Source organism: Aptenodytes patagonicus, chromosome 20, assembly GCF_965638725.1.
Source record: "Aptenodytes patagonicus chromosome 20, bAptPat1.pri.cur, whole genome shotgun sequence".
Lineage (NCBI taxonomy): Eukaryota > Metazoa > Chordata > Aves > Sphenisciformes > Spheniscidae > Aptenodytes > Aptenodytes patagonicus.
Genome location: NC_134968.1, coordinates 9,374,811 through 9,510,140, shown reverse-complemented (window position 1 = coordinate 9,510,140; position 135,330 = coordinate 9,374,811). Strand labels below are relative to the sequence as shown.

Genomic DNA, 135,330 nt, shown 5'->3' with positions numbered 1-135,330 from the left:
GAAAGGGTCTACGTGGTCCTGTGCACATCCTCCCCTGGTCTAGACCCTCCCAGCCCTGTGTATCCTCCCCGTTTTCTGCACAACCACTGGGTTTAGTCCCTGTGCTCCATCCCCGGGGCTGCTGGATTCACCGTGTTGGGATCCATCATTCCCTGGTGGGTCAAGCTGTCTCTGTGGGGCAGGCATGGAGATGATGTCCACCAAGGAGGAAGCGTCTTTGGCTCTGGAGCCAAAGGAGTGCGCCCACTGGAAAATCAACAGAAATAAAGCTCTTTTTCTCTCCTCCCCTGCACGTTTCTTTTGCGTGCCGCTCACTTTTGGTTTCCTTTTCAAATATATATTTGTGTTTCCTGGTCTGTGATGTTTCTCTTGTCTGGTGACCCGGGGGTGAAACATGACTTCAGGAGGGCTTAGGCCTGATGTTTGGGACAACATGGACTGAGGTCCCAGAGCTCCTGCAAGGCTTCCCAGCGGTCTGCATCTTCTCTAGCCTTGAGTAAGCTTTGGAAAGTTGGGGAGAAAACGAAAATAAAAGGCTTTAAACAACAGAAAACGGCTACAATTCATCTCAGAGCACAGGGAAATTTCTAGAGTGTTTGGAAAACATGGCAGCTTGAAAGAAAAATGCAAACAACAATTAGCCAGAACCATTTTTAAGCTAATTTTCCCTAGATGCACCCAAACTGATTCAAGAGAGAGCGTTTGAGGGGGAGCAGAGCAGCCCCCTCAAACGCTGCATTACGACAGGATGGCTTGTTTCCTACCACAACTATTTTTTTTTTTTTTTTTAACCCAGTAAAACCGACGAAGAAAGGCCAGGGCTTGTCTGTCGTCTAGAAATAGCATAATAGTGGGCTGGGGTTTGCTGTGGAGTCACGCACCTCCACCATCTCAGAGTTTGAGGAGGGTTTAGCGATGCAACCTCAAAGCCCCTGTGCTCTCGTGGTGCTTGGAGGGGAGGGTCCCTCTTTTAGGGATGGGTTTGGGGGATCATTGCGGCTTGGGGCTGAGCTGGGAAGGTGGAACCTGGTGGGGTGCAGGCACCTGAACTGCAATTTGTTCTCCTCTGGCTCCATCCCTCTCTCCAGAGGATGCTGTTGACCCCGTCAATCCTTGCCCTACCTGGCAGGGGGATGCGTGGTTAGCCGGACTGCCCCCCTGTCAGGGATGCAGGATTTGTGCACGAGGATGAAGCTGCTTTGGGACAATTTGAGGGAGGGGTGTCAAAGCTTCTGTCCTGACCTCCCCACCATCCTGTTGTGGATGCTCTGTGAGTCTGGAGAAGGGTGGGGGGGATTGGACACAGAGATCCAGGAGGAAGGTGGGAAGGGTGGGGGGAACCATCACTGTGCTGGCACCAGAGATGTGCAAACACTTAGGGCATGGGCGGAAAAGAGGGAGCGGGACTCCTGGGTTGAAGGAGTCTAAATAGTGGGGAGAAAAAAAAAAAAGAGGATGGAGTAATGATTGATCTTCAAATCAATAGCCGAACAGGAGATCACAGTCTAAAATTGCTGCTTTCACTGTGAATGCTGAGCAGGGGAAATACGCTGTCTGAAAGAATTACCAACCTGGTGAAAGTCGGTCTTTGGACTTTTTACATCAGGTGATCACTTTTCACTTTTAAGAAGTGAAATTCTTCCACTTTTAAGAATGGAAATGCGTGCGGACTCCCAGCGTAGTTGTGTGAGCTTTAGAAATCTGTTTAGCGTTGGTAGGCACTTCTTAGGGCAGGAGAATAATGGTTTGGGGATAAAATGTCTAAGAATGTTGTGAGAGCCCTCTGTCTAATGTGTGACCTCCCGGGACCACGTCTCTCCCAAGAGCTTTGAGTCCTCTTCCAGCTTCAGACGCAGGAGGGAAAGACGCTGCAGATTAAGACTATTGAAACGTTAATTAGACTATGTTAATTAGACTGTGCAGAGCCATTGTGTTTTTCGGGTTGCCAATGCTGAGATCTTGGGTGCTAGTGCGTGGCATGCAACCCTGGAGCGTGTTTCACTCCGGTTGCAGCAGTGGACCTTCATCCGAGGACCAATTCCCTCGCTGGCTTTAAAAGTGGCTACTGGGTGGCAGGTAGTCTTGTGTGGGTATGAGCGTGTCCTGGTTTCGGCAGGGATAGAGTTAATTTCTTTTCTAGTAGCTGGTACAGTGTTTTGGATTTAGGAGGAGAACAAAGTTGATAACACACCGATGTTTTAGTTGTTGCTAGGTAATGCTTACACTAGCCAAGGACTTTTCAGCTTCCCATGCTCTACCGACTGAGAAGGCTGGGGGTGCACAAGAAGCTGGGAGGGGGCACAGCCAAACTGGCCAAAGGGACATTCCATACCATGTGACGTCATGCTCAGTACATAAACTGGGGAAAGCTGGCCGGGGGGGGGCCGCTGCTCGGGGACTGGCTGGGCATCGGTCGGCGGGTGGTGAGCAATTGTGCTGTGCATCACTTGTTTTGTGTATTATTATTATTATTATCATATTATTATTATTATCATTTTATTTCAATTATTAAACTGTTTTTATCTCAACCCACGAGTTTTCCTAACTTGTGCTCGTCCAATTCTCTCCCCCATCCCACCGGGTGGGGGGGAGTGAGCGAGCGGCTGCGTGGTGCTCGGTTGCCGACTGAAGTTAAACCACGACAGAGCGGAATAAGATGTCACCTTTTGAGCATATTTATTCCCTTCCAGGAGGTGCAACGCCATCCTGCTTCTGGGCTTTCCATCACAGACATGCAGCGCTGCTGCTGGTTTACGTTACGGATTTGTTCGTAGCACAGTCTGCATTTCCAGCCTTTGCATTTGCGATCCACCTCTACTTCTCCTCAGGAAATCGTGTCCGTGCAATCAGTTTGAACAGCCAGGGCTCTGGGCTGCTGCAAAGCATACCCCAGACCTGCGCAGCAGCCCGCAGCTGGGGTACTTGTCGAAGTTACGAGACAAGCAGAGCCTGCAGTGTTAGAGCTATGGCCACGATTACACGTCTCACGAAGCTCGCAAAGATTTCTGCAGAGAAAGCTGGAGAAGAGGATCCCTGATGAGAGAGAAAAATCACCGGGGAGCATCAAACCGTCCAGTAAATACCTGCAAACACACCTGAGGCTTTCCCCATCCCCTGCAACGTCCTTTCCTCTGCAACCAGCACCGCCAGGGAAGGAGGGTCCTCTCTGGACGCCACTTGTGCAAGAGCAGCAGGTTTTTAAGTCTAACACCAAGTCAGCCATCCCTTTCATCCACAGCGGAGCTGTTGGGAATAAGATCTAAGAACGAGACCTAAATCCAGGAGAGAAGAGCATTATGTGGCTCAGGATAAAGGGAATAATCTCCCCTGTTAAGGCAGAGGGTCTGCTGTTCCTCCCAAAGAAAGTCTTAGTCACGAGGCTTTGTCCCGGAGGTCAGTACCCATTTGTCCCACGGTCTCAGGCGCTGCCACGCATAGATCCATGTTGATTAAGTGCCATTCAGAATACACTCAGGTGCTTTCCTATGCAGTCACAGAAGGACGTTTAACAGCTGGCAGATAGCCGGTATTAGGCCTTCACAGATTTTTATTTAGAGAAAGGAGAGGTTCAAGAATCAAGGCACCGGTATGGAATTAACAGGTGCCCTGGTCCCCTGGTCAACAGGGGACAACTTCCATTCCAGTCCTCCAAATCCGTTGTCTGGTCCTTAAAATCTCAAGTAAAGATTTTAACGCAAGTTACAGCCAGCGCTAGGATTAACAGTGATTTATCATAACTTGCTATTAAGGAAGGAAAGTCTCAGCTGTTCCCAGCAAAGTCAGTAATTCTGCTGCCATGCAGAGAAGTGAGCACCAGCCAAGCTACTATCAGAAACCTCCAAAGAAATGAACCAGGTAGGCTGGTTTTCACCTTTCTGGTTGTTGCCATGGTCGTCAAAAGGCAAATTTTCCTCACTAATTCTGTCTCTCACAATCAAATCCTATAAAACATTTTTAGAGTTCATTATTAATCATCACTATGTAAAAAAAAGGGACCGCCTTACTCAAAAAAAAAAAAAAAAAAATCTGTTCCCTCTGTGTAATCACATCCATGCATGTGTTGAACTAAAATAGGCGTGCTGCTTTTTTCCCCCTTAGCTCTGTAGGTGCAGCACAGCTCGCAGTTACTCACAGGCTAACAGCTGGACTGGATGACGGCTGTAGGTCCCTTCCAGCTGAACTGTCCTATAAAGGGAAAACCTAGAAATGGAAAGTGCAGAAGTTCCGGGGTTTGGACTCAAGGGGTCCGTAGAGAATCACAAAACCCGCGGCAGTTCAGCAGCAGCTCCAGTAACCCACGGACTGAAAGAGGGCTACGGTATTCCTGCCTGTCTTTTTAATCCTTTAGCGTTGCACGCTGCGCGCTTGGACGAAAGATTTCAGTATTGGCAGCCGGAACAACAGAGCCTTCTCTGCGGAGTCTAATTAACGCTTCAACAGTCTTAATTGCGATACAACTCCTTCATTGCAACTACTGACTGCTCCTGGCTAACGCAGCCAGCCACGCAGGTGTACCCAGAACTCTGCGGGCATCGCTGTGCGCCTGGGGAACAGCCAAACCCGAACACGTTCCCTCCCGGCTGGGAGAGGAATGGCTTGGCGATGCTGGGGGGAGTTGATGGTGTTGGGCTTCTGTTCCCATCTTCTGCCAAAGCTCTGCTCTGAGCTCCTGACTCATCAGTTACCTCCCGGTCAGATACGTCGAGGTGTCTCGGGGCAGGCTCTGGGGGATGGCTGCCGCCTTTGGGACAGTCCTGAGTTTTAAACATCACTACTTTCCAGTGTCTGCTAACAGATTCACCGGTGCGCATCACGAAAGATGAAAACAAGGGGAGAACCTCAGCTAAAGGAATGCAATGGGAAAGAGTCAACCTGTCTCTGTGCAAAAATGGGGAATCATAGAATCATAGAATCATTGAGGTTGGAAAAGACCTCTAAGATCATCGAGTCCAACCGTCGACCCAACACCACCATGTCCACATAGAAGACATTTCAAAAGCCACAGCTTTTACATTTCCACATAGGGAAAACAGGGAGCACCCTCAGATACCACTGAGCATGAGGGGATGGAAGAATGTGTTTATATGAGTGACTCTCCCCGAGTTCCTCAAATGGGCTGCCAAATCTGGTTTTATAGCAGTTGGCTGGGCTCCCCTCACTAACTCCTCGTGATACTCCTGTGGATCTGTATCAAGTTATCGGGGTGATGCTGGGTGATTTAGGAAAGTAATGACTTGAGAGCCAGACAGCGTTAGGGATGTGATCCTGGGGAGATACCCAAATCTATCAGGGCTCTCAACTCTCACCCCAGCCACAGTTATCCTACATGGCCTCATGCTGTTTTGTCTAAAGAGCTAGAAACGTGAAAATTACCAGAGGAGGTCACTGCTGCGCAGCCGATGGGTGATGTTTTCATAGGTGCTGCAGAAGCTGTGACACGGGCTGTGGCCAAGGTCATCACGCACCTACAGCCTGTTGGGGTAGAGGTACTGGAGGAAAAGAAAGAGGGACCCGTTCCGGGTGGAAGCTTTTGGGGCATCAGATGGAAAGGTGGGAGAAAAATGGGCCCCCCTCGCCGTGGTGCCACAGGAAATCCAGCCGTTACCCGTCCCCCAAGTATTAAAAAAGCAGTTACGTATTGTGCTGGAGACTTTAGGGTTTTGGGGGCACATATTCCGAGATTTAACATCATAACCCAAACATTCTATAACTTGTTAGAGAGAAAGGTAAGGTGGGCCACAACACGAAGATGCCCTGGAGCTTTTACAGTGAATGTACAGCAACCAGTGGACCCTGTGTGTCTCCTCTTGCTACGTACTGGAGTAGTAGCAAGAAACTGGAATAGTCTTTACATACGCTCGCAAAATACGGGGAAAGAGGCAAATGCTGTTGGAAATGGCACACGGGCCATGCACCCCACTCCCGATGCTCTATGGGCTGGTGCCAGACCTTAGCTAGGAAACTGGGCAAAACGCAATAGGCTGACAGGGAAAGGAGAGGAATGGGGAGGGAAATACTGGGAGCAAAGGTCTGATATTGCTAACTTCGCTCCTATGCCTATAGGATGTGTAGCAGCATGCCAGAAAAGTACCACTCAGGTGGCAATATGGCCAAGAACTTAGCAGGAGAAGCGTGGGAGGACTTTATTCTGCCTTGAGTGCTGAGTGGTAGGGTAGATGGTTGCAGGAACGGCTGGAACACGCTGGGTCGTATGACTAGTGAGAGTAAGCTGCAAGGAGACCATCTCATCAGTAGCTGTGGCTTTTGAAATGAAATGAAGGCTTGTCTTGTCAAAAGCCAACCACAAGAAGGGTAGGAAAAGCCCATTGGAATAGTTGGCAAGTAGACTGCGTCAGACCGCAAGGGGATGGAAATTTACTGTGAGTGCAGCTGAAGTAGTGAGCAGTTTGGATAAGGTTTACCCTCCGCGCACCGCATCTGTATAGGGGACTGTAGTAGGATTAAACCGCTACGCACCTAAAGCAACAAGAGATACAGTCAAGACGATGGGTCACTTTTTAAAAACAAAATAGTACAGGAATGGTGTCTCAAGCCTGGAGTCACGTGGACTTTCCACTTACCCAATTGACCTCAGAGCAGTGGTAATAGCAGAGAGATGCCTGAGTGGCTCAGGCAACAACTCAAATGGCGTAATGGTGTCATCCGCCAACTTGCTGAGGGCGCACTCTGCCCCATCACCCAGACCATTAGTTAAGGAAGATGTTAAAGACCCCTGGGCAACACCACTAGTTAGTGGCCTCTAACTCGACTTCATGCCCCGAGCAGCACCCTCTTAGCCCGACTATTGGGCCATTTTTTCAGTCTACCTCGCTGCGTGGTCTAACAGGGTGTTATGGGAGCTATCCTCACAGACAAACACAGCGTTTTGCCTTTCTGAAGTCAAGATGAACAGCATCCACTGCTCTCCCCTCACACACAGGGCTAGACGTTTTGTTTTAGAAGACTCTTTGGTTGGTTAAGCATGATTTCCTCTTAGTACAGTCATGCTGACTACTCCCAAACCCTCCCTTGCCCTTAATATTTTTGGAAATGACTTCCAGGAGGATTTGCTCCCTCATCATCCCGGGAATCGAGGTGGAGCTGGTTGGCCTGTTGTTCCCCCCTTCTTGAAGACAGGAGTGACACTTTCTTTCTCCGAGCCCTCAGGCACCTGTCCCAATCGCCGTGACTTTTCAAAGATAATTAATTGAGAGTGGCTTCACAATGACATAGTATCAACACTCACGGGTACACCCCCACCAGGGCCCATGGACGTGGTCATGTTCAGTTTGTTTAAGTGCTCTCTAACCTAGTCGTCCCTCCACCGAGGGTAAGTCTTCCTCGCTACAGGCTTTCCCTCTGGTCCCTGGGTCTTTGGATTCCTGAAGGCTGGTCTTGTCATTAAAGACCAAGGCAATTAAAGCATTCAATACCTCATTCTTGTACCTTTTCCACGCCAGCAGGTCCCTTGCCCCATCCGGCAGCATGTCCGTATTTCCAGCAGGTCTTCCTTTTGCTGCAGATATATCTGATCTTGCCACCAAGAAACCTCCTTCAAAGGCAGTCTGTCTCCCTGACAAGCAGCTTCACGCTCCTCTCTCCCCAAGTCTCCCATCACCTGCGACCCCATATGTCTGATCCCCATGGCTCTGAACGTGCCCATATTCTCCCCTCCCTTTACCCCTTTCCCCCGTGCCTTTGCCTCCTTGATGCATCCAGTGCCTTTGAGCAGAGCCACCCCCCCACCCCCCCCCAGCCCCATCGCCCCAGCACCGCTGGAGTCCTGCTCTTCACCGTCATGTGGGAAGATGCCCGGGTTCCTCCCGAGTATGGAGCAGGATCCTGAGGTAGGACCAGGGTGACCACAGGTTTGCTGCGTGTTGACCTGCTCAAGCCATGATGCCCGTGTGGCACTACCGGAGAGCCCCACTCACATCTTTTGCTTCCGAGATAGTCCCCTTCCCCTCTTTTTTCCATCCATGCATTTTTATCCTTTACCACCCTCATTACCACCTCAATCACCACCACAATAAACAGTCCATCCAAGTTAAGTTCTCCCTCACTGATCCCGACTGTAGCGACTTTATGCCCTTATTTATTACCTCTGATGCAGAGCAAGCTGTGCATTAATTCATAGAATCATAGAATCGTAGAATGGTTTGGGTGGGAAGGGACCTCTAAAGGTCATCTAGTCCAACCCCCCTGCCATGGGCAGGGACATCTTCAACTAGATCAGGTTGCTCAGAGCCCCGTCCAACCTGACTTGGAATGTTTCCAGGGATGGGGCATCCACCACCTCTCTGGGCAACCTGGGCCAGTGTTTCAACACCCTCAGCGTAAAAAATGTCTCCCTTATATCTAGTCTGAATCCACCCTCTTTTAGTTGAAAACCATTCCCCTTTGTCCTATTGCAACAGGCCCTGCTAAAAAGTCTGCCACCATCTTTTTTATAAGCCCCCTTGAAGTACTGAAGGGCTGCAAGAAGGTCTCCCCAGAGCCTTCTCTTCTCCAGGCTGAACAACCCCAACTCTCTCAGCCTTTCCTCACAGGAGAGGTGTTCCATCCCCCTGATCATTTTTGTGACCCTCCTCTGGACCCGCTCCAACACATCCGTGTCCTTCTTATGCTGAGGGCTCCAGAGCTGGACGCAGTGCTCCAGGTGGGGTCTCACCAGAGCAGAGTAGAGGGGCAGAATCCCCTCCCTCGACCTGCTGGCCACGCTGCTTTGGATGCAGCCCAGGATACGGTTGGCCGCCTGGGCTGCGAGCGCACATTGCTGGCTCATGTCCAGCTTTTCATCCACCAGTACCCCCAAGTCCTTCTCGGCTGGGCTGCTCTCCATCCCTTCATCCCCCAGCCTGTATTGATACCGGGGGTTGCCCCGACCCAGGTGCAGGACCTTGCACTTGGCCTTGTTAAACCTCATGAGGTTCACACGGGCCCACTTCTGGAGCTTGTCCAGGTCCCTCTGGATGGCATCCCATCCCCCTGGCGTGTCGACCGCACTACTCAGCTTGGTGTCATCTGCAAACTCGCTGAGGGTGCACTCGATCCCGTTGTCTGTGTCACTGATGTGCCCAAGCTGCTCTTGCAGACCCCTGGGTCTCGTGCTGCAGCGTGAGCACTATGACCCTGGGCACCGCTGAGCCCAGGGACTTTGAGGGGGCAAGCATGACTTCATGCCCCATGCAACGTCCTCACCGGTCACATCCTTGCTGCACCTCGGTCGGGTGGTCTCCATCTCTCATCGGCAGCTGCTGAGCTGTGCTGCCAGAAGCACCTGCAGCCAGCAAAGGGCCCACCGTGGATTTCTCCTTCCGACCAAACTTCCTCACTTTCAGGCCTTCAGTGGACATCAGAGGAGGTTGGCAGCGTACCTTAAACGTCTGTAAGAGCTAGCATTAAAAACAAACAAACAAAAAACCCCCTAAGAACTGTAGGCATGGGGACGACATCAGAAAAAAAATCTAGTGATGGTAAAAGTAGATGCTGCAGGACAAGGTTTAAAAGCCTCAGATCTCCATCAGGAGAGCAAGTCTCGTCACTTGGTCCATCTTTAGACCTTTATCTCCAGGTTCTGTGGCTTTTTGTTTTTTGCAGCTTTTTTCCCCAGCTCTCTTGGATTTTTTTTTTGGGAGGCTTGGCTGTTGCGCTGGCGAACACGTGGAGACGGGGAATCTTGTTCTCAGCAATGTGGGATTTCTGCAAGGAAAGAGAGACCCTTCTCAAAGGCTGCTGCAGGCATGTGGTCATGTTCCCAAATAAATGATCCCCTTCTGAGTTCAGGTTTTGTCCTGAGTATCAGTGCTTGCTGCTTCCCCACCAACAGGCAGCCCAGCACTGGGGACTGGCAAACACAGTCCTACCAAGCTGTCTCTGTTTTCTTCAGTAGACCTTCTCTTCATCTCAGGAGTCTCCATATTAAAAGCAAAGCTTTTTTTTTTTTTTTATTTAGATTGTTTACCAAAGGTTTCAACCTGCTGTGCAAGGAAATATATATAAATAATATATATATAAAATATATATATAATAAATATATATATAACGCCTATTGGCTCGTGGTGTGAGCAGTGGGAATAGCCCTGAGCAGGCTGGAAGACATCTAGTGATTGCACTGCCATGCGCAGGGCGCTACGTCCACATAATTGAGATGAAATAAGATTTGCAAAGTTATGCTTTCTTATGAAGACAACAGCGACCCGCCTGCTCTTTGTAGGCAGCAGCAACTTCTCTTCAGCCAAGGATGCCTTGTCATTTCTTTTGTCCTGCTGCAAACATCTGCAGCACAGTTCATGCACAGAAATGCAACAGCATGCTGTGTTATCCTCATCCCTTTCTCGTTTAAACAGTGTCCCCCACCCCTCCTTGTCTTCCCCTTCTCTGGAGGGTTTCTGTCAGCCGCGTTTTGCTCCAGAGTCATTACAAATGCAAACAGAAAGCCTTTTACAACCAGGAAACTGTCGCATCAATGAGCCGTTAAGAAAAATGGCTATTTTTCAAAACCATTAAACAGGTCCATTTAGATGACAGAGATACTTCTAGGATAGCAGGTGACCACACAAAATGTTCTTGTGATGTGCTTTATGAGACTGTAGACATTGCTAAGTGTAAAAATGCAGAGTAATTTTCATCGGTAATTTGACGGTTGGACTCGATGATCTTAGAGGTCTTTTCCAACCTTAATGACTCTATGATTCTATGATCTTTAAAATCAAGATTCAAAAGAAGCAATTTAATGTTAAAAGGCACACTCAGTAAGAAATCTTTGCAGAATCAGTATCCCTATAGCTATGTTTTCCTACATCTAATGTGACCCAATAATTACATCCCTTTGTGTCACATACTGCCCTCTTACGATCTTCGCATTGTGGCTTTGCAACAGGAGATTTGCCTGGATGAGTGAGTTTGCACTCATCCTTGCCTTCGTCTTTCTGCTTGGGAGAGCTGCTTGGGCATGGTGGGAGTCACCTACAAATACGCACCAGGGCACATGAGTGCAGGAGGAATTTCTTCTCCTTCCTGCGCACACACGCTGATCGCGGTCTTCCGAAGCAGAAGGTGCTCCTGCAGGAGAACAAGGTCTGTTCACATAATTATCAACAGAGAGAATCCCCCTCCTGGCCATTGCATCACCAAGTGTGAAGCAGTTCCAAATATTGTGAAAGGAAAAAAAAAAAGTGGACATGAGCGGCAATGTCCCCTCGCAGCCCAGAAGGCCAACCGTACCCTGGGCTGCATCAAAAGAAGCGTGGCCAGCAGGTCGAGGGAGGTGATTCTGCCCCTCTGCTCTGCTCTGGTGAGACCCCACCTGCAGCACTGCGTCCAGCTCTGGAGCCCTCAGCATAAGAAAGACACGGACCTGTTGGAGCGGGTCCAGAGGAGGGTCACAAAAATGATCAGGGGGGTGGAACAGCTCTCCTATGGAGAAAGGCTGAGAGAGTTGGGGTTGTTCAGCCTGGAGAAGAGAAGGCTTTGGGGAGACCTTCTTGCAGCCTTTCAGTACTTCAAGGGGGCTTACAAAAAAGATGGCGGCAGACTTTTTAGCAGGGCCTGTTGCGACAGGACAAGGGGGAATGGTTTTCAACTAAAAGAGGGTGGATTCAGACTAGATATAAGGAAGATATTTTTTACGCTGAGGGTGGTGAAACACTGGAAGAGGTTGCCCAGAGAGGTGGTGGATGCCCCATCCCTGGAAACATTCAAGGTCAGGTTGGACGGGGCTCTGAGCGACCTGATCTAGTTGAAGATGCCCCTGCCCACGGCAGGGGGGATGCACTAGATGATCCCTTCCAAATCAGTCTATGATTCTATGAATTCAGTGACGGAAGACGGGGACCAGAGTCAAAGGCAGAGTGAGAAGAGTGATCCTCCCACTCAGCTGTCTCTGGCCCTTCCCTCATGCCTTGGCCTTGTCTTTTAGCAACCAAGAGGATCTGGACCCTGGAAGCAGTCAGGAGAGAAGCAAGGACAAGTTCGGAGACACACAAGGTCCTGTGGCACGTTTTGGACAAGGACCTGTGGGACGAAACGTCAGACTAGCGCAGAAGCATGGGTTTGCAGTACTATTGTTCTCCAGGAGTCAGGGGACTCTTTTCCCTTGGCCTTCTGCGCTTTCGCCTCAGCAATTGTTGATGCCCTGAAAGAAATCTGTCGCGGGAGAAGGCAGGTGGTGGGAGGAGAGTGTGCAAGCATGGAAGAGGAAACCTGTTCACGGCCCCGTCTATGGCAGGTCCAAAAGAAGCAGTGGGCAGTCTGCTCCCTCACGCTGATTGCCTTGGAGACATGTTTTGTTGGCGATCTGATGTCACCGTATCTCTCTCACCCAGCCCTTAGCTTATGAATACTTTCTCGGGAGCAGATTCCTGGATGTCTGTGCCAGCTTTGCATATCCAATTTTGTGACCGTGGTGCATTCAGCTCGAACACGTTATGACACTGATGCTCATGAGGAATAGAGAAAGAGGAGTCAGACTTCCCAGCTGCAAAAGAGGAATGAGGTTTCAGCACAGCTTGGCAGCCTTTCTACTGTTGTCCTCTACAGGACTTTTCTCAACGAATTACGACACAGTCCCAGAGATACGGCAACCCCCAGCTTCCCACAACCCAAGGCAGAGTTTGTTATTCACAGTGCTGATGGACTCCCCTGAATTTTCACTCCCTTCTTCTACAACCAAGCTGATAAAATGGAAGAGTTACACTCTAGGGAGCAGGGCGGCAGAGCAGAACACGCCTCAGCACCATCCACTGCAGCGGGTGGTGCTGAGAGCTCCTGGGATCCTGTTCAAAAATGCATCCGTTGAGATTTGCACAGAAGGTGCAGCCTGCTATCCCATGCGTCTCATTGCAACCTGGGGGTCCAGGCACCCACCAGCAATGAAAGAAAGGGAAAGGTACAGAAATCAGCATTCATGACCTTTCTGGTTACTTCAGTCCACACTAGTGGCGTCATCTCTTTTTTGGAGGAAGAAGATGCCCCAGTTTTCGGGGGAAATTTGTCAGCACTTTTTTTTTTGATGTGTTCTCAGAACTCAGAGCCTAAAAAAAAAGGCTGAAGGCAGAAGTTTGAAGAAAGGGTAGAATATGCCCTTTGTGACTTACATTAACACTGGGGGTTGTTAAAATACTCAATGTGAAAGCCCACACCTTCCAAAAGGAGACACCACTACTGAACTTGGCCTGAGCAGGTCCTGGCTTGATCAGAGCAGGGCTGCAGAAACAAACACAGTCACTGTGGGAAGAGGAGGCCACAGCGAGAGGGGATCAGTGGAAAACTCCTTTACGTGCCTTGATAAATCCTTTGTGGGTGCTGCAACAGGGCACATCTGATGTGACTCGGAGGAAAATGGCCTTGAGGCTCACAGGTGGCCTTTCTGTAGCTCCAAGGATGGGCTGCTTGGTTGGAGAGCACCTCCCACCGAGTGCTCTCACCTCAGCTCAGGTGAATCTGCCGCGGCTGCGGAACAGCGTCAGCCTTTTTGCAAGGCGATGGCTTCTTTTGGAGGAAGAAGTCAAGGGGGGCAAGCACGATGGAAGGCACATCATGAGCCGGGGTTTCTTGGGCTGGCGGCAAAAGGGCTCTGGCCCCAGCAAGGGCTCCATCTCTTTAAGTAGAACTGGGAAAACGATAAACTTACAGTACTAAGAGCGTCTGCCAGCTTTCCAGACTCATCTAGAGATTCAAGAATCATTTTTGTAAAATTTTGTGGTCAGTTCTTTCCGTCAGACATCATCAACGCCAATGCACTTGATAATAAAGTTGGCTTCACGTCTGCTCTCTGTGGCGTTAGAGAAGGGGAAAAAAAAAAAAGCAGAGACATCCTCCTGCAGCTCCGTGCTAGCTTCTGCAGAGCAGAGTATTCGAGAAAGAAACGGAGCAATATGTGCAACACCTAGAAAATGACAAAAGTATTCACGCAACAGCTGTAACATGCCGAATGGTTGACCAGGCTAAACCGTGATCTGTTGCTGAAGTGCTCTCTTTTTCTAACCAGCCGGTACAGCTCCTGCAAGGATCGTCCTCAGATCGCTCTGCTAAGGGGTGTGCCAAGTGCACGGCCCCGGTTCCTTCAGTGCGGAGATGGGAAGGGACGAGCTCAGCCATGTGGGATGAGTGCAGTGACTGCTTTGTTAAACCGGCATTGTTCTGTTGCATCTGCACGCAAGGCGATACAAGGATTTTTGATTGCTTTTAACAGGAGCTTTCACTGCTACATGTTTGAGCCTCTGATCCTGGACAGGCTAAAAGCAGGTCTGTAAGCAACCAAATGTTTTTCCAGTCTATAATTTTCCTTTGAAGGACAGAAAGCCCTCAGTCCACTTATTTCGGCAGAGGAGGAGAGGAGGGGCATTAATGAGCTTTTTCCTCCCCAGTGGAAAACCTGAGTGAGGGCTGGTCAGAGGACGGGCATGGTCCTTTGACCCCGGCCGCTGCTGGTGCGCGTCAGGGCTTGACGGAGCTGACCCCGGCCGCTGCTGGTGCGCGTCAGGGCTTGACGGAGCACTTCACCATCCTCAAACAGCCACATTGTCTGGACATTTTTCTCTCTCTTTACTCTCTAAGAAAATGCGTGGTGAAGCAAAAGAGAGGGGGGGGGGTGTGTCAGTCCCATCCCTCCGCTAGAAGTCATCGAATGAGCGCGCAATAATTGGGATTAAGCCCTGGGAGTGTCCCCGGCTGTTTGCCTTCTCCACTCTGGGGGTGAGGAGCCCAGACACCCAGCGAGAACACTTTGGCCGACTAGAGATGGACTAGTTCTCTACATTTATGTAGAAACTGGTCCCTTGCACATCTGCATATCGCTATTGGCTGCGGAGATGTTTCTTTTCTGCTTTGAAAAGAAAAATAAGAGGATAACTGCACTCGAGCTGTTGTGGAGGGCTTCAAACAAGGTTTGACCCCCTGCGTTGGGCATGGAGCTGCAATGGCAGATTTAGGGGGCTGCTCCACTCTCCTCCCACACTCCCCCCCCCCCCCGCTTTACATCATGGAGAGCGGAGCCCAGAAAAGCGCATGTGCTGGATGAGGTTGCCCCAAGGAGGGGTGGAGGTCCGAGCTGTGCACCCCCACAAGGGCGTACAGCCCTTCCCAAGGAAAGGCAGCCAAGGGGGGGCAGGAATCAGCCCCGTCTGAACCAGAAGAAAGCTTGTCAAGTGCCGGTTATGGATAGAGGTCTTGCATAGAGGTGGAAAGAAGGCAAGTGTACACGGTGGAGAGCGCAGCTGTGGGGGGAACGCACCGGCCTTTGCAGTTTGCGACTTTACTAAACAGAATTACTGCAAAGGTCGGGGGTGCTTAGCAGCGAAGCATGTCCTTTTCTGAGCACTCTTTGGAGTGCCTTTCTTGGAGGGAAACAGGGTGAAAGGACACTGCCTTCATCCAACAACCCTTGAGTGGTTAAAAAATAATATTAAATATTGTGATGAATATTTTAATAAATATTTACATTGTAAAAAAAAAAAAAAATCCATTCCCGATGGTCGCTGAGGATATGCAGGTGCGTCACTTTAAGTTCAGGGTGGGCTCACAGCTGAGTTGAAAGGAGCTTTTCAGAATCTGAAAGCTACTAGCACGACTGTCAAAGCAGGATCGGTTTCAATGCAACAAGTAGTCATTTCCCGTAAAGTGATCCTAAAATCCTGAACTGCCAGATCCTTAACATAATTTTAGGATTTTGCAGTAACCTGCTGTGAACCTCAAGAAAAATCTCCGGCTTTTAGGAAGCTTTATGCTGTTTTTTTTCTCTGCCACTTACATCGTCATTTGAGGAAGGATACAGCTGAGGAGAAATACCAATTAATCAAAAATAATGAAGAGAAATGAGATTAAATCACTGGCCCTGATAGTAACCTATGTTTTATATCACTGAATAAATTCTGGGTGTTAAAAAAATGGATCTGCCCACAATGGCAAACCTTGCAAGTAATTTCTGTTTCTCAGAAAAGCAAAGTTTAAAAAAAAAAAAACCAAACAAAGAAACAAACAAAAAACCCCCAAAGAAGCCAAAAAGCAGCTTTGACTGTTTCTCGCTGGGTTTTGAGCAGTCCCCAGGAGGGCTCCCTGGCGGCGATGCCGACAGATCTGGACCACCAGGAAGGTAGGGGTGCTGTGATGATGCTTCAGCTGGGTTTGGGGGCCACTCCCTCAACAGCGCTCTTGGGGTTTGCTTTTGGTGCATCTGCTGGATACGCCCAGATGCAATAGATTTGACGGGCTACGTGCCCATACACATTATTTCTGGATCTCTCAGTAAACCGTTCTGCCAGCCACTGGCCCAGGGTTTTTGCAGTGCATCCCCCCCCCCCCCCCCCATGGTCCCCCCTCACCGTCACGCTGGGGGCTGGAGATGGGAGGGTTTGCCCCTTACGGAGTAGCCAGATCCTGCATATCTTGAGACCCCCAAGGGATTTCTCCTTCCCGGCACCCTGGAGACGAGATTGGTGGACTCAGACCAGGAGGTTTCTCCCATCCTGGCCCCATGGATGCAGCCGATGTTTTTTTCCGTTGCAGGTCCAGCTGCACTGCTTCACAGCCGATAACAGGTGGCTGTTGCAAGGTTTCACCCCCCATAACGTCCCTGAGACCGTCCTTTAAATGATCCGGGGGCTTGGCTGTCCCTCGCGCGATGCCCCCTTTCCTATTCAGCCAGCAGCATCTCTGGACCACCCTGTACGGCTTTACCGGCCCAGCTCTCCCCAGCCACTTGACGCTAGCTTGAGTGAGGGCTAGAGCCGTGTGTGTATATATCTATATCTATATCTATATCTATATCTATATCTATATCTATATCTATATCTATCTCTCTCAACCTGTGCTGCAAACTTGTTCATGAGCTGCTTGTTGCAAGCGGTACCCAATGCATTTTCCATGGAGCATTATTGCCTTTGCAGGAGGGTCCACGGCATGCACGCCGGTGCTGTGCTGGGGAGGTTTTTCTCGCCTGGAAAACCGTGCGGCTTGGGAGAAATTCAGCAACAGGCTGCAGGACCCCAGCTGTGAGACAATTCCTCCAGGATGGGGGGGGGGGGGCTTCCACCCCCCAGCTACAGGGACCACCCTCCAGCCCGGCATCGCCACCCCCGGGTCGAGCATCCCCAGGCTGCAATTCAGGGGGGGGGCAGCTACAAAGGAAAAGTCTCCGCGGTGCCGAAGCCGGCAATTCGGCGTGCCTCGCAGCTGCCCGTGTGCCCTCTCCTCTCCAGAGACTTCCCAGCCCCACTGAGGTGTGGCAGGGCTGGACCCCCTTTGCTCAGAGCCTGCCTATGCGGAGGAGGAGAAAAAGCGCTATTTAGGGCTCAAGCAGCAGGTTCTTAGGAAAACACCACACAACAACAACAACAACAAAAGCAAAGCAACAATTTTATTAAGCTTCAGCGTCTCAGCTAATTCCCCCCCCCCGCCCTTCCACTTTGCACCAGGGTTGGTGGTGCAGGAGGTGGATCCTCTGCCGATGGTTGGGGGTCCCCGGGGAGGGGTGGGCACGGGCTCCCCAGGCAGAGCGTGGAGGGCCACAGGCAGAGGCTCCAGGAGCCCCGTGTCCCAAAACAGAGGTGCAGACTGCTCAAAGGGGTGGAGGAGAGCCCCAGGACGGTGCTCCCCAGCAGGCAGGCAGAGCCCTGCCCGCGCGTGGTGTGGCACCAAGGTTAAGTGTCAAAGCTTGCGGGACCCCACTGCTCTCCCCCCCGGCTGCCAGCAGCCCCGGTGGGAAAGCCGGCAGGGACTGGACGGCTGGTTGAGCCCAGGCAGGTGTTTGTCCAACCTCCAAATGGTGAGCTCACCCTACAAATTCCCCTCCAGAGCCCGTCCAGTCCCTCCCCTGCTGGAGATGGAGAATATTTGCAGCCGCTGAAGCTGATTTTCTTGTGTGTCCCCTCCTGCACACCCAGAGCCATCCCAATTTGCGCTCTCGCTGCGTCTCTTTACTCTTTTGCACTATCAGCCGACCCACATCCAGCCCTTAATGGTGCAAATCACCCTGCCCGTTGCATGGCTCAGACAGAGCTGGATCCAGGTTTGTCCACTTTTAACTCAAGTCCTAGAGAGATCCACCTGGCAGCTCCTCCCAGCTCAGCTGCATGCCTTGAGGGCTTACACTTGTTTCCCCAGGTCCTTAACCCCCAGGAGGCTGTTTAGCCTCTCTCCCTAATTACAGCAGTTAACCCCCAGGAGCCTGTTTAGCATCTTCCCTAATTAACGGCAGCCCGTGACAACCTCCTCATCCCTAAGGTGCAAGTAGGGAGGTCAAGGTCAGACATGTTTCTGGGTTCCTCACCGTCTGTCTCTGCCAAGGTCCTGCATCGGCCTTAAGAGGTTTAATTTCTAATTAATTGCTGTCCTGGTTTCGGCAGGGACAGAGTTAATTTCCTTCCTAGTAGCTGGTACAGGGCTGTGGTTTGGATTTAGGACAACAATGATGTTGATAACACACGGATGACACTAGTCAAGGACTTCTCAGTTTCCCGTGCTCCACCGACTGAGAAGGCTGGGGGTGCACAAGAAGCTGGGAGGGGGCACAGCCAAACTGGCCAAAGGGACATTCCATACCATGTGACGTCATGCTCAGTACATAAACTGGGGAAAGCTGGCCGGGGGGGCGCTGCTCGGGGACTGGCTGGGCATCGGTCGGGGGGTGGTGAGCAACTGCACTGTGCATCACTTGCTTCGTGTATTATTATTATTATTATTATTATTATTATTACAGTTATTATTATTTTATTTCAATTATTAAACTGTTTTTATCTCAACCCACGAGTTTTTCTCACTTGTGCTCTTCCCATTCTCTCCCCCATCCCAGCGGGGAGGCGGAGTGAGCGAGCGGCTGCATGGTGCTCGGTTGCCGACTGAGGTTAAACCACAACAATTGCTCTCCTCCTGTTTCTCTCTGTCATCCCACGGGCTGCTTCTGCCCTGGGTTTCCCTCGTGCATCTCAGAGCTGTGCAATGGTTGCTGGGGTGGACTGTTGTCACCACCACCGAGTGACATCGATTTGCAAGGTGCCAGGCGTCCAGTAGCAGGGCTGGGGTTTCCAGGTGCTGCCCAAGGCATCGCTTCTCCTTCCCATCCTTGCAGCCGATTTCCAGCCCCGCAAGCCTCGGGCATCGGACAGAGAGCCCAGAACCGCGGTACCAGCCCCGGAATGGAGGTGAGGTGCTGGCTACCGGCACGAGGCCAGCGCGTTAGCGGGTGGCATGGTAACCCCGCCTCCCCCACTAGCAGCACCCCATCCCCCGGTGCCCCCCGGGCTCTCCCCCATGCCGCTGGTAAGGGGGGACCGGGAGCTGCTAGGTGCCAGCTCCCCGGTGCTGGGGGCCATCACCCAGGGCAGGGACAGGTATTTCTGCACCTCGATGGCCGGGCTCCGGCGGTCGGGGTCCAGCGTCAGCAAGCGCCGGAGCATCTCCAGCGCCCCAGAGCCGAAGCCTCGCCAGGACGCAGGCATCCCCCGCCCCGCCGCGCCACCCTGCCAGGCGCTGAAGTCCTCGAACTGGGGGTCGGAGCTGGTGGCCACGGCCCAGGGGAAGCAGCCGGTGCAGAGGCAGAAGAGCAGGACGGCGAAGGCCCAGACGTCCAAGCTGGAGTCCAGCTCCAGCGTGTCAGAGCCCTGGAGCAGGCAGAGCTCCGGCGGGGCGTAGGGTAGGGTGCCAGACATGGCACCCACTGCCGAGCCCTGCACACGGGTGAGCCCGAAGTCGCCCAGCTTCACCCGCCGGCACTCGCGGTCGAAGAGCAGGACGTTGTCCAGCTTGACGTCCCGGTGCACCAGGGCACGGCTGTGCATGAAGTCCAGCGCCTCAGCCAGCTGGGATGCGCAGCGCTTCACCAGCTCCTCCGCCAGGCCCTCCTGCAGGGAGGGTGGTACTGTCGCCCGCCGCACGGCCCCCTCCCCAAAGGGGCTGCTGCAGCACGCAGACCCCTGCCCAGCACCGCCAACCTGTGCTTTGCCCCACAGCTGCCTGTAGCCACATGCCCGCACTGCAAAGGGTCTCCGCATGCACAGCACGAGCAAGTACCTCACTGCAAAGGATCTCCTCCCGTGCACGGTGTCACTGCACCCGCTGCAAAGGCTCTCCCTGCACACAGCGTCTCTGCACCAGCTGCAAAGCTGTCCTGGCACCTTCTCCTCCATCCTCCCACCCCTCCTGGCCCCTGCCCCTCTCCCGCAGGGGTCTGGGGCAGCACGCACCCCCGGGTTGAGGAGGGCACACAGGTCCCCGGCGGGAGCGAGCTCCTGCCCGAAGGCGAAGTGTGTGGCGCTCTCGAAGGCGATGGGCAGGGCGCGCAGGCAGGCGGCGTGGCTGGAGAGGCACAGGGCGATGCAATACTCCCGCAGGAAAGCCCGCCGCTCCGTCTGCTCCTTCAGCATCAGCTTGAGGACCACCGGCGAGCCTGGGAAATGGGGAGGGGAGACGAAGGAGGGTCAGCACCAGCTGGGGCACTGAGAAGGACAGAGACAGGATCTGGCATGGGGTGGCTTGGGTAGAGCTGGGGTTTGGCTCAGGTGAGTCGGGCACAGTGGTGGGGCTGTGCACATCTGTGCACATCTGGGGAGCAGGTTCCCCCAGCCAGCAGCAGGGTGGCCCTCCCCGCCACCCGCCCCCCCAGCGCCCCTCACCACCATCCCGGGGCTCTGTCAGCACGACGCGGCCGTAGGTCCCACTGCCCAGCTCCTCCAGCACGGTGTAGTGCTCCTCCAGCTCCCGCTGTGGCACCTCCTGGCCTGTCTGCACCATCAGCCGCTCCAGGAACTCCTCGTTGTCCTCCCCGTCCTCGTCTGACTCCTCCATGGACCCTGGGGAGCACCAAGCCCCCCCCCACCCCGTGCTGCTGCAAAGCCCCACCGTCCCCAGCCCCTTGCATGGGGAGGTGGCAGCACCAGCCTCGTGGCCCCAGGGCACCCGGCCAGGACAGCCCAGTGCATCCCAGTCTAGCCCGGTCCAGTCCAGTTTAGCCCGGCTCAGCCTAGCGGAGCCCAGACCAAGCTGGTCTGAAGCATCTCAGTCTAGTCTAGTTCAATTCAGTCCAGTCCAATGCACCCAAGCCCAATCCAGTCCATCCCTGCCCAGTCTAGCGGAGCCTGGACAAGCCTGGTCCAATCTTCTCCCGCCCAGTCCAGTCCAATGCAGCCCAGCCCAACCCATTCTAGCCCAGTCCAGCCCAGCCCAACCCAGCGCAGTCCAGCCCAGTCCAGCCCAGCTCAACCCAGTACAGCTCAGTACCACCCCAGGGGCTCCTCCATGGTGTCCCTGCCCCTCTCCCCCAGGCAGTGCACAGACATGGGGGTCCCAGCAGGTGGGAAGGTGCAGTCCCACGCCAAGAGGTGATGGGGACCCCAAAACACCCCTGTCCAGTGGGGCTGAGCACCGCCCCCCCCATGGGAGCCGGGGGTGGGTGGGTGGGGCCGGGACACTCGTTCCATTGAGCCCCCATGTCCCCATGTAGGAGGGAGGGTCAGCCCAACATCACACCCCAGAGGAGAGGCAGCGAGCCCTATAACCTCCTAGAGAAGGGACAGGAGGCTCCATGTTGCAGCCCACGTCACCCCACGGCAGCAGTCAGGGCTCCCTCTCTCCACCCTACATCCCCCCCCTTGCAAGGGATCAGGGCTGGCTCTCTCCCACCCCACATCCCCCATTGCAGGTGGTCAGGGATGACTCTTTGCTCCTCCATCCCCAGCCCTGAAGGAGGATCCCGGACCCTTCTCCCATCCCACCGTCTGCAGCCACCTGCGCCGGCACAGTCGCAGTGAGGTCACGGCCACCACTGGCACCTCCAGGTGTGCAGGGCTGGGACAATCAGCCGGTGTCGTCCCCCCCCCCCCCCCCCGCTGCCGTGGGGCTGAGCCAAGAGGGCCATGCAAGCAAACCAGAAGCAGAAGGCAGTGTCGCACGTCCCTCGGGGTTGCACGGGGACAGCCAAGCAGCCCAGGAGCAGTGCATGCCTCACCTGCGTCCCCCGCCGTGTGTCCCAGCAGGGTCGGATGCTCCCGGGGCATGGCTGGGTGCCCCCGGCCCCCTGGCCGCCCCCAGCACCGGGAGCTGTGACTCAGACTTTCCTGCCCGCTCCCATGCCGCCGGCCCGTGCTAATCTCTGCCACTCGCACACAGGGAACATGTGTCAGCCCCAATGCGTGCCGAGGGCCAAAGATAGGCAGGAGGCAGGACAGGCAGGGCATTGCATGGGGACACAGAGAGACAGGATGGAGCTGGGGATGGGGGACAGACAGACAGGGTGGAGCTGAGCATGGGGAGGACAGACAGAGCATTGCATGGGGGGACAGATGGACAGGATGGAGCTGGGGATGGGGGGACAGACAGGGCATTGCACAGGAGGACAGGCAGGCAGGATGGAGCTGGGGATGGGGGCTGAGCCGGGCTGAGCCCAGTGGGCTCAGTTCACCCAATACAGGGTGGCGAAACAGGGTGCAGGCCACTTGGCTGTCCCTCAGCGTGCTGCTCTGCACTGACTGTCTGTCCCTGTGCTGCTTGTCCACCCAGACAGGGGGGTCTGTCCCAAGCACCATGCTCTGTCCGTCTGTCCCTGCAAGCTGTCCTCCACATTGTCTGTGCATCTGTCCGTCCGTCCGTCCATCCATCCATCCATCCATCCATCCATCCATCCCACACAGCGCTTGGTTCGTCTGTCCCCACACGCCTTGCTTCTCATCTTGGCTGTCCCTGCCTGTGCTGTCTGTCCATCCCCCCCATGCCATGCATCATGCTGTCTGTCTGTCCGTGTCTATAGTCCTCTGTGACAGCAGCCCCATGCCACCTGTTTGTCCCTCCATGCAATGCTCCATCCTGTCCGTCTGTCCTTCCTCACAGTGCTGCCTCTCGATCAGACCAATCTGCTCTGCTTCACCTCGCCATGCTCCTTGACGTCTGTCTGTGCCCCCCATGCAATGCCCAGTCCGTCCCCCCGTGCCCAACCCCGTCCTGTCTGTCCCCCATGCAATGCCATCACAACGTCATCCCACAACACAACCCTAACCGTGCCACGACACGGCCTGGTCATGCTGCGACACGGCCTGGTCATGCCAAGACACGGCCTGGTCATGCCACGACACGGCCTGGTCATGCCAAGACACGGCCTGGTCATGCCGCGACACGGCCCAGCAATGCCAGGACACAGCCCAGCCGTACCACAACCACATGCCACCTGTCCCCCCATTGCCACAGCCCCCCGCCACGTCCCAGCACAGCCTCAGCCCCAGCCTGGCCTTGACCCCTCATCCCGCGGTCGTGGCATCCCGGAAGGATGCAGCAAGTTACGGGCATCCCTCCACCTGCCTCAGTTTCCCCCCTCCGGTGCCACCTCCCTGAGGGGACGGGGGGACCAGTTTTGTCGTGTCCCACCCCTAGCCACGCAGCATCTCACAGCTCTAGCTTCACCCACCTACGTGCCAGCTGGCTCCCACGGGGGTGTGGGGCAGGGACCAGGAGCAAGCAGTGGATGCCAGACCCCCAGATGTGGGGCAGGATGGTTTGGGGACGGGGGACGGGGGCACCAGTCCCAGTTGCTGGCCCGCAGCGATCCCCAGGACCAAGGCATCGTCCCATGGGACTGGCACCAACCCCCTCCACCACCGTCCCCACTGTTCCCAGCCCCGGCCACGCCACCCCTGCCCCCTGTCCCCACCGTTGTGTGTCCCCCCCCCCAGCTCTGACTCACATCTGGGCCCCCTCAGCCGGGCGCGTTCCTGGGGGTGGTCTATTTTGGGATGGGGCTGGCAGAGCCCAGCTGGCGGCACACGCACCCGGTGTCCTGCCAAGGAAGCACCGGCCGCTCCGAAATGCGGCAGTCGGCCATGGGGGTGCAGTCGGGGGTGGGGTGTGCATAGAGCCGGCAGTGCTGGGGGGGGGGGGGGTCTCCCCAGGTTGGAGAGGGGGGAACACAGCACACGGGGGTTGGGGCACCCTGCTCATCCCGCTGCCTGCACCCTGGGGCCGTGCCTGCCCCAGCATCCTCCCTCTCCCCCCAGTTTCTGGGCTGGATCCCTCCCTCTCTCCTAGTTTTCAGGGCCATACCCTTCCCTCTCCCCAGCTCCCACAACCATCTCCCTCCCTCTCCCCTCTTCCCATGACCATAACCCCTCCATCTCCCCAGCTCCTACAACCATACCCCTCCTTCTCCCCATTTCCCATGACCATCTCTCTCTCCCCATTTCCCGCAATAATACCCATCCCTCTCCCCATTTTCCACGGACACCTCCCTCCCTCTCCCATTCCCCGAGCATCTCCCTCCCTCCCCCCATTTCCCACAGCCACCTCCCTCTCCCCAGCTCCCAGGGCCGTATCCCTCCCTCTCCCTCCCCACCTGCTCTTTCCCCCCATCCCATCTGCTCGCTGGGCCCTGACCCCGGCCCCGCTGGAAGGTAATTAATACTTGACAGCACGTTAGCGCGACCTGCTTGGCGGGTGGCCGACGGGGGAAGGTCTCGTCCCCGCGTTACCCCCCCCGGGGAGCAGGGGCTGCTCCCGGGGGGGGTGCTCCCCCAGCCCCCACCGTGGGGCAGGAATCGGGGGGCTGTGACCCCCCTGCCCTACTGGGGTCCATCCCCAGGGTCTGGCCATCCAGCCCCACCGGCACGTCTCCGGCCTCAATGGCATGCGGAGGATGCAGGCGCCTGTCCCTGTCCCTGTCCATCTTCCCCCCGGGGGGGGGGGGGGGGCCTTTGCTGGCCGGCATCCCGGGAGCGTGGGAGGGAGCGCGGTGGCAGGGCCGCGGGGGTGGAGGGAAGGACAGCTGCGGGGGCACCGAAATAGCCAGCGGGCAGCGGGGCCAGGTGGCACCAGCTTGTCCGTGTCGTCGTCCCCAGGGCTGGGAGGGGCACAGCCTGGCGCTGAGCCCCACAAGCCACTGCCCCACTGCCCCCGTCCTCGCTGCCCCTGACCGCATCCCCCCGTCCCCCTTCTGTCATTGCGGAGGGGGGAATGTGCCCCTTGGTGTCCCATTGCCCCCTGCCCTGCCCCTCTGCAGCCCATGGCTCCACTTCACCCACACCCTCTGCCCCCCTAGTCCCCATTGCCCCACACCCCACCCCTCTGCCCCCTTGGCCCCTACTGACCCACACCCTGCCCTTCTGCAACCCATGGCCCCACCGCACCCACACCCCCTGCACCCATAGGTTCCGTTGTCCCACACCCTGCCCCTCTGCCGCCCATGGCCCCCAGTGTCCCACACGTTGCCCCCTTGGCCCCTATTACCCCATGCCCTGCCCCTCTGCAAGCCCCGGCCCCCATTGCCCCATGCACTGACCCTCTGCCCCCCCCCCCCCCGACGCCATTGCCCCACTCTCTGCCCCTCTGCACCCCTAAGTCCCACTACCCCACACCCAGCCCCTCTGCCCCCCCCAAACCCCGCTGCCCCGCTTCCTGCCTTGCTACCCCACCTGCCCTGGCCCCCCCACCTGCCCCGGCCCCTGCCCCGCGCCATGGGGCAGAGCTGCAGGCAGGTCCCCTCCCCCGGGGCAGGCAGGCAGGGTGCTGGGAGCGGGACAGGTGGCTGCAGGATTAGTGCTAACGAGCTGTTTCATAACGGGGTCGAGAGGCCATGGGGGGAGCGTGGGCAGGGGGCCAGGCTCAGCTCAGCTCAGCTCAGCTCAGCTCAGCCCAGCCCAGCCCAGCCCAGCCCCACACCTGGGACAGCCAGGCCCCTGCGCTCACCCCACTGCTGCCCCACGGCGTGAGCACGGCTGTGCACAGGCACCCCATGGTGCCCCGTGGGGCTGGGTGCCCCATGCTCGGGCACAGGCACGGTGCAGACAGACGCTCAGTTCTCCACATTTAATGACTGGCCAGGGGGACAAGAGGCTGGGGCAGGACCCCCCCCGCCCCGCTGCCACCCATGGCCTCCTGTGGGGTGTTTGTGCGTGGGGTTCCCCACGGGGCCAGGGGCTGCCCGGGGAGGGACGCAGGAGGGATGTTCCGCAGGGGGACACGATGGCTGTCGAGACCGAGGGCCGTCCGGGGGCAGAGCTGTGGTCCTCAGGCATCCTGCAAGGACAAAAGAATGACCGTGGCTTGATCCTGCCCTGCCAGGCCACCGGGTGTCCCACAGTGGCAGGGGGGGGTCCCAGACCTGGCAGACCACACCGATGTCCTCCTGGTGGGTGCAGTCGTGGTGTCCCCAGGCGCGGTGGGCGCAATCCTGCAGGGTCCCCTCCTGACCTTGGCAGCGGACATCATCCAGCCAGATGCGCCCAGTGCCTGGGCCAAAGCGGGGCCGTCCCCGGGGGAGGTCACTGACTGTCCTCACCACCCCGCAGCCCAGCTCCCGGCAAACCACCACTGCGTTGGTCCTGCTCCAGCCGTCATCGCAGACTGTGCCCCACTGCCCGGCGCGGTTCACCTCCAACCGCCCAGCACAGCGCCCGGGGCCATCCACCAACCGCAGCTGGAAGGGCTCTGCAGGGACACTGAGGTGACGACAGCCCCATGGAACCCCCCCACCTAGGGTAGCATCACCCCACCCCGCTGCACGCTCACCCTCGCACTCGACGGCGGCCACCCGATCCGTGGAGCAGGACGGTGCGTGCCCCGGCTGGAGGATGCAATGCTCCAGGGCCGGCTCCTGCCCGGTGCACTGCACCTGCTGCAGCACCGCTGGGGAAGCGCCAGCTGCCGCAGGGCTGCAGGGCACTGGGACGAGGCGCGGACGACCGCAGCCCAGCTGGCGGCACAGCACCCGGGCGGCCGCCAGGTCCCAGCCCTCGGCGCAGACGGAGCCCCAGGTGCCGGCAAAGAGGAGCTCCAGGCGCCCGGTGCAGCGCGAGCGGCTGCCCCACAGCCGGGCTGGCACGGCTGCGGGGAGGGAAGGTGTATGGCACCAGTATGACAAGCACAGTCCCAGTCTGGCCAGCCCAGCCCCAGTATGCCCAGCACGGCTCCAGTCTGCCCAGTACAGCCCCAGTCTGCCCAACACAGCCTCAGTCTGCCCAACCCATCTCCAGTCTGCCCAGTACAATCCCAGTCTGCCCAGTACAATCCCACTCTACCCAGCAAAGCCCCAGTCTGCCCAACACGGTCCCAGTCTGCCCAGCACAAGCTCAGTCTGCCCAGTACAGCCCCAGTCTGCCAAACGCGGCCCCAGTCTGTCCAGGAAAAGCCCCAGTTTGCCCAGTACAGCCCCAGTCTGCCCAACGTGGCCCCAGTCTGTCCAGGACAAGCCCCAGTCTGCCCAGTACAGCCCCAGTCTGCCCAACACGGCCCCGGTCTGTCCAGGACAAGCCCCAGTTTGCCCAGCAAAGCCCCAGTCTGCCCAGCACGGCCCCAGTCTGTCCAGGACAAGCCCCAGTTTGCCCAGTACAGCCCCAGTCTGCCCAGCACGGCCCCAGTCTGCCCAGCACAAGCTCAGTCTGCCCAGTACAGCCCCAGTCTGCCCAACGTGGCCCCAGTCTGCCCAGCACAAGCCCCAGTCTGCCCAGTACAGCCCCAGTCTGCCCAGTACAAGCCCTCGTACACCTGGCCCATGCCCCCGTGCCTGCCACACCCTGTGGCCGCTGACCCCACGGCCCCCGAGCGTCACCAGGGGACACCCAGGTGTCACCAGGGCACACCAGGGGACACCCAACGTACCAGATCCGGCCGCGATGCTGCAGCACAGAGCTGGGGGGAGAGAGGGAACGGCTGAGAGTGGGGACCCAGCCCTCACCCCACGGACACCCCATACTCCCCATTGACCCCCAACACACACCCATGGACACCCCCCCCCCACCCCCAGCACACGCCCCATGGACATCCCGCACCCTGCACAGCCCAGTGAAACCCCCAACACATACCCCAAGTACACCCCCAGTTCTGCCCCCCAAATGCACCCCCAGCTCTTCCCCCCCCAAGTTCACCCCCAGATCTGTTCCCCCCATGTGCACACTCAGCTCTGTGCCCCCCAAGTGCACCCCCAGCCCTGTGGGCTCTCAAGCCCGTGCCCCACACCCTCGCCCCCCCCCCCCCCCAAAGTCCCTCACCGAGGCACAGCCCGAGGCCGACCAGCCCCGCCATGCTGCAGCTGCCTGGGACCCCCCCCTCCCAGGGGTCCCCCCTCTTAGGGGCCCCCCCTTTTAAAACTCCCTCCCAGGGAGGGCCTTGGGGTGCAGCAGGCGGGGAGGCGGGGCGGGGGGGGAGGAAGCGAAAGCACCGTGGGGAAGTGCTGAGGGAGCCAGCCTGGCGCCATGGGGCGGGTGGAGATGGGGCCGTGGGATGGGGAGCAGGATCAGGCACATGCCCACCCCCCCCAGAAGAAGGGGCTCCGCTGCCTGCATCCCCCAGGCCAAACCCCCCCCCCCCCCCCCCCGCCCAAGGATGGGCCCAAGGTGCAGCTGATCCCCCGTCCCACCACCCCACAACCTCAAGATGCTCCAGGACTGGGGGTGTGTGTGGGGGAGTCCAGCCCCACTTTATTTCATCTGGGGGTCACGGCAGCTCCCATGAGTCACCCAATTGGGGGGGGGGGGTCACGACCCCATCACGGCTGAGAGCCGGTGTGGGGGAGGGTCCCTGAAAAGCCCCCCAGGAGGTGTTGGAGGGTCAAGGCCAGTGCCCGCAGGTCCCCCCGCAGCCCCCGCACCTCCTGCAGCAGGGCCTGCAGTTGGGGGGCCAGGCAGGGGGGGCAGTTGCCGGACCCCCCTCTCCACTCCTCCCCAGCCCCACGGTGGGCCGGTGGTGGCACTGCTGGTGGAGCTGGACCTGGGGGGGCAAAACATAGAGAACCCTAAAGAGCAGCCATGAGAGATAGCCCCCCTCAAATGTGTCCCCCCAAAAAAAACCCCCAGAATTTGGGGTACAGAGTGGGCCCTGCATCCCCTCCACCCTGCCAGCACCCACCCCCATGACATCCCACAGCCCTGGGGTCCCAGGGGGGTGTCACCTCAGGAGTTGGGGGTCCGCTGGCAGGACACCCCCTTGCCACTGTGCCCCCCCACCCCAGGCTTACCTGCGCACGGGGCTCTGGGGAGCACAGGATCTGTCAGGGTGTGGGCAGGATGGGTGCCGAGGGGCTCCTGGGAGGGCTGATGGGGTGCTGGGGGGGTCTGGGTGCCGAGGGGCTCCTGGGAGGGCTGATGGGGTGCTGGGGGGGTCTGGGTGCCGAGGGGCTCCTGGGAGGGCTGATGGGGTGCTGGGGGGGTCTGGGTGCCGAGGGGCTCCATGGGATGGTGGTGGGGTGCTGGGGGGGTCTGGGTGCCAAGGTGCTCCATGGGATGGTGGTGGGGTGCTGGGGGGGTCTGGGTGCCGAGGGGCTCCGTGGGGTGGTGGTGGGGTGCTGGGGGGGTCTGGGTGCCGAGGGGCTCCGTGGGGTGGTGGTGGGGTGCTGGGGGGGTCTGGGTGCCGAGGGGCTCCGTGGGGTGGTGGTGGGGTGCTGGGGGGGTCTGGGTGCCGAGGGGCTCCGTGGGGTGGTGGTGGGGTGCTGGGGGGGTCTGGGTGCCGAGGGGCTCCGTGGTGTGGTGGTGGGGTGCTGGGGGGGTCTGGGTGCCGAGGGGCTCCGTGGGGTGGTGGTGGGGTGCTGGGGGGGTCTGGGTGCCGAGGGGCTCCGTGGGGTGGTGGTGGGGTGCTGGGGGGGTCTGGGTGCCAAGGGGCTCCGTGGGATGGTGGTGGGGTGCTGGGGGGGTCTGGGTGCCGAGGGGCTCCGTGGGGTGCTGGGGAAGTGCTGGGGGGGTCTGGGTGCTGAGGGGCTCTGTGGGGTGGTGGGGAAGTGCTGGGGGGGTCTGGGTGCCGAGGGGCTCCGTGGGGTGGTGGTGGGGTGCTGGGGGGGTCTGGGTGCCGAGGGGCTCTGTGGGGTGCTGCGGGGGTGCTGGGGGGGTCTGGGTGCCGAGGGGCTCCATGGGGTGGTGGGGAAGTGCTGGGGGGGTCTGGGTGTCGAGGGGCTCCGTGGGGTGCTGGGGGGGTGCTGGGGGGGTCTGGGTGCCGAGGGGCTCCGTGGGGTGGTGGTGGGGTGCTGGGGGGGTCTGGGTGCCGAGGGGCTCCGTGGGGTGCTGGTGGGGTGCTGGGGGGGTCTGGGTGCCGAGGGGCTCCGTGGGGTGCTGGTGGGGTGCTGGGGGGGTCTGGGTGCCGAGGGGCTCCGTGGGGTGGTGGTGGGGTGCTGGGGGGGTCTGGGTGCTGAGGGGCTCCGTGGGGTGGTGGGGAAGTGCTAGGGGGGTCTGGGTGCTGAGGGGCTCTGTGGAGTGCTGGGCAAGTGCTGGGGGGGTCTGGGTGCCGAGGGGCTCCGTGGGATGGTGGGGATGTGCTGGGGGGGTCTGGGTGCCGAGGGGCTCCGTGGGGTGGTGGTGGGGTGCTGGGGGGGTCTGGGTGCCGAGGGGCTCCGTGGGGTGGTGGGGTGCTGGGGGGGTCTGGGTGCTGAGGGGCTCCGTGGGGTGGTGGGGAAGTGCTAGGGGGGTCTGGGTGCTGAGGGGCTCTGTGGAGTGCTGGGCAAGTGCTGGGGGGGTCTGGGTGCCGAGGGGCTCCGTGGGATGGTGGGGATGTGCTGGGGGGGTCTGGGTGCCGAGGGGCTCCGTGGGGTGGTGGGGAAGTGCTGGGGGGGTCTGGGTGCCGAGGGGCTCCGTGGGGTGGTGGTGGGGTGCTGGGGGGGTCTGGGTGCCGAGGGGCTCCGTGGGGTGGTGGGGTGCTGGGGGGGTCTGGGTGCCGAGGGGCTCCGTGGGGTGGTGGTGGGGTGCTGGGGGGGTCTGGGTGCCGAGGGGCTCCGTGGGGTGGTGGTGGGGTGCTGGGGGGGTCTGGGTGCCGAGGGGCTCCGTGGTGTGGTGGTGGGGTGCTGGGGGGGTCTGGGTGCCGAGGGGCTCCGTGGGGTGCTGGTGGGGTGCTGGGGGGGTCTGGGTGCCGAGGGGCTCTGTGGGGTGCTGCGGGGGTGCTGGGGGGGTCTGGGTGCTGAGCATCTTCATGGTTTGTTGCTTGGGTGCTCTGGGGGTCTGGGTGCCAAGGAGCAACACGGGGTGCTCCCGGGGTGCTGGGATTGTCTGGGTGCTGAGGGTCTCCGTGGGGTGGTGCAGGGCTGCTGGGGGGGTCTGGGTGCTAAGGGTCTCCATAGGCTGCTGGGAGGGTGCTGGGGGGGTCTGCGTGCTGAGGATCTCCATGGGGCGCTGGGGGGATTCTGGGGGGGTTGGAGTGCTGAGGGTCTCCGTGGGGTGCTGAGGGAGTGCTGGGGGTATCTGGGGGCTGGGGGTCTCCTTGGGGTGCTGGGTGGGTGCTGAGGGGGTCTGGGTGCTGGGGATTTCCTTGGGGGGTTGGGTGGGGGCTGGAGGGCTCCGTGTGCTGGGGGCCTCCTTGCGGGGCTGGGTGGGGACTGGGGGGCTCCGGGTGCTGCGGGGTTCTGGGGGGCACTGAGAGGGGATGCTGGAGCCTGGGCCCAGCTGGACTGCAAGGGCAGGAAGGGCTGCTGGCATCAGGGTGGGGTTCTGCAACTGAGGGGGTGGTGGGGCCTCTGTGGGGGGAGCAGAGACCCCAGCAGGGCCTGGGTCTGGGTCCACACCTGGGGAGGGAAGGGACACAGAGGTCTGCGAGGCACCTGCACCGCTGCCTCCAGACCCCCCGCCCTGGGTGCTGGGTGAAGAAAACCCCATCCATCCATGCATCCATCCATCCGTCCATCCATCCGTCCGTCCATCCGTCCACCCGTCCACCCACCCACCCATCCAACCATCCAACCATCCATCCATCCATCCACACATCCATCCACCCACCCACCCACCCACCCATCCATCCATCCACCCACCCACCTATCCATCCATCCACCCATCCATCCATCCATCCATCCATCCGTCTGTCCATCCGTCCATCCACCCACCCACCCACCCACCCATCCAACCATCCATCCATCCACACATCCATCCACCCACCCACCCACCCATCCATCCATCCGTCCGTCCGTCCGTCCATCCACCCACCCACCCACCCACCCATCCAACCATCCAACCATCCATCCATCCACACATCCATCCACCCACCCACCCACCCATCCATCCATCCATCCGTCCATCCATCCGTCCGTCCATCCGTCCACCCGTCCACCCACCCGCCCATCCAACCATCCAACCATCCATCCATCCATCCACACATCCATCCACCCACCCACCCACCCACCCATCCATCCATCCATCCACCCACCCATCCATCCATCCATCCATCCATCCATCCGTCCGTCTGTCTGTCCGTCCATCCACCCACCCACCCACCCACCCATCCAACCATCCAACCATCCATCCATCCACACATCCATCCACCCACCCACCCATCCACCCACCCACCCACCCATCCATCCATCCATCCGTCCATCCATCCGTCCATCCGTTCACCCACCCATCCATTCCTCTTTCCTTGCCATCCATGCATCAATCTACCTACCCTTTCTCCTAACTTTCTGTCCTTCCCTCCCTCCACCTTTCTGTCCATTCAATCGCCCCTTCACCTTTCGGTGTACCCATGCCTATTCCCTACTGTCTTTCCACCCACCCCAGCCCTCCAACATTTTATCCTTTTCCTGAAAATTTCTTCCAAGAAATTCCTTGCTTAGTACCGTCTGGATCCAGATGTGCTGGAGGACGTGTGCTCCTCATGGTAGCTTCTGGACCAGGTTCGGCTCCAGGATGTGTGCTCCATGTGGTAACATCTGGACTCAGTTCTGCTGGAGGATGTGTGCTCCTCATGGTACCATCTGGACCTGGTTCTGCTGCAGGACGTGTGCTCCTCATGGGAGCTTCTGGACCAGGTTCGGCTCCAGGATGTATGCTCCATGTGGTACCATCTGGACCTGGTTCTGCTGCAGGACGTGTGCTCCTCAGGGTATCATCTAGACCGAAATCTGCTAAAGAACCTGTGCCCCATGTGGTACCATCTGCATGCAGTTCTGCTGAAGGACGTGCATACAGTGTGGCACCACTGGGACCAGGTTCTGCTGTGGGATGTGCACTCCACGTGGTATCATCCAGACCCATTTCTGCTGAAGAACGTGTGCTCCGCATCGTACCATCTGGATCCAGTTTCGCTGGAGGATGTGTGCTCCTCATGGTACCTTCAGGACCTGGTTCTGCTGCAGGATGTGTGCTCCATGTGGTACCATCTGAATCTAGTTCCAGTGAAGGACGTGTGCTCCATATGGTACCATCTGGAACCAGTTCCACTGGAGGATGTGTGCTCCTCATGGTACCTTCAGGACCTGGTTCTGCTGGAGGATGTGTGCTCCATGTAGCATCATCTGGATCCAGTTTCGCTGGAGGATGTGTGCTCCTCATGGTACCTTCAGGACCTGGTTCTGCTGCAGGATGTGTGCTCCATGTGGTACCATCTGAATCTAGTTCCAGTGAAGGACGTGTGCTCCATATGGTACCATCTGGAACCAGTTCCACTGGAGGATGTGTGCTCCTCATGGTACCTTCAGGACCTGGTTCTGCTGGAGGATGTGTGCTCCATGTAGCATCATCTGGATCCAGTTTCGCTGGAGGATGTGTGCTCCTCATGGTACCTTCAGGACCTGGTTCTGCTGCAGGATGTGTGCTCCATGTGGTACCATCTGAATCTAGTTCCAGTGAAGGACGTGTGCTCCATATGGTACCATCTGGAACCAGTTCCACTGGAGGATGTGTGCTCCTCATGGTACCTTCAGGACCTGGTTCTGCTGGAGGATGTGTGCTCCATGTAGCATCATCTGGATCCAGTTTCGCTGGAGGATGTGTGCTCCTCATGGTACCTTCAGGACCTGGTTCTGCTGCAGGATGTGTGCTCCATGTGGTACCATCTGGAACCAGTTGCACTGAAGGACGTGTGCTCCTCATGGTACCTTCAGGACCTGGTTCTGCTGCAGGATGTGTGCTCCATGTGGTACCATCTGGAACCAGTTGCACTGAAGGACGTGTGCTCCTCATGGTACCTTCTGGATCTGGTTCTGCTGCAGAACGGGTACTACTCATGGTACCTTCAGGGCCTGGTTCTGCTGCAGGATGTGTGCTCCGTATGGTACCATCTGGAACCAGTTGCACTGAAGGATGTGTGCTCCTCATGGTACCTTCTGGATCTGGTTCTGCTGCAGAATGTGTACTACTCATGGTACCTTCAGGGCCTGGTTCTGCTGCAGGATGTGTGCTCCTTATGGTACCTTCAGGACCTGGTTCGGCTGCAGGATGTGTGCTCCTCATGGTACCTTCTGGATCTGGTTCTGCTGCAGAACGGGTACTACTCATGGTACCTTCAGGGCCTGGTTCTGCTGCAGGACGTGTGCTCCTCAGGGTATCACCTAGACCAAAATCTGCTGAAGAACGTGTCGTCCATTTGGTACCATCTGCATCCAGTTCTGCTGGAAGACGTGTGCTCTTCATTGTACCTTCAGGACCTGGTTCTCCCAGGTTCTGGTTACTCCACATGATATCACCTGCTGGGACTACCATGGTGGGGGCCAAGTCCTGCCTTGCTTTGGGCCTGGTGCCTTGCGTGGTACCAACTGGATCCTGCCCTACTTTGGCTTGAGTGGCATCAACGGGTTCCTGTCCTGCCGGCCGTTGGGTGAACAGGATGGCAACTGCCACATCCTGTCCTGGTCGCGGTTGGGTGGCACCAACTGGATTCTGCCCTGCCTTGGGCTTGGTACCTTGCATGGTCCCAGCCAAATCCTGTCCTGGTGGTTTCCTGGTGGTCTGGTTGGCACCTGCCAGAATTTTTCCAACTTTGGGCTGGGTGATCCGTACGGTACCGGTTGGATCCCGCCCTGCTTTGGGCCAGGTGACGTGGATGGTACTGACTGGATCCTGTCCTGTCTTGGACCTGTTGGTGCCAGCTGGATGCCATCCTGCTTTGGACCTGTTGGTTCCCACTGGATCCTGTCCTGTCTTGGACCTGTTGGTGCCAGCTGGATGCCATCCTGCTTTGGACCTGTTGGTTCCCACTGGATCCTGTCCTGTCTTGGACCTGTTGGTGCCTGCTGGATGCCATCCTGCTTTGGACCTGTTGATTCCCACTGGATCCTGTCCTGTCTTGGACCTGTTGGTGCCTGCTGGATGCCATCCTGCTTTGGACCTGTTGGTTCCCACTGGATCCCGTCCTGTCTTGGACCTGTTGGTGCCTGCTGGATGCCATCCTGCTTTGGACCTGTTGGTTCCCACTGGATCCCGTCCTGTCTTGGACCTGTTGGTGCCTGCTGGATGCCATCCTGCTTTGGACCTGTTGGTTCCCACTGGATCCCGTCCTGTCTTGGACCTGTTGGTGCCTGCTGGATGCCATCCTGCTTTGGACCTGTTGATTCCCACTGGATCCCGTCCTGTCTTGGACCTGTTGGTGCCAGCTGGATGCCATCCTGCTTTGGACCTGTTGGTTCCCACTGGATCCTGTCCTGTCTTGGACCTGTTGGTGCCAGCTGGATGCCATCCTGCTTTGGACCTGTTGATTCCCACTGGATCCCGTGCTGTCTTGGACCTGTTGGTGCCTGCTGGATGCCATCCTGCCTTGGACCTGTTGGTGCCAGCTGGGTCCCATCCTACCTTGGACCTAGTGGTACCAGCCGGATCCCGTCCCACTTTAGACCTGGTGGCACCAGCTGGATCCCGTCCTGCCTTGGGCTTGGTGCTCTGGATGATGCCGGCCAGATCCTGTTCTGCTTTGAGTCGGGTGATCCTGATGGTACGAATGGGGTCTCGCCCTGCTTTGGCTTGGGTGGCACTGATTCGACCCTGTCCTGCGGGGTGCTGTGTGCTGGGGCTGGCACCAGTTGCAGCCCATCGTGTGGGGTGCTGGGTGCTGGGGGTTGCACCAGTTGCAGCCCATCGTGTGGGGTGCTGGGTGCTGGGGGTTGCACCAGTTGCAGCCCATCGTGTGGGGTGCTGGGTGCTGGGGGTTGCACCAGTTGCAGCCCATCGTGCGGGGTGCTGGGTGCTGGGGGTTGCACCAGTTGCAGCCCATCGTGTGGGGTGCTGGGTGCCGGGGATGGTGCTGGCCAGACCCTGTCCTGCAGGGTGCTGGGTGCTGCTGGTCGGTGGAGAGGTCCCCATTGGTGACAGCAGATCCCCTTGCCCTGCAGCAACGAGAGGGTCGCTCAGCCCAGCTCTGGGGGGGCACCCAGGGCCAGAGGCGGCGGCATCCCTTGGAGACAGGGTCCCTGGAACATGGGGAGGGACCCCAGCAGGCAGGGAAGGTGCATGGGGGGGGGGGGGGTCCATGCCCCTCAAACCTGCTCTGGCCCCCAGCCCTGCAGCCAGGCCAGGGTGGCAAAACATGGGGTCCTGCACTGCAACCAGCCACCCGCCAGCACCCTGGGACCCTGCACAGGGGGATGGGGACCCCCACGCTCGCTCCTCCTACCCTTGCGGGCTGTCCTTGTGGCGGGCTGGCTGGCTGCGGTGCTCCGGGGAGAGCTGGGGACACGGGGGCGTGCAGAGGGGGGCACCCAGGCCGGCTTCATCTGCGTCTGGCGGGGAGTGGGCTCTGCAGGGCGGACATCCAGGGTGGCCAGCTCATCTGTGGGCAGAGACCAGCGTGAGCCCTGCAGTGCGCGCACTGCACGTGCACTGCACACACGCTGCGCCCTGCCCACGCACAGACTGCCCACACGCACTGTGCCCTGCCCATGCACACACTGCACAGACTCGGTGTCCCCGTGCACTGCACACACGCACTGCGCCCTGCCCACACACACACTGCACAGACTCTGTGTCGCCGTGCACTGCACACATGCACTGCACCCTGCACACACACACACTGCACAGACTCTGTGTCGCCGTGCACTGCCCACATGCACTGCACCCTGCACACACACACTGCACAGACTCTGTGTCGCCGTGCACTGCACACACGCACTGCACCCTGCACACACGCACTGCACCCTGCCCACATGCACTGCACCCTGCCCACACACACTGCACAGACTCCGTGTCCCCGTGCACTGCACACATGCACTGCACCCTGCACACACGCACTGCACCCTGCCCACACACACTGCACAGACTCCGTGTCCCCGTGCACTGCCCACATGCACTGCACCCTGCACACACGCACTGCACCCTGCCCACATGCACTGCACCCTGCCCACACACACTGCACAGATTCCGTGTCGCCGTGCACTGCACACATGCACTGTGCCCTGCCCACACGCACTGCACCCTGCCCACACACACTGCACAGACTCTGTGTCGCTGTGCACTGCCCACATGCACTGCACCCTGCCCACATGCACTGCACCCTGCCCGCATGCACTGCACCCTGCCCACACACACACTGCACAGACTCCGTGTCCCCATGCACTGCACACACGCACTGCACCCTGCCCACATGCACTGCACCCTGCCCACACACACTGCACAGACTCTGTGTCGCCGTGCACTGCACACACGCACTGCACCCTGCCCACACGCACTGTGCCCTGCCCATGCACACACTGCACAGACTCTGTGTCGCCGTGCACTGCATACATGCACTGCACCCTGCCCACACACACTGCACAGACTCTGTGTCGCCGTGCACTGCACACACGCACTGCACCCTGCACACACACACTGCACAGACTGTGTCGCCGTGCACTGCACACACGCACTGCACCCTGCCCACATGCACTGCACCCTGCCCACACACACTGCACAGACTCTGTGTCCCCGTGCACTGCACACACACACTGCACCCTGCCCACATGCACTGCACCCTGCCCACACACACTGCACAGATTCCGTGTCGCCGTGCACTGCACACACGCACTGCACCCTGCCCACGCACACACACACTGCACAGACTCGGTGTCCCCATGCACTGCACACATGCACTGCGCCCTGCCCATGCTCACACTGCACACATGCACTGCACCCTGCCCACGTATGCACTGTACACATGCAAGCGCTGCCCACGCACACGCTGCCCGGGCTCGGTGTCCCCATGCACGGCACACACGCACTGCACCCTGCCCATGCACACACACACTGGACAGACTTGGTGTCCCCGTGCACGGCACACACGCACCGCACCCTGCCCACGCACACACTGCACGTACACTGTACCCTCACTGCTGCTGCTTGCGGCACGGCTGTGCTGCACCCTGCGGACCACACATCCATGAGGTTTGCAATTCAGCCGCGGCGTCCCCGTGCCCACCCACTGCCCCGAGACCACTGCACGGGTACGAGGGACTGTGCGCCCACTGCATCACCCCTGTGGGGGCATGACCCCCAGGCCCCCGCATCGCGGATACCTGCGCAGACAACGGCGGCATCCTCCCGGTGCTGGCAGTTGGTGACACCCCAGGGGGAAGCCGGGCACCCCAGCAGGGACAACTCGTTCCCCTGGCACCGCACATCGTCCAGCCAGATGGGCCCGGTGCCCTCACCAAAAAAAGCTGCCTGGGGTGCGTCGAGGGCGGCCCCACAGCCCAGCTGACGGCAGACCACCTCTGCGTCTGGCAGCCCCCACAGGTCATCGCAGACAGTGCCCCAGTGCCCGGCGTGGAAGATCTCCAGCCGGCCGGCGCAGCGCCCTGTGGCCCCCACCAGCCGCACAGTGGGACCCCCTGGGAGAGAGGCTGGGGTCAGCGCCAGCACGGGCCCCTGGGACCCATGGGTGGGGGGGGTACCTGTGCACACCGTGCCCGTGCATACCCTACCTGTGCATGGGTATGTGTGCCTGGGCACACCGTAGCTGTGCACACCGTACCTGTGCATGCTGTGCCTGTGCACACCTGGCCCGTGCACACCCCGTACCTGTGCACACCGTACGTGGGCACACCATGACCATGCACACCCCGTACCTGTGCACACCGTACGTGGGCACACCATGACCATGCACACCCCGTACCTGTGCACACCGTACCTGGGCACACCATGACCATGCACACCCCGTACCTGTGCACACCATACCTGGGCACACCATGACCATGCACAGCCCGTACCTGTGCACACCGTACCTGGGCACACCATGACCATGCACAGCCCGTACCTGTGCACACTGTACCTGTGCATGCTGTGCCTGTGCACACTATGACCATGCACAGCCCATACCTGTGCACACCGTACCTGGGCACACCATGACCATGCACAGCCCGTACCTGTGCACACTGTACCTGGGCACACCATGACCATGCACACCCCGTACCTGTGCACACCGTACCTGGGCACACCATGACCATGCACAGCCCATACCTGTGCACACCGTACCTGGGCACACCATGACCATGCACAGCCCGTACCTGTGCACACTGTACCTGTGCATGCTGTGCCTGTGCACACCTGGCCCGTGCACACCATACCTGTGCATGCTGTGCCTGTGCACACTGTACTTGTGCACACCATGCCCGCGCACACCATAGCTGTACATTACATTACATTCCCTGTACCTATGCACACCCTACCTGTGCACGCTGCACCCGTGCATGCTGTAACAGGTGGCTGGGTGACGGTGGGTGGCGGCGTGGGGGTCCAGGAGGGCTCGGTGGTGCCGAGGGGCTGGAATTGGTGAGCTGTGGGGAGCGGCGGTCAGGCAAGGGGTCCCCCGCTCGGCCTCCCGCTCGCCCACCCGCCCACCGCAGCCCACCTGAGCAGACGGCGCTGGCATCCTCTTCGTGGGCACAGACGTGGGGACGCCAGCCCCGGTGCCGGCACAGGGCCAGGCGCTCCTCGGTGCCTCGGCACCGCAACCCGTTGAGCCAGATGGGACCCGAGCCCTCTCCAAACCAGGCTCCCGATGGGGCGGCCAGGGCGGCCCCGCAGCCCAGCTGCCTGCAGACCACTGCCGCGTCCGGCAGCCCCCAGTCGTCGTCGCAGACGGTGCCCCAGTGCCCGCCATGCTGCACCTCCACCCGCCCGGCACAGCGCCCGGGGCCCCCGGCCAGCCGCACCGGGAATGGCCCTGGGGACAGCCCGCGCTCAGGCACCGGGGCCAACGGCACCGGCCAACTCCCACTGGGACCCACCGGGACCCACTGGGACCCACTGGGACCCTCTGCACACACTGGGACCTCCTGGAACCTCCTAGGAGCCCCGCACACGCTGGAAACTGCTGAGTCCCACTGGGAGCTTCTGCACTCACTGGGACCTGCTGGGGCCTTCTGGGACCTCTGCATGCACCGGGACCCACTGGGATCCTTTGCACACACTGGGACCTGCTGGGACCCACTGGGATCCTTTACACACACTGGGACCCACTGGGACCCACTGGGACCCCTGCCCACACTGGGACCTGCTGCGACCCACTGGGACCCGCTGGGACCCCTGCCCACACTGGGACCTGCTGCGACCCACTGGGACCCGCTGGGACCCCTGCCCACACTGGGACCCCTGCCCACACTGGGACCTGCTGGGATACTTTGCACAAACTGGGACCCGCTGAGACCCACTTGGGACCTGCTGGGATCCCTGCCCACACTGGGACCCATCGGGATTCACCGGGATCCTCTGCACACGCTGGGACCCCCCCTGGGAGCTCCCCCCTCGCTGGGACTCGCTGTGAGCCACTGGGCCGGGCCCCTCCCCCCGTCCGCTGCCCCACCTCCCCTCCCCCGCTGCCAGTACCTGTGCTGCGGGGTCCCAGCAGCCCCACTGGAGACCGAGTGGAGAGGATGAGCCGGGGGACCCAGGCGTCCGGGCACCCCACCCCCGTCCCAGGCTCCCTGGGGGCCGGGGGTCCCTGGGGCATCCAGCAGCGGGGACCAGTGCCCCGTGCCCAGAGCCCAGTGCCCCGTGACCAGTGACCAGTGACCAGTGACCAGTGACCAGTGCCCTTCCCAGTGCCCTGTGAGCAGTGACCAGCCTTTCCCAGTGCCCGGTGCCCCATGACCAGTGCCCAGCGCCCTTCCCAGTGTCCACGACCAGTGCCCAGCGCCCTTCCCAGTTCCCAGTGCCCAATGACTAGTGCCCTGCCCAGTTCCCTGTGACCAGAGCCCGGTGCCTTTCCCAGTGGCTGGTGCCTTGTGGCCAGTGCCCAGTGCCCTTCCCAGTGCCCCCTGACCATCATCGACCAGTGCCCAGCGCCCTTCCCAGTTCCCAGTGCCCTCTGACCAGAGACCAGTGCCCAGTGCCCCTTGCCCAGTGTCCTGCCCAGTGCCCAGTGCCCTTCCCAGTGCCCAGTCCCCAGTGCTCCCCATGCCCACTGCCCGGCGCCCTTCCCACTGCCCACCACAGCCCACCCTACCCAGTTCCCCTCCCAGTGCCCGGTGCCCAGGACAGCCCAGAACATCCACTGCCCAGTGCCTCACAGCCTGCCCAGCATCCCGCACAGCCCAGTGCCCAGCTGCCAGCACAGCCCGCAGTGCCCCACGCCCAGTGCCCAGCACGGCCCATGCAGCCCAGTGCAATTCCCAGTGCCCTTCCCAGTTCCCAGTGCCCCCAGCACAGCCCATGGCACCCAGCGCCCTTCCCAGTGCCCAGTTCCCAGTGCCCCGTGCCCTGCCCAGTGCCCCCAGCACAGCCCACGGCGCCCAGTGCCTAGTTCCCAGTGCCCCGTGCCCTGCCCAGTGCCCCCAGCACAGCCCACGGTGCCCAGTGCCCAGTTCCCAGCACCCAGTGCCCTTCCCAGTGCCCAGTTCCCAGTGCCCCGTGCCCTGCCCAGTGCCCTGCCCAGTGCCCCCAGCACAGCCCACGGTGCCCAGTGCCCAGTTCCCAGTGCCCAGTTCCCAGTGCCCTATGCCCTTCCCAATGCCCTGCCCAGTGCCCCCAGCACAGCCCCCAGCACCCAGTGCCCTTCCCAGTGCCCAGTTCCCAGTGCCCCGTGCCCTGCCCAGTGCCCCCAGCACAGCCCACGGCACCCAGCGCCCTTTCCAGTGCCCAGTTCCCAGTGCCCCGTGCCCTGCCCAGTGCCCCCAGCACAGCCCACAGTGCCCAGTGCCCAGTTCCCAGTGCCCTGTGCCCTGCCCAGTGCCCCCAGCACCCAGTGCCCTTCCCAGTGCCCAGTTCCCAGCGCCCCCAGCACAGCCCACGGCGCCCAGTGCCCAGTTCCCAGTGCCCAGTTCCCAGTGCCCAGTTCCCAGTGCCCTATGCCCTTCCCAATGCCCTGCCCAGTGCCCCCAGCACAGCCCAGGGCGCCCAGTGCCCTTCCCAGTGCCCAGCGCCCCATGCGGTGCCCAGCGCTGTGTCCAGCCCCTTTGCAGTGCCCTGCCCAGTGCCCCCCCCCCCCCCCCCCAACAGTGCCCTTCCCTTCCAGCACCCAGTGCAGCGCCGGGTCCCGTGCAGTGCCCAGGGCAGTGCCCAAACCTCCCCGCGCGGTGCCCACCGCAGTGCCCGTGCAGCGCTAGTGCCATGTCCAGCACTGTGCCGGTGCAGCGCCTGCGCCATGCCCGTGCAGCGCAGTGCCAGTGCAGTGCCCAGCGCCGTATTCGGCCTGCCCCCCCCCCCCCCCCCCCCAGCACCCCCGTGCAGCGCAGTGCCAGTGCAGTGCCAGTGCTCGTGCAGTGCCTGGTGCTGTATTCAGCACCCCCCCTCCCAGCACCCACACCATACCTGTGCCGTACGCACACCCACCCCGCGCAGTGCCCGTGCAGTGCCCGTGCAGTGCAGTGCCCGTGCAGTGCAGTGCCTGTGCAGTGCAGTGCCCGTGCAGCGCAGGTGGTGCCGCTGGGCTCACCCAGGAGCAGGAGGGCGAGGGCCATGGCGGGCGGTGGTGGTGGTGGTGATGGGGACGGCCGGCGGGCGGGGAGGACGAGACGGGGCTGCCGGGCCAAGGATGACTCAGTCTGTCCATCCATCCGTCCAGCCAGCCAGCCAGGGGCTGGGGGGGGCTGGGCTGGGGGGGGCCCTGGGACCCCCTGGGCTGGGGGGCAGAGGGGGGCAGGGCGTCCCCCTTGTCGTGTCCCCCCCCCAACCCGGCGGGGCTTGGGCCAGGGCAGGTGGGGGTTAACGCCGGAGCCACGCGGCACCCAGGGGACACATGTGCAGCGCCCACGCATGTGCACGTGGCCTCCCGCCGCCCCGGCACGCTCGTGCACATGGCCTCCCACTGACACGCGTGGGCACGGGGCCTCCTGCAGCGGCACGCGGGCACAGGGCACACACACACAGCTGTTGCACGCTGACATGTGCACTGAGACGGGCACATGCATGTGCACACTCACTTGCGCGCACACACACGCTTGGGCACGTGTGCATGCACACATGCAGAGTCGTACACACACGTGCGCACACTTGTGCACGCACATATGCATGCTTGCACACGTGCACACACGCACACACACGTGTGCACATGCACACGTGTATAAACATGTGCACGTACATGCACACATATGCACACACACGCATGTGCATGCATGAACACATACACACGCACACACATGTACAAATGCACACATGCGCACACAGGTGCGCATACATGCACACATACACACGCACACACACGCACTCATGCATGCACACACGCACACATGTGCAGACACATGCACACATGTGCACATGCACACACACACGTGCAGACACATGCACACACACATGTGCAGACACATGCACACATGTGCACATGCACACACACACGTGCAGACACATGCACACACACGTGCACATGCACACACACACATGTGCAGAGACATGCACACACACGTGCACATGCACACACACATACACACAGACATGCACACATGTACACACTTGTGCGCACACGTGCGCACACGTGCACACACGCACAGGCGCACAGGAGCACACACGTACACATACACATGCAGACGTGTGCACATGCGCACACACGCGCACACACGTGTGCGCAGACCCCCATGCACACGCAGGCAGGCACACACACGTGCACACACGCACACACGTGCACACACGCACAGGCACACACATACTGGGAGTCAGTGGGGCCATATTGGGGGGGGGGACGGGGGCCACACAGGGGCCAGCGGGGCCATACTGGCAGGGGATACTGGGGCCATACTGGGGGGGGGTCACAGGCTCACTAGGGCTGACAGGCTGGTGGGGGGGCTGGGAGCATGGCGGGGGGCAGTGGGGCAGGGTTGGGGGGGGGGGGGTCCCCTGAGTGCAGGGTTGGGGGTACCCCTGTGCCCCCCCCCGACCCCTGTGTCCCCCATTGCCCCCCAGAACGCCCCCCCCCCCCCGATCCCTGTGTCCCCCAGAGCCCTGTGCCCACCCCCCCCGGTTCCCAGTGCCCCTCTTCCCCCCTCAACCCCACCTCCCCACTGCTCCCAGTAACCCCCCGCCTGCCCAGTAACCTCCCTACTTCCCACCCCCTGCACCGCTCCCTCATGGTCCCTCCCGCGCCTCCCCCACCCCGCCCATGGACCCGCCCGGGCCACGCTGCACCGCGCAGGCGCCGCCCGTCGCCGCGCCCCCTCGCCACAGCCTCTCCCCTACCCACCGTCCCCGCCCCTAGGAACGGCCCCGCCCCTAGCGACACCCCACCCCTAGCGACGGCCGCTCCCCTAGCGACACCCCACCCCTAGCGACGGCCACTCCCCTAGCGACACCCCACCCCTAGCGACGGCCGCTCCCCTAGCGACACCCCACCCCTAGCGACACCCCACCCCTAGCGACGGCCGCTCCCCTAGCGACACCCCACCCCTAGCGACACCCCACCCCTAGCGACGGCCACTCCCCTAGCGACACCCCACCCCTAGCGACACCCCACCCCTAGCGACGGCCGCTCCCCTAGCGACACCCCACCCCTAGCGACGGCCACTCCCCTAGCGACACCCCACCCCTAGCGACGGCCACTCCCCTAGCGACACCCCACCCCTAGCGACGGCCCCACCCCTAGCGACGGCCACTCCCCTAGCGACACCCCACCCCTAGCGACACCCCACCCCTAGCGACGGCCACGCCCCTAGCGAGGGTCCCGCCCCCGCCCCTCCCGACGGCCACGCCCCTAGCGAGGGTCCCGCCCCCGCCCCTCCCGACGGCCCAGCCTCCCCCTGGTACCGCCCCTCCCCCGCCGGGAAGGAAGAGCCGCAGGGCGCGCGGGGGGGGCGCGGGGGGCGGCACCGTTTATTGACCACGCCCACGGCGGAGACAGGCGTCCGGGGGCCCGACCCCCCCCCCCCCCCCCCCAAATCTCCGGCTCTGCAGGGGTGGCGCCGTGGAGGGTCCCGTGGGGCATCTTGAGGGGGTCCTGGGTGCCCTTGGGGGGGTCCGGGGGTCCCGGGGCATCCTGGGGTCCGGCCCCCACCCCCTCCTGGAAGATGTGCATCAGTGGGACCCCGGGGCTGGGCCCCGCCAGCTCCGGCTCTGCAGGGGGGTCCTGGGGGGCCCTGGGGAGTCCCAGGGGGTCCGGCCCCCCCCTCAGAAGGTGTGAACCAGCGGGACATTGGGCAGCTCCGGGGTGGGGGGTCCCGTCCCTGTCCCCCCCCCACCGCTGCCACCCCCGGCCGCGCCCCGGGCCGGGGTGGGGGGCTGCCCTCCACCGCTGCCCCCTGGTACAGGCTCACCCCGGACCAGGAGGATCCGGGGGGGGCCGGGGGGGGGCAGCTGGGCCAGCGCTTGCAGGCAGAGGCGGGCAGGTCCCCCCCCAGCCCCCCGCAGCAGCAACACAGGGGGCAGCCCCCCGGCTGCCCCCACCACCGCCAGCCGTGGGGATGGGGAGGGGGACGGGCCCCCCCGCACCACGAGCACCTCGGGGGGCTGTGGCTGGATGTTGGGCACCTCCACGGTCTTGAGTTGGACGTTGGGCACCTTCTCCACAGTCTTGAGTTGGACGTTGGGCACCTCCATGGTCTTTAGTTGGACGTTGGGCACCTCCTCTGTGGTCTTGAGTTGGACATTAGACACCTCCGTGGTCTTGAGATGCATGTTAGGCATCTCCGTGGTCTTGAGTTGGACGCTGGGCACCTCCATCATTTGGTGACAGGAGTTGGGCACCTCAGTGGCCTGGAGATGGACATTTGTCACCTCCATCGTCTTCAGTTGGATGTTGGGCACCTCCGTGATCTTGAGATGGATGTTGGGCACCTCCATCATTTGGTGATGGACACTGGACACTTCGTTGTCTTGGAGATGGACATTGGTCATCTCCGTGGTCTGAAGATGGACGCTGGGCACCTCCGTGACTTGGAGATGGACACTGGGCACCTCAGTGGTTTGGTGACGCACATTGGGCACCTCAGTGGTCTGGAGATGGACACTAGGCACCTCTGCGGCCTGGAGATGGACATTTGTCACCTCTGTGGTTTGGGGATGGATGCTGGGCACCTCAGTGGCTTGCAGCTGGACAGTGGTCACCTCTGCGTCCTGGAGATGGACGCTGGGCACCTCCGTGGTTTGGGGATGGATGCTGGGCACCTCAGTGGCTTGCAGCTGGACAGTGGTCACCTCTGCGTCCTGGAGATGGACGCTGGGCACCTCCACGGTTTGGTGATGGACGTTGGTCACCTCGGTGGCCTGCAGGTGGACATTGGTCACCTTCGTGGTCTGGAGATGGACGCTGGGCACCTCTGTGGCTTGTAGATGGATGTTGGGCACCTCAGTGGTTTCGAGATGGACATCAGGCACCTCAGTGGTTTCAAGATGGACATTGGGCACCTCTGTGGTCTGCAGCTGGATGTTGGGCACCTCCATGGCCTGGAGCTGGACGTCGGGCATCTCTGTGGCCTGGAGCTGGATGCTGGGCACGTCTGTGGCCTGGAGATGGATGTTGGGCACCTCTGTGGGCTCGAGATGGACACTGGGGACCTCAGTGGTTTGGAGATGGATGTTGGACACCTCTGTGGCTTGGAGATGGATGTCGGGTACCTTGGTGGTTTGGAGATGGACATTTGTCACCTCTGTGGTCTGCAGCTGGACATTGGGTACCTCTGTGGCCTGGAGATGGACGCTGGGCACCTCCGTGGCCTGGAGATGGACATCTGTCACCTCCGTGGCCTGGAGACGGACACTGGGCACCTCTGAGGGCTGTGGCAGGGCTTGGAGCTGGATGTTGGTGATCTCAGAGGGCTGTGGCAGGGCTTGCAGCTGGACATTTGTCACCTCAGTGGCCTGCAGCTGGATGTTGGTGACATCCGAGGGTTGTGGCAGGGCTTGGAGCTGAACATTTGTCACCTCAGTGGCCTGCAGCTGGATGTTGGTGACATCCAAGGGTTGTGGTAGGGCTTGGAGCTGGATGTTGGTCACCTTGGAGGGTTGTGGCAGGGCTTGGAGCTGGACATTTGTCACCTCGGCGGCCTGCAGCTGGATGTTGGTAACCTCAGAGGGTTGTGGCAGGGCTCGGAGCTGGATGTTGGTGACATCCAAGGGTTGTGGCAGAGCTTGCAGCTGGACATTTGTCACCTCTGCGGCCTGCAGCTGGATGTTGGTGACGTCTGAGGGTTGTGGCAGAGCGTGGAGCTGGATGTTGGCCACTTTAGAGGGCTGTGGCAGGGCTTGCAGCTGGACATTTGTCACCTCACTGGCTTGGAGCTGGATGTTGGTGACATCCAAGGGCTGCGGCAGGGCTTGGAGCTGGACATTTGTCACCTCAGCAGTTTGGAGATGGATGTTGGTGACGTCCAAGGGCTGCGGCAGGGCTTGCAGCTGGACGTTGGTCAGCTCACTGGCCTGGAGCTGGATGTTGGTCACCTTGGAGGGTTGTGGCAGGGCTTGGAGCTGGACATTTGTCACCTCGGCAGCTTGGAGCTGGATGTTGGTGACATCCAAGGGCTGCGGCAGGGCTTGCAGCTGGACGCTTGTCACCTCTGTGGCTTGGAGCTGGACATTTGTCACCTCGGCAGCTTGGAGCTGGATGCTGGTGACCTCCAAGGGTTGTGACAGGGCTTGGAGCTGGACGTTGGTCACCTCGGCTGCCTGCAGCTGGACACCGGTGACCTCAGGGGGCTGCGGCCCCCGCGGGGGGAGGACGCTGCTGACGCCACCCCTCAGGACAATGACGCTGGCCCCTGCTGGGGCCCCCGCCACTGCCTGGAGCTGGACGCTGGGCAGCGCCTGCCCCGTGCCGGGTACCAACAGGATGCTCTGCCCCGTGGCGGGGGGGCCCGACGCCCGGGGACCCTTCCCCGCCTGGGGGGGGACACCCTCGGCGGGCAGGAGAGTGAAGGCAGGGGGCTCGGCTGGGGGGCTGGGCAGCAGGAGGAGCTTCCGCGGGGGTGCCGGGGGGCTGGGGATGAGCTGCAGGCCCTGGGGGGTCTGCACCAGCAGGAAGGTCTGGGGTTCGGGGGGGGGCAGAGGGGGGCGTCGGGGGGTCCCGCGGGGCCCAGGGGCGTGGGTGCGGAGGTGACGCTGGAGGTAGGAGGCCATGACAAAAGCCTTGGAGCAGAGCGGGCAGCGGTAGGGGCGGGCGGCGGAGTGGGTGCGGCGGTGGAGCTGGAGGTTGGAGGAGTGGGTGAAGGTCTTGCCGCACTGGGGGCAGGCGTAGGGCCGCTCGCCGGTGTGGACCCGCTGGTGTTGCCGGAGGTTGGAGGTTTGGGCGAAGGCTTTGCCGCAGACGGGGCAGGCGTGGGGCCGCTCGCCCGTGTGGAGCTGGCGATGGCGGCGGAGGCAGGAGGTGTTCTTGAAGGCTTTGGGGCACTCGGGGCAGCGGTAGGGCCGCTCGCCGGTGTGCTGCCGGAGGTGGTACTGGTAGTGGGATGCCCACTTGAAGGTGAGGCCGCACTGGGCGCACTCGAAAGCCCGCAGCCCCGTGTGAACCCGCTGGTGGATCTGGAGGAGGGAGGAACGCTTGAAGGCCTTGCCGCACTCGCGGCAGGCGTAGGGCCGCTCGCCCGTGTGGTCCCGCATGTGGTAACGCAGCCCCGAGGAGCCCTTGAAGGCTTTGCCGCACTCAGTGCATTGGTAAGGGCGCTCTGGGGCGGGCTGGGGTGCCGCCGGGGGGTGAGGAGCCTCGGGGGCGGGATGCGGTGGGACGGTGGTGGGGTGGCTGCGTTGGTGGCCCAACAGCCCGGCCAACTGGGTGAAGGTCTTGGGGCAGATGGCGCACTTGAAGGGCCGCTCGGCAGCGTGGCCGTGCCGGTGCCGGGCCAGCCCCGAGCTGTTCTTGAAGGTCTTGCTGCAGGTGGGGCAGCGGTGGGGGGTGGCCGGGGGGGTCACCGCTGTCACCGAGTGGCTGCCTTGGTGGCCCAGCAGCTCCTCCTCGCTAGTGAAGCTCAGCGGGCAGGCAGAGCACCTCCAGAGCGTCTCGGGTGCCACGGTGGGTGCTGGGAGGAGCGGCGGCATGGCAGCGTGGCCAGCATGGCTCTGGAGGTGTTTCTGCAGGCAGGCATCGGAGACGAAGGCCTTGGTGCAGGTCGGGCACTCGTGGGGCCGGGTGCCAGCGTGGGTGCGGCGGTGGAGGAGGAGGTTGGAGGAGTGGGTGAAGGTCTTGCCGCACTGGGGGCAGGCGTAGGGCCGCTCGCCGGTGTGGACCCGCTGGTGTTGCCGGAGGTTGGTAGCTTGGGCGAAGGCTTTGCCGCAGACGGGGCAGGCGTGGGGCCGCTCGCCCGTGTGGGTGTGACGGTGACGGCGGAGGCTGGAAGAGTTCTTGAAGGCCTTGGGGCAAGCGGGGCAGCGGTAGGGCCGCTCGCCGGTGTGCTGCCGGAGGTGGTACTGGTAGTGGGATGCCCACTTGAAGGTGAGGCCGCACTGGGCGCACTCGAAAGCCCGCAGCCCCGTGTGAACCCGCTGGTGGGTCTGCAGCAGGGAGGAACGCTTGAAGGCCTTGCCGCACTGGGGGCAGGCGTAGGGCCGCTCGCCCGTGTGGCCCCGCTGGTGGTAGAGGAGGGCGGAGGAGCCCTTGAAGGCCTTGGGGCACTCGGGGCACTTGTAGGGCCGCTCGCCTGTGTGGCTGCGTTGGTGGTGGGCCAGGCGGGACGACCACCTGAAGGCCTTCCCGCACTCCCGGCAGGCGTAGGGCTGGTCGGCCGTGCCCGGACCCCCGGCCCGGGACCCGGCTGGCCCCGCTGGTGGCGTCACTCCCGCCATGCTGACAGCCCTGGGGGGGGACAGAGAGGGCTGGGCAGGGTGCGACACCCCCCCCCCCCCCCCATCAGAGAGACCCGGCCCGGCCACGTGGACCGGCTGAGGGGGCGTGGCCTCCGCGCGGGGCGTGGCCTCAGCGGCTCGGGAGGAGTCGGCCCCGGCGCGCTGGAAGCGCTGCGCGGGCGTGGCCCGGCCTGCGGGGGCGGGGCCACCCCGCAGAAGGCCCGCCCCACCAGCCAGTGTTCCCCTCCAGGCCCCGCCCCCGCCGTGCCGTGATCCCCTCCAGGCCCCGCCCCCGCCGGCCCACACTCCCTTCCAGGCCACGCCCCCACCGTTTCTGCAATCCTTTCAGGCCCCGCCCCCGCCGGGCCATGATCCCCGCCAGGCCCCGCCCCCGCCGGCCCTCAGGCCCCTCCAGACCACGCCCCCACCGGCCCTCAAGCCCCCTCAGGCCCCGCCCCCGGCCCGCTTTTCCCTTCAGGCCCCGCCCCCGCCGGCCTGTGCTTGCCCTCACGCCCCGCCCCCGCCGCGCCTCCGGGCCCCGCCCCCGCCTCCCCTCAAGCCTCTGCAGGCCCCGCCCTCGCCGCCCGCCCCGCGCAGGCGCCGGCGCCGGCGCCGCCACCGCCCCCCGGTGCCCGCTCACCTGCCGGCAAGGGCGTGGGGAGGCGCCGCCGCGGCGGGGCAGGGCAGGGCCGGGCAGGGCAGGGCCCGCTCCGGCCGCCCGCCGCCGCACGCCCGCCCGCCCCCGCCGCCGCGCAACGACTGGGCCGCGCCGCGCGCGGAGCCACGCCCCCCGCCGCGCCGCGCGCACCCAGTGGCCGGGCCGGGCCCGCGCGGGGGATCCTGGGAAATGGAGTCCGCGGCACCGCCATCTTGGAGCGGTGCGGGAGGGAGGTGAGGGACGCACCGCGTGTCCCTCTATAACGGGTCCGGGTACCCGGCGGGTCACCGCGGTAGGGGGCCGGGTGCCCGGCGGGCCGCGTCCCCCCCCCCAGGGGACTCAGGGGATTTGGGGGGCTCGGGGGGTCCGGGGGGAGTTGGAGGGATTGAGGGCCTGGGGGGGTTCAGGGGGGCCCAAAGGCGTTGGGGGAGCGTCGGCTTGGGGTGGTGGTGCAGGTGGTTGGGGGGGCTGATGGGGATTTGGGGGGCTCAGAGGGGTTGGGGGGCTCAGAGGCATTGGGAGAACTGAGGGGGCAGGAGGTTGGGGGGCTGATGGGGATGTGGGGGGCTCAGAGGGGTTGGGGGAACTGGGGAGGCAGGAGGTTGGGGGGCTGATGGGGATTTGGGGGGCTCAGAGGGGTTGGGGGGCTCAGGGGTTGGAGGAACTGGGGGGGCAGGAGGTTGGGGGGATGATGGGGATTTGGGGGGCTCAGAGGGGTTGGGGGGCTCAGGGGTTGGGGGAACTGGGGGGGCAGGAGGTTGGGGGGCTGATGGGGATTTGGGGGGCTCAGAGGGGTTGGGGGGCTCAGAGGCATTGGGAGAACTGAGGGGGCAGGAGGTTGGGGGGCTGATGGGGATGTGGGGGGCTCAGAGGCATTGGGAGAACTGAGGGGGCAGGAGGTTGGGGGGCTGATGGGGATTTGGGGGGCTCAGAGGGGTTGGGGGGCTCAGAGGCATTGGGAGAACTGAGGGGGCAGGAGGTTGGGGGGCTGATGGGGATGTGGGGGGCTCAGAGGGGTTGGGGGAACTGGGGAGGCAGGAGGTTGGGGGGCTGATGGGGATTTGGGGGGCTCAGAGGGGTTGGGGGGCTCAGGGGTTGGGGGAACTGGGGGGGCAGGAGGTTGGGGGGATGATGGGGATTTGGGGGGGTTGGGGAGGCTCAGGGGGTTTGGGGGAACAGGGGGCAGGAGGTTGGGGGGGTTGGGGAGGCTCAAGGGTGTTGGGGGACCTGGGGGGGCAGGGGCTTAGGGGGAGCTGGGGGGGTTGGGGGGCTCGGGGAGGGTTGGGGGGAGCTGGGAGGAAGGGGTTGGATGAATTTGGGGGGGCTCAGAGGGGGTTGGGGCAACTGGAGCACTGGGGGGAGCAGGGGGGTTGGGGGGAATTGGGGGGCTGGGAGTGATTGGGGGGTCCCCCAGGACACCCCCGGCACCTCCCAGAGGACCCGGTGCCACTGGGATATGGGGTGGGGATGGGAACAGGCAGGATCCCAGGACCCCTGTCACCCCGTCTCCCTTGTCCCCCCCAGTCCCCCCAGTGATGTCCCCTCTCCTGCAGGCCACCCCCTCCCCAGGCCGTGACACCGAGGACACAGTGATGGGCGCAGGACAGGAGCCCCCCCACCCCAAGGAGCCCCCGGACTGGGACAGCAGCCACCCTGGTGAGGGTGGCTGGGGGGTCCCCGCCGCCCCCCGCCCCCAACTTGGGGACTGCCCCCCCATGTCCCTTGGGGGAGGCTTGTCGCTTGGGCAGGGTTGCCATAAGAAAGGGGGTGGGGGTCCCCTTACTGCTACCCCCTTATGCCCCCCCTTATTGCCCCCTGCTTACGGCCCCCCCCATCCTCCCCTTTCCCCCCCCCCCATTGTTGCCCCCTCTTGCTCGCAGCCCCCTGGACTGGGACCGAGGACATCGCCACCCCGGAGCCACCAAAGTGTCGTGTCCCCCCCAGGGGGGGCAGGTGGGTGACCAGAGGGGGTTGGTTGAGGGGGGGGGCGGCACGTCTGGGGACCTGGTGGCCCACGTGTCCCTGTGCCTGGGGTGCCCCATAGTCCCCCGGGGGGGCTGGGGCTGGAGCTGGGCATGGGGCAGGGGACCCTCCTATGGGTGCTGGCCTGGGCCACCAGTACAGGGGGGCTGCCGCATGCCTGCCTGCCCCACATCTCCCCCTTTGCTCCTGCACCTCTCCCTGCCCCACATCTCCTGTTGCTGCATGGCCGCGTGCACCTTCTCTGTCCTTATGTTGTCCGTCCTTATATAGTCCTATCGTCTGTCCTATCGTCTGTCCTATCGTCTGTCCTCCTATCGTCTGTCCTCCTATCGTCTGTCCTCCTATCGTCCGTCTTTATATTGTCCGTCCTTATATCATCCATCCTTATGCACCCCCTGGCTTTGCTAGTGGCAAGTGTCCCCAGCTGTGCCCTATGGATCCCTGAGAAGCCCCCCAGCGCTGCCCTATAGCCCATGGTGTCCCCAGCTGTGCCCTATGGATCCCTGAGAAGCCCCCCAGCGCTGCCCTATAGCCCATGGTGTCCCCAGCTGTGCCCTATAGATGCCTGAGAGGCCCCCCAGCGCTGCCCTATAGCCTGTGGTGTCCCCAGCTGTGCCCTATGGATCCCTGAGAGGCCCCCCAGCGCTGCCCTATAGCCCGTGGTGTCCCCAGCTGTGCCCTATAGATGCCTGAGAGGCCCCCCAGCGCTGCCCTATAGCCCATGGTGTCCCCAGCTGTGCCCTATGGATCCCTGAGAGGCCCCCCAGCGCTGCCCTATAGCCCATGGTGTCCCCAGCTGTGCCCTATGGATCCCTGAGAAGCCCCCCAGCGCTGCCCTATAGCCCGTGGTGTCCCCAGCTGTGCCCTATAGATGCCTGAGAGGCCCCCCAGCGCTGCCCTATAGCCCATGGTGTCCCCAGCTGTGCCCTATGGATCCCTGAGAGGCCCCCCAGCGCTGCCCTATAGCCCGTGGTGTCCCCAGCTGTGCCCTATGGATCCCTGAGAAGCCCCCCAGTGCTGCCCTATAGCCCATGGTGTCCCCAGCTGTGCCCTATAGATGCCTGAGAGGCCCCCCAGCGCTGCCCTATAGCCCGTGGTGTCCCCAGCTGTGCCCTATGGATCCCTGAGAAGCCCCCCAGCGCTGCCCTATAGCCCATGGTGTCCCCAGCTGTGCCCTATGGATCCCTGAGAGGCCCCCCAGCGCTGCCCTATAGCCCATGGTGTCCCCAGCTGTGCCCTATGGATGCCTGAGAAGCCCTCCAGCGCTGCCCTATAGCCCGTGGTGTCCCCAGCTGTGCCCTATAGATGCCTGAGAGGCCCCCCAGCGCTGCCCTATAGCCCATGGTGTCCCCAGCTGTGCCCTATGGATCCCTGAGAAGCCCCCCAGCGCTGCCCTATAGCCCATGGTGTCCCCAGCTGTGCCCTATGGATCCCTGAGAAGCCCCCCAGCGCTGCCCTATAGCCCATGGTGTCCCCAGCTGTGCCCTATGGATCCCTGAGAGGCCCCCCAGCGCTGCCCTATAGCCCATGGTGTCCCCAGCTGTGCCCTATGGATCCCTGAGAAGCCCCCCAGCGCTGCCCTGTAGCCCATGGTGTCCCCAGCTGTGCCCTATGGATCCCTGAGAGGCCCCCCAGCGCTGCCCTATAGCCCGTGGTGTCCCCAGCTGTTCCCTATGGATCCCTGAGAGGCCCCCCAGCGCTGCCCTATAGCCCGTGGTGTCCCCAGCTGTGCCCTATAGATCCCTGAGAAGTTCCCCCAACGGCCTCGGCCTCCTCCTGCTCTTCCCAGCAGCCTGGATCTCCTCCTGCTTCTTCCCGGCAGCCAGGATCTCATCCCAGCAGAGGAGGAACCCAGGCAGACAGCAAGGTCCTTCACCTGGCCAGACCTCAGGATCAGAACATGCTTCTGCCCACCTTCCCTACCCACGTGGAGCATGCCAGGTGTCCCTGTCCTCCAGCCATCTCCATCCGCACCCTTTGCGCCCCTGGGGACCTTGCGTAGGATGCAAAGCACCTGCCCCGCCTGCAGTGCTGGAGATGGTGCTGGAGATGGTGCTGGAGATGGTGCTGGAGATGCCCCAACGCAAGTTTCCCTGCCCGTGTACACGTGGCATTGGTTGCACCAGCTGAACCAGCGGCCATCTGAAACACTTGCTCTTACCCCTGCTCCTCCATGACTCCCGGGGCCACCTTCCCTGGAGCAGGAGGCTTCCCTGAGCAACAGAGGCATCAGACAAGCCCTTTCCCTTCCCCACAAGGCGTTCCCTGCCTCCGACGGTGGCTGCTGCTCTCGGTGCAACATTTGCAAGAGGATGCTCACCCGAAATCAGCGCCCCGTGCTGAGGGGCAGTACGGGAAGTGGTTTGAAACCCAGGCAAACTCAGTACAGCAAGTTACGGCTTCATTTCTTCGAACCTTGGTGGCCATTTCTACCTTTATTCAGCCTTATTTTATTTAAACAACCGGGGCAGGGGGGCAAATTGGCAAAAGGAGCTTGCTTTGCTTTCCACCTTCCATACGAAGGTCCCCCCAGACATTTGCTGTGAGGCAAGCACTTCTGGGGGTGGTTGATACCAAGCAGCCATCACCAATCTCCATCGTCTGGCTGTGGGCTCCAGCTCACCTTCAACAAAGCCTGAAACTGAATTCATAGCTTAGTCAGAGCTTTCTTGTGGTGAACCCAAGGTTCCTCAGGTTGAATCCTAAAAGCAACCCCAAGCTGGTGCCTGTCCCAGCCATTTTTGACCGATGAGACTCAGTTGAAGTCCTCGGGTCAACCATGGAGACCCCATCCCAGACCTGGGTGAGCCAAAGAGGAGGGAAGAATCATGAGGAAGACTGCAGCTTAAGCCGAGCAAGGAGAACAAGAGCTAGGCAAGAAGACGTGGTGTCTGGTGTCCTCTGCTCGGCAATTAATAACTGGGAGATCCTTGGCTGACCTGCTGCCAGTTGTGGTCCCAACGGACATGTCTGCAGCCTCATCGCCCACGTTTGCCCATGGGGGTGGAGAAAAGGACCTCTTGCAGATGGCCTCAGCAGGTTTGGGCCGAATTCCTGCTTCACATCTGAACGAGATAGTAGCTGAAAGTGGAAGAGGCTGCTCTCCTTCCCCACCAAGAGCACCTGCTGCCTGTCCCAAGCCTCCGAGATGCTCCCGAAGGGTTGCTGTGCTGGTTCCCATGCCTGATCTGCTGGTCTCAGCCCCCTCAGTGGGGCCAGACCTGACTCTGCTCCTCATTAAGGCGACGGGCCATTTGATGCTCATCCATTTTCTCGTCCGTTGGCTACGGAGTCAGCATCGCGTATGAGCAGACGCACTCGCTGGGGCGAAACTAAGACCCTACAACCAAGCCCTGCAACTCCCCCAGCCCTCCCCGTCCCCCTTCTGATGTCCTCTTGAGCGGTGGACCCATGGGATGTCACCCACGGCAGCTGCAGCCACAGGATGTTTGCTGGTCACCAAGGATCAAGCTGAAAGCAGAAGATTCAGTTCCCCTTCATCCACCGGACTCCATGTGATGCAAGAGCCGCCGGGGAGCTGAGGGACAGAGCAGCGCAGAAAGCCGGGGGATGGAGCAGCGCGGAAAGCGTCCTCTCCCCGCTGCCTTCATCAGGTCTTCAGCGTATTTCTTCTCCAGCTGGAGATGGTGGACCTCATTGCAGCCTCTGCCAAGCCTACCTCTTCCCGCACGCCTGCCAGGCTGGGAGCAGCTTCTCCAAAAGTCCTTTGCTGTCAGCTGGGCACTCTGTGGGTGACAGACTATCCACCCATGCTGGGCTCAGGGCTGCAGAGATCCTCCTCGTCCTAGCAGGGCTGTGTGGTGAGTGCTCTCGCATTTCCCCCCGTATCCCCCCCCTCCCCGGTGCTGGTTGCACGCCGCATTGCGGGACACGGCATGCCAGAGTGCTGCCGCTCCTCTTTGTTTCTGGGTGCTTTGATTGTGGTTGCTGCAAATTTGTAAGGTGCAGGCTTAGAGCAACACCCACGGTTTCATGGTTAAGGTGCATGCGTAGACCAACAGCCACGGTTTCATGGTTAAGGTGCATGCGTAGACCAACAGCCACGGTTTCATGGTTAAGGTGCATGAGTAGACCAACAGCCACGGTTTCATGGTTAAGGTGCATGCGTAGACCAACAGCCACGGTTTCATGGTTAAGGTGCATGCGTAGACCAACACCCACGGTTTCATGGTTAAGGTGCATGCGTAGACCAACACCCACGGTTTCATGGTTAAGGTGCATGCGTAGACCAACACCCACGGTTTCATGGTTAAGGTGCATGCGTAGACCAACAGCCACGGTTTCATGGTTAAGGTGCATGCGTAGACCAACACCCACGGTTTCATGGTTAAGGTGCATGCGTAGACCAACACCCACGGTTTCATGGTTAAGGTGCATGCGTAGACCAACAGCCACGGTTTCATGGTTAAGGTGCATGTGTAGACCAACACCCACGGTTTCATGGTTAAGGTGCATGTGTAGACCAACAGCCACGGTTTCATAGTTTCTTAATGTGCATGCTTAGAGCAACACCCATGGTTTCATGGCTTCGTAAGGCGTGCACGTAGAGCAGCGCCCATGGTTTCACAGGCGCTTTTGCAAGTAGGGTGGACGCAGACCTGCCAAGCCCAGCTGCAACAAGTAGCTCTCCCCCAGCTGACAGCTGCAGAAGGCTTGAGGGTCCCTCAAAAGCGCCATTATCTTCTAGAAGGTGCGTGCCACGAAGAGGGGAGAAATTTTTATGGCCGCAGAGTCGCACAGCACATTAGGAATAAGCAGTGAAAAGTGGGGAAGGTGCAGAAACCAAGCGCACTGAGCGCGTTGCTGCCATTTCTGTAGTGCTGACGATGGGCTATGGAGCTTGAATGGCCAAAAACCGAGGAGGAATGGGATTTACCTGCCCTGTGATGGGGAAGGAAATATCCTGGTGTTGATGTGCTTGGGTCAGGCTGGTCTGAGGAAGCAGGATGGGTGCCTGCAGAAAATAAGGGAGCCCTTTGCTCAGCTCCGTTCCTTACCCTGGGGTGTCCTGGTTTCGGCAGGGATAGAGTTAATTTCCTTCCTAGTAGCGGGTACAGTGCTGTGGTTTGGATTTAGGAGGAGAACAAAGTTGATAACGCACCGATGTTTTAGTTGTTGCTAGGTAATGCTTACACTAGCCAAGGACTTTTTAGTTTCCCATGCTCTACCGACTGAGAAGGCTGGGGGTGCACAAGAAGCTGGGGGGGGGCACAGCCAAACTGGCCAAAGGGACATTCCATACCATGTGACGTCATGCTCAGTACATAAACTGGGGAAAGCTGGCCGGGGGGGCCGCTGCTGGGGGACTGGCTGGGCATCGGTTGGGGGGTGGTGAGCAATTGCACTGTGCATCACTTGCTTCGTGTATTATTATTATTATTATTATTATTACATTATTATTATTATTTTATTTCAATTCTTAAACTGTTTTTATCTCAACCCACGAGTTTTTCTCACTTGTGCTCTTCCAATTCTCTCCCCCACCCCACCGGGGAGGCGGAGTGAGCGAGCGGCTGCGTGGTGCTCGGTTGCCGACTGAGGTTAAACCACGACATGGGGTCAAGGCTGTTCATCCAGCAAAGCCAGGTTAGAGCTGTGGGTGCAGAGTCCCTGGCACCTTGTGCTCCGGCTGCACAGCCTTGCTCAAAATCACTCCCACAAAGAGCCTGCGACTCAGTTACCCGTGCTGGTGTTGTGCTTAGGGAGTTCATCCTGCAAGCTGTGCAGAGTCAAGCACTGAAAAAGCAATTAGCAAAACGTCTTAATGTATTTTGGCCTTCCTGGTTTTAAGGGACTGCATTCTCAGCTGGAAAAGCCTGGAGTTTGCTCAAGGGCCAGCTGCCATGTGTCCCCCTGAAAATAATTATAATAAAATTATAATTGTTCATGTCTTTCTCTCTCGCTTGCTGGTTCTTCCCCATTCCTTTTGGCCCACAAGTGTCAAGATGCTTTCCCAGCTGCTGCCTAGCCTCTTCTTTTGCATTATTTCCCATTAACATCTCCTTCCCTTTGCTCTCTGTCATCACCAGCGTCAGGTCCCGCCGACGTAAGGCTGGTGAATGGCCCCGACTCCTGCCCGGGCCGGCTGGAGGTGTTTTACAATGGCACCTGGGGACGGTGTGCGATGACCACAAGGGAGCCCGCGTGGTCTGCCGGCAGCTGGGCTGCGGGTCAGCACTGTCGGCTGTTGGCGGGGCTCACTACGGGCGAGGAGCAGACCCCATCCGGCTGGCCAACGTACACTGCGCCGGGATGGAGGCCGCCCTTTCTGAGTGCTGGGCACGGCCCTGGGGAGCCCACAGCTGCGGGCACGGGGAAGATGCCAGCGTCTTGTGCTCAGGTGAGGAACACGCATCCACCATGGCTTGCATCAGCCGCTGTGGACAACCAAAGGGTTAAACAGCAGGCAGGACAACCGTCTTGCCCCTTGCTATTGACTGGTTGCCCCTTCTTGTTGACTGATTGCCCCTTGCTGTTGGCTGGGTGTCCTCTGTACAGTGAGTGTAGGCACCCAGCTCACAGACAGACACGTCCCTATGGCCACTGGCAGGTAGGACCCTTAATTTTGAGCTGGATCTGTCCCCAAAGGTAGGCAGAATTACTCCCTCCCTTCCTAATTTTGTGGAGAATTAGCCTCTTCACACTATTGCTCCAGGCAATTTCCAAATGCTGTTCTCGCCTTCCAAAGCTCTCCGCATCTCCTGGCATCGAGGCTGCAGCTCCCTGGCCATTTCTCAGCCCAACCACCTCCTGGCTTTACGGGGATGAATCCCTTCGTGGGCACAGCCTGTTGGATGCCATCCGGGCTTGCTGGGCAGGAGACCCTGCTCCTAAGCATTGCCGGCTATGGCATGCCCAGCAAAATCTCTGACCGTTTGCTCCCCGGGGGTGTTTGCAGGGGCACCCGCTCCAGGTTCGACCCGTACCAGGCTGGCGAATGGCTCAAGTTTCTGCTCTGGCAGAGCTGAAGTCCTCCACGATGGCGAATGGGACACCGTGTGCGACGACAGCTGGAGCCTGACGGACGCCGAAGTGGTGTGCAGGGAGGTGGGCTGCGGCCGGGCACCGTCAGCTCAGTTCGGGGCTGCCTTCGGGCAGGGGTCGGGGCCCGTCTGGCTGGACGAAGTGACCTGTGCTGGGACGGAGGCTGCCCTTTCTCTGTGCCAGGCCAGGTCCTGGGGGAGCCATAACTGCAACCACGGAGAGGATGCTGGCGTTGAATGCACAGGTAGCTCTTGACTCCTGCCCCGTCGGGGCTGGCACTCAGGCTATTGTAGTCTTTTGTTTTGTTTTGTTTTTTGAGGGAGGGGTAGAGGAAAGAGCAGAAGACCTTTGAAATGGCCCTGGATGTAGATGTCTCCATTGCAGCCCTGCCAATGGAGGCAGGAAGAATCCCCTGATGGGCGGGTGTGTGCTGGGGAAGGGCAGAGGGAGCTTCAGAGGGGGTGTCCATCCAGATGCCACCTGCCAGGGAGGGTGATGAGTTCGGGGAGGTGGTGAGCGCCTGAGCGGAGCCTGCTTTTCTCATTTTGGGTGGGCAACCTCCTCACTCTTCAGCCACGAGGTTCTGGGATGATTGAAGGACTGGGCAGCTCCAGCCCTGTCACCTCTCCTGGGACATCCAGATGTTTTTGGCACTTGTCTCTTTTCAGAACCGACTCGGGTCCGGCTGGTGAATGGCTCCAGCTGCTGCTCAGGGCGAGTCGAGGTCCACCACAACCAGCAGTGGGGGACGGTGTGCGATGACAGCTGGGACCCGAGTGATGCTGAGGTGGTCTGCTGGCAGCTGGGCTGCGGGCTGGCCATGTCAGCCCCTGGCAGGGCTCCGTTTGGGTGAGGACACGGTCCCATCTGGCTGGATGAAGTGAACTGCACAGGGACAGAAGGTGCCATCACTGAATGCAGCTTCAAGCCCTGGGGAGCCCATAACTGCAACCATAGTGAAGATGCGGGTGTCGTGTGCTCAGGTAAGCCTGGTTTCAGGGAGAAGTTTTTCTGTAGGTATGCTTGCATCTAATTTCAGTTTCCTTCCCTCTCTGCACACGTTTTTTTTCCTTTGGGCACAACGCCATTGCAAGCAACAGTCAAGAATGCTTGGGAGGTGAGGTAGCTCTGCTTCTGTAGGCATCATATCAATGGACTATCTGGATGCACTCCTGCCCATTTGTGGTAATCCTCTGTCTGACACCTTAAAATGTCAGTTCCCAAGTGGCTTGCCACGTCCATCACGCGCACCTGCTCTGGATGTTGAAGTGTCTGCGGTCAGAGGAGGCATTTGGCCATCGATGCTTGCCATGCATGGCTGCAGGCTTCTCCATCTCTATGTCCCAAGCTGCTTCTGGATCTCTAGAGGTAGTCCAAGATGGAAAGATATCCCCCCCATCCCTCCAGCTTGCAACGGGATGCCAGCCCTGTCTTTCCAGAAGACAAAACCTGGGTGACTTCAGGGAATATTTGCAAGGAGCTACAGTAGAGCAGAGCAAACAGAGAAGCAGCGTGGAAAGACTCTCCTCCTTGACGAAGCCAAGCCAGTCCAGCCTTCATTTGGCTAGAATAAATAAATGCAGGTTTTTAAAGTCTTTCCTTGTTAGATATGTTCTCCGAGGGAAGATGTGGTCACCCTAGCAGACTTTCGAAGCACGTTCATGGTTTGGACATGGATGTCGAAGAGTCTTCTTGGCATTGCCCAAGGGAAACGCTCTCTGTGAGGCATCCCACGGTGTTTTTACCTTCTCCTAAATACAACCAGGTCCTTCTGTTGCTTCCAACTGAAGATGCTGATGTGGATGGGGGAAGCATGATTATGCATTCATACCTTGTATGGTTGCACGTCGTCGCCAACGCCAGCAGAGCGTCTACTTCAGAGCACTGAGGTGCACTATGCCCTGTTTATTCGTTTGTCTCATTCCCCCTTTAGATCCCACGGAGCTACGGCTGGTGAATGGCTTGAATCACTGCGCTGGGCGCCTCGAAGTGCTTCACGACCAGCAGTGGGGGTCTGTGTGTGACAACGGCTGGGACATGGAGGATGCCGAAGTGGCGTGCCGGCAGCTGGGCTGCGGCACTCCAGTCTCCGCTCCAGGCTGGGCTAGGTTTGGCAGGGGTTACGACCCCATCTGGCTGGAAACAGTCAGCTGCTGGGGGACGGGGGCTGCCTTCACCGAGGGCACAGCTGCCACCACGGGGAAGACGCCGGTGTGGTGTGCTCAGATAACCCCCCCACCGCATTCCTCTCACGTGTCCGTAGGAAGAGCTGTGCCACCACTGAGCCATAGCTCCCTTTCCTCCAGAGGGCAAGGGAATGATAATTCCCTTGATACTAATGATAATAATGATAATAATGGTAATAAGGGCAAGGGATGCAAGGGGGATCCCATCACTGCTGCTTCTCCCATGTTCCCTGGCTCATTTTCAGCCCAAGTGGACAACCACAGAGCATCTCCATAGTGTGAATGACCATGCTGGGTCCCACGGGATTCCCTGTTTCATGAAGGTGTCGTGTCAGGGAGCCATGAGTAGAGGGAACCACAGTCCTGTGTGAGATCCCATGCCCAGGACCATCTCCACCAGCCCTTCCTGAAGGGTTGTTGGTGTCCTTCTTTGTTCCAGACCCAATGGCGCTTCGGCTGGTGGACGGCCCACACTGTTGCGCCAGAAGGGTCGAGGTGCTTCCTCAGCAGCAGTGGGGGACAGTGTGTGATGATGGCTGGGACCTGCACGATGCCGAGGTGGTGTGCTGGCAGCTGGGCTGCGGGGTGGCGGTCGCAGCCCTGGGCTCGGCTTGCTTTGGCCAGGGACGTGATCCCATCTGGCTGGATGAGGTGAACTGCACAGGGACCGAGTCCGCCCTCTCCAAATGCGGGGCCAAGCCGAAAGGAATCCACAAGTGCCACCACGGTGAAGATGCTGGTGCGGTGTGCTCAAGTAGCTGCTGTTCCTCTGCTGATAAGCTCCTGGGTACCAACACTGCAGGAGCTCCAGGACCAGTTTTCCGTGCTTATCTCTGATGTTCTTTCCACATGGGAATCCTCAAATCTCTAACTCTGAGTCAAGACAAATGCTGAACATCTGGGGATTCATCCTCCATCTCACATCCAACACTTGCTTTCTACGTCACTAGGTCCACCACCACAAGGCGACACCTCTCTATCTTTCCGTTTCAGACCCTACCGAGGTCCGGCTGGTGAACGGCTCAAATCGCTGCTCTGGGAGAGTTGAGGTGCTGCACAACCAGCGATGGGGAAGTGTGTGCGATGACGGCTGGGACCTGGACAATGCAGAAGTGGTGTGCCAGCAGCTGGGCTGTGGGACGGCTGTAGCCGCTCCACCCAGAGCTCAGTTTGGGATGGGGTACGAGCCCATCTGGCCGGATGATGTGAACTGCACCGGCGCTGAGGTTGCCCTCTCCGAGTGCAGGGCCAGACCATGGGGAGAGAGTAACTGCGACCACCGAGAAGATGCCAGCGTGGTGTGCCTGGGGAAGCCACCTCATACTCCGTCGTGGTGGAGCTCTGGAAGGAGCAACGTTGGCACATGGATAACTCAGTGGAGAAACACCTCCGCTCTGCTCACGTTAAGCCTCTTGCCTCTGTATAGGAACCAATTTCAGGTTGTCTGAGAGCAGCAGCTCCCCTTGGCCACTGTGAGGACTCTCTCCCAGGAGAACGAGCGTCAGTCCCCAACCACCACCTTGCTCTCCCCTATAAGCCCTTAACTGGTCCCTCAACTCTACTGCTATGAGCATCCTTTCCTTTTTCATACGTGCATGGTGCTATCGTGACACGCATTGTCACCATACCGTAAAGTCCATTGAACCTCCCTTCTACCCTGGGTCCATCTTGTCTGGTTGGACTGCCAGGACACCAGCATCTAGTGCCGCTTGCGATGCGCTGGCCTCCTGCCACCACTCCAGGTCGGGGTGGATCTCCCATTCAGCCCTGTGTCACGGCTTTCCCCTCCTCCTGGGTTTCTTGGATGCCTGAAGGCACTTAAAATGGGATCAGATGCCTGTGTTTATGCCGGTGACAGTTTCCACATCACCTTGCAGGTGGCCACCATTTGAGGACCCATCTTCCAATGCATGGGCAAGAAACACGTACGCGTTTGAACCTCCATATGTCTTTCATAATTCCAGGACCAGCTCAGGTCTGGCTGGTGAACGGCTCCAGCCGTTGCTCCGGGAGGGTCGAGATGCTTCATAACCAGCAGTGGGGGACGGTGTGTGACAACGGCTGGGACCTGAGCGATGGCGAGGTGGTGTGCTGGCAGACGGGCTGCGGGGTGGCTGTGTCAGCTCCAGGCTTGGCTCGCTTTGGGTCAGGGTCCAACCACATCTGGCTGGGTGATGTTGAGTGCACGGGGGCAGAAGCTACCCTCTCCGAATGCAGGTCCAGGATGGGGGAACCCATCGATTGCAACCATGGGGAAGATGCTGGTGGTGTGTGCTCAGGTAATTACTATTTTTTTTTTTTTTTTTTTTGCATGGCATTATTCCAGGGGGGTGTTGAGCTGTGTGGCTGGAAAGGACGAGGGTGACTTTGCTGGTGACACGGTCTCCTCTGAGCCTAGGTAGCACCAAACCCCACGGAAGAGCTGAGGTCACTCTTCTGCAGAGGTCTGTCCACCTTGTTCGGTGACTGGTCTTGCTGATGAAACCCCGGGGGTGTGGAGGACCTGAGCAACCTGAGAAATGCTGAGCACGAGAATCTGAGCAAAGCAATGAGAGACGCACAACCAAGCCTTCAAGGGGATGAGAAGAAAGAGGCTTTACTTAGGAACCTAGAGGGTGAGATGTAGAGTTTGTTGCAATCCAGAAAACCACCAAAAGCTGCTGGATTGAGAGCAGGGCAGGAGGAAGGGACCCATCGTACAAAGATGCCAGTGGTCGGGAAGGGAGGAGTTTTACAAATTCCACTGCTTTTATCCTTTTCCAGCAAGCACGTCTGAATTTTCTCTATTTCAGCAGTTTTCTTCTAGCTGATGTTAATTAAAGCCTAGCTTTAAATATCCAACGTCCCTCTGGTGTTTGGGGATGTTCAGTATAACGGCAGGACCAAGCATGTCCTTCTCAAAGGTCCAGGTTGCCAATGGCATAAAAGGAGCAAAAATGGGCAATGTGCATTAGCCACTATGAGCAGCGCAGGCGTGGAAGGAGACCTCCAAAAAGGGTGTCTGCCTCGTCCCGTTTCAGACCCCGCGGTGTTGCGGCTCAAGCCTCTGTGCTGGGAGAGTTGAAGTGCTCCACAGGCATCAGTGGGGGACCGTGTGCGATGACAGCTGGGATGAAGAGGACGCCGCAGTCGTGTGCCGGCAGCTGGGCTGCGGGACGGTGGTCTTGGCCCCTGGTGCGGCTTGGTTTGGGCAAGGGCGCAATGCCATCTGGCTGGACGACGTGAACTGCACAGGGAAGGAGGACACCCTCTTGGAATGCCTGGCCAGGCCATGGGGGACACACAGCTGTGACCATGGGGAAGACACCGGTGTGGTGTGCTCAGGTAACATGGCCACCATCAGTTTGGAAAAGGGTCTGGGCATGCCCCAACCCTGGAAAAATTCAAGGTCAGGTTGGACGGGGCTCTGAGCAACCTGATCTTATTGAAGATGTCCCTGCTCATTGCAGAGGGGTTGGACTAGATGACCTAGGGTCTAGAGAACAAGTCTTATGAGGAGCGGCTGAGGGAACTGGGGTTGTTCAGCCTGGAGAAAAGGAGGCTGAGGGGAGACCTCATCGCTCTCTACAACCACCTGCAAGGAGGTTGTAGCGAGGTGGGTGTTGGTCTCTTCTCCCAAGTAACAAGCGATAGGACAAGAGGAAACAGCCTCAAGTTGCATCAGGGGAGGTTTAGATTGGATGTGAAGAAAAATTTCTTCACTGAAAGGCTTCTCAAGCATTGGAACAGGCTGCCCAGGGAAGTGGTTGAGTCACCATCGCTGGAGGTATTGAAAAGACCTGTAGATGTCGCACTTAGGGACATGGTGTAGTGGTGGACTTGGCAGCATTAGGTTAACGGTTGGAGTCGATGATCTTAAGGGTTTGTCCAACCTAAATGATTCTATGATTCTATGATTCTGTGACCTTTAAAGGTCCATTCCAACCCAAACCATTCTATGCTGGTGTGATCTCCTTGCTCAAGCTCGGAGAGTGCACGCCTGCCAGTGGCTTAGGAGGCAGAAACAGGGATGTGCACGCTGGAGAGTGAAGATGGGCTTTGGTTCAGCACAAGCTGGGTCCTACGTTTGTAGACCCCACTGGAATCGTCTTGAGCACCACAGCCAACAACATCTTCTCAGGATGGGGGTTCCCGAGTATGCGCTCAGCACAAGTTGGAGGGGAATGATCCTGGCCATAGGAAATATTATGATGAAAACCTTCCAGGAGAAAAAGCTACAGCATGGGGAATATCCTCATGGCTGAGCTGGGAAGATGAGGGCCATGGTTGGTGTTGGAAAGACTTGTCCCAGTATCCAGCCTTGCCCTTCTCTTCCCACCTAACTTCGGACAAACCTCAAGGCTTCTGTGGTCCCCTTAAGGCCAGTGGAAACAGAGAGGTATCTCCATGTCCTTCTAAGAAGGATATCTGCATCCAGTGAGTTATCCAGGACTAGATGCACTTGCTTGGGAGCCACCTGGACTCAAATACAGTCTCCTTGGGGAGAGTACCCCACGAGCAGTACATCCCGCAGGCACCTCTGTCTTAAGGTGGTCACTTAGCTGGTCACCCAGGCTTCTTTGAGGAGAGAAACAGGTGACTGTGGGTTGTGGTTTGCAGAAGGGACCATTCTGCAACCGTCCAGCCCTGGTAGGGCCCACCAGGAATAAGCCGCTCTGCAGACTGCCCTGCTTGGAGCAGTCAGAGTGGTGGCACCTTGAATGGCCTTGGCTTCCGCAGCGGTCCACCCCTGAAGCATAGACAGTTGTGATGCACGAGATGGTGCACGGATGTGGGCGTTGAATGGCCACAAGCAGTGCAAAGGTGCTACAGCACCGAGGGGACCATGCCTGATGGTGACAGGGTCTTAGCAGAAGCTTTCTTTGTATCTCCTTTCCTGAATCATACGATCACAAAACAATGTAGATTGGAAGGGATCTCTGGAGAGCTCTGCTCTAATCTTCCACTCTCTATTAGACCAACTAGACCATGTTGTTCATGGCCTTGACCAGTAAAGATGTGAAAGTCCCCAAGGAGGGAGATCCAAACACCTTTCTCGTCTCTGTTACAATATTTAACCATCCTCATGGGGAAAAGAGCATTTTCCGCTGCCTAATGGGAATTTGCCACAGCGCACCCTGTGCCCATTTCTTCATGTCCTTGTGATGTCCATTTATCTCCTGAATTAGCTCTGGATGAAGAGACGTTTGCTTTCTCCCCACAGGCTCTGTTACCATCAGACCTCCGCAGCCTCCGCCGCTGCTCCCATTGCTGGTCTCGATCATCCCTCCCGTCTCGATGCTGGTCTGCGGGGCTCTCCTGTACCAGAGGAGGAGGCAAATGCAAACCAGGGCTTTTAATTCCCCCTTAGGTGAGCTCCGCTGCGGGTGAAGAGGGCAACGGAGTTTGCAGAAGTGTGTGGTTGGAAACAAGTTTTGTTCAAAACCTTGATGTCAGCAGAGTTGGGGCAGAAGATTTTTTTTTCCCGTGGCTCACGTTGAAAGGAACTTCCTTTTCTGGTTTGACCTTTTCTCTCCCCATCCCTTTCTCCTTTCTCTTTCTTTCCACTCTTCCCCTTTCACTTTGACACCATCTTCCCTGCTGGGTTACGGACACGCTGGGAGGTGGGACAGCCCTTGAAGCCTCCTCGAACACTGCCTGTGCTTCCCTCTGCTGCCTGCGCTGCCTGTACATCAGACAGGAGCTTTGAGCAGAGGATGGCTCTATGGATTCCTAGCTCCCCGTTGGCAAGGGATGTTCCACTTTTAGCCCGAGGGGTGAGAAAAGACCAGGAATTGTGTCTGTTCCTGAAGTTTTTGGGCTGTGGTGGAGACTCTTGGAAAGCGGGGTTGAGCGGTTGGGGTTGCCTGTGTTGAACATCCCCATGTTGTCTTGTTGAACGTCCATCACGTTGATGAAAGGTGCTGTGTGTGGACCAAATGCTGGATCAGGGGTGGTTTCTGCGAAGCAGGCTTCATGTCTGAGTGCTGGCAGGGGCGATGGTGGTATGCCCCGTGCTGCCACTGTTGCTGGCCAAGCCAAAGTGATTCGTGCCGTCTCCAACGGAGCGAGCATCCTCGGCTGGCCTTGTTAAAAAGGGGAAAATTCAGGCTGTGTGGAGCAAACCATCGACTGAATCACCGTGCTCTGCAGGTTTTGTGCGCATGGAGGAGCTGGTTGTCTCTGACATGTCCATCTCGATGCCTGGAAAAGAGCAAGCAGCAGTCAAGGTGGCTCCTGCTGGGGATGCCGACAATGAGAGAGCTCAGCACAGCCTGTGACCAGCCCAGACCTAAAACTCCAGTGATGCAGCTCCGTCCCAGCACACGGCTCTTTCACCCAGGGCCCTGGACCACCTTGTAAGAGCTAGGTCACTAGATCCACCACCCATCTCCATGCCCACCTCGGTCAGTTACCCCGAGCGATACAAGGCGCGACACACACCGTGCGGCACCAGCGGTCTGCACGCAGAAGACATTTGATGTGTAGAAATTTAAAATTTTTTTTTTTCAGATTTCTCTTTCAATTTTTTTTTTTTTTTGTGCATTTGTGAAAATAAAAACATTCTCTAAGACTCAAGCAGTGTTTTACTCTTGGAGTTTTTTTTTCTTCTTTTTTTTTTTTATAGCCAGTCAGTGGAGGCTGCAAAGTTTACCCTGAAGTATATGCCAGGGGCTTGTTTCCCTACAGCGGTTAAGTCAAACAGTTTTGCAAACTCAACCTGAAAGCTCAGTTTAGGCCTCACGCAGATATTTAGAGCCATCCGAGATGCCCTAGTTCTAGGACATTGATACGGGACTGGCAAACGTGACAAGGACTTCACTAGATGCATCTGTACGGGGCCACTAGATCTCGCTGACCTCTTCCATCTGCTGTATTCCCAAACACGCTCCTGTGCCTTGTGTCCTTGGACATCAGTCTCCCGGGGCCTCTCAGAGGACAGGGGCTTCTTGTGAAGGGCTTGGAAGGCATGGAGGTGCGAGTCAGCCATGCAGAGGGATGCTGGCAGGATGTTTAAGAAGCTCTGGTCATAGAACTAAGCACTGGGTACCACCACGGCTCGTGCCAACCCAAGTGGTATGGGACTACGAGCAGCCAAGCAGGACGCTATGCAAGCATGCTGCCGTGTGTTGGCAGGGCAGTCCTGCTCATGAAGGACCACGAAAATAGATGGGTAGCCAACCAGAGGGAAACAGGACGAGTGATGTTATAAATACGGTTGCTGTGGTGGGGTAAAAGCATGAACATCTGCAAGGCAGGGGAAGAGAGGAACCGGGATGCATGCTGGCTTGCAGGGGTTTAGAAGATGAAGGTCTGGAGTGCCCTGAGAGGACTGACCGAGCTGGAAAACAGAAGATGGCTTGCATGATGCATGGAAAGCATCTGCCAAGGGAAACAAGGAGTGCATGAAGGGCCCAAACAGGCCAAAAGCTCGGAGAACTAATGAGTAAAAGTTGATCCTACAGCATGCAGGACACTTGCAAAGGAGGACCAGACAAGACTATGACCAATCTATGGCTGTGGTATGTACGGAGGAGCGTTTAAGGCTTGTGGAAGCGCTTCTCTGAGTAGTAACTCTTTGTGTTAAATTTGTAGAAAGCTTTGCGTGAACATTTCATAGTCCAGTTGATGGTGATGTTGGGAATTTTCAGGTAATACCTGCATGGATGTGGGTCGGTCCTGGGCTCTATTGCACTAAAAAGGAGTTGCCCAGGGCACACGCTCCCTAGTTTCTGCCACTTTTCCAGGTCCTATGCTCACGTTTCTGGTGTTCCCTCAATCTGAAGGTCAACGGCACCAGTCTTCCTCGTGCAAGGGGTGTTGGCAGTGGGTCATTAGGAGTCCAAGCTTTTTCTGTGGAAGAGTGTGATGTCGATGGGGTTTCTTCTTCTGCCTCACCTTCTTCCATTTTTGGATCCACATGTTTTCTGACATACCTTCACACTTTGTTCTTCCCTTATCTGCCCGCAAATCAATATTGCACTCAAACTGTCTGTATATGGGGCTTTTTCTCTGTGTTGGGTACTTGTTCTTTGTTACCCCTAAAACTGTTTTTGTCCAGATTCAGGCCTGCAAGTTGATGATCGGTGAGCTGCTGATAGCCTTGGGCTTTCCACTGTGCCCCATCTCTTATCATCCCATGCCTGTCCTCTACACTGACTTGTGTGTTTCCATTTCTCAGGGCTTCTGCTGTAACACCAGCTTTATGTTTCTCCCTGGCTTTGAGAGCCCCAGGACACCCCTAGATGTCCTGCACTCCATGGGCTGCTTCTGGAGGGTGGTAGGGACTACAGCAGGGCTGGATCCTTCACCCCTTATCCAGTCTCCTAAAGCTATCTCAGCAGGTCTTGTCCCATCGGGCGCCCAGGTCCTGGCACCATGACCTGGGGTATGCAACACATGGTCCCTTTCGTGCTGCAGAAACACCCCTTAGTCAGCTGAAACACACCTTATTTCAGGCAATTTGAGATGAAAACATACATCAGAATTAATAGTTCTGTCTTAGGCCACGAGGACATCCTGTGCTGACCCCTGACCGCCTTGGTCTCGCTCTCTGCTAATGAGCAGGGTGATGGTCATTCCCCTACTGACCCTAATGAGGGTAATGGAGATGCAGCAGGCTTTGCAAAGTTAGCTTTTCTTTCTTCTTGTTCCTAAAGCTGTGGCCCAGGGTTACGCTCTACCTACCTCCACCCTGAGGAAGCACAGTTCCCTTTTCAGCCTCTTCCCGGCACGGTTTAGATGAGTTCAGCTCCAGGGTCCTCCCTTGCTGGGTGGTCATCTCAGGCTGCTGCAGAGCCTCCCGCTCCTTCATCTCCCCTGCGGATGAGCTGTTCGGGACACACCCCTGGGTTGTTCCAGTTCAATGCAACCTGGATATTTGACCAGGGATGCTCGGCTGGCTCTTTGCAGAGGGCTGGGAGGTGAGACAGGAGATTCAGCCACCTATGTGGTAGGACAGGCAGTCCACCCACCACCCAACATCTCCTTGGGCACTAACTGTGACCCTACAACCTGCCCATCCTTCAGGTTGTGTTTAAAGCCCATGGAGGTGGCAAGAAGGGGTTAGGAGTGGGTTAGAGCTCTTTTTAAGGGTAGAAATGGGGGTCTGGGTAGCTGAGTGCATGTGTCTAACGGCACTGAGGGTCATAAGGGCACCTTGCAAAAAGGAATTGACACCCATGCACAGGTCTCTGAAACATCCAAGGTTGGGGTGTGCTGATCCTACACGCATTTTTCCAGCCTGTCCCTGCAGTCCCTTTCAGTGCCCTCTGCAAATGGGCCCTGGGGGTAACTCCGGTCCATGCCCTGCTGCCCCAGGACACTGACACTTCTGACCCATCAGTCACGCTGCCTTCTCCAGGGGGTGATAAATAACGCAATGGCCCTTGCTAACAGAGATACTTCTCCATGGGATATCTCCTGAGTATCACTGCGGTGATGATCCCCTGGGGGAGGGAGCTCTTTCAGGAGGCCCTCGGGGGAGGTTCAGTATGGAGGACACCAAAGGATGGGCAGATGAATGGGTGGTGGTGGGGGCAGTTTCTGGGCAGGCAGCGATTTGCTTCGTATCCTCCTTCCCTACTCCTCAGTTGCGACCACAACACTGAGCGCAGCTTAGGTCCCTCCCCAGTACCATCTCCTGCCCCCTCCCAGCCCTGGTGGGGCTAGACTGCCCCGGAGGGTCTGCGAGAGCAGCTGGAGCTGCTTGGCTGCCTGTGCCGGATCCAGAACCGCAAGAATCCTCAGGGGCTCTGGAGTGGATCTGAAGGGCTGCCAGGGCGTGTAGCAGCCCAAATGTCCAGGGATGGTGGTGCTGGGGAGTCCTACAGCCTGGCTGCGGGGAGAGGGGCATCAGGTGTGTTGGAGAAAATCATGTAATTGCCAGCATCAGGCCACTTATACTAAAAATTTTCAAGCTGTGAGCTTCTTCCACCTCTGTTATGGCTGATGGATTTTCCCCAGCTCAAGTTATTCTCTGGGATCTCTTCTTTACCTTTATCTAGGCAGAGTTTGCAATAGATTAATTCATCATTGAAGGGAAGGATGAGAGATTTCGGATGCTTCAGCTCAGCAGAAGATGCTGAGATGTGAAGGCCAAGGGGTAGCACAAGATGAGTCCGCATTGCATCAGCCGTGGTGGGCTGAACCATGGAGATGCTGGCACGTGCAGACCTCAGTCATTTGCAAAAACCCCGAGTGCTCAAGTGCAGATACCTGTGCTGGGCTGCCATTACAGTCACTGGGAGCAGTCAGCCGAGAAAAATGAGCCACACAAGAAGATCCTGATGGCTTCTCCCATTGCATCCCCCACCTTGCAGAGAACAGTTCGTGACGCTCAGCTCTTGGCACATACATGACCTCTTCGCACTCCCTGGAAGGTGCAAGCAAGTTTGGAGACTGCGAGGCAGTCACAGGATAGTGTTTCCAACTGCTTGCCCATGAATAACAAGGCGATTTTCTGCCATCTAGCTATGCATCTGTGCAATGCAATGCAACGAAATTCATGGTGCACCATGTCTGGCTTTGAATGTTTTCCTTTTCCAGTTGGCAGCTGCAAATGAGTTCTCCAAAATCGTCATTTCTGTGTGCTGCAGCAGCCAAAAAAACCCAACAAAATGTTGCAAACCCTAAGAAGAGCATTGAGGGCAAGGCAGGGGGTATAATTTTGCTGTGACGTACAACCCTGGTTCTTCCACATCTTTTGTAGTGTGTGTAGTGCTGGTCACCATGTCTCAGGAAGGGTGTACTGCAAGTACAAGGTCCAGAGGCTGCACAAAGGGCTGGGAGCTTCTGGAAGCTGCTGCCTGGGGGAGAGTTGCGGGGGGCTGATGCTGTCAACTAGTTCAAAGAGAAATGAGGCAAAAGTGTGAACAATGTGTCTAAAAGCAGATGCTAAAGGGAACGTGCTTAACGCAAGAAGTCTAGATGCTGGGAGGCTGGAGGCCATCAGACGTGGCCTGGTTTGCATGTTGACCCTGTCTCCTGTGCCACTTACGGGGTGGGTTGGATCAAACACTTCTCAGACCCAGCGGGAAATATTGTGTAACTTACCTTTAGCTCTTACTTAGGAGTTAAAGTAAGAGTTAAAGGTAAGTTACACAATGATCTCTTGGTCAAATACTTGGTCAAATTGGGCATCCCCCAACCCCAAACTTGCTTCCGTGTCTCTGCTTCACAAGGACCCTTAAAAATGGGTCCGTGAGGGATGTCAGCAGGGCTTGCAGTCTAAGTCTCTCCAGGCTGCGATGCCTGCAAAGCTCTTGCACCCTCCCACCGCTGCCAGCATGAACACACAAACCCCTTTGCACTTGCACTGAACAAATGCGGTGAGGGTTGGGTTTCAAAATGCAGCTGCTGGGATAGCAATGCTGAAAGTGGAGCAAGGTTTGGTTCCCCCCCCCCCGTGTACTGTCTTACTAGCCAAAAATGATTTGTTTACCCGGGACATCAGTGATTTCATGAGCATCATGCATTTCACATCTTGCAAGACTTCACAACCCAGCCCATCGTATGCAAGCCTACAGGGATGCAACTCACTCGGTTCTTCTGGCTTCACAGTTATTGCATTGTGCTTACGATGGAGCTGTTGGACTATCCAGGCTCATGTTTCCAGGTTAAAGGGTACTAGTAGCTGTGCAAGCAAATCACGGGGGCAAGACGTCATGCCTCCATGCTGCGTCACGCCAAGGGCTACACCATAATTAACTGGGGGGGGTGGGGGTGGGTAACAAACCTTCCTGCAGCCCCTAAGATGATGTTCAGACTACAGGGAGCTGGAGGTGGGCAGAGAAGCCTTCGGGGCTCCTCTTCTTGGCATGAGCAATGAATTGAAAAGATGGGGGAAGCTCTCTTTAGGAAAGGCTTAAACTTTGCAGCAACAAAAGGCTGAAAATTGATGGTCGTCTTCCACCGTAAAGCAGTAAGGATTTTATACAGGGGCCAGGGTGTATCCATCTGAGCAACGTGGACCGCGTGGGGCCAGAAACTGCCCTCTCCAAGTGCCCGGCTCAGCCCTGGGGTGCAGGCTCCTGCCACAGTGGGGAAGATGCCAGTGCTGTGTGCACAGGCAACCCTTCCCCGGGGCCATGTTCACCGCTGGGAGCAGCACGGAACATCCTTTCAGGACTGCTTTTTTGCTGAGACTCTTTATATTTGGTTCAGCTCGCCTTGCACAGCCGTGGGAGCCTGTGGCCCTGGGGAGCTGGCAGCCCAGCATGGACTGAGTGGGATGTAGCCGTTTCCCATCTCATGGTCATAAAGAGGGGTGGTGTGCCCCACGGGGTCATCTCAGAAATGTCGATGCCTGCTGTTCATTGTGACTAGTGTAGCGGGGGCTGCAGGCTGGATTTGAGTGGAGACAGCCCAGGGAGGGGGTTTGAGGAGAGGACTCATCTCTGGAGGATGGGTGACCTTCCTCCCTGGCCAGAAGCTGAGAAGGGAAAGGGGCTGCAGCTGTGCCCAGCTCCATCATCTCTGATGATGGCACGGCCAGGAGCCCACTCGGTCCAGTGTCCTGGTCCCAGGGCTCGGCGATGCTCTGCTTTCCTTGCACCAGCCCCAGGGTGCGGGCAGGCTCCTTGCCCCGTAGCCATGCCTCCAGCCCCAGCCTTGGGAGGCAAAAGCCCGCAAGTCATCCCAGAGTCCCTGTGACAACCCATTCTGCTGCTTGCAGGTGACAAGACTATTCACTGAAAACCCGAATTACAGTACAAGCATGGGGTTGTTTAGCACAAACCCGGGGGGTTTATGCTAAACCATCGCCCGCCTCAGAGATCAGTCTGTAAATTCCCCAAATTCCCTTAAACTCAGGACAAGAATCAACACAACGGGGGTGCCCAAAACCTGAGCGTGTTTGCAGCTTAATCTCAGCAGCTACGGCATGGTTTCTGGACCACCCTCCCTTATTCTTTATATTATGTGATACTCCCAGAATATAGGCTGTGCATTTTATATGCCTGATGGCTTCATCGACGTGACTTTGGGACAGTCTCCAGCCAGAGCATGCTATTCAATGTACACAACCCGTCAAAACTCCTTATTTTCGCAGGGGAAAGGAGGCTTCTTGCCCTCCACAGGCACCCTGGGGATATCTCTGTATAGCGGGGGTTCACCTTTGGACACCTGCAAGATGAGGCTCGGCTTTTCCCGAGGGTGCAAACCTCCGTAAATGAGCATTGCAAACCCTCCTGCTGCTGGATCCGCAGCCCGGAGCTGGCTGGGGACTGGGGAGGTGGGGATGAAACAGGGCAGACGCAGCTGGGAACAGGGGGAGCCTCCTAGCAGACATGGGTGCTGGGGGGGGGGGCACTTAAACCACTTAAAACCAGAGGGCAAAATCCTGGGGACAGCAGGGAGGAGGGGTCAGTGTAGGAGGAGGGATGAGCGCCAGGCAAACACGGGGCACGTTGCTGCAGAGGAGGGGACAAAGCTGCTCTCGCCACCTTCCCAGAAGTGACAGCACCCAGCTCAGCTTGCAGCTCGCACTGGGACGGTCACCTGTCCTACGGCGTATGTGACAGGCATGGGGTTTTCAGGACGTTGCCTCCTGTCCCTGCACAGCAACCTGGCTGGCTTTGCCAGAGCAGGGCTCCTCATCTACCTGGCGTGCCTCTGCGGTGAGTGGCTCTTGCATGGGGAAGGAGCATCCTAAGAGAAAGACGGGGTCGGAGATCTGCAGGAATGGGGGGGACTGGGCTTGCAGATGGATGGGGCAAAGCCTCCTTTGACCCACCAGACTTTAAAAGGAAGAGAAAGCGATGGATGGGGAAGGAGACCTCGTTAGCGGGGTAATTATCCTGACCTCTGCACTACTGCCTTTGCACAGAGCGGTTGGGAAATGCCTGGAGCCTTACCAACCGGTGACAGTCAAAACCAGAAAGTGCTTATTTGTCTTGGCCACCTCTTCAGGGCCGGCCAGTTCGTTTACAAAGGGCACAAAGTCCTCTTCCCCCCAGCACAAACAGGAGCATTTATTCTGCTCTGCGACGTGCAGACACGAAGACTTTCCAGGAGGTGACAAATTGTGCTGCAAGTGGGATGCCAAGGAGCTTTTCTTATTTTTTTTCTGCTTCTGCCTGCCTTGTTTTGCATCCCATTCTCCAGCGGATGCTGCAGCCTCTACCCAGACCCCAACCTCGGCATTCCAGAGTGGCTCAGCCACTCCAGCGCTTACTGCCATGGCGATTAAACACCTCATATTTACCTTTCTTGCTGTAGTTTCAGCCCATGTAATGCCTTCCTTTAAGACACAGCTCCACTTGGCTAGGGACCGTGGGCTAATTTGCTGTGCAGGCTCTATCACATCATGGAAATCACTAATTAAAGCATCAGGCTGCACACAGACAGACCCCCCCACCCCTTTCCATCGGGTGGCTGGCAGCTGCTCTCTACATACAGTTTCCCGGAGTTTTCAGTCTAGCCGGCAGTGTTTTCCTTTTCATTGATTGGGAATACTAAGCAAAAAAATATCCGAAGCCCCTTTAAAGATAATTGTCTTTCAAAAAGGGGGTTTGCAGAGCATTTTCTCTCCTGGACTTGGATTTTTTTTTTTTTTTGGTTTGTCTTTGAGCCAAAGGAGAAGCACGTCCATGATTCACGTAAGCCATTGCCGTTCGCAGAGGCTCCATGAAGCTCATGCAAGCAACACAGCCTTTCCCGGTGCTGTTCTTCCACACCAGACCCTCTCCGTATCCCTCTTGCAGACCTGGTTGCTTCCCAGCGGGTTCCCCTCCGCCTGTCAGATGGCCCACACCGCTGCGCCGGCAGGGTCGAGGTCTTCTACGAGAACCAGTGGGGAACGGTGTGCGATGACTACTGGGACCTGGAGGATGCTGGCGTGGTGTGCCGGCAGCTGGACTGCGGCACGGCACTGTCAGCCCCCGGGGCCGGGCATTTCAGGGCAGGGTCTGGTCCCATCTGGCTGGACGACGTCAACTGCATGGGAACGGAGGTCGCCCTGTCTTACTGCAGGATGAAGGGCTGGGGAAAGAACAACTGCCACCATGGTGAAGATGCCGGTGTGGTGTGCTCAGGTAATGCCCTGTGGAAATCATGGGGTGGAGGGGGATGATGACACGTGGTCCACAAAGCAACTCCCTCGCAAGGAGTGGTGCCCCGCAGTTTTCCAAAAGCTCCCTGTGGCACAGAGCACCCACGGCCCCAGCAAGGGATGGTTTTGTGGTTTGTCCCATACAAGGGACTGCAGGCTAGGGAGCAATTTGGGAAGCAGGCTTGGAAATATTATCTGTGCTAACTCCACCTTCCTGAGATGCTGAACCACCTCTGGGGGAGGCACAGGGACCCCTTGCACACCACACCCCTCCGCAGTAAGCAGGACCCCACGTGCCTTGCTTTGGCTGCGTGTTTTGGGGACACGGGCAGAACTAGAGACCCGTCGTGTTTTGCAGGCCAGCACTGTGAGACACAGCCTTAGGCAGGGGAGGGAACGGCCAGGAGGAGACACCCAGATTCCTCCTCCCCATCACCAACACGAGAGACAGGATGGTTTCCATGCCCTTGCCTCTGGCAAGCTGCAATCAGCTAGAGAACACTATTTTATGGCCACAAACTGTGAGGCGCCAAAAGCTTGGAGCTCCAAAAGCTTGGAGCTTTGGTGGCTGGTCGAGGTGCAGGTGCTCACGGCAATTGGAAGATCCACCGGTGTCAGAATTGTCCCAACAGACATGGGTGTGCTGAGCCCCCTTGGTTGTCACTTTCACCTGCAGAGAAGACGTAGTGCCCCATGAACACCAGGAAAAAAGCTTTCCTCCTTCTTCTGTCCTGGCATCCTCAGGATCTCCAGCCACAGCTGGAAAGGCCACAGGTTGCTGGGACCATCGGATTCGTATCGGTTTCACAGCCGCAGCCAAGGGCTGGGCAGCAGACACCTGGGTGGGTGCTTGTCCCCCTTGTCCCATCTCCTACAACATGCCATGCTGGCACTCTTCAGCACACAGGTCCATGAAAATAAGGAACAGCAGGGATAACAGGAAGGGAACAATGCCTTTTGGGCAGCACGCAAAAAGTGCACTCGTGTGGGCACCAAGGAGGGAGGGGAAGCACTGGACTGGGTGCTAGATGCTCCTAGCAAGGTCCCAACCCACCACGCTATGGGGACCAGTAGCCCACGGGCTGTGCAAAGATGGGGGTGGGGGTGGGGCTGAAGTCTTTTTGAAGAAGGGGCAGTGGCAACGGGGGTCTGCAGAAAGCCTCTCCCTTTGGGGGCTGCTGCGGTCACATGAGGGGTTCATGGATGGCCACCCAGGAGGACTAAAAAAAAGGATTGCAGCTGTTCATGGTTTGCTTGTGCTCATGTTGAATGTGCGTGGGCTCTGAGGTTGCACAGCTGGTTTTTCCCACAGCAGAGATGTTTAGCCCCAAACTTTAGATATTCCTCAATGGCTCTTTGTGGACATGGGAACCCCCCTGTGCAAAACACAGGGGAGCACCCTCCAGCACGGGTCTCACCATGGTGGCAAGAAGAAGCACCTTGGGGGAGACCTGGTCTGATGCTCCCCTTGTATCTCATGTCACGAGCAGGCACAGCCACCAACACACCAGCTCATCTGCGCCTGGAGAATGGCCCCAGCCGCTGCGCAGGGCGCGTGGAGGTGCTGCACCACCATCAGTGGGGGACAGTGTGCGACAACGGCTGGAGCCTGGCCGAGGCAGTGGTGGTCTGCCGGCAGCTGGGCTGTGGGACGGCCGTCTCTGCCCTGGGCTTGGCTCACTTCGGGCAGGGGTCCGGCCACATCTGGCTGGATAATGTGAACTGTACAGGGACAGAAGCTGCCCTCTCCGAATGCCAGGCCAGGCCGTGGGGATCCAACAGCTGTGACCACCGGGAAGATGCTGGTGTGGTGTGCTCAGGTGGTCCATGTTATTTGGAATGAGTACCGTGCGGGTTGGGGTGCAGGATCAGCTCAATCGTGTCCCAGGTACTACTGACCTCAGGACCCCCCATACTCACTGCTGGCCCCAGGACCCTCCCATAGTCACTGTTGACCCCAGGACCCTTTGTCAGGCTCCAAGCCCCAAGCTCTGGAGCTGCGACCCCTCTTTATCCACCCCAATGAGAAGCAAATCCCAAGCCAGCCCTGTCAGTGTAGCAGATGGAGTCTGCACGCACGGAAGGGATGCTCTGATTTTCCTGCGGCTTAGCACGTTGCAAAGCCCAGCTGGAGCCGTGGATGACAGTCAGGCATGAACATGACCCTTTGCACCCTTCACAGAACCAGACACTTCGGGACAGCTCCCACTGCGGCTGGCAAACGGCTTGAACAGCTGCCTGGGGAGAGTCGAGGTCTTTCACGACCAGAAGTGGGGGACCGTGTGCGACGACACCTGGGACCTCCATGCCGCCGCCGCCGTGTGCAGGCAGCTGGGCTGCGGGATGGCGCTGTCAGCACCAGGCTCAGCTCATTTTGGGCCAGGTTCGGATCCCATCTGGCTGGACAGTGTTCACTGCACGGGGACCGAGTCCGCCCTCACTGAGTGCGAGCTGAGCAGCTGGGGAGAGCACAACTGTGGCCACAGCGAGGATGCTGGCGTGGTGTGCTCAGGTAACACCAAGCTGCAGGGACTGGGACGGGCTCGCCAGGATGGTTGGTGTCTATCCCAGGAGGGACTTGACAGGTGCTGGAGCTGCTGTTCTACCCCAGGGCTGTGCCAGCTCTCTCCTCTCTGCTCATTCTTCCCAATCCCCAGCATCAGAGCAGAAGTCAGCTTTCACCCAGCCACTCGGCTTGGAGTTGAGCAAAAATGCCACGCTGCCTAGACAGGAGTTGTGCACCTAACTCATTGATTTAATCTAGACTATGTCCCTCTAGCTCATCAATGATGATGCCCATCAATGATGGGCAAAGCCTTGCTTAAAAAAAAAAAATCCAGGCGCACCTTTCCTAGACACAGGAGTCAAGTGCCACCAGGGAGGTGGGTGTGGGTCTCCCACGAGCCCCATCTCACAGATACCAGCCCTGTGGTGACGTTGCTTATTAAGGCATCTCGTACAAGGGGCTAGAGTAAGGCAATCCATCCCTGGTCACGGGTGCTGGTGGCTTGCCTTCAGCAGGGCACCGGAAAAAAATGCCCGGGAGCAAGTCAGAAGCTCTCATCGCCATGAGGATGCCTACGGAGAATGGGCAAGTGTGTGGGTGTGCAAAGCAGTGTGCAGACCCATGGGCAGATGCACGCAAGCTTCTGGCCACCATCCTCTCAGGCTCTCTGTCCCCATGCTATGCATTCGAGCCAGCAAAGGTGCAGCAGGCACAGGCAGCACATTGCATACACGCCTGTCCCCATGCACATGGGTGCCTTGCACACCCCTCTGAGGCTCTCTGCCCCTGTGGGTTCAGAGGGGCCGTCTCACCTTCTTGCGCTCTTCCTTGCAGGCACAGACCCCTTGCAGGTGCGGGTGCAGGACGGCCCCGGTCCCTGCGCGGGGCGGGTGGAAGTGCTCTACAACGCTACCTGGCATGGGGTGTGCGGCAGCAGATGGAGCTTGCTGGAAGCTGGGGTGGTCTGCAGGCAGCTGGGCTGTGGGCCAGCCCAGTCGGCGCCTGTTGGAGCCCAACTCAGGCAGGGGGACGGCCGCGCCTTGCTGGAGGGGCTCAGCTGCCGGGGGACTGAGTTGCTGCTCCTGGAGTGCCAGCAGAGAGAGATGGGTCTGGGGCCGTGCAGGCAGGGCTCGGCAGCCAGCGTGGTGTGTGCAGAGCAGAAAGGTAAGCACCGGGATCCCCCGTCATCCACTCCGTCTGCATCAGGGCCAACCTGGTGCAGACACATGGTGGGGTAAAGGCTCCTATCTCCATCCCAGCCTTGGCCTCCTCCCAGGCAGGCAGAAGCGTTGCCATAAACCTTTTTGCCGGGAGCCGTCAGGTGGGCAGGGTAGAGGCACCTGAAGGCAGCAGCTGGAAGGCAGCGGAGTGGGACCAACTGGGTGAAGGCATCTCAGTGGGCACGGAGTCCCCGGTGGTCACACTCTGTTTGCATTAGCCCAACAGGGGTGGGGTGCCCATGCACCAACCCTCCTGAAGCAGAGCGTGAGCTGTCACTCCTGCCGATGAGGGGTCAGCCCCAGCGCCCAGGAGGGCAGTGAGGGACGATGTTGCAAGTCCCCAGAAACATGCAGCAGAAGGGAAGGGTGAGAGGGGCAGAGAGGGTCAGGCCATCCAACCAACCCCCTCTGAGCTTCACTCTTCCTGCAGACCTTATACAGTCCTGCTCGGTGCTGGCAGGCCTGCTCAGCATGGGGGCAATGGTCTGTGGGACCCTGTTGGTCCTCTACCTGTGGACAAGGTGTGGAAGACAGGCTGGACGCTCCCCAGGTAAGAGCAGGACCACAGCATGTGGTGCACCTGGCCTGCTTGTGGAGCTGGCTGCACTCCTGGCTGGCATGGATGCACCCCAACCTGGGGCTGGGGATTGCACCCTCCATGTACCACCCTGTTCCTTCATTTTGCAGACAAGCCACTTAAAAAGGAGACAGAGGACACCGCGACATCATCAGAGGCATAGGCAGCCATGCTCCTGATGTCGAAGGCAAGGCCCCCTCAGGACCCCAGAAGACCCAGTTCTGTGAAGCCAGAAAAGCAGAGCAGTCACTGCGATGGTCAGCAGAGAGGACCCCTCTGGCAGAACCGAGACCCCTGCCTGTGTGCCCCACAGCCCCCAGCTCACTGTGCTGAGCCTCTGTGGGTCCCAGTTCCTCCATGCAGCACCATGAAGTCCCTCAGTCTCCAAGCAAGGTCTTCTCAGAATAACCCCTATCTGGTCCTCCGGGTAGGCTCCAGCATCCTAACCCCATCTGCACAGACTCCTCTTATTCCCAGCCCTACAACCGCTACAATCCCTATTCCCAGCCCTATAGCCCCCTATAATCCCTACAACCCCCTGCAGAGTCATCTGCAGTGGCACCCAGTGTCATCACCCTCACCGCATTCCCAGGAGGATCATACCTTTTCCCCTAATCTCCCATGGAAGTGAGGATTACTTCCTGATCCAGGAGCGAGCAAGCAGGGTGCTCTCCCGCACTGTACGCAACCACCTTTGCAAAATGAGGAGCGCACTTAAAAGCCCATCCAGAACAGGGTGAGGAGTCCCTCACCCATTTTATTTATTCAATCCACTTTTGAATATCAGTAAAAACCCCGAAACCCAAAAGAATGAGAATGCAGCATTATACAGATTCAGGGATATGGAGTGACTTGGTGAGGTGGAAGCGGTGGAAGAACAGGCCCCTTGGTTATAGAGGGACTGTAGATGATCGGGTCAGATACAGGAGACTCAAGATTGCTAACGCTGGGTGAGATACCACCAACAAGGAAGGGTCATGTTCCTGATGGAGCAACCCATGGAGTCAGGTCTGAGCCCCAAACCATCCAACACTTTGGAGAAGCCAGGAGGGACCATGGTCAGAGGAACGTCCCAGGGCCATGGGGAGGGATTGAAGGGACCACAAGCTTGACCACCAAGGTGACCAACACAAGGTTGTGATGAAGGTGTGCCTTGCGGGACGAGCTGATCTCTGCACAAGGGCATGGAAGGGAAGAGTTGGTGCAAGAGGCAGCAGGGAGAAGACACACCTAATGAAAGAGTCACAGCATGTATTTCAATGCCCTTCAGGTCTAGCCTCCCACCTCTCCTTCCCTCCCAGCCAGCGGCTGGCAGCTGTGACCAGTTTGCGTCTTGCTACTTGTCCTAAACCCCAGCAATAGAGCCCCCCTGGCCAGGTGTCTCCTGTCAACGCATGGCCACAAGGTCATCTTCTACTCCTCCATGGACGTCCATCACTCCTGGGACTTCAGGGTTTCTCATCCTCCTGCTAGTACCCAAGCCTTCTCATCTTCTTGCTGACTGCCCCAGAAGACCTGGTCCTCCAGCCTTGCCTGTCCCAAAGTTTACATCAAAGGCCCAGGACTCCTTCTAGCTCTGGGTAGAGTGTCCTCAGAATAGGGGAAAACAGGACCTTGGACCCAGTTTTATGCAATAAAATATCTGCACTGTTTGGAGAAGGTCTTTGTAATAAAGTTGGGATGAGTTGGGGCTCTTCATGGCTCCAACATGCAGGACCAACACCTGCTAGATCCAAGCTCAGGCCATGGGCTGCTCTGCAGAGATGCTCTGCAGGGACTACAGTATCTCAAGAAGGGTTTTTTTCAGACTTCCCAGGGGGACACAACACCCAAATTCAAAAGGAGCAGAAGGGACGTAGCACCATGACTCACTTCCAGAGCGGCTGTTTGTCCAAACTGTGAAAACAGCCCCAGCAGAAAAATCCTTGCCCAGAGCTGTATTGGCCGCGTCAAGCTACGACAGTTCACAGCATTTCTGTGCCGATCGGTGTCGGGAATCTCTTTCCGGCTGGCCTGTTTGTTTGCAAAGAAGGGGAACAAAGTCCTTGGGCTCACTGAACCTCAGTACAAATGAATACAGTCACCTTTCCTGACTGCTCGACTTTTTATGAGATGAGTTTTGACTCATTTCCAGCCTAATTTTCACCCGCTCATTCTTGTACCTTTGTTTAGTACACTTCTTTTTTTCCTTTTGGTCTTCAGCTCTAGCTCTGCATGCCTCTGGGGTTTGGATTTCTCCTGTTTGATCTTCCTACAGGCAGCAATCTACTCTCCACTCTACTACCCCTCTCAGGTTTTGCCAGGCTGAACAAGTTCAACTCAGCCTGAGACCTTCCTGGCCATGCTGTCCTCTTCCCATTACATACTCCAGTTTTGCTTCTGATTTTTGCACAGACATGGGCAGAACCATCCACCCTGTTTCTGGCAGGGGTCACATCCTTGCCCAATGCAAGCCCCATCTTCAGTGCACCATGAGCACAGCAACCACCTTCGTCTGAACCCTCCCATTCGGAGCAACGAGTGATGCTAATTTGATGACCCTTTTGCAAAACTCATTTTTTCCAGCGGCATGCTGCTCTGGCTTCAGGCCCTTTCCTTGCACAACTTCAGCGTGCCACCACGAAGGGATGGGAGGACAGCAAACTCTTCCATCCTCTTGGCATCTCAGGACATGCTTGAGGCAGCGATTTGCAAGGGACATGCCTGGAGTGTCATCTGCGTAACAGCAATTGGGAAGCAAACTGCTAATCCAAAAGGGACCCTTGGGGTCTTGCAAGTGCAGCCACAGTAGGATAAGAAAATGGCAGTTCCCCTTGTTTTCCAAATCCGACTGAGCCGTTCAAAGCATCGCAAGGTGGGTGCAAGACCCCTTTCTCATGGTGTCCAGGTTCACCTGATGACAAACAGCTACAGTGCAGGTGCTGGTTCCAGCCTCCACAATAAAGCCATTTCCAGCCTTTAGTAACCTATTTTCTTGCAGTGGATGGTCCCTCACCCCCCAAAACCCAACCAGACACTTTCTAATGAAGCTAATGTAGCTCTATTTCCCCAGTTCTGTGCATAAAGGCTCGATTTAGCTTGTTGAAAGTAGATATCTTGTACCAGGATGCATCAGGGCAGCTGAGGTGCCCTCAGGGGCTGGCACGTATGAGACGGGACCCGAGAGGGTTTTGTTTGCTCCGTGTTTTCCTGGAACAGCTTGCCATTTCGCAAGCCGATGACAAGACTGGCTGCTGCATGGGGCAGCGGGTCACCTCCTGGCAGAGCTTCACAGGAGGTGAAGCTCCCAGGGGGGAGCAGGGCGTAGGAAGAGGAGGGCTCACTGCAGAAAACCCAGTTTGCCCTCCCAGTCGGCCAGTGGGACACCGGGCTCAGCTGGCATCTCTCACAAGGACAGTCCACTCCAGCCTCCAGCCCGTGGCCAGGCTTCGAACGTGGGGATGCTGGGCTATCTCCATCCCTCGTCCAGCTGCCTGGGGGGCAGAAACCAACCCAGCTGTGGTGGGGCCAAGAGCATGGGGACCCTCCTCCTGATGGCATGCCTTTGGGGTGAGTGGCATTCGCCTTCGCTGCTGATCACAGGGAGCCCATTGGCTACATCTGCTCCTCTAGCCTGCTCAGCTAGCACTTCGTGGAGTACAGCAGAGGCTGGTCGGGCGTCCTGGCTTTCTCTTGGGGGTCTGGGGCAGGGTGGGAATGGCTTCTGATGGCTTTGGAGGCAAGTGAAAGGGTTTTTTACACTAAGTCGGGAGCTCAGCTATCTCTGCTTCACTCCAAGAGCCATGCATTGCAGGTCTACTTCTGCACACATGGTTGTGCCCCGTAATCAAAGGCTTGTTCCCCATAATTTAAGGCTTGTGAGCATTACAAGAGTGGAGGGAAGCATGCCCCATCCTGAAGCTGTCTCTCAGCTGGCCATGGCCTCCTGCCCTGCTTTAATCTTGGCTTATCCCGGGCCGTGCATGGCAAACTCATGGTATTGCAGCATGGAGGGGGCTTGGCCAATCCCAACAGCACTGTGCATTAAGCGGGCGGTTCCCCGTACGTCAGAGGGGTGAGCAAGTAGGGACCCACATTGCCAGGACAAGGCTGGGTTGCTCATGGCTGTGCAGCATAAGGAGCTGAATATTTGTTGGGCTAACGGGGCACACAGGCAAGATGCTGGTGAGAGACATGACCCTTGTGCTCAGGCAGAGCTGCGAGGAAGCCACAGACCCTACAGGTCCCTTATCCACAACCATGGTTTGCTCTCAGACGTGGGTGCAAGGATGGGGAACAGCTCTGCTGCAAAAGCAATGTCATGCCGATGGTTCAACAGCAGCTTTGCTTTGGAAATGGTTAAGAAAGGGCTCAGGGCTTTGCCCAGGCTGCCCCAGCTCAGAGCAGAAGCTGGTTATTTGATTTGGGCACCCTTCTTAGTGCTGTTTCACATTTACAAAGGGCACGAGCAGAAACGCTCATCTTTGGATCAGGTTTGGAGCGAGCAAAATTAGCAACATGCTTTCTCTGCTGGTAGGGATTTTGTTTTAATTTCCAGGATGATTAGTTGCTAAGGCCAGTTTGTACCACAGCCTCTTGGAACTAAAATTTTGCTTTAACTCGCTTGGGTTTTCTCCTTCTTTGGTGATCTATTCACCAACAGTACAATCTTCCCACTTTTTTTTGGAAATCCTGCTCCTGGAAATTTCAGTACGGCATTTTCCTCTTCGACAGTCAGTATCTCCAGTCAGTATCTCCTGGCTGGTTGGAGTCACCTGTGCTGGGACTCGTCCATCCAAGCACAGTAAATGCACATGCGACCGGGCTGTGCTTGCAAGAAACATGCCAAGAAATCTATCAGCTGCTAAGTCTCAGCTGCGGGGCTGATTTATTGCTTATCCCAGGGTAGCCTCATTGCTCCTAGTAAAAATAAGGAAGGAGAGCAAAAGGCGCATGGGGAAAGGATGAACCAGCAGAGCCAGCCATCATCAGGACTGTGCTCTTAGCCCGGGGACAGGAGAGCTTGCAAACTGGAGACCGAATGCCTGCAATGCCTCTGGTTCATCCTCCTCGTAGAAGTGAGTTTTGAGGGGTGGCTTTGCAAAGGGGCTTCATTGCAAAGACACTTTATTGCAAAGATGCTTTATTGCAAAGATGCTTTATTGCAAAGATGCTTTCCTGCTCCCCACTGCACAGCCCGAATGAAAGAGCTGAGCTACCCACGCCTGCATGCAGCGTGCCACAGCTGCCCAGATGCTGGCCGTATTTGAATGACTCAGGGATTTGATTTTTAACCTGTTTCGTCCTCTTTCTGGCCCCTGTGACTTCCCAAGTGCTATGTCTGGCCCCTCGCTTGCTGATGGTCAGACCCGCACACAGATCAGTGCCTGAGCACTTTAGAAATCATTATCCATGGTCAAAAAGCTTATTTACACAATGCAATCGTATCCCTCTTGAACTTCTTTTACTGCTGACCCAGTTGAGCTCTCCATGTGACTAATGTCCAGCTACAGCTCCTTTCTGCACAGTCTCCCTTCAGTTAGTGCTCTTGCAAAAGCGTGCCTACGGGACCAGCAGCAGTCTCACGCTGTGGGTCTTGCACATTGCCAAGACCCTTAGTTCAAGCACTTTTCCACTCACCCCTGCAAGCTCGTGGCTCAGCTGGACCCCAAGGCATTACCCACTCTTGATGGTGAAGCTCCATCTTTGCTGCTGGCCGCTTGTACAAAAACTTGCATAAGCTCAAATACCCATTTTTTTCTGCCTATTACATGAGCAAGAAAAGGACTCTTGGGGTGTGGGAGCCCCACTGAGGTTAAGATGGTTAAATTCAGGTGTTTAGATGCAGAGATGGGGCTCAGTTGCCTACAAACAGATGCCCAGGGCACGTGTGGGATGGTCAGTGCCTCCTCTGAAACCCTTTTCGGGGAGCAGGAGCCATCTCAAACATGTGAGCAGCCGAGCCCCATTCACCCCCAGGATTTCAACTCCCCTCCTCTTTCACCTCCTGGCTTTGCAGGCACCGCTGCTGAGAGCCCAGGGGGGCTCCTTCGCCTGGTGGGCGGTCCCGGCCGCTGCGCCGGGCGGGTGGAGGTGCTCCACAACGGGACATGGGGGACAGTGTGCGACGACGGCTGGGGTTCCTCCGAGGGTCGGGTCGTGTGCCGGCAGCTGGGCTGTGGGACGGTGCTGTCGGTGGCACCAGGAACTCGGTATGGAGAAGGGACAGGACAGATCTGGTTGGATGAGGTCAACTGCACCGGGGAGGAAAGGAACCTCTCCGAATGCCGAGCCAGGCCGTGGGGGGAACACAACTGTCACCACGTGGAGGACGCCAGCGTTGAGTGCTCAGGTAGCCCAGGATGGCAGCGATCCAGCTGTGCACTACCTCCATCCCTGCATCCCTTCCTGCTGTACCGACAGTGATGCACAACCGTTCTCCAACTGTTCCCCTTGGGGCACCCGCAGACTCCAGCATCACCGCCCTGGGCACGCTCCAGCTGCTCAATGGCCCCAACCGCTGCGCCGGGAGGGTGGAGGTGCTCCACAACCACATGTGGGGGACGGTCTGCGACGATGGCTGGGACCTGGTGGACGCGGCAGTGGTGTGCCGGCAGCTGGGCTGTGGCACAGCGCTGTCAGCCACCAGCGGGGCTCACTTTGGGAGGGGCCACGATCCCATCTGGTTGGATGAGGTGAACTGCACCGGCACTGAGGACACCCTCTTCGACTGCCAGGCCAGCGCGTGGGGGGACAACAACTGCTTCCACGGGGAGGATGCTGGAGTGATATGTTCAGGTAACTCACCTCAAGGTGCAAGAGGGTCAACATCAGACTTTCAGGGTTTCCTAAGGGATCGTGGGATAGCTCCTGCATTCTCCCCCAAGGCTGCTCGTCTGCGGCATCCCCTTTGCAGTGCTGGGAAGCACCTGCAGCACGCAGGCAGGCAAGTCGCCCTGCAAAGCCCTCACCCACCTCCTGCTGCCGTGAATCCAGTGCTAAGCTGCAGGAACAGCAAAGGGCCATTCGTTTGCAGTCGCATGCATGAATTACCGAGGACCTAACCCAAAGCCTGGTTTGCCTTGGGGGGCAACTAAGCTGTACCATGCAAAGCTTTCTGCAGGCATAACTCACCGTCCCCAGTTCCTCCCCATCCAGCCAGGCCAGGTCTGTCTCACCCATTGTCCACGATGCAGGGCTTTTGATGGAGTTTTTGATGCATGTGTAGCTCAGCTCTTTCATTTGGGCTGTGCAACAGGGAGCAGGAAAATGACTTTGCAATAAAGTGCTTTTGCAATAAGGTCCTGCACCTGGGTCAAGGCAATCCCCACTGCCAATACAGGCTGGGGGATGAAGGGATTGAGAGCAGCCCTGCCGAGAAGGGGGTACTGGTGGATGAAAAGCTGGACATGAGCCAGCAATGTGCACTCGCAGCCCAGAAGGCCAACCGTATCCTGGGCTGCATCTAAAGAAGTGTGGCCAGCAGGTTGAGGGAGGTGATTCTGCCCCTCTACTCTGCTCTGGTGAGACCCCTCCTGGAGTACTGTGTCCAGCTCTGGAGCCTTCAGCACAGGAAAGACATGGACCTGTTGGAGCTGGTCAGAGGAGGGTCACAAAAATGATCAGGGGGATGGAACACCTCTCCTGTGAGGAAAGGCTGAGAGAGTTGAGGTCGTTCAGCCTGGAAAAGGCTCCGCGGAGACCTTAGTGCAGCCTTTCAGTACTTAAAGGGAGCTTAATAAGAAAGATGGCCTTTTAGTAGGGCCTGTCGCGATAGGACAAGGGGTAATGGTTTTAAACTAAAAGAGGGGAGAATCAGACTACATATAAGGAAGAAATTTTTTACGCTGAGGGTGGTGAGACACTGGCACAGGTTGCCCAGAGAAGTGGTGGATGCCCCATCCCTGGAAACATTCAAGGTCAGGTTGGACGGGGCTCTGAGCAACCTGATCTAGTTGAAGATGTCCCTGCTCATTGCAGGGGGGTTGGACCAGATGACCTTTAAAGGTCTCTTCCAACCCCCCTTCTATCATTCTATGATAAGATGACTTTGCAGTAAGGTGTCTTTGCAATAAGGTGACTTTGCAATAAAGTGTCTTTGCAATAAGGCCCCTTTGCAAAGCCACCCCTCAAAATTCACTTTTAAGAAGATGTTGAACATTGCGGGCACTTGGTCTCCAGTTTGGGCACTCACCGCGCACGGAGGATGCTCAGGCTGGAGCAGAAGCAGCCGTGGCTCTCCCGGTGCACCTACCCTTGCATGTCATTGGCAGCTTCACAGATGTCCGTGGCCACCAAGCTCCGCCTGGTCAACGGTTCGACGCACTGCGAAGGCAGGGTGGAGATCACCCATGACGGCACCTGGGCAGCCCTGTGTGACGAGGGCTGGGGTCTGGCCGAGGCTCGAGTAGTGTGCAGGCAGCTGGGCTGTGGGAGAGCACTGTCAGCACCCGGCGGATTCCATTTTGGGCAAGGACCTGGGCAAATGTGGCCTGACAGCGTGAGCTGCGTAGGGACGGAGACTGCCCTCTCTGCATGCAAGACAAAGCCCCGGGGCAATGGCACTTGTCACCATGGGAGAGAAGCTGGCGTGGTGTGCGCAGGTAACCCTCTTGGGAACAACACAGCACGAGAAGTGGGGGGGTCTTGGTCCATCACCTTGATTTTCCACCTCTGCAAGCAGCCCTAGACAATGTGCCCTCTTCATGGGCGTTTCCATCACGGGGGGTCGTGGGATGTCTGGTGGGGCTGGAGAAATTTTGGGTGTCCTCCTGGAGGGGTTGGTGCCGATGCCATTGAGTGGGATGCTGCTGTGGTGCAGCTTGCAGCCTCTTGCCCCTCTGCCAGCAGGCACTGGGGATCAGCCATCTCCTTTCTGCGGTGATTGGATGAGCCTGCAGTACTTGGTGCAACAACCTGAGAAGGTGCCAGGGCAGTTTTCCTTACCCGGGGGTCGCAGTGTGCTGGCCCTTCCCCATATTTCCCTCTTTTAGGTAATTCAGAGGGCGACCAGGTCCGGCTGGTGAACTATGGCAGCCGCTGCGCTGGCAGGGTTGAGGTCTTCCATAACAAGAAGTGGGGGACCGTGTGCGATGACAACTGGGACCTGCTGGACGCCGAGGTCGTCTGCCGGCAGCTGGACTGCGGGCGAGCACTGTCAGCCCCCGGGGGGGGTCAGTTCGGGCGAGGGGATGGCATCATCTGGATGGACGAGACAAACTGCACGGGGATGGAGAGCACGCTGTCCGCCTGCCGGGCCCGGCCGTGGGGCATTAATAATTGCTACCACGGGGAAGATGCTGGCGTGGTTTGCTCAGGTGACCAATGCTCCTTCGGTATTGGTCCATGCAAGGTGGCAGGAGGGGGGGTGTGTCATGACAGCAGGTCTGTACCCCCAGGTAAGACTGGGGATCAGCATCAGCAGCCAGGGGGGTTTTCCCAGACCCTCTCTGCACCTGATGGTCCCATCGGAGGGCTGCTCTTCCCATTCCAAGGTGTTTATTTAAGGCGGTGGGAGGCATTCCTGCAGGGATCCCTATTTCCCACCCCTCTGGGAACCTGCCAGCTCCAACAAAAGGACCAACTTGTTGGGAGAAGCTCGGCGAAAGCAACCTGCCTGGCAAGCAGTTCTTGCAGGGAGTGGGGCTCGGGTCCAGGAGGATGTAGTACCAGCGCAGACCACCCTCTGCAGGGAGATGCTCTGGTGCAGGGTGCTCCTGGGGGGAGTTTCGGGTGGTGGTGGGAAGCCCTCCTGTTCTCCCCTCCTCTGTGCTTTTTGACAGCTTGAAAAGGGGACGGGAGCTTAACTGCAATAGGATAAGCATGGAGGGAAACCGGCCGCCGTCTGAAGGCATTAATAAATCTGCACGTTTGCAGACTCGATCATCCCCGAGCCAGCTCATCTCCAGCTGGCAAACGGCTCGCACCGCTGCGCCGGCAGAGTCGAGGTGTTTCACCAGGAGGAGTGGGGAGCTGTCTGCGACCGTGGCTGGGATAAGCAGGACGCTGAGGTCGTGTGCCGGCAGCTGGGCTGTGGGACGGCACTGCCGGCATTAGAGGGGGCAGACTTTGGCACCGGACCTCAACGCATCTGGCTGGACAACGTGAACTGCCAGGGGACGGAGCCAGACCTTACGAAATGCCGGGCAAGCCCATGGGGAGAGAGCAGCTGCAGCCACGGAAAGCACGCCAGCGTGGTATGCTCAGGTGGGTTTCACTCCAGCACCAGCAGTAGGTCAGGATGCACTGGTAATTTCCCCCATCCCAGTTGGGAGCAAGATGCCAGCTTCACCCTACTTGCTGCTGGGTCAAGTACCCTTAAACCCTTTGAGAAGTTCCTCCATGAGTTGGGGATGAGATGCTGCGGGTTCAGAGGAGATGTGACCACACAGCACCGGCTACGTGCCAAAACGCAGGGTCCTTCCTCCTCCCATGAAGTGGCTGGATGCTCTGAACATCTCCCTGACTGTTTGCAGGTTCGGCTGTTTCCACCTTTGCCCCTGTCCGGCTGGTGGATGGCCCAGGTCGCTGCGCCGGGAGGGTCGAGGTGTTTCACAATGAGAAATGGGGGACAGTGTGTGATGACAGCTGGGACTTCGTGGATGCCAAAGTGGTGTGCCGGCAGCTGGACTGTGGGACGGTGGTAATGGCTCCGCGGCGGGCTCACTTCGGGCAGGGACAGGGACCCATCTGGCTGGATGACGTGCGCTGCATGGGGACTGAGGCAGCCCTCTCCGAATGCAGAGCCAAGGGCTGGGGTGTCCATGGGTGCGAGCATGGAGAAGATGCTGGCGTGGTGTGCTCAGGTAACCACTGCCCATCATGGCACCGGGAGCACCGCAGCAAACCCCTTACCACGGTCCTCCTGCACTGGGGTTTGACTCTGCTTTCCCCTGTGGGTGCAAGGGCTTGCGACGCAGGAACAGTTTGCAGCCAGCCTGGAGACCCTATGCTTTGAAGTCAGCCGCTCGTGGTCCATCCTAGTGGAAGAGGGCAGCTGTATGCAGACATTAAAGTCCGAGAAAAGCAAACACTTGCCCATTTGCACAGCTATCGCTAAAAATACGGATTCTGGCATGCTTTTGGCTGATGTTATTTATCACAAAACCTGGCAGTCAGCACGGGCCAGAGACCATTCCCATCAGGCAGATTACAACATGGCCGCCTATTTCTTCACAGCAGGGCAGACTGCAGTATGAATGGGTCTTCTCCCATTACAGTCAGGGAGGACTCTCCAACATCTTTGGTTGATCCATGGTAGATGTACCCCGTGATGCTCAGAGCTGCGTGAGCCCATGACAGCCCATCTCCCATCCCTCTCCCTCCTCTTCCAGCTCTGACTTTCTGCCAGAGGACCCCCGCAGCCCATTTTAGTGACTGTTAAGAAGCTGGGGCTACTGTGTTGCAACCAGGTTGCTTTATATCAGGATGGACTTTGCTTAATATCCGGGTGTCACCGACCGAGACAGCCAGCGTTGAATTCAGTCGCCCCAGCATGGGAAGGTAGCATCTCACCCTAGTTGGGCTAAGAGATCCTACAGGAAAACCTGTGCCCTTCAGGAGCAGCAGCTGGAGGGCAGATGAGGTATCCCAGGAGTCCCAAAATGGCACAAGGACACCTACATCTTGGTGACTGGACCCTGCCCTATGTGTCTGCTTTAGGAAGGCAAACTATGTAAGGTCCATTGACTACAGTCTGGTCAAGCCCATGCTAGTCAAGCCGTGAGCACCACTTGGGTCAGTTCACATCACACCTCAAAGGTCTGCCCTCTCTGTCGTCGCATGAGCATCCTTGACCCCCAGGGCTGCTCAGCCTCTGGTGTAAACCCATTGCTGGCAGCTGGAGGTTTCACGGGGCAGAAGGTATCTCCTTAACGTGTGTACGCTCTCTGATGTTGTAGGATCAGGCATTTCTGACCTCGGAAGCCTCCGCCTGGTGAACGGCTCAGACCTGTGCTCCGGGAAAGTTGAAGTGTTTCATGATCAGCGCTGGGGGGGCATCTGCACCGATGGCTGGGACCTGGCCGAAGCCCACGTGGTGTGTCGGCAGCTGGGCTGCGGGGCGGCGCACTCAGCCGCTGGGTCTGCCTGGTTTGGGACAGGAGATGGCCTGATCTGGGTGGATGCCGTGGAGTGCACCGGGACGGAGGGGGCCCTCTTCGAATGCAAGGTCAAGTTCTGGGGCGCTGAGAGCTGCAAGTCGAGGGGGCACGCAGGCGTCTCGTGCTCTGCGTCCGCAGGTCAGTGGCGGTGAGTCGGGGATCAGTCCTCCCCTGGGGAAGGCCATGCAGTCTGACCAAATTCACCCATCCAGCTCCTCCTTGTCCTGGCTCAACCACCCCTTGTTTCTGCGGTCCCACCAGGAAGCACAAGTTGTTTTCTGTTTCGAGGGGTACCTGACCCTGGCTTCCCTCAGGCAAAGTGCTTGGAAACACCAAGCCTGGGATTCCCAGAAATCCCAAGCCTGTAAGATGTAGGCTTTCCATCATATGCGCAGAGCCGTGGCACACCAGGGCTGCAGCTGCCTCTGTGGGTTTTTTTTGATCCGTGCTACTGCACAGCCTCTAGTTCTCGGGGAGTCCCTTCTCTTCACCAAGCTATTCCTTGCTCAGGTGCACGATGCACTTGGTGCCTCCTTGCCTGCTTGTCCCCATAAGGATACTCACATCATGGGAGCTCCTCTGTAACTTGGCCAGGTTCACAATCTACTGGGCATGGTCCTAGCAGGCTTGTCCCAAAAGGTGTTCATGCATGCACACCCAGGGTGCAGTAGTAGCAGAAATGCCACATGCTGGTGGAGACCTTGCAAGACCTCTTGCAAGGGGAGGTCCACCACGTTGCCAGCCACTGGACAGGCAGGCATTTCTGGCCAGGATTTATTGTCCTCCGATTCTGTTTTTAGACTTGGACCCGGGGAGCTCAGAAGCCCTGCGGCTAGTGAACGGCCCGCACCGCTGTGCCGGGAGGGTGGAGGTCTTTCACAGCCAGCAGTGGGGGACCATCTGTGATGATGGCTGGGACCTGAACGACGCAGCCGTGGTGTGCCGGCAGTTGGGCTGCGGGACAGCCATATCAGCCCCAGGTTTATCTGGGTTCGGGCAAGGATCTGGCCCCATCTGGCTAGATGGGGTGAGTTGCCTCGGGACAGAAGCCACTCTTGCTGAATGCCCGGTCAAGCCTTGGGGATACCATGCATGTAACCACGTGGAAGACGCCAGTGTTGTGTGCTCAGGTAATCCTCACCACATGCCTTCTCTGTAAGACAGACCAAGCCCCATCCTTCTGCAGGCTGGGAACAGTTTGGGAACAAGCTGGCCAGCAAATTGGCCAGATTGGTAGACATGACGTTAAAATAACAGTGTTCAGAGACATGGAAAAATATGCTACACTGGGAAAAAAGCCGCATGGCTTAAGACATGCCTCTGTGTCTGGTACCATTGGAGGTCTCCAAGACATTTTCATGGGGTGAAGCACCTGCACCCTTTGTGAGCGGTAGCTGGAGGGTGCATGGGTGCTGCTTGAGTGACAGCAGATGCAACTGCACCCTGCCACAGCTCAAGAGCAGGCAGAGCGACTTGCGCTGCTGGCACTGTAAAATGTCAGGATGTGCAGATAAATGCAGAAAGATGCACTGGAACCAGCTGCTCTCATGTGATGCACCACTTTTGGCCTAGCTTCTACCAGTCTAGCCTTGGCCTTAGAAGGTCGACCTCCACGGACAGGTCAATGTGGCAGTCAGAAGCAGCCAGGACAGGGACAACCAGAAAAAGATCCTTTGCCATTTCCTCTAGGGCACGAAGTGGCTAGAGCCCGGTGAATCTAGGTGATGCAGCCTGCAAAGCAAGGGGGAAGGGAAAGCACAGAGAAACACTGGGAAGGACTCTTGTGCATCCCTTCTTCCCAGCACGGTGTCCCTCAGGTGGAGACACGTGCGCTTTCTCCTGTCCTGACCTCTGAACCAGGATGCAACCGCCCTCAAGGTGCAACTGGTGGAAGGGATCTTCTGCAGCTCCTTCCACCCTGCAAAAAAACCCTGTGCTCGCTTTGCTGCAAGTCTCTGATAAAGGGCAAGGGACGTACAAGCTTGCTGCAGCAATGCCATCCAGAACTGCTGCAGGGATGTCCTGCCTTCTCCAGCCCAACAGGTGTTAAGCTGCACAAGCATATCCCTAATAATGCCCGGTTTTTGATATTTTTCAGGCTCGGGGATTGCCAGCATCCCCAGGCTTCGCCTGGTGGGTGGTTTGAGCGAGTGTGCCGGGAGGGTCGAGGTGTTTTATAACAACAAGTGGGGGACGGTCTGCGATGACAGCTGGGACCTGAGAGACGCGGCGGTGGTCTGCCGGCAGCTGGGCTGTGGGGTGGCCCTCTCGGCCCCCGGCTCAGCTCGGTTTGGGTGGGGAGCTGGCCCCATCTGGCTGGACGACGTGAGCTGCACAGGGGAGGAAACCGACTTCTCCAAGTGCCAAGCCAAGATGTGGGGCATCCACAACTGCCACCACGGGGAGGATGCTGGTGTGGTGTGCGCAGGTGAGAGCCAGGATAGGGCTGGCCAGAGGCAGAGCTCCTGCTGGTACCGAGGGGCAGGCAGCTGCCCCCCTTTGGAGGAGATGCTTTGTGGAGGGCTGGCATAGGAACTTCTTGCAGCTCTCACCCATGTATATCTCCTGGACCTTCACCTCAAGGCCAAGTGCAAGGTCCTACACCTGAGTCGAGGCAATCCCCACTATCAATGCAGGCTGGGGGATGAAGGGATTGAGAGCAGCCCTGCCGAGAAGGGCTTGGGGGTACTGGTGGATGAAAAGCTGCACATGAGCCAGCAATGTGCACTCGCAGCCCAGAAAGCCAACCGTATCCTGGGCTGCATCAAAAGCAGCGTGGCCAGCAGGTCGAGGGAGGGGATTCTGCCCCTCTACTCCGCTCTGGTGAGACCCCACCTGGAGCACTGTGTCCAGCTCTGGAGCCTTCAGCACAGGAAAGACATGGACTTGTTGGAGCAGGTCCAGAGGAGGCCATGGAAATGGTCAGAGGATGGAACACCTCTCCTATGGAGAAAGGCTGAGAGCGTTGGGGTTGTTCAGCCTGGAGAAGAGAAGGCTCCAGGGAGCCCTTATTGCAGCCTTTCAATATATAAAGGGGGCTTATTAAGAAAGACAGAGACTTTTTACCAAGGCCTGTAGTGACAGGACAAGGGGCAATGGTTTTAAACTGAGTGTAAATTTAGATTGGACGTAAAGAAGAAATGTTTTATGATGAGGGTGGTGAGACACTGGAACAGGTTGCCCAGTGAAGTTGTGGATGCCCCATCACTGGAAGTTTTCAAGGTCAGGTTGAATGGGGCTTTGAGAACCTGATCTAGTGGAAGATGTCCCTGCCCATGGCTGAAGGATCGGACTAGCTGGTCTTTAAAGGTCCCTTCCAACTCAAACCCTGCAGCCAGGCATCACGCCCAGGGTTTTGTCCCCCTCATAAAATGGCAGTGTCCGGCCACGTCAACCTCTTTTGTACTCAGTGCTACCAGTGCCCGAACGCTGGCCCTGCCCTGCTCCTCCCTGGAAGCACGTGGGATGCTGCAGGTGGAGGGTGGTCCAGGGATGCAGGCAGGGGGTGGTCCAGGGATGTGGGGGTGCCCTGCAACCACGTGTCTACCTATTTCCCTCTCCACAAAAGCAGGCAACTCCAGCTCAGCTGACCTACGGCTGGTGGATGGACCACACCGTTGCGCCGGGAGGGTGGAGGTGCTCAACGCCGGGCAGTGGGGGACGGTCTGCGATGATGGCTGGGACCTGAATGACGCGGCGGTGGTGTGCAGGCAGCTGGGCTGCGGCAGAGCTGAGGCAGCCCCCGGCCGGGCTCGCTTTGGGCAGGGGATGGGGCGCATCTGGCTGGATGACGTGGCCTGCGCTGGGAGTGAGGACGCCCTTGCCCAGTGCCGAGCCCATCCCTGGGGGCAGAGTAACTGCAACCATGGAGAAGATGCCAGTGTGGTGTGCTCAGGTACATCCTGGTCCTGCAACATGGGGTGTCCTGGGGGGCCGGGGGGGGGTCCATCCTGCATCTCACTGCCTCTGGGGTGATGCTGCAGTGGGATGGTCAAGCCCTTCCTGGGGTGGGGAGTCCTTTCGCCCCAGCCCCGGACATTGCTACCGGCACCATGTGTGTCCCCAGCCCACTGTGACATTTCTATGGTGCTTCCAGACGCTGGTGCAACCAACACATCGACCGTCCGGCTTGTGGATGGCCCGCATCGCTGTGCCGGGAGGGTGGAGGTCTTTCACAACCAGCAATGGGGGACGGTCTGTGACAACGGCTGGGACCTGAGCGACGCAGTGGTGGTCTGCTGGCAGCTGGGCTGCGGGGTGGCTGTCGCGGCCCCAGCAGGGGCTTCCTTCGGGAGGGGGCTGGATCCCATCTGGCTGGATAGGGTCGCCTGCGTCGGGGGGGAGAAAGCCCTCGTGCAGTGTCGGGCCAGGCCCTGGGGAATCAACAGCTGCACCCACGAAGAGGATGCCGGTGTGGTCTGCTCAGGTGATGCTCATTCCTGTGGGGTCCTAAAAGGACAGCTTGGAGCTGCCCCCCCCCGCCCCGCAAAAAGTGCCTTTTCCTCTCCAACCTGACCTCAGGAGCATTGGCTGCAGGAAGATTTCAAGGGCATGGGGGCTCATCCCCTTGGCAGATGGTGTTGGCCCCCGTCCCCACACCACAGTAGCCTGTGGAGCTGCCCCGATCCAACTGCCCTTGGCATAGCTGAGCAGGGAAAGGGGGGGAAAAGGACGTTGATGCCCAGTTTGGGATGCGGGCTGCACCGAGACTCTGCTGGGTCCCAGCGAGGCTCCAAGAAAAGGGATTTATTTCTCCCCTTCCCCATCAGGGACCGAGTCGGGAGGCCAAATGTAGGTGCCTGGTGGTGCTTATGAAGCCCCAAGGGCCATGCCTGCCTGCACATCTCTGCAGGCAGGGCTCAGACCAGGATCTGTTCTCCCATCTCACCATGGGTGGGAAGCTGCCCTAGGTTTGCACCCTGGCCGCTGCCACCAGAAAGTCTGCCCTGGACACGTGGTCCTCTTGTCCTCAACGCTGCATCGCCTGCTTCTCTGCCTGCAGACCTGGCCAGGGCAGAGGTGGCAGAGGTCCGCCTTGCAGAAGGACCGAACCGCTGCGCCGGGAGGGTGGAGGTGCTCCACGCCGGGCAGTGGGGGACGGTCTGCGACGACAGCTGGGACCTGAATGACGCGGCGGTGGTGTGCAGGCAGCTGGGCTGCGGCAGAGCTGAGGCAGCCCCTGGCCGGGCTTACTTCGGGCAGGGGACAGGGCACATCTGGCTGGATGACATGAGCTGCACGGGGAGCGAGGACGCCCTTGCCCAGTGCCAAGCCCATCCCTGGGGACAGAGTAACTGCCACCATGGAGAAGATGCTGGTGTGGTGTGCTCAGGTACATCCCAGTCCTGTGATACGGGTCATGGGGTGGGGGGATGGGAGGGTCTATCCTGCATCTGGCTGCCTCCGGGGTGATGCTAGCTCTGGAAAGGCGTACTTTTTGGGGAAGGGGGCTGGCAAAGGGTTGTAACCTCTTTTTGGCCAGGCTTCTCCCCAACCAGCAATGGGTTCCCACCCCATTCATAACCAAAAATCTCATTGAAACCTCCATCCTCCCTCCTCGTGGCGAGCCAAGCCCTGTCTTGAGGGGACTACCCGACCCCAAATCCCCAGCTTGGTCTCCATTGCCTGGTCCACACGCTTGCATGGAGGAGACACCACCATCTTAGAGTATGAAGGTGCAACTGAGGTCCATCCCTAAGGCCACGCTCCTCTGGAAGGATTGGGGGGGGGGTTGCATCCCTTGCTGGTGGGGGACCAAAACGACTTTGTATTTGCACTCTGGCTTCTGGTTGGGGATTTTTTTTTTTTTTTTTTTTTTTTTGGCGATGTGGTGGGTGCCCTGTTCTCCTTTCCTAAACAGCTTTCTCCTGGCAGATGCCAATGTCACAGAGGAGGTGCAGGTCCGCTTGGCCAATGGCCCGAACCGCTGTGCCGGGAGAGTGGAGGTGCTTCATGGACAGCGGTGGGGGACCATCTGCGATGACAGCTGGGATTTGAAGGATGCCAAGGTGGTCTGCCAGCAGCTGGGCTGTGGGACGGCTGTGTCGGTCCCAGACCAAGCTCACTTCGGGCATGGGTTGGACCCCATCTGGCTGGATGACGTGGAGTGCACCGGCATGGAGACCACCTTCTCCCAGTGCAGCCTTAGCAGCTGGGGACTCCATAACTGCAACCACAACGAAGATGCGGGAGTTGTGTGCTCAGGTGGTCCCCAGGGGGAATGCTCAGTTGCCCCAAAAAGGGTTTTATGTGGGACTGGGAGGCTGGCAGCACTGGTGGGACATCAGCGATGGGAATGACCTTGCAAGGGAGCTGGGAGGGGGAATTGTGCAGCAGGTACAGCTGGCACATGGCATGCATGCCCATCCTTGCACGCATGTGCACCTTGCACGCCCCTCTTCATCTGCCTGCTGTGTCAGAGGGGCCATCTCACCCCTTTGCTCCTTCTTGCAGGCACAGACCCCTTGCAGGTGCGGGTGCAGGACGGCCCCGGTCCCTGCGCGGGGCGGGTGGAGGTGCTCTACAACGCTACCTGGCATGGGGTGTGCGGCAGCAGATGGAGCTTGCTGGAAGCTGGGGTGGTCTGCAGGCAGCTGGGCTGTGGGCCAGCCCAGTCAGCACCCGTTGGAGCCCATCTCAGGCAGGGGGACGGCCGTGCCTTGCTGGAGGGGCTGAGCTGCCAGGGGACCGAGTCATTGCTCCTGGAGTGCCAGCACAGAGAGACAGGGCTTGGGCCGTGCAGGCAGGGCTCGGCAGCTGGCGTGGTGTGCACAAAGCCGAAGGGTGAGCACTGGGATCCTCCATGGTGTCTGTGCTGGGTAGGGGGGAAAGGTCCCAAGGCGAGGAGAAAGGTGGCACATGTTCATCCCGGCAAGCTCTTGAGGGCCTTTCCTGGGAGATGCACCTTGTTTTCCACCACCCTTGGGAGCATCGCAGATGCTTTTCTGACCCCAAAACACACTCATCCCTCCCATTTCTTCTTGGACCCCAAATTTCCTTATCCCGCCCCAAACCCTCTGGGCTCCCTCCAGGACCAGCCCCCATTTCTCAGATAGGTTGTGGTAGAGCTGGGACAACTTTGAAGGATGGAGGAGGGTCAGAAATAGACCTATGTGAGATGTAGCACCCCAAATCCAAAGGGGACAATGCACCGGAGAGCTGATGCAGGTTTTAAGAGCAGCAGGAACATGAAAGGTCACTCTGACCCCTCCATCCCATCATCCACCCAGGGAAAGCCTAATTAAGGAAAGCCCATCTCCGCCACCAGCTGAGCCGCTGGGGGAGGGGGCCAGGCCACGTTCAGCGTTAGGTTTTCTTGCACACTGTTACTGGCCTTGGCTGGAAATGGGATCCCGAGTCCGCTCTCCCCCCAACCCCAGGTGCTACACCATCCTGCTCGGTGCTGATAGCGCTGCTGGCCCTGGTGATGCTGCTGAGCGGGGTCCTGCTGTGGCTCAACCTGAAGAGGAGGTGCATGGCAGCAGCCCAGGCTGGAGGTGACAGTCCCATCCCTGTGTATCCCCACCCCCAACTCACAGTCCCCACTTCAGCCACCCCGAAACCCAGGGGGGTGCAGAGACGGGGGTCAGCTCAGTGGCTGCCAGAGCCCCGTGAGAGCCCAGTGTCCCCTCCATCTCACAGCCCACCAGCACCCTGGGGACCAGAACACTTCAGCGACGTCCTTCCGGCCCGTGGGGGCCATCTACCTCCCCACCAAGGCAGAAGCCCCCGAGGATGCCGACACCGAGATGACACAGCTCATGAAGGAAGACGCTGCCCCGTGATGCCAGCCCCCCGCAAGCTCATGCCCCAGGGGTTGCACCAGGCTCCCGCTGCCCCCCACTTTTCCCTAATCTGCTTTTCCAAAGACTGCAAAGAAGGAGCTGACGGACGGGACATTTCAAAACCAGCCGGTACCAATGACTTACATCAGGAGCCCCGAAATAGCTGGCCAAGGGGGATCTCCCAGTCTGGTGACGTTTATTTAACCTGCCCTGGCACCCTCTGGGCAGCCCCTGCGGCTCAGGAGCCTGATGAACCTGGCGGCTGGCGCAAGGCTGAGCTAAAGGAGCAGAGGAGCAGAAGGAAGGGTGCAAGTGAATTAAAACGGGGTCCCCAACCCTCCAGGCATTGACGGCTCTGAGTGCTGGGGGCGGGGGGACATGAGCTGTTTTTGTGCTCCTCTGCCATGGCTTCCCCCAGACCTTGGATGGAGGCAAGTCCCCCCATTCCTTGACCAACCCAGGTGCCAGAGCTGGAAAGCGCTTTACCCCACAACCCCGAATATTCAGCCATCCTCCCTGAGTGCATTTTGGGGCAGTCACAGAACCCCATTTTCCTTGCCTCGTGCCCCCAACCTGTGACCATCCCTTGGGGACCCAACCGTGGGGAACTTCCCTGCTGAGGTTCATGAGGGCACAAGACATGCTATCGCCTGGTAGCTCACGGTTCTCCACTAACCCTAAAAGCAACCCAATACAGAGGGACCCCGCTCTCAGCCTCGCCCTGGGGTCCATCAGGCTCACAAAATGAGGACTGTGCCCTCAAAGCACCCGGGATGATGGGAGGGAGGCCAGAAGACCCAACAAGCAGTGGTCCCAACAGCAGAAGATGGTGTCTCCCAAGGCAACTGATGCCTTCCTTGCCAGAAGGAAACACACATACATTGTGCCTGGTCCTCTCTCCACCTTCCCCAGAGATGAACAACATCCCAAAACTGGGAAAGGCACAGAACCAAAGGTTTCTCCATGTTTCTCCTTTTTCCTGTGACGCTTCAGAGGGGCTGGAGAGCAAGGTCCCAAAATTAGGAGTAAAATCAGAGTCAGGGCTGTTTGGGGTCCATCACATCCAGAAATAAACTGAAAGCCCTCCATGCAAGCCCCTGTGCTCCTCACCCCAGGTGAATCTGTCCCCTAGATCCTGCCCGGGAAGCTCCAGGAGCTCATCAGGTGCTGGAGAAAACATCTCAAGATGGATTGGAAAAGCTGGGCAGCGCCAGCATGAGATCACCCCCACCCAGGCCATGGCTGAGAGGGGAGCAGGGGGTCTGCAGGATATCCAAGCAGCACAAAAACTGAATTTCCTCCGGCAGCGAGGCCATCTCTTTCCTTGCCAACTACCAAGCTGGTGTTGGCCATAAGGTCATTGCTTGGTGACCTTATGCATTGCTTGGTGACCACCATTGCTTGGTGATCACACAACGCATGATCCCAGCACATGAGAATAGCCTTAATTCCGAGACGGGCATCTCTGGGAGCAGGCCCCTGGGGGCTTGAACCACCAGAGATGGTCCTCTTCCCCCATCTGAAATGCAGCAGATCAGGAAGGTAAAACTGCCTTTGGCCTCCAGGATGCCAAAGGCTGGAGATCCCACAGGACAGAATGCCCATCAAAGGTTGGGGCTTGTCCAACCATGAGAGCACACAGTCTAGCTACCACCTACCTAGTGCCAACTGAGATGCCCTCAATCACCCCAGACACTCATAGCGGGGGCAGCATATAGGACAGAGGGACTATAAGAGATACAAGCTTTCCTGGAAGAGGAGCTGAAGGCCAGCTGGGTACCCCAGATCATCTCTGATGGCCTCAGCAGTTGAATGCAAACTCAGATTGCCATCAACCATTTGGAGCGCTTGATTGGGCTGCTCCTACACAGGCAACATGCATCACTGGAGGTGCCTTCAGGTGTGTGAGACACCCAAAGAGGCAAAAATGTGACATGGAAGAGACCTGAAGTGATGTAAATGACACTACGTAGGCAGCCACCTCCTGCCACCAGTGTCATCAGGTGTCCTCCAAATCCCATGTCCCCAAGTTTTTCCTCTTTTAGAAGAATCCCCCGCCTCTGCTCAGGACCACAGGTTAAAGGAGAGGGTGAGTTTGGGTGGGATATGGCCTAAGGGGAACTGCCTCTGCTCTGGGGTTGGGGTGAAGAGGCCCCCACCACTACAACATGCATCATGTAGGTGCTTCATGGCCAATACAACACCTCCAGGATCTCACTACGCCTTAAAGGGTGAAGGACCACCGTCACCACAGGCAGTCTGTTCCCAGGGCTGCAGGTGCAACCTCCCTTCCCTGGAGACACGTGGACACAGCAGATCCCAGGATGGGAACCTGTTGAGATGTGTCCACCACTGGTTGGGCTACAGAGGACAGATGCTCAGAGACAGGCTCAATCCCCAAGCCAAATCACAACCTCACAACCCGCAGCCAGGAACAGCATTTGGAAGAGGCCAGAGCTGCCCCAGTGCTGTCTCAAGGGCTGAAATGGGAGGAAGTTGGGAAGCTATGGGGCAGGGGAGAAGACCAACATGACCAGGAGGCCCCCAGCCATCTTTGCAGGGGGATCCACCAGCCCAAATCCCAAACGCATCTTGCTGGCCCATCTCGCGCCCAGCTTCTGCAGGGTAGAGGTTTGGCGGTGCTGCGTAAGATCTGCCTTGCACCCAGGATTTGGTGGGTCTCTTCTTACCATGTCTGCCAGCAACACGTGCCAGGTGACCTCCCACTCACGACTGAAGGACACTGGGAGAAGGTACTGGTGGGAAGGAGAGGAGACCAGCAAGGACTGTACCAGCACCAAAAGCCCATGTCAAGACCCAGCTCGACACGGCTGCGAGCTGGAGGAGGCGATGAGACAGAGCCGTCGTTAAATAACCATCCTGTAATTAGTGTGCAGAGCGCTGAGGAGCGCGCGCATCCCACCCCCCTGTTCCCAGCGCTACAGGGACTGTACGAAAAGGGGGGACGGGGTGGGACCTGGGATCTCCAGGAGTCCGAGGGACAGCACAAGGGCACCAGTGTGGGCAAGGACAGGGCTCCTGTCTTGCCCTTGCGAGCAAAGGTCTGTGTGCCACTCTCTGCCCAGCAGCCATCAGCCAAGGGGGGACAAATCCAGGCTCCGGCGGCAGTGCAGGAGTAGCTCCAGGAAGCAAGAGAGGAGGAGGATGCTGCAGAGGGATGGTTGTGTCTCGCTTGCCCGTACCCCATCCAGGTTCCTGCCTGGAAAGTCCCAGGAGCGGTTGGAGGACTTACAGCATGGGGCGTCACTTGCTGAGGCTCCCAAAGCGGACGGCAGCAGTGTGTGTCCCCCCTTTCTTCTGCTCCCTACCAGCCCCACCAGCGCCCTGGGGCAGAGAAAAAGGAGGTGATTCACCAAGTCATTAGCAGCAGCATGAGATATGGACGGGACACTTGAACCCCAAAAGGCTTCAGGGGGAAAGGGAGGCGCCCACTCTTAGCTCTTCCCCGTAATCCTTTCCACCGCCCGTACCGTCATCGTATCTCCCTCCCAAAAACCAGGCAGGTCTGTCCCCTCCTGCAGGCAACAGTGTGCCCCAACTCCCTGGGAGCCCACAGCCCAGGCTGAGCCATGCTCACTGGGATGACTGGGGAGGGGGTCTTTGGATGACTTAAGGGGGGGTCTCAGCCCTCCTCCCCATATGAGGGCAAAGAATAGGGCTCCTGCCTGCCCACCGGCAGTGTGCCACGAGCCACAGCATGCCTGCCAGGAGCTTGCAGCCACCCCAGTCCACAGGCTTGGGGAAGGTCCTGCTGGGATCACTCCCCATGGAGGGAGGAGGAGAGCACGGTGCAGGTCTAGATTCAGCGAAGAGCTGGAGCTCAGGAGAAGCGCAACAGCTTTTCGGGGGTCTGCGCCGGTCCTCAGGCACACATACGGGGTCCCCCAGCCTGGGGCTCGTCTGCTGTCGGTGGCGGCATGCTTATGGCCGCCGCGGCCTGGCAACACTGTGGCTGCGCTCACCGCGCCGGGGCTCAGCTGTCGCGGTGCACGCGCTGGTGCTGCAGCAGGTTGGAGGGGTGAGCGAAGCCCTTGTCGCAGACACTGCACTTGTAGGGGGTCTCGCCCGTGTGCACCTTCTCATGCACGGCCAGATAGGCCAGGTCCTTGAAGAACTTGTGGCAGAAGCTGCACTTGTAGGGCCGCTCCTGGCTGTGCACGCGGTGGTGCTGGAGGAGCAAGGAGGGCCGGGCGAAGGCCTTCCCGCACACCTCGCACTTGTAAGGGCGTTCCCCCGTGTGCGCCCGCTCATGGATCACCAGGTAGGATGACTGCTTGAAGGCCTTCCCGCAGGTTTTGCAGACGAAGGGGCGCTCGCCGGTGTGCACCCGCTCATGGGAGGAGAGGGCATTGGATTGCTTGAAGCCCTTGCCACAGAGTGGGCAGACGAAGGGGCGGTCACCCGTGTGCACCCGCTCGTGCACCCTGAGGCTGTGCGTGTAGGTGAACTTTTTACCACAGACCCCGCAGACATGGGGTTTGTCGTCGCAGTGCTGGCGCTGGTGGAGGAGGAGGGCGTTGGAGGTGGGGAAGTCCTTCCCGCAGTCGGCGCACTTGAAGGGCTTCTCGGCGCAGTGGGTGAGCGCGTGGCGCTGCAGCTCGTAAGGGGTCTTGAAGCTCTTGGCGCAGCGGGGGCAGCGGAAGGGACGCTCGCCGCTGTGGATGCGCCGGTGCTCTTGGAGGTTGGAGGAGCGCTTGAAGCGCTTGCCGCAGAGCTCACAGCGGAAGGGTCGCTCCTCCGTGTGGACCAGCTGGTGGCTTTTGAAGTCCGAGTGGCGCTTGAAGGAGGCCTGACAGAGGTCGCAGCGAAAGGGACGGTCCTCGTTGTGTACCACCTCATGGCTGAAGAGCTCCCAGGCCCGCTTGAAGGCCTTCTCACAGACGCCGCACTGGAAGGGCTTCTCATCCACGATCACCTCGCGAATCTCCAGCTCGCCGACGCCGCTCGCTCCCCGCTTTGGGTGCGCCGGCAGCCCCACTGCCACCTCCTCCAGTTCGCCCACTGCACTCCCCAGCACCAGCTTGGCGGTGGAGTAGATGCCATGCTCGTCAATCAGCTGTACAAAGTTCGGCTTGGGACGGGCATCGTTGGAAAGGGGCAGCTCAGGGGAACAGGACCGAGACCGTCTCTCCTCCTGCTCTTCCTCACTGCTCCGTGGTGCCTCCTCCAGCCCGTTCTCCATCTCCTTCTGTCTGAAGTCACCCGTCCGGCCCCAGATCAACTGCAGCCTCTTCCCCCGGGAGGGTCCCGGCTCCTCGGTGCTCTCCCCACATCCCGGGGATGTGGGGGCCTGGCTTGTCTCAGGCTTCAGGCACAGCCGGTGCTTCTGCTGGCATGGCCGCAGCTCCTCTGGTGCCTGGTTGCACAGGGAAGCCCCCTCATCCTCACCAGTCTTCTGGTAGGGCCTGCCTGCACCCCAAGGTGTGAGAGAGCCCTGCCCGCGGCAGCACTGTCCTGAGTGGCACAGAGAAGCTTGCCCCAGCCGCTCCGGGGAGCCTTCCCCCGGCTCTTCTCTTGGCTGCACCCTGGCTGCATCCTCCTCCTGAGCCTCCTCCTGCTCTTCTTCACCTTCAGGCCCATCTCCTTCGGAAAGGGGGGAGAGCCTCTGGGAAAAGGGGGGCTCGCAGGCTGGAGGACCCAGCTGCCCTTCCATGGCAGCCCCTGCAAAAATGAGAAAGGAGAGAGTGTGAGAGGGACGATGGGCTGGGGGCAGGACCATGAGGGAGGGGGTGTGAAGATGAAGACGTGGGTGGCAGCAGCGCAGAGGGAGGCCAGAGAGGTATGCAGATATATATGGGGGCGGGGAGACGGCAGAGAAAGAGGCGGGGGGGAGACAGCAGAGAAGGAGGTGGGGGGGAGACAGCAGAGAAGGAGGCGGGGGGGAGACAGCAGAGAAGGAGGCACGGGGGAGATGGCAGAGAGACAGACACTACAGAGAGTCTGTAAAACCTGGCATCACCAATCCCTTTCCCGTTCAGGGGATCGAGGCAGCAGGCAGTCCTAGTGCCAGAGAAACGGCCCAGATCAGCACTTAAAAGACTTTTTACCTGTGAGCCTGTTACTAGCACTCAAAACCAGCTGCTATTCATAGCAGGGAGTGATTCGCTTCCTCACAGGGTCTGCTCATAATTACCTGGTTGGAGCAATAGCTGAGGGACCGGCCTCAACCGTGTCCCCAGCCATCAAGGGCCGTACCAGCTGTCCGGCAGCTTCCAGGCAGGGGTCTGAAAAGCTCCTCAGAGGGTGCTTGGTTTCCCCAGGTGCTTATGTGACCGCTCGTCTGTGACAAGGCACGGTCAGCCCTGCCTTGGGCACAGGCGGTGGATGCACAAAGGGATTCAGCCCCAGCTGCTGGGGATTCAACAGCACGACTTGGCCCCGCGGTGTATCGGGGTGGTTTTTCAGATCAACTTATCAGCAAATGCTCCTCTCTTAGGCTGGTGTTTTTCCAGGCTCCATCCAAGCCCACTGATACCTCCGGAGCCTGCTCAGAGGTTGCACAGCTCAACAAGAGATGCTGGGCTCTGATATCCACTTGTCCTGGTTTCGGCAGGGATAGAGTTAATTTCCTTCCTAGTAGCTGGTACAGTGCTGTGTTTTGGATTTAGGAGGAGAACAAAGTTGATAAGGCACCGATGTTTTAGTTGTTGCTAGGTAATGCTTACATTAGTCAAGGACTTCTCAGTTTCCCATGCTCTACCGACTGAGAAGGCTGGGGGTGCACAAGAAGCTGGGAGGGGGCACAGCCAAACTGGCCAAAGGGACATTCCATACCATGTGACGTCATGCTCAGTACATAAACTGGGGAAAGCTGGCCGGGGGGGGGGGGGCCGCTGCTCGGGGACTGGCTGGGCATCGGTCGGCGGGTGGTGAGCAACTGCACTGTGCATCACTTGCTTCGTGTATTATTATTATTATTACTATTACTACATTATTATTACATAATTATTATTAAAATTTTATTTCCATTATTAAACTGTTTTTACCTCAACCCACGACTTTTTCTCATTTCTACTCTTCCAATTCTCTCCCCCATCCCACCGGGTGGGGGGGAGTGAGCGAGCGGCTGCGTGGTGCTCAGTTGCCAAGTGAGGTTAAACCACGACAGTCCTTTTTGGCGCCCAGCGTGGGGCATGAAGGCTTCAAGATAATAACAGATTAACCAGAGCGTATTAAGGAATTTATATCTGTTAATAGTTGTGGGTCACAATGTTGGTTTCTTTGTTCTCGATACTGATTTGTCTAAACTGCATCGTTCTTGTTTTTTTGCTGTACATGTTAGAGATTGGTGTTGGGTTTTGCAGTTTGCTGTGGTCTGCAGCGATTGGTGATGTTTCGCTTGTGAGGTTCGTTTTTAAAACATTGACCTTGGGCTTAATTTGGTATGTGAGTTTTGTACTGAAGCCATTACTGTACTTCGGATACCACTTCATGGAGACAACTAGCAATTACAGTTCTTCCCCTGAGAGATTTTGTGCAGAGGAAATACAGAATGGCAGTGTCACTACCTTCTTCTATGATGTTTCCTCCTTCATTACAGTAACTTTTCAGTATTTTGAACAGCCTTGGGTAGTTAAGATACTTCTATTAGTACTTCTTGGGAATATTATTTCGGTTTTGTCTAAAGTTAATAAGCAATTTAAGAATATCATCCAGAGATCTGCCCCAAGGTTGAATAATTATGAGTGGCAGGGTGTGTGGGATAGGATGGTGTCATGGTTTAACTTCAGTCGGCAACTGAGCACCACGCAGCCGCTCGCTCACTCCCCCACCCGGTGGGGTGAGGGGAGAGAATTGGAAGAGCACAAGTGAGAAAAACTCGTGGGTTGAGATAAAAACAGTTTAAGAATTGAAATAAAATGATAATAATAATATAATAATAATAATGATAATACACAAAGCAAGGGATGCACAGTGCAATTGCTCACCACCCGCCGACCGATGCCCAGCCAGTCCCCGAGCAGCGGCCCCCCCGGCCAGCTTTCCCCAGTTTATGTACTGAGCATGACGTCCCATGGTATGGAATGTCCCTTTGGCCAGTTTGGCTGTGCCCCCTCCCAGCTTCTTGTGCACCCCCAGCCTTCTCAGTCGGTAGAGCATGGGAAGCTGAAAAGTCCTTGACTAATGTAAGCATTACCTAGCAACAACTAAAACATCGGTGCATTATCAACTTTGTTCTCCTCCTAAATCCAAAACACAGCACTGTACCCGCTACTAGGAAGGAAATTAACTCTATCCCTGCCGAAACCAGGACAATATCCACCCCTTATTCTATACCATCTACATCATGCTCAAGTCTCATATTTTCCAGTACATTTTCATTAATCACCACCCCTTTTCCTGTTTTGTTTTTTTTTTTCTTTTATATATATATACATATATATATATACACACACACAGAGATATAATTCCCTTAGTCTATGGGCCATCCCTCTAAAATGTTCGGTGAGTTCATTTAGTCCATGACTTTGGGCTCCATCTCTCGTAATAATCTTTCAGGGCAGGAAAGATGGAGATGGTATGTGGTGTTGGATTGTTTCATGTTGAAGTCAGTTCTGGTACCATCATCACTGTGCTTTGCTTGGTTTCACTGAAGTTATTCTTCATTAGTCTGGGTGATTCTTATTGTAATATCATTAGTATGGCATGTAATATTATGTAGCACTTAACATCACATAATTCAGATCATTGGCTATTCTCACCCAAAATCAAATCCCCTTGAGGTACACATCGGACTTCCCCATCCTTCCGCATTATCCACCAAGTGCACCCAGGTCCTTGAGCAAAAGCAATCCCACGGGTGGGTTTGCCTTTGCCCGAGGCAGGAATAACCCAAACTGTTTTCCCCAACATATTTTTTACGTGCACTACAGGGACTTTATTCCCATCTACAGTACGTAAAAGTTGACTGGGCAGGGCCTGCTCGACTGGCAGATCCCCGAGTGTTGACTAACCAGGTGGCCTTTGCTAAATGTGTGTCCCAATGTTTGAACCTCCCGCCACCCATTGCTCTCAGCGTAGTCTTTAACAGTCCATTGGATCGTGCAATTTTCCCAGAGGCTGGTGCATGACAGGGGATGTGATACACCCACTCAATGCCGTGCTCTTTGGCCCGGGTGTCTATGAGGTTGTTTTGGAAATGAGTCCCATTGTCTGACTCAATTCTTTCTGGGGTGCCATGTCGCCATAGGACTTGCTTTTCAAGGTCCAGGATAGTGTTCCGGGCGGTGGCATGGGGCACGGGATCGGCTTCCAGCCATCCGGTGGTTGCCTCCACCATTGTAAGCACGTGGCGCTTGCCTTGGCGGGTTTGTGGGAGTGTGATATAATCGATCTGCCAGGCCTCCCCATATTTATATTTCAGCCATCGTCCTCCATACCAAAAAGGCTTTAACTGCTTGGCTTGTTTGATTGCAGCGCATGTTTCGCATTCATGGATAACCTGTGCAATAGTGGCCATGGTCAAGTCCGCCCCTCGATCACGAGCCCATCTGTATGTTGCATCTCTTCCTTGGTGACCTGAGGTGTCCTGGGCCCCCCAAGCTAGAAATAATTCACCCTTATGTTGCCAGTCCAGACCCACCTGAGCCACTTCAATCTTAGCAGCCTGACCCACTTGCTGGTTGTTGTCAATGCCACAGGGCCTTTGCCACCATCCATGAGTCAGTAGAGAGATACAGCACCGGCCACTTTTCTCGGTCAGCAATGTCTAAAGCCAGCTGGATGGCCTTTACTGCTGCAAATTGGCTCGATTCACCTTCTCCTTCAGCAGTTTCTACAACTTGTCACGTAGGACTCCATACAGCAGCTTTCCACCTCCAACGCTTTCCCACAAGACGACAGGACCCATCAGTGAACAGGGCATATTGCTTCTCATTTTCTGGTAGTTCATTATACATTGGGGCCTCTTCAGCACGCGTCACCTCCTCCTCTGGCGATATTCCAAAATCTTTGCCCTCTGGCCAATCCATGATCACTTCCAGGATTCCCGGGCGACTGGGGTTTCCTATTCGAGCCCGTTGTGTGATCAGTGCGACCCACTTACTCCACGTAGCATCAGTTGCATGATGTGTACAGGGGACCCTCCCTCTGAACATCCAGCCTAGCACCAGCAGTCAGGGTGCCAGGAGGAGCTGTGCTTCAGTGCCCATCACTTCTGAAGCAGCTCGAACCCCTTCATAGGCTACCAATATCTCTTTTTCAGTTGGAGTATAGTGGGCCTCGAATCCTCTTCTTCCTCCCCGAGCAGCGGCCGGCCCTCCTCCTCCTGTCCTCGTGATGGCCCTTCTCCAGGGTAGTCTGCCTCGTACACTTCTTCCTCTGGCTCCCTTTTAGAAGCTTCTTCCTCCCTTACTAAACGAGCCGACTTCCGCCTCCAAGATTTCTTCTTGTGTACAGGGGCGACTGATACCGGCACAGGTTGGCTCTTTGGTTCAGCCACAGGGCGTGTTGCCGAGGTCTGAGTGGCCGCACGGCATGTCGCTGGGGTCGGAGTGGCCACAGGGCTTGTCGCCAGGGTCTGAGTGGCTGCAGTGCGTGTTGTTTTACCGTCAGATCCAGAGACCTTCTCTTCCCTTTGAGGGTACTGAATGGTGTTGAACAGGGCTCGGTAGGCATGGGCCAGGCCCCAGCACGTTGCCATGATCTGCATCTCTCTGGAGTTGCCAGGGTGACAGCATACTTTTTCCAAATATTCTACTAACTTTTCAGAATTCTGCACTTGCTCAGGGGTGAAGTTCCAAAACACTGGGGGTGCCCATTGGCCTACGTACTTGCCCATCTTGTCCCACACACCCTGCCACTCATAACTATTCAGCCTTGGGGCAGATCTGGATGATATTCTTAAATTTAAATTCTTATTGCTTACTAACTTTAGACAAAACCGAAACAATATTCCCAAGAAGTACCAATAGAAGTATCTTAACTACCCAAGGCTGTTCAAAATACTGAAAAGTTACTGTAATGAAGGAGGAAACATCATAGAAGAAGGTAGTGACACTGCCATTCTGTATTTCCTCCGTAAAAAAACTCTCAGAAAAGTTAGTGTAATTGCTAGTTGTCTCCACGAAATAGTATCCGTGGTACAGTAACGGCTTCATTGTGAAACCTACATACCACACTAAGGTCAAGGTCAATGTTTTAAAAACAAACCTCACAAGCGAAACATCACTACTCACTGCAGACCACAGCAAACTGCAAAACCCAACACCAATCTTTAACATGTACAGCAGGAAAAAGAGCACGGTGCAGATTATACAAATCAATATCGAGAACAAAGAAACCAGCATTGTGACCCACAACTATTAACAGATATAAGTTCCTTAGTACACTCCGGTTAATCTGTTATTATCTCGAACCCTTTGTGCCCCACGTTGGGCGCCAAAAAGGACTGTCGTGGTTTAACCTCAGTCGGCAACTGAGCACCACGCAGCCGCTCGCTCACTCCCCCTCCCCCCGGTGGGATGGGGGAGAGAATTGGAAGAGTAGAAGTGAGAAAAACTCGTGGGTTGAGATAAAAATAGTTTAAGAATTGAAATAAAATAATAATAATGTAATAATAATAATACACAAAGCAAGGAATGCACAGTACAATTGCTCACCACCCGCCGACCGATGCCCAGCCAGTCCCCGAGCAGCGGCCCCCCCCCGGCCAGCTTTCCCCAGTTTATGTACTGAGCATGACGTCACATGGTATGGAATGTCCCTTTGGCCAGTTTGGCTGTGCCCCCTCCCAGCTTCTTGTGCACCCCCAGCCTTCTCAGTCGGTAGAGCATGGGAAGCTGAAAAGTCCTTGGCTAGTGTAAGCATTACCTAGCAACAACTAAAACATCGGTGTGTTATCAACATTGTTCTCCTTCTAAATCCAAAACACAGCACTGTACCCGCTACTAGGAAGGAAATTAACTCTATCCCTGCCGAAACCAGGACAGATGGGCAAGTACCTAGGCCAATAGGCACCCCCAGTGGTTTGGAACTTCACCCCTGAACACGTGCAGAATCCTGAAAAAGTATGCTGTCACCCTGGCAACTCCAGAGAGATGCAGATCATGGCAACGTGCTGGGGCCTGGCCCATGCCTACCAAGCCCTGTTCAACACCATTCAGTACCCTCAAAGGGAAGGGAAGGTCTCTGGATCTGACGGTAAAACAACACGCACTGCAGCCACTCAGACCCTGGCGACAAGCCCTGTGGCCACTCCGACCCCAGCGACATGCCGTGCGGCCACTCAGACCTCGGCAACAGGCCCTGTGGCTGAACCAAAGAGCCAACCTGTGCCGGTATCAGTCTCCCCTGTACACAAGAAGAAATCTTGGAGGCGGAAGTCGGCTCGTTTAGTAAGGGAGGAAGAAGCTTCTAAAAGGGAGCCAGAGGAAGAAGTGTACGAGGCAGACTACCCTGGAGAAGGGCCATCACGAGGACAGGAGGAGGAGGGCCAGTAACTGCTCGGGGAGGAAGAAGAGGAAGAACTCATAAACGAGGCAGTGACCACCTGATCTCTATCCCTGAGTGAGCTGCGAGATATACGAAAAGATTTCAGCCGCCGTCCAGGTGAGCATATTGTCACCTGGCTGCTCCGATGCTGGGATAATGGGGCCAGTAGCCTGGAATTAGAGGGTAGGGAAGCCAAGCAGCTGGGATCCCTTTCTAGGGAAGGGGGCATTGATAAAGCAATTGGGAAAGGGACACGAGTCCTCAGCCTTTGGAGGCGACTCTTGTCAAGCGTGAAGGAAAGGTATCCCTTTAAGGAAGATGTCATATGTCGCCCAGGCAAGTGGATCACCATGGAGAAGGGTATCCAGTTCCTGAGGGAATTAGCTGTGCTGGAGATGATTTATGGTGACCTGAGCAATGAACAGTTATCCAAAGATCCAGACGAAGTCAAATGCACACGACTCATGTGGCGCAAGTTTATAAGGAGCTCACCATCGTCATACGCCAATTCATTGGCAGTGATGACCTGGAAAGATGGAGAGGGACAAACGGTGGATGAATTGGCTGGTCAACTCCGGCAATACGAGGAAAGTCTTTCTTTCTCCCTCGTCTCGGCTGTGGAGAAACTGTCCCGGGAGATCCAGCAACTCAGAGAGGATAGGTCCTACTCCCCACCTGTACAGACCAGTATCTCGGCTATTAGGAGTCAGCGTTCTTTTGCTCAAGAGAGAGGATATAAAGGGTACACACCACGGGGCACCCTATGGTTTTACCTGCGTGACCACGGAGAGGACATGAGGAAGTGGGATGGAAAACCTACCGCAGCCCTAGGGGCACGGGTACGTGAATTGCAAGGGAAAACAATCACAGAAAGGGGTTCTTCCAGGAAAATTGCTGCTCCAGTTTCCAGCGGGCAGTTCCCCAGAGAGAGTAGAAGGGCTGATCTTACTTCTGATCTTAATGAAGTCACGCCACCGCTGAGTGCTGCTGTGCCAGGCATGCTAGAACTTCAATACGAACTGGAGTCAAAGGCAGCCAAGTGGTATGCCACAGTTGATACTGCTAATGCGTTTTTCTCAATCCCTTTGGCAGCGGAGTGCAGGCCACAGTTTGCTTTCACTTGGAGGGGCGTTCAGTACACCTGGAACCGACTGCCCCAGGGGTGGAAACACAGCCCTACCATTTGCCATGGACTGATCCAGACTGCACTAGAACAGGGTGGAGCTCCAGAACACCTGCAACACGTTGATGACATCATCGTGTGGGGCAACACAGCAGGAGAAGTTTTTGAAAAAGGGAAGGAAATAGTCCAAATCCTGCTGAAGGCCAGTTTTGCTATAAAACAAAGTAAGGTCAAGGGACCTGCACAGGAGATCCAGTTTTTAGGAATAAAATGGCAAGATGGACGTCGTCAGATCCCCATGGATGTGATCAACAGAATAACAGCCATGTCTCCACCAACTAGCAAAAAGGAAACACAAGCTTTCTTAGGCGTCGTGGGTTTTTGGAGAATGCACATTCCAAATTACAGTCTGATTGTAAACCCTCTCTATCAAGTGACCCGAAAGAAGAACGATTTCAAATGGGGCCCTGAGCAACGACAAGCTTTTGAACAAATTAAACGGGAGACAGTTCATGCAGTAGCCCTGGGGCCAGTCCGGGCAGGGCAAGATATAAAAAACATGCTCTACACCGCAGCCGGGGAGAACGGCCCTACCTGGAGCCTCTGGCAGAAAGCACCAGGGGAGACTCGAGGTCGACCCCTAGGGTTTTGGAGTCGGGGATACAGAGGATCCAAGGCCCGCTATACTCCAACTGAAAAAGAGATATTGGTAGCCTATGAAGGGGTTCGAGCTGCTTCAGAAGTGATCGGCACTGAAGCACAGCTCCTCCTGGCACCCCGACTGCCGGTGCTAGGCTGGATGTTCAGAGGGAGGGTCCCCTGTACACATCATGCAACTGATGCTACGTGGAGTAAGTGGGTCGCACTGATCACACAACGGGCTCGAATAGGAAACCCCAGTCGCCCGGGAATCCTGGAAGTGATCATGGATTGGCCAGAGGGCAAAGATTTTGGAATATCGCCAGAGGAGGAGGTGACGCGTGCTGAGGAGGCCCCAATGTATAATGAACTACCAGAAAATGAGAAGCAATATGCCCTGTTCACTGATGGGTCCTGTCGTCTTGTGGGAAAGCATTGGAGGTGGAAAGCTGCTGTATGGAGTCCTATGCGACAAGTTGTAGAAACTGCTGAAGGAGAAGGTGAATCGAGCCAATTTGCAGCAGTAAAGGCCATCCAGCTGGCTTTAGACATTGCTGACCGAGAAAAGTGGCCGGTGCTGTATCTCTCTACTGACTCATGGATGGTGGCAAAGGCCCTGTGGCATTGACAACAACCAGCAAGTGGGTCAGGCTGCTAAGATTGAAGTGGCTCAGGTGGATCTGGACTGGCAACATAAGGGTGAATTATTTCTAGCTTGGGGGGCCCAGGACACCTCAGGTCACCAAGGAAGAGATGCAACATACAGATGGGCTCATGATCGAGGGGTGGACTTGACCATGGCCACTATTGCACAGGTTATCCATGAATGCGAAACATGCGCTGCAATCAAGCAAGCCAAGCGGTTAAAGCCCCTCTGGTATGGAGGACGATGGCTGAAATATAAATATGGGGAGGCCTGGCAGATCGATTAGATCACACTCCCACAAACCCGCCAAGGCAAGCGCCACGTGCTTACAATGGTGGAGGCAACCACCGGATGGCTGGAAGCAGATCCCGTGCCCCATGCCACCGCCCGGAACACTATCCTGGGCCTTGAAAAGCAAGTCCTATGGCGACATGGCACCCCAGAAAGAATTGAGTCAGACAACGGGACTCATTTCCAAAACAACCTCATAGACACCCGGGCCAAAGAGCACGGCATGGAGTGGGTATATCACATCCCCTGTCATGCACCAGCCTCTGGGAAAATTGCACGATCCAATGGACTGTTAAAGACTACGCTGAGAGCAATGGGTGGCGGGAGGTTCAAACATTGGGACACACATTTAGCAAAGGCCACCTGGTTAGTCAACACTCGGGGATCTGCCAGTCGAGCTGGCCCTGCCCAGTCAACTTTTACGTACTGTAGATGGGAATAAAGTCCCTGTAGTGCACATAAAAAATATGTTGGGGAAAACAGTTTGGGTTATTCCTGCCTCGGGCAAAGGCAAACCCACCCGTGGGATTGCTTTTGCTCAAGGACCTGGGTGCACTTGGTGGGTGATGCAGAAGGATGGGGAAGTCCAATGTATAGCTCAGGGGGATTTGATTTGGGTGAGAATAGCCAATGATCTGAATTATGTGATGTTAAGTGCTACATAATATTACATGCCATACTAATGATATTACAATAAGAATCACCCAGACTAATGAAGAATAACTTCAGTGAAACCAAGCAAAGCACAGTGATGATGGTACCAGAACTGACTTCAACATGAAACAATCCAACACCACATACCATCTCCATCTTTCCTGCCCTGAAAGATTATTACGAGAGATGGAGCCCAAAGTCATGGACTAAATGAACTCACCAAACATTTTAGAGGGATGGCCCATAGACTAAGGGAATGATATCTGTGTGTGTGTGTATATATATGTATATATATATATAAAAGAAAAAAAAAACAAAACAGGAAAAGGGGTGATGATTAATGAAAATGTACTGGAAAATATGAGACTTGAGCATGACGTAGATGGTATAGAATAAGGGGTGGATATTGTCCTGGTTTCAGCAGGGATAGAGTTAATTTCCTTCCTAGTAGCGGGTACACTGCTGTGTTTTGGATTTAGGAGGAGAACAAAGTTGATAACTCACCGATGTTTTAGTTGTTGCTAGGTAATGCTTACACTAGTCAAGGACTTTTCAGCTTCCCGTGCTCTACCGACTGAGAAGGCTGGGGGTGCACAAGAAGCTGGGAGGGGGCACAGCCAAACTGGCCAAAGGGACATTCCATATCATGTGACGTCATGCTCAGTACAGAAACTGGGGGAAAGCTGGCCGGGGGGGGCCGCTGCTCGGGGACTGGCTGGGCATCGGTCGGCGGGTGGTGAGCAATTGCACTGTGCATCACTTGCTTTGTATATTATCATTATTATTATTATTATATTATAATTTTATTTCAATTCTTAAACTGTTTTTATCTCAACCCACAGGTTTTTCTCACTTCTACTCTTCCAATTCTCTCCCGCATCCCACCGGGTGGGGGAGTGAGCGAGCGGCTGCGTGGTGCTCAGTTGCCAACTGAGGTTAAACCATGACACCACCTTGGAGATCCCCTGGGCTGGATTTGCTGTCCCCATTCGGGACACCATGTGTGGATTGGTTTAGCCAAGGGAGGGGAAGAAGCCTCCTGAAACCCCGTATGAAATCACACCCCGCAAGGGCCTGATGCACAGGCAAGAGCAACCAGCTAAAACAAGGAGCTCTTCGTCACAAACAGCTAAATTCAGGTGGTTTGGTCTCGCCTTCCATGTCCAGAGACATCCCAGTGAGAGGCAGTGGGATGGAGGGAACGTCAGGAGCAGCAGATGCTTTAAGAGCCTCCAAGCACCACGTTGCACAGAGGAGATGTTGTGGTTTAACCTCAGTCGGCAACTGAGCACCACGCAGCCGCTCGCTCACTCCCCCTCCCCGCCCCCCCCGGTAGGATGGGGGAGAGAATTGGAAGAATAGAAGTGAGGAAAAACTCGTGGGTTGAGATAAAAACAGTTTAAGAATTGAAATAAAATTATAATAACTATAATAATAATAATAATAATACACGAAGCAAGTGATGCACAGTGCAGTTGCTCACCACCCGCCGACCGATGCCCAGCCAGTCCCCGAGCAGCGGCCCCCCCGGCCAGCTTTCCCCAGTTTATGTACTGAGCATGACGTCACATGGTATGGAATGTCCCTTTGGCCAGTTTGGCTGTGCCCCCTCCCAGCTTCTTGTGCACCTCCAGCCTTCTCAGTCGGTAGAGCATGGGAAACTAAAAAGTCCTTGGCTAGTGTAAGCATTACCTAGCAACAACTAAAACATCGATGTGTTATCAACATTGTTCTCCTCCTAAATCCAAAACACAGCACTGTACCCGCTACTAGGAAGGAAATTAACTCTATCCCTGCCGAAACCAGGACAGGAGAGCACTCCCACCGACCCAGCGCTGACACGGCGAGGAAGCTGCCACAAAGCCAGACCTAAAACTACCCTAAAGGCGCCCGAGAAGGGACTCCCACAGGCATGAGCAGGGAAACGGCTGCCAGAGAATAAAAAGCAGAAGAGAAGAAAGCTATGGGCTGGTACGGCAGCGTGCCAAAGCCTCCCAAGGACCGATAAGTGCTGGAGACCTGCACTTCGACCTGCAAGAACTGATAAAACTCTGGGCACAAAGACCCCACCGAGTCTGCCCGAGGCCACTGGCCCACGCTGGCATTCATAACGGAGGGCGTAATTTGGTATAACTTGGTGGCTGCTATGCACGGACGGGGGTTCGTGGGATTACAGACAGCCAGTGACACGACGGGGTCTTTCCGAGGGATTTTCTGAACCCCCCAGCACCCCGATATTAGCGGGATCCCGCTGCAGCTGGGGATGGAACTTCAACCAGGCAACTGCAAGGCAAGGGGGTGAGCTACGAGTGAACGAGCTAAACACTATTAATAACCACTTTAATCCCATTAAAGCTTAACAAGTAAAAGGTGCTCCAAGAAATGCTGCTCCTCACCCGTGCCTCCCACCCCCGGCCGGGTCTCAAGGTGCAGAGAAAGGAACTCACGGCCAAAGCGAGAGGGTTTCCAGGCAGGATTTGGTCTCGCTGGCATGGAGTGAGTAACGTCAGCCCAAAGGGTTGCAGGAGCACCGAAAAAGCAAAGCCGAAGAATCCCACGTTGAAAAGAGAGGCGATGAAGGTGATGGTCAAATATATTATGAACAGAAAAGGGTGAAGGGGACAGCAAGTTGAATAAATTAGAAGGCCAGAAGTAGAGAAAGCCAATAAAAAACCCCAAACCAGCAGAAATCTTTATTTAGATGAACTGAGACGACCACTTTTTGTCCCCTGCTGAGGCAGGCACTCATGAGATGCTCCCGTTGTTGTTTAAATGGCCCGGCCCTGAGTCTTTACTGCATGAGTAATGCTGAAAGCAGGGAAGAGGGCTCAGGATTACCCTCTCCCAGGGCACGCTCGCCTTTCTGGGATGGATTTAGACCATTTCTTGGCTAGGATTCTCACCTGGAGGCTGCGGAGCCTGTTCCCTTTGGGTTGAGACATCAGGGTGACACTGGGCAGGGGGATCAGAAAGCTCCCCAAAGTGGAGGGGAGAACAAACCCACCATCTTGGGTCCCCCTGCTCTCAAATCCAGGCGTTAAAAGAGGGAATTGCCTGCATGGGCGGAAAGGGACGGCACAGAGCGGGCTGGGAGCAGGACATGGAGGTGGTGGGACACAGCTCATGGGGGACACAGAGGAGGAGACTCGCAGGAGCAGGTGGTGAGGAGCCCTGGCCCTTTCATTGGAAACACGCTTCTCCCGGCTCCGAAAAAGCCAAATATTACGGCTGCCTTTGCTGCCGTCCGGACATCCGGCACATCCCGGCTGACTCGCCACCGTAAATTCAGGCAGGATGATAAAGTTGGTGTTTTCTGGCGCTGTGTGATGGCAACAGTGAAGTCATCGAGGGGTTTTAGGGTTTCACTACCTGCTGCAGCACTGGGTACGGCTACGTGGGAGTCCCCTGAGGCCCGCCACGGTGGTGGGATGTTAATCAGGAGAGGAGTGGAACGAGACGCTGGACTTACTGAGGGCCAGAAGGGATCCACCACTGCCGGTTGGTTTCAACTGTGGGGTTTCAGAGGGATCTGCTCTTGGGGAAGGGACCAAAGCGTACAGGCAGTGCCCGCAGACCTCGCACGCCAGAGAAAGGGGCAAAGCAAGATAAGCACAAGGGTGGCAAGGCAATGTATTTGGGGGAAAAACCAGCAAGCATCTGCTGGAGCAGAGCTTCTATGTGCCAAAGCAGAGAAGATTTGGGGGGGTTCAGCCCAAGACAGGTGACCACAAGGGTCCCAAAAAAGCTTACGTGCTCCTAAAATGTAGCAGGAGAGGTATTCCCTGGGCGGGCAGCACCGCGGCTGAGCCAAACCCTGGTGAAAACGGCTTTGGCAAAGACGGGGCGACGGCGAGTTGCCATTTCGGAGAGAGTCATGGGACTGATTGGGGCGACCGGTTCTACCTGCGGAGCAAAAGCGGGTGGTATCGAGCGTAACCGCAAAGGAATTGCTGCCTGCAGGCTCTAAATAAAAGTGAGAAAATAGATCGGGAACGGAAAAAGAATTATTTCAGTGTAGGGCCAGGGATGGTGTGGGAACGAAGAGGCAGCAAGCAGCGACGGAGGAATTTGCAGCAGCAGAAAAGGCTCCAACTGCAGCCATGTAGGAGCTTCTGGGCCAAAAATATACGATTTTTTTCACCCCCCCCCGTAGCGTCAGCAATGCCCCCAGCCCACCCAGCATCCCCAGTGCCTGTGGGATGGCCAGGAACCACCCCCCAGCTCGGTCCCTGTCCTGGTTTCGGCAGGGATAGAGTTAATTTCCTTCCTAGTAGCGGGTACACTGCTGTGTTTTGGATTTAGGAGGAGAACAATGTTGATAACACACCGATGTTTTAGTTGTTGCTAGGTAATGCTTACACTAGTCAAGGACTTCTCAGTTTCCCATGCTCTACCGACTGAGAAGGCTGGGGGTGCACAAGAAGCTGGGAGGGGGCACAGCCAAACTGGCCAAAGGGACATTCCATACCATGTGACGTCATGCTCAGTACATAACCTGGGGAAAGCTGGCCGGGGGGGCCGCTGCTCGGGGACTGGCTGGGCATCGGTCAGCGGGTGGTGAGCAATTGTGCTGTGCATCACTTGCTTCGTGTATTATTATTAGTATTATGTTATTATTATTACTATTTTATTTCAATTCTTAAACTGTTTTTATCTCAACCCACGAGTTTTTCTCACTTGTGCTCGTCCAATTCTCTCCCCCATCCCACCGGGTGGGGGGGAGTGAGCGAGCGGCTGTGTGGTGCTCAGGTGCCGACTGAGGTTAAACCACGACAGTCCCTCACCCCTTTTCCACCCCACAGAACACCCCAGATACTCTCAGTGTGGCCCAGTTTTCCTCCAGCATCAACAAGGATCCTTCCTGCATATCCCGATATCCGCACCCCCCCCCAGCACACCACAAGCCCTCCCAGTGTGTCCCAGTCTCCCCTGGTATCACCCAGACACTCCCACCACATCCCCCTCCCAAAACCCATTACAATCAGAACCTCCCAGTATGCCCCAGTCCCCCCCCCCCCGCATCAACCAGACTCTTCCATCTCATCCCCAAGCCCCATTACAACCAGATCCCAGTATGTCCCAATCCCCCCCCCAGTATAATCAGACCTTCTCATCTCACTGCCCTCCCGCCTCACTGTTACAACCAGACCCCCCCTCAGCACACCCCAGTCCCTCCCAGTATCAACCAGACCCTCTCATCTCGCTACCCTCCACCAGACCCTCCCCAGTATGCCCCAGCCCCCCCAGTATCAACCAGACCCTCTCATCTCACCGCCCCCCCCGCCGTCACAACCAGCCGCCCCCCGTATGCCCCAGTCCCCCCCCGTATCACCACGAGCCCCCCCATCTCATCCCCTTCCCCTACCCCATTACAACCAGCCCTCCCCCCTGCACGCCCCAGTCCCCCCCAGTATCAGCCAGACCCTTCCCGCTACCACCGCCGACCCCCAGCCATTCCCCAACGCCCCCCCCCCCCCGGGACCACAAGCCCCTCGCCCCACCCCGGCCCTCCCCTCCCCCCGGAACCGCCGTGGGCTTCCCCCCTCCCCCCCGGCCCAGTATCGCCGTGGATCCTCCCAGCCCGCCCGCTCCCCGCGGGGGATGCCAACGGCCCGGGACGGCGCGGCCCGTTCCCGGCCCCCTTCCTCCGGTACTGCCGCCCCCGTTCCCCCGGCTCAGCCCCCCGCCGGCTCACCGGGCCCCGCCGCCGCCGCTCGCTCCCGGCCGGTGCCGCAGCCCAACGCCTCCCCCGGCGCCGCTTCCGGCCGCGCTCGCGCGCTGCGCGGCAACGCCACTTCCGGGGGCGGGGCGGGGGAGGCCGTGGAGGAGGGCGCATGCGCGCGGCGCAGAGACGAGCGGCGGTGGGTTGCACATGCGCGGGGGGGGGGGGGGCGCGGCGCGAAGGGGGGGGGATGCGCGCATGCGCGGGGCGGTAGCCTGGAGAGTGCGTGGGGACCCGCGTGTGCCCGTGGGAACACGCGTGTGCAGTGCAGGGACGTGCCTGGAGCACGCGTGTGGGCATGGGGACCCGCGTGTGCCCGTGGGAACACGCGTGTGCAGTGCAGGGACGTGCCTGGAGCACGCGTGTGGGCATGGGGACCCGCGTGTGCCCGTGGGGACACGCCTGTGCAGTGCAGGGACGTGCCTGGAGCACGTGTGTGGGCATGGGGACCCGCGTGTGCCCGTGGGGACACGCGTGTGCAGTGCCGGGACGTGCCTGGAGCACGCGTGTGGGCATGGGGACCCGCGTGTGCCCGTGGGGACACGCGTGTGCAGTGCAGGGACGTGCCTGGGGCGGATGGGTGTGTATGGGGACCCGCGTGTGCCCGTGGGGACACGCGTGTGCAGTGCCGGGACGTGCCTGGAGCGGATGGGTGTGTATGGGGACCTGTGTGTCCCCACGGGCACACGCGTGTGCAGTGCAGGGACGTGCCTGGGGCGGATGGGTGTGTATGGGGACCCGCGTGTGCCCGTGGGGACACGCGTGTGCAGTGCCGGGACGTGCCTGGAGCACGCGTGTGGGCATGGGGACACGCCTGTGCATGTGGGGACACGCGTGTGCAGTGCAGGGACGTGCCTGGGGCGGATGGGTGTGTATGGGGACCCGCGTGTGCCCGTGGGGACACGCGTGTGCAGTGCCGGGACGTGCCTGGAGCACGCGTGTGGGCATGGGGACACACCTGTGCATGTGGGGACACGCCTGTGCAGTGCCGGGACGTGCCTGGAGCACGCGTGTGGGCATGGGGACACGCCTGTGCGTGTGGGGACACGCCTGTGCAGTGCAGGGACGTGCCTGGAGCGGATGGGTGTGTATGGGGACCCGTGTGTGCCCGTGGGGACACGCGTGTGCAGTGCAGGGATGTGCCTGGAGCACGTGTGTGGGCATGGGGACGCGTATGCAGGGCAGGGTCATGCCTGGTACGTAGGGACATGTGTGTGCACATGGGGACACGCGTGTGCAATAAAAGGACGTGCCTGGAGCACATGTGTGTGCACTGGGACACGTGCGTGCACGTGGGGACATGCGTGTGCAATGCAGGGACATGCCTGCAGCACACGTATGGGCATGGGGACACGCCTGTGCAGTGCCGGGACGCGCCTGGAGCAGATGGGTGTGTATGGGGACACGTGTGTGCCCGCAGGGACACCTTCAACTAGATCAGGTCGCTCAGAGCCCCGTCCAACCTGACCTGGAATGTTTCCAGGGATGGGGCATCCACCACTTCTCTGGGCAACCTGGGCCAGTGCTTCACCACCTTCAGCGTAAAAGGGAGGTGTGTAGCCCTGCTGCATCCAGCCCCAGGACCCAAAGGGTTCATGGTGTTGGGTCTCCACCCTGCGAACCAAACTGGTCCTTTGGGGTTCACTACGGGGAAGCTCTGAGATGTTCCTACCACCCAACCCTATATCCACCTCCCAAAGTGGCAATGCAAGAGGACTCAAGGTAAACCGATAACACAAGACAATCACCGTCAACCCTTAGGCAAACATTTTCAAAGAGCTCAAATACTTGCCCTTGGTTTGAAAAGGCTGTGAGTGATTCAAAGGACCCACGGATGATGCAGCTCTTTGACTTGAGTTGCCAAGAGGCAAAGCAAACAGGGAGCTACAAAGCCACTTGGAGCTGCACCGAGCAGGGAAATAAAAGAAACGCAGAAGCTGGTTGAAAAGCCACACCACGTTTCAAAAAATAAAATAAAAACAGAAGAAAAGACAAACCGAGGTTGCAGATAACCACAGTCGGAGGAGGTGAAGGAGGTCCTTCGAGGTGCCCAGTGCAATCAACCCAGATGAGCATTGTCTCCATGTCTCTCCAGATTGCTTGGACCGTCCCGTGCAGCGACTCGATCTGCTGCATGCTTGGGATCCCAGGAAGGACTTGGCTTGGGGCAACTGGTGGAGGTTGAGGCATGATGACGTGGTGACATGGACCTCTTTGAGGCACATCCCAACGGAGGACCATCATGCTAACCAGCCTGGAGGGCTGCACCTAGTAAGCACCTAAAAGTTGCCAGATTCCCTTTATATTCATAGAATCATAGAATCATAGAATCATAGAATCATTGAGGTTGGAAAAGACCTCTAAGATCATTGAGTCCAACCGTCAACCCAACACCCCCATGCCCACTAAACCATGTCCCTAAACGCCTCATCTACTCGTCTTTTAAATACCTCCAGGGATGGGGACTCAACCACTTCCCTGGGTAGCCTGTTCCAATATTTCACCACTCTTTCAGTAAAGACATTTTTCCTCACGTCCAATCTAAACCTCCCCTGCCGCAACTTGAGGCCATTTCCTCTCGTCCTATCGCTTGTTACTTGGGAGAAGAGACCAACACCCACCTCGCTACAACCTCCTTTCAGGTGGTTGTAGAGAGCGATGAGGTCTCCCCTCAGCCTCCTTTTCTCCAGGCTAAACAACCCCAGTTCCCTCAGCCGCTCCTCATAAGACTTGTTCTCCAGACCCCTCACCAGCCTCGTTGCCCTTCTCTGGACACGCTCCAGCACCTCGACGTCCTTCTTGTAGTGAGGGGCCCAAAACTGAACACAGTATTCGAGGTGCGGCCTCACCAGTGCCGAGTACAGGGGCACGATCACTTCCCTACTCCTGCTGGCCACACTATTTCTGACACAGGCCAGGATGCCATTGGCCTTCTTGGCCATGGGCACACTGCCGGCTCATGTTCAGCCGGCTGTCGACCAGCACCCCCAGGTCCTTTCCCGCCAGGCAGCTTTCCAGCCACTCTTCCCCAAGCCTGTAGCGCTGCATGGGGCTGTTGTGGCCGAAGTGCAGGACCCGGCACTTGGCCTTCTTGAACCTCATACAGTTGGCCTGGGCCCATCGATCCAGCCTGTCCAGATGTGACAGTTTTTACAAAGTCATTTGCCTCATTAATTTTTTTTTTAAATAGTTTAATTTAAATTTTCCCCATTGCCCTCTTGTACCTCACACATTTTCCTTGGTACAGCCAAGGAAAACCAGCCCAGGAGCCAGGATGTTGGCTTGGAATGGACAATGTCCAGCGGCGAAGGGCAGGGAATCACATCCCCAAGGCATCTCATGCTCCTCATAATCCCATCTGGACGTGTTGCTGCTCCCCACCATCTATGAGCACCACCAGGTGCCTCCAGAGAAGACCCAGAACTTGATTGATCCTGAAACAAACCACCTTTTGCCATCTCTATCTTTGATTAACCATTCAGTGCCTACCCAGAGTGTCTCACCAGTGCCTCCCGTCCAGGTGAGATCTGAAAAAACACTGTTCCAAAACAGATACTGATATTTTTGCTGCTTTATTTATTTATTTCTGATTTTCCACCCAACTGGGGACAACGTCCTGTTGGATCTGCAGCAGCGGGGTAACTGCACGGCCTCCTGGAAAGCGCGGTGTGTTTGATTTCTGTTCCACTTTAGCACAAATGGGTTTTCTTTAATGAGACTTCACTCCTCTATTACTGCTTTAGTTAATTTTAAAGTGGTAACTTCAGTTAATTAACTGATTTTAATTCATTCTAAATTGCTGTGGATTCCAGTTTGGGTAAGATTGGGTTTTCTTTCTAAAACCTTAGTGCTGAAGAAATTGATTTTTTATATTCATGCCTCATCGCTATGTTTTAAAAGGCTAGCATGCATTCATTCATTCTTAGCTTTTAAATATTGTTTAATTGCTATTCTGACATGACAAGTTTGATTTGGAATTGTTGCATGTTAATATTTTTAATACAATTTTTGACAGTCTTTATAATTACAGGCTTTTCCTTAAAGTTTAACTTAAATGCGCTGGCTGCAGTTTAAAATCCTTTCTTTGCTTTTTTCCCTCTTTTTTCCCCCAGTAGCATGGATGGTTTTTTTTAATAAGAAAACTTAAAAATGTCTGAAACTTAATACATTCATTTTTGGTTTTCTCTATATCTTAACTAACCAAACACTGCTTATAATGTTTTAATACCTTTTAAATATGATGTAATATGTATTTCTAAAATATAGACTGACATTTTTTAACTAACAATTTATCCATGCCAAGGTGTTTACAAACATTTGTTATCTAATTTTTAATAATTGTTTAGGCTAGTATACTTAGTTTTTGGAGGTAGGCAAGCCTACAGTTATTTATTAACTTGATTATAAAAAACCTGATAGCTTTCTTTTAGGTCTGTTCTGAAAAATGTAGATACCCGCTCAGATTGCAAAGAAAAAAAAAATTTGGTAATACTTTGAGGTTTTTCCTGTGTTTTTCAGTTTTGCTTAACTTGTTTCTTAACTCAAAGCAAGGAAGGTGATGGGGAGTCCCAAGGGTTAATTTAATTTCCCACTTCCACTGTTAACCTCCTACCCAGGGATGGCTTAACGTTGCTCTTTGAAGTGATTAAACATTTCTTAATGCCATTTTCTCTCCTGTTTGCTTGGAAAACAAAGCAGGATCCAAAGGGAAATCGCTGCTTTAGTTGGTTGTCTTAAAAAACCAACTGTCCTGTGCACTCAAAGCCAATATTTACTACTTCTCAAACACTGCGCACGCCCCATGGACTTTCTTTTCAGTCTACTTTTATCAGCATATCGCATTACATAAAATTTTCAAAATAGCAGTCCTTTTGCCAGAAAGCAGAATACTTGCTGCATTCCTCGGGGAACATGTAGAAAATACTTTTAATTTTGCAGATGACTGCATGGCTGCCTTATTTACAAGAAGCATTGGTTGCTTCTAATTAATGGCATTAAACATCCCCGTCCTTGGATCTACAGCAGACCATATAGTGCCTCAGTGGAGGAAGAACTTCTCTTCCTCTCCCTGTAGTGCAGTCATGAAGGTTTTTAATGAAAAAGAAGATCTGGCCCATCCCTTATTGCTGTAGCAGCATCTCTGCCTTTCTGGGAAAGACTTTTTTTTTTGATGAGCCATTTTAATAATCCATTTTTTAATGCGTTTGTTAAATTTACTGGGATTTACTGGGAAATTTACTGGGAGAGGATCTTTAGCTCAGGGAAATTGTTTAATAGCGTATTTGGAGGAAAAGGTTAGGGTGGGTTAGGGTTAGGGGGGAGTTCAAAGGGGCATGGGAGAAAAGTGGGGTTCTTGCAGTGGGGTTGGAGTTCAGGGCAGAGGACACAGGACACCAGCTTCCCACCTCACCGTGCTCCCAAAAGGACCTACACTGCTGTGCTTCCCGCATCCCAGCCCACCCACCCCGTCCTCGGGAAAGGGATGCCTGCTGGACGTTGGATCTTGTTAATCTTTGCTCCAGAATGGTGGCACAAGGGCAGAAAACTTTCCCCTCCCCTTTTTATTCTCCCTCCAGCTCCTGGCACCTCCAAGGACCTGTAGCTCCTGGAGCAGAGCAAAGCTGGGTTTTGGGTACCAGACAGGGAAGTTCTACCTCCTATCAGCCTGACTGGCCAGAGGTCCTGCAACGACGGCTGCCTGACACCCCTCCAAGCTGTGAGGGCAGGCAAACACGTGGGGCAGCAAGGGGAGGGAGATGGAAGTTTGGTCCATCAGCAGGAATTTAGCCCTAGAGCTCCTTAAATGCGCTACGAGCCAGCAGTCCCCCATCCGCACAACCTGCTGTTGAGGTAGGGTCCCCGCAAGGAAGGACTGGAGAGTAGCTGGGTGGGTTATCCCATAATACACATCCCACATCCCCAGCATCGGGGGATGCTGGGGATACGGGATGGCTGGGCTCCTGTTTGGGACCTGCTATGGGGGGAAGAGGTTTCTTGGCTTGGAGTCAGCACCCTTACTCCGTCTCTCTCCCTCCCCGTCATAGTGGTACAGAGCTGCAGCACCTCATCCCCATCCCCACCCAGGCACGATGCCGCTCCGCTATGTGACGTATGAAGGCATTAAGTTCCCCCCTGCCTACAACTCCGAGCACAGCTTGAGTTTCGCCCACAGTGAGTTCCTCGTGTGGGACGATGACATCTTCAATGTCACCTACCCCAAGTCTGGTACGAGGGGTGGACAGCGGGGCTGGCCAAGGGTGGAGAGGGGCAGGAGAGAGGTGAGGCCTTTGGAAATACCGCCAGGTGTTGTTCAGAAGGTGAATCTTGCCTTGTGGTGGGCAACAGGAATGTTTTTTGGGGGGGGGGGGTTTACCGCAGTGGTTGTGCATTGGCAGGGCAGCACCATATCTTGGTGGGGCACAGACTCGGTTCTGAGGGTGCTGCTGACCATGGAGCTGTGGCACAGTGACATCCTCCCATCCCGACCCCCTGGGCAAGGTACTCTGCCCTGTATCTCTGCTTTCCCTGGCAGGCACCATGTGGATGACCAAGATCCTGAGCCTCATTCGCAGCCACATCTGCCCCATCTGGAGCCGAACCATCCTGAATTCTGACCGCATGCCCTGGTTCTCAACCGGGCTGGGTCTGGAGTCAGCCCTCAGCTACGCCCCTGCCTCACCTGCTGACCTGCTACCTCCCCAGGCACATCTTCCCCAAGTCCTTCTCTCATTCCAGCACCAAGGTGGGACAGGCACCCGTACAGAGCTTCAAGGGGGACAGAAGGGCTGGGAAGACCATCACCCAGGATCTGGGGAACCTTGGCGTGAGGGGTGTTGGGTGAGGACCTCGGTGTTGGCCTAGGAGAGTGGTGAGTGTCCTCCATGCTCTCCAGATGGAAATATGCACATCCCCATCTCACATCCTTCCCCTCCTGGATATTTTGGAGAGTCTCCAATGGCTCTAGGGGACTTGTGTGTTCATGGAGACCCCTGCCCAAGGTCTGCGTGACTGAGTCTAGCACAGAGTTGGTCCTTGGGTGGCAGACCCCTCCATTTTCAGATCTACCCCAGTGCCAGGGCCTGCAACTCTCCTTCCCCTTCCGGGAGCGTATCACTCCTGTACGCACTCTACCCCAGGTTATTTACACCCTACAGGATCCTCGAGATGTTGTCATTTCCTACTACTACTTCTCCAAGGTGTGCAACAGCTATGAGGTTCCCACATCCTTCAAGCAATTCCTGAGGGACTTTCTGAATGGAAAGCGTGCATGTGGTTTGGGCCTTACTCAGGGCACGGAGGTGGGTGGGTGGTGTCTCCCATCACCTCTGGCTCAAGGGTCTCTTGCTACTGTCCTCTGATGATGGCTGTGAAGCCAAGCTTCCCATAGGAGAGAGGTGAATGGCTCAGGAGGAAAGCAAAGCACTTCTGGAGAGACACGCAGGGCCACAAAGCCCTCTTGTGCTTTGAAGCAGATGGAAAGTGGATTTCCCTGCCTTCTCCTGCAGAGTTCAGATACCTTCAGGAAGTCTTGGCCAAGAAGCCCTATAAAGCCCTGGCAGGACCTTACCCATGAGCCTTGCACACCTCTAGCCTCAACCTCTTACCACGGTGGAGGTGGCTGGAGAAGAACCCATTGCTCAGCTGCAATTGCAGTTGAACCTCCCAGTCCCACGTGCTCCCTGGACACCGTTGCTCTGTCCTGCATCGTGCCTGCCCTGCTGCCAACCTTGTGTGAACCCTCCTCAGCCTTGCACATCCCCTGCCCTGCCCTGCCCTACTGCCTTTTGCCTCCCCTCAGTGCCCCGTGGCTCCTGGTTCAAACACGTCCAAGGCTGGATGGAGATGAAGGACACGGAGAATTTCTTCTTCATCACCTATGAAGAGCTGAAGCAGGTAGACACCTAGGCAGACCCTCCAGCTCCAAACATGCTGCTGTGTCATAAGCCACTTGGTGGTAACAGGCTCCGTCTGTCCCTGCAGGACCTGTACAGCAGTGTGAGACGTCTCTGCCGGTTCCTGGGGCAGGATTTGGATGATGATGTCATCTCCTCAGTGGTGCAAAATGCCTCCTTCACGGCCATGTGGGAGAACCCAATGTGCAGCTCCATCCTGCTCCCCAGACGAAGGGCCAGGTCCTGAGGAAGGGTGAGCAAGAGAGACGCCATCACAACACTTCAGGGAGACCCCCCCGTCAGGTGTCCTCCCCCATGAGGACAGCCAGAGCGAGGGTGTCTTAGAGAGCCGCATTACGGTGCATTTGGGTCTGAAGAATGGGGTCCATAGATTCATAGAATCGTAGGATAGAATCATGGAATAGTTTGGGTTGGAAGGGACCTCTAAAGGTCATCTAGTCCAACCCCCCTGCAATGAGCAGGGACATCTTCAACAGTATCAGGTTGCTCAGAGCCCCGTCCAACCTGACCTTGAATGTTTCCAGGGATGGTCTTTCATTTTGGACAACCCCCTGGGAGGGTAGCCAGACCCAAGAGCTGAGCCTCTCCCTTTGTGCCTACAGAGCAGAGAGGGGGGCTGCGTACTGGGGTGGGCTCTGAGCCCGAAACACTTCTTCCTCAGGCATCTGCGGGGACTGGGATAACCACTTCACAGTGGCGCAGAGTGAGACCTTCGACAGGATCTACCGGGACAGGATGCAGGGCCTGAGCGTGACCTTTCCTTGGGACAGGCATTAGGATTTGTCCCTATCTGAAGCCACCTAAGCACTGGGTATAAACCAGCCACCAACAACTAGGGTAACTGGTTGCTGTTGGACAGAGGGGGTTGTACCCATGGCTGCAAATGGTACTGAACCTCAGTGTGCAAGCAATTAATTTCATAGAATCATAGAATCATTTAGGTTGGAAAAGACCTTTCAGATAATCAAGTCCAACCATAAACCAAACACTGCCAAGTCCACCACTAAACCATGTCCCTAAGTGCCACATCTACACATCTTCTAAATATCTCCAGGGATGGTGACTCAACCACTTCCCTGGGCAGCCTGTTCCAATGCTTGACAACCCTTTCAGTGAAGAAATTTTTCCTAATATCCAATCTAAACCTCCCCTGGCGCAACTTGAGGCCGTTTCCTCTCGTCCTATTGCTTGTTACTTGGGAGAAGAGACCAACACCCACCTCGCTACAACCTCCTTTCAGGGAGTTGTAGAGAGCGATGAGGTCTCTCCTCAGCCTCCTTTTCTCCAGGCTGAACAACCCCAGTTCCCTCAGCCGCTCCTCATCACACTTGTTCTCTAGACCCTTTACCAGCTTCATTGCTCTTCTTTGGACACGCTCCAGCACTTTCTGCTGCACTTTTGCACCCTTTCTCCTTGGGAGGGCTTTTTCTCCTGGGTTGTGCCTCTCCTCTCTGTCCCATCCCTCTACCCTTTTTCCCCTGAGGCAGGCTCTAGGGTCCTCCAGGGTGGGACCCACCTCCCTGCCCTCCAACACATTCCTCTTCTGCAGGCAGAGGAGAGCAGCACATGCCTGAGAGCACACAGATGAAACACGTCCTGCCTGTCACATCCACTGGCCAGGGCACCTTGTTTGGGAGCTGCAACCAGCCAAAATGTTCTCTTGGGGCTGCTCATCAAACCAGAGAACAGCAGGGAAAATGGGGAGGGCCGCTTGAATGCAGAGGTGTTTTGGGTGTGCTGCTGATACTAGCACAAATGGTGAGATAGATAATGTTAATAATTGTCCTGGTTTTGGCTGGGATAGAGTTAATTTTCTTCCTAGTAGCTGGTACAGTGCTGTGTTTTGGATTTAGCATGAGAACAATGTTGATAACACATCAATGTTTTAGTTGTTGCTGAGCAGTGCTTACACTAGTCAAGGACTTTTCAGCTCCTCATTCCCTGCCAGCGAGAAGCCGGGAGGGGGCACAGCCAGGACAGCTGACCCAAACTGGCCACAGGGATATTCCATGCCATGTGACGTCATGCTCAGTATATAAACTGGGGACAGTTAGCCAGGGGAGGGGTGACGGCTGCTCGGGGACTGGCTGGGCATCGGTCGGCGGGTGGTGAGCAATTGCATTGTGCATCGCTTATTTTGTGTATTCTTTTATCATCATTATTATTATTTTCCCTTCCTTTTCTGTCCTATTAAACTGTCTTTATCTCAACCCACGAATTTTACTTTTTTTTCCCGATTCTCTCCCCCATCCCACTGGGAGGTGGGGAGTGAGTGAACGGCTGTGCGGTGTTTAGCTGCCTGCCAAGTTAAACCACAACAATAATAAAATCCGAGCAAAAGCAAGGCTGGCTGGCTGCCAGACCCCGGGGACCTGGAAGACCAGTCCGTCCCTCGCACGGGATGGGTTGAACAGCAGGATGGCAAAATATCCCCTCCACTTTCCAGGCCAAGAATGAGAACTCTTCAAATACATAGGACATGTCCAAGACAGACATGCACGGTCAGCTCTAGGGCCAGGGTGCTGTGCAAGAGTTTGGGAAAGGGTGCGCGGACGAGACAGCGTGCCATTGCACCTCTCTTGATCCAGCCTGATAGAGCCTAAACCAGGGGATGGGTTTCAATGAAACAAGGCCCGTTGTGGAAGACGCTGTGGGATTTAGAAGCACAGCCTTGTCCTTGTGCTGAAAGAGATGTAGTGCGGGATGGCACCTCCCTGGGGACCACGGCCAAAAGCATCACAGGTAATCAGACTTCTAGAAAATTTAGATGATTGTCCCTACAAAGTGGCTTTGGGGAATCAATGAAGGGGAAGGACCTTTGTGGATCTTGGCCAAGAGGTGTCTCTGTGGTTTGTGTACCCCCGAGCCTCCACAGAGCCCGCAGGGAAGCCCAGCTCCTTGCAGTGGGGCAGCTGCCAAAGTACTGCTTGCAATTAATGACAGCTTTACTTCCTGACAGAGGCAGCCAGAGACACCAGGGTATGGCTCCGGGCTTGGCAAGACACTGTCCAGAGAGGGAAAGTTGTCCCAGGGACAGTGCGCAGTGCCATGGTTGGCAGGTCCACGTTGAGGTCTTGAGCAATGTCCCGGCCAGAAGATGACCTGACTTAGAGAAAGCCGCCTAGCCCTGTTGGCAGTGAAGGCTGGGCCACTTTTGTTGCACACCCACTCATGCCCAACACATTCTGCCCAATGACCACCAGGTCAGGAGTTGAGACAAAACTTTGAACTATGTGTATCGATTAAATAATGAGTAATTATAAAAGGAACCCTGAATGTCTACTAATCAGATGTAGGCACTGACACTGCAGACACCCGGGAAAGGGCTGATTTGTCTAAATATAGACAGTTATCCACTACAGAAAATTGCTAGTCTGTTTATTCTTGTGCCATATTTATAACCAGATGAAGATATCTTAGGTACTATGTGGTGACTCCAGCATCACCCAGTGCACATATCCCACCCATCTTGCTTTTAGGGACATCAGGGTATCAGATAGAGGCCAGTGGGACGTGCTACGGTGTGTGCAAAGGCTTTCCATCAAAGATGAGACCACTAAAGGGCTTTGCTGGCTTTGGGAAACGGTGTGCCTTGTACGTCCAGAGTTACTCAAACTCCTTTTCAGCAGAAGAGCCCAAAGAAAATACAGCATGTACAGCTGTTCTAGCAAAAAAGAGTTCAGGTCATGATTACCTTTTCTCCTCCTAACTCGCTCTTAAATGCAGAGCCCTCGTTAAGCCATAGAAAGTAATCGCTGTGCTCAGGGAATGTGGTTTTATGGCCTTCACAGGGAGAAGAATGCAAACAGAGCATGCTTCAGTTCTCTTCGGATGCATCTCCTCAGACACGTGAAGAGCATCCTTCCCATCTCCACACCCTTACACTTCCTTGCCTCAGATCAAGCAGCTGCAGTTGCAAATTTTACCTTGCCACACGGCACAGACATCAGGTCCCAGACAAGATATCTCTTCGTTAACTAGTTTCTTGCCTGTTCCCTCTGTGTTTACACGACACGTGTGCTAATCCTATCCCACCCGCTCTTCTAGACCAAACCATGTATTTTCCCCAGGGAAAGCCAGAGCCCAGCTAAGGGACAGTTCACACTGGAGCCCATCCCAGACAAGCTATGTAGAGATGTATCAGACTACTTTTGCCTCTCTCAGCCCCGTCTCTATTGCAGCCAGCTCTGCCCTCCCCATGCATGCACTTCCCTGCCACTCCCCAGTGTACCCAACACATCTCATCTTCATCCTATAGAAAACAACTCTCTGGCAGGCTTAAAAAAAAAAATAATTCCTACTACCTCAAACATTTTGAGCTGAAAAACAATGCAAATACATCCTCAGGCATGGGACAAAGAGCCCATCCAAACCAAACACCGTGAAGAATGAGCCTAGCTAGTCCACTTTGTGTGGTGCTGTCCTGGTTTCGGCAGGGATAGAGTTAATTTCCTTCCTAGTAGCGGGTACAGTGCTGTGTTTTGGATTTAGGAGGAGAACAAAGTCGATAACGCACCAATGTTTTAGTTGTTGCTAGGTAATGCTTACACTAGCCAAGGACTTTTCAGCTTCCCATGCTCTACTGACTGAGAAGGCTGGAGGTGCACAAGAAGCTGGGAGGGGGCACAGCCAAACTGGCCAAAGGGACATTCCATACCATGTGACGTCACGCTCAGTACATAAACTGGGGAAAGCTGGCCGGGGGGGCCGCTGCTCGGGGACTGGCTGGGCATCGGTTGGCGGGTGGTGAGCAATTGTACTGTGCATCACTTGCTTCGTGTATTATTATTATTATTATAGTTATTTCAATTATTAAACTTTTTATCTCAACCCATGAGTTTTTCCTCACTTCTACTCTTCCAATTCTCTCCCCCATCCCACCGGGGGGGGAGGAGTGGAGTGAGCGAGCGGCTGCGTGGTTCTCAGTTGCCGACCGAGGTTGAACCACGACAGGTGCTAACCCTCAGTGGTGTGAGCTGGTTCACGCCTTGGCTGCACGGAGTGGTCCGCAGAGCTGCGTTCAACACAGAAGGTCTGATGATGAAATGATAAATGGTTGGGTTTTCACCCTAAGAATGCCAGTGATATTAAAGCTTGATGAACACAGCAGG

The 135,330-nt window shown here is 57.2% G+C and overlaps 11 protein-coding genes and 1 long non-coding RNA gene across 14 annotated transcripts; 5 read left to right on the top strand and 7 right to left on the bottom strand.

Annotated features, from left to right (window-relative positions):
* Window positions 1-19,151: 19,151 nt before the first annotated feature.
* LOC143169251 (putative serine/threonine-protein kinase SBK3) lies at window positions 19,152-20,781 on the bottom strand. Its single transcript, XM_076356524.1, has 3 exons — window positions 20,610-20,781; window positions 20,181-20,383; window positions 19,152-19,838 (listed from the first exon to the last, which is right to left on the bottom strand). Exons 1-3 carry the CDS (start codon window positions 20,779-20,781, stop codon window positions 19,152-19,154), a joined length of 1,062 nt encoding a protein of 353 aa, XP_076212639.1.
* A 4,983-nt stretch (window positions 20,782-25,764) lies between these two features.
* Window positions 25,765-27,996, bottom strand: LOC143169490 (CD5 antigen-like). The gene is made up of 5 exons (XM_076356902.1): window positions 27,960-27,996; window positions 27,571-27,600; window positions 26,482-26,796; window positions 26,075-26,400; window positions 25,765-25,989 (listed from the first exon to the last, which is right to left on the bottom strand). Exons 1-5 carry the CDS (start codon window positions 27,991-27,993, stop codon window positions 25,981-25,983), a joined length of 714 nt encoding a protein of 237 aa, XP_076213017.1. The 5' UTR covers window positions 27,994-27,996; the 3' UTR covers window positions 25,765-25,980.
* Window positions 27,997-30,990: 2,994 nt separating this feature from the next.
* On the bottom strand, window positions 30,991-35,784 carry LOC143169250 (uncharacterized). Its single transcript, XM_076356523.1, has 3 exons — window positions 32,492-35,784; window positions 31,300-31,447; window positions 30,991-31,069 (listed from the first exon to the last, which is right to left on the bottom strand). Exons 1-3 carry the CDS (start codon window positions 34,560-34,562, stop codon window positions 30,991-30,993), a joined length of 2,298 nt encoding a protein of 765 aa, XP_076212638.1. The 5' UTR covers window positions 34,563-35,784.
* A 2,225-nt stretch (window positions 35,785-38,009) lies between these two features.
* On the bottom strand, window positions 38,010-40,566 carry LOC143169249 (scavenger receptor cysteine-rich domain-containing group B protein-like). The gene is made up of 4 exons (XM_076356522.1): window positions 40,443-40,566; window positions 39,466-39,780; window positions 39,284-39,391; window positions 38,010-38,446 (listed from the first exon to the last, which is right to left on the bottom strand). Exons 1-4 carry the CDS (start codon window positions 40,564-40,566, stop codon window positions 38,010-38,012), a joined length of 984 nt encoding a protein of 327 aa, XP_076212637.1.
* A 4,267-nt stretch (window positions 40,567-44,833) lies between these two features.
* LOC143169485 (uncharacterized) lies at window positions 44,834-50,449 on the bottom strand. 2 transcript variants are annotated; one of them, XM_076356896.1, is made up of 3 exons: window positions 50,389-50,449; window positions 45,570-49,758; window positions 44,834-45,536 (listed from the first exon to the last, which is right to left on the bottom strand). In XM_076356896.1, the coding sequence occupies exons 2-3, from the start codon at window positions 49,746-49,748 to the stop codon at window positions 45,147-45,149; spliced, it is 4,569 nt and encodes a 1,522-aa protein (XP_076213011.1). In that variant the 5' UTR covers window positions 49,749-49,758; window positions 50,389-50,449; the 3' UTR covers window positions 44,834-45,146. The 2 variants fall into 2 exon arrangements, with proteins under 2 accessions (XP_076213011.1, XP_076213010.1); XM_076356895.1 differs by having other exon boundaries at window positions 44,834-49,758.
* Window positions 50,450-50,594: 145 nt separating this feature from the next.
* Window positions 50,595-55,992, top strand: LOC143169491 (uncharacterized). Its single transcript, XM_076356903.1, has 4 exons — window positions 50,595-50,639; window positions 51,960-52,062; window positions 52,287-52,359; window positions 54,212-55,992. The coding sequence occupies exons 2-4, from the start codon at window positions 51,999-52,001 to the stop codon at window positions 54,564-54,566; spliced, it is 492 nt and encodes a 163-aa protein (XP_076213018.1). The 5' UTR covers window positions 50,595-50,639; window positions 51,960-51,998; the 3' UTR covers window positions 54,567-55,992.
* Window positions 55,993-56,450: 458 nt separating this feature from the next.
* Window positions 56,451-68,138, top strand: LOC143169248 (scavenger receptor cysteine-rich domain-containing protein DMBT1-like). Its single transcript, XM_076356520.1, is given in 14 exon segments — window positions 56,451-57,100; window positions 57,907-57,996; window positions 58,440-58,523; window positions 58,526-58,750; window positions 59,309-59,638; window positions 60,063-60,243; window positions 60,352-60,377; window positions 61,328-61,513; window positions 61,930-62,415; window positions 62,574-62,846; window positions 63,545-63,859; window positions 64,548-64,904; window positions 66,784-66,930; window positions 67,713-68,138. Coding segments are annotated over 14 exon segments (2,961 nt in total). The 5' UTR covers window positions 56,451-56,967; the 3' UTR covers window positions 67,841-68,138.
* A 6,876-nt stretch (window positions 68,139-75,014) lies between these two features.
* On the top strand, window positions 75,015-82,573 carry LOC143169488 (CD5 antigen-like). The gene is made up of 7 exons (XM_076356898.1): window positions 75,015-75,178; window positions 76,265-76,594; window positions 78,102-78,431; window positions 78,794-79,123; window positions 79,952-80,281; window positions 80,768-80,887; window positions 81,025-82,573. Exons 1-7 carry the CDS (start codon window positions 75,085-75,087, stop codon window positions 81,075-81,077), a joined length of 1,587 nt encoding a protein of 528 aa, XP_076213013.1. The 5' UTR covers window positions 75,015-75,084; the 3' UTR covers window positions 81,078-82,573.
* Window positions 82,574-84,181: 1,608 nt separating this feature from the next.
* LOC143169484 (scavenger receptor cysteine-rich domain-containing protein DMBT1-like) lies at window positions 84,182-101,863 on the top strand. Of its 2 annotated transcripts, XM_076356893.1 has the most exons (17): window positions 84,182-84,463; window positions 86,913-87,245; window positions 87,362-87,691; window positions 89,167-89,496; window positions 89,887-90,210; window positions 90,770-91,099; window positions 91,369-91,698; window positions 92,794-93,132; window positions 93,795-94,124; window positions 95,093-95,422; window positions 96,563-96,889; window positions 97,091-97,420; window positions 97,997-98,326; window positions 98,869-99,198; window positions 99,448-99,777; window positions 100,374-100,490; window positions 100,636-101,863. In XM_076356893.1, exons 1-17 carry the CDS (start codon window positions 84,355-84,357, stop codon window positions 100,776-100,778), a joined length of 4,992 nt encoding a protein of 1,663 aa, XP_076213008.1. In that variant the 5' UTR covers window positions 84,182-84,354; the 3' UTR covers window positions 100,779-101,863. The 2 variants fall into 2 exon arrangements, with proteins under 2 accessions (XP_076213008.1, XP_076213009.1); XM_076356894.1 differs by lacking the exons at window positions 86,913-87,245; window positions 87,362-87,691.
* A 1,782-nt stretch (window positions 101,864-103,645) lies between these two features.
* On the bottom strand, window positions 103,646-113,755 carry LOC143169486 (uncharacterized). Its single transcript, XM_076356897.1, has 2 exons — window positions 113,724-113,755; window positions 103,646-106,460 (listed from the first exon to the last, which is right to left on the bottom strand). The coding sequence occupies exon 2, from the start codon at window positions 106,450-106,452 to the stop codon at window positions 104,773-104,775; it is 1,680 nt and encodes a 559-aa protein (XP_076213012.1). The 5' UTR covers window positions 106,453-106,460; window positions 113,724-113,755; the 3' UTR covers window positions 103,646-104,772.
* Window positions 113,756-119,262: 5,507 nt separating this feature from the next.
* On the bottom strand, window positions 119,263-120,484 carry LOC143169492 (uncharacterized). The gene is made up of 2 exons (XR_012996893.1): window positions 119,488-120,484; window positions 119,263-119,392 (listed from the first exon to the last, which is right to left on the bottom strand). It is a non-coding gene; the product is annotated as an uncharacterized LOC143169492 (long non-coding RNA).
* Window positions 120,485-123,650: 3,166 nt separating this feature from the next.
* LOC143169247 (3-beta-hydroxysteroid sulfotransferase-like) lies at window positions 123,651-131,116 on the top strand. The gene is given in 10 exon segments (XM_076356519.1): window positions 123,651-123,696; window positions 124,402-124,577; window positions 128,351-128,531; window positions 128,839-128,972; window positions 128,974-129,048; window positions 129,443-129,569; window positions 130,105-130,199; window positions 130,287-130,422; window positions 130,425-130,451; window positions 130,881-131,116. Coding segments are annotated over 10 exon segments (1,113 nt in total). The 3' UTR covers window positions 130,997-131,116.
* Window positions 131,117-135,330: the final 4,214 nt, after the last annotated feature.

What these genes read in the sequence shown, in the direction of transcription:
- LOC143169251 (XM_076356524.1), bottom strand. Translation starts at nt 20,781, where the DNA reads ATGGAGGAGTCAGACGAGGACGGGGAGGACAACGAGGAGTTCCTGGAG. An exon ending in GACAGAGCCCCGGGATGGTG is followed by an intron (nt 20,384 to 20,609) that starts GTGAGGGGCGCT and finishes CCCATTTCCCAG; the next exon opens with GCTCGCCGGTGGTCCTCAAG. An exon ending in GTGCCCTCCTCAACCCGGGG is followed by an intron (nt 19,839 to 20,180) that starts GTGCGTGCTGCC and finishes CCCTCCCTGCAG; the next exon opens with GAGGGCCTGGCGGAGGAGCT.
- LOC143169249 (XM_076356522.1), bottom strand. Translation starts at nt 40,566, where the DNA reads ATGCCCCAGGGACCCCCGGCCCCCAGGGAGCCTGGGACGGGGGTGGGG. An exon ending in GCTGGGACCCCGCAGCACAG is followed by an intron (nt 39,781 to 40,442) that starts GTACTGGCAGCG and finishes GGCTGTCCCCAG; the next exon opens with GGCCATTCCCGGTGCGGCTG. An exon ending in TGCCAGCGCCGTCTGCTCAG is followed by an intron (nt 39,392 to 39,465) that starts GTGGGCTGCGGT and finishes CGCTCCCCACAG; the next exon opens with CTCACCAATTCCAGCCCCTC.
- LOC143169250 (XM_076356523.1), bottom strand. Translation starts at nt 34,562, where the DNA reads ATGCAAGGTACCAAGCCCAAGGCAGGGCAGAATCCAGTTGGTGCCACC. An exon ending in AGCACATCTGGATCCAGACG is followed by an intron (nt 31,448 to 32,491) that starts GTACTAAGCAAG and finishes TTCCCTCCCCAG; the next exon opens with GTGTGGACCCAGACCCAGGC. An exon ending in GGCTCCAGCATCCCCTCTCA is followed by an intron (nt 31,070 to 31,299) that starts GTGCCCCCCAGA and finishes CAACCCCCCCAG; the next exon opens with AATCCCCCCAGCGCCCCATG.
- LOC143169491 (XM_076356903.1), top strand. Translation starts at nt 51,999, where the DNA reads ATGGGCGCAGGACAGGAGCCCCCCCACCCCAAGGAGCCCCCGGACTGG. An exon ending in CTGGGACAGCAGCCACCCTG is followed by an intron (nt 52,063 to 52,286) that starts GTGAGGGTGGCT and finishes TCTTGCTCGCAG; the next exon opens with CCCCCTGGACTGGGACCGAG. An exon ending in GTCCCCCCCAGGGGGGGCAG is followed by an intron (nt 52,360 to 54,211) that starts GTGGGTGACCAG and finishes TCTTCCCGGCAG; the next exon opens with CCAGGATCTCATCCCAGCAG.
- LOC143169486 (XM_076356897.1), bottom strand. Translation starts at nt 106,452, where the DNA reads ATGGAAGGGCAGCTGGGTCCTCCAGCCTGCGAGCCCCCCTTTTCCCAG.
- LOC143169490 (XM_076356902.1), bottom strand. Translation starts at nt 27,993, where the DNA reads ATGGCGGGGCTGGTCGGCCTCGGGCTGTGCCTCG. An exon ending in CGGCCTCGGGCTGTGCCTCG is followed by an intron (nt 27,601 to 27,959) that starts GTGAGGGACTTT and finishes CTCTCCCCCCAG; the next exon opens with CTCTGTGCTGCAGCATCGCG. An exon ending in GGCCGCCGTCGAGTGCGAGG is followed by an intron (nt 26,401 to 26,481) that starts GTGAGCGTGCAG and finishes GTGTCCCTGCAG; the next exon opens with AGCCCTTCCAGCTGCGGTTG.
- LOC143169488 (XM_076356898.1), top strand. Translation starts at nt 75,085, where the DNA reads ATGGGGTTTTCAGGACGTTGCCTCCTGTCCCTGCACAGCAACCTGGCT. An exon ending in GGTGTGTGCAGAGCAGAAAG is followed by an intron (nt 80,282 to 80,767) that starts GTAAGCACCGGG and finishes CTCTTCCTGCAG; the next exon opens with ACCTTATACAGTCCTGCTCG. An exon ending in ACAGGCTGGACGCTCCCCAG is followed by an intron (nt 80,888 to 81,024) that starts GTAAGAGCAGGA and finishes TTCATTTTGCAG; the next exon opens with ACAAGCCACTTAAAAAGGAG.
- LOC143169484 (XM_076356893.1), top strand. Translation starts at nt 84,355, where the DNA reads ATGCTGGGCTATCTCCATCCCTCGTCCAGCTGCCTGGGGGGCAGAAAC. An exon ending in CTCGTGCTCTGCGTCCGCAG is followed by an intron (nt 93,133 to 93,794) that starts GTCAGTGGCGGT and finishes TTCTGTTTTTAG; the next exon opens with ACTTGGACCCGGGGAGCTCA. An exon ending in TGCCAGTGTGGTGTGCTCAG is followed by an intron (nt 96,890 to 97,090) that starts GTACATCCTGGT and finishes TGGTGCTTCCAG; the next exon opens with ACGCTGGTGCAACCAACACA.
- LOC143169485 (XM_076356895.1), bottom strand. Translation starts at nt 49,748, where the DNA reads ATGGCGGGAGTGACGCCACCAGCGGGGCCAGCCGGGTCCCGGGCCGGG.